This window comes from Schistocerca gregaria, chromosome X (assembly GCF_023897955.1).
Source record: "Schistocerca gregaria isolate iqSchGreg1 chromosome X, iqSchGreg1.2, whole genome shotgun sequence".
NCBI classification, from domain to species: Eukaryota; Metazoa; Arthropoda; class Insecta; order Orthoptera; family Acrididae; genus Schistocerca; species Schistocerca gregaria.
In genome coordinates, this window is record NC_064931.1 from 771,642,657 (window position 1) to 771,786,835 (window position 144,179).

The 144,179-nt window shown below is 40.6% G+C and overlaps 1 protein-coding gene across 1 annotated transcript; it reads left to right on the top strand.

The window, feature by feature from the left end:
- The first annotated feature begins 17,003 nt into the window (after positions 1–17,003).
- Positions 17,004–115,848, top strand: LOC126298823 (zinc finger protein 263-like). The gene is made up of 5 exons (XM_049990290.1): positions 17,004–17,420; positions 73,330–73,482; positions 75,299–75,353; positions 92,873–93,050; positions 113,778–115,848. Exons 1-5 carry the CDS (start codon positions 17,304–17,306, stop codon positions 114,730–114,732), a joined length of 1,458 nt encoding a protein of 485 aa, XP_049846247.1. The 5' UTR covers positions 17,004–17,303; the 3' UTR covers positions 114,733–115,848.
- The last annotated feature ends 28,331 nt before the right edge of the window (positions 115,849–144,179 follow it).

Sequence of the window (144,179 nt, forward strand, 5' to 3'; positions counted from 1 at the left end):
AGTCTTTTTACTACCACGTTTTCTGGAACGATTGGGGAGGGAGGGGGCAAGGTGTGGGGGAGGGGTGGGACACCCTCTGGTGGTTGCATTGTGTACTAGCTCACTCGAGGCCCATACCTCAAGGTGAACACCTCTGGTTCATTCTGCCTTGAGTGGTGGAATAGGACCAAGTTGTCTCCTGCACTGTGGGTCTCTGTGGCTGAGCGGGGTTTTGTCGTCGCCGTTGCTCGTATGTACAGTCTCTCATTATTAATTGCCCTCATACCTCAGTACGGCTTCCTTACGACTTCCCTTCACTCTGCAGTAGTAGATACTCACTAGGCCGTGTAAAGCAGATTTGATGAAACCACGATCTAATACCTATAACACAGAGGCCGTGTTACATAAGTTGCGAATCAGTTCCTGTAAGTTCATTTTAAGAAATTTCAGGTGGTGGGTAACTGCAGTTTACCTGCAGTAAGCTGGCTCAAATGGTTCAAATGGCTCTAAGCACTATGGGACTTAACATCTGAGGTCATCAGTCCCCCAGACTTAGAACTACTTAAACCTAACTAACCTAAGGACATCACACACATCCATGCCCAAGTCAGGATTCGAACCTGCGACTGTAGCAACTCTGTGGTTCAGGACTGAAGCGCCTAGAACCGCTCGGCCACAAAGACCTGCAGTAACCCTTCGGAGATGTTAGTAAACTGTTTTTTATTTTTAAGGAAACACATAAATTTGCTATCAAGTGCGCATTTACTACTTTTAACTGCTCTACTATTCCCATCTCATAGTCTGTAAAAAATGTTCTCACACGAAAATAGTAGCCAGAATGTCTACCAGTCCGACCCAATTAATGTTCGATCTGATAGGTACTGACTCACTCCTATAGCGAGTTGAAACTTTGATCGTATCAGTGGTCTTCAAAGTCAGAAATGCTTACCCAAGTATTCCATAATGTATACGGAATATGCCACGCGGAATTTCACTAAGACCGAAATATCACACGCTCATAACACTTTAATTAATTAATAAAATTGTCCTCAAAATGTTCGTAATTTAAACTGCATAAGTCACGACACTTCCTATCAGCGATGAACTCAACAGTTCTTCATTTTACAAGTTTTTTTTTTTTTTTTCTCGGCGACGTTTACGAAAGTTGGCTAGCAACTCTCTCAATGCCATCCCACTCTATGTCTATAACTTTCAGTGCGCGGGAACAGCTTAATTCTGATTGGCTAATGGTTTGAGTGCCCAATCAGAATGATCCTTCTAGATCATTCTCGTGGCAAACCTTGCCTGTGCCAATCACTAATCAGAAAATCATTTACGTCATTCCAATGCCAATTTCTAATATAATATTTAATAAAATAGACCGAAATGTAAAATAATCTTTAATTAATTTAAAAACTTATTCCACTTCCTAGTTCTATTCTAGCAGCTCGCTTACAAAAACAGGCAGACATCGACATACGTCATCAGCCTCGTGGTTGCACCACAATTTTCCCACGATTCATTTTCATAAGTTTTTACATAAATAGTATTAAGTTTTTACGTATGTCCCGCAGACACTCCCTCATTCATCCCATGTATACACGCAAAAAAATAATAAGCAGATAATAATTTCGACTGATTCTTTTACACTACGAAATGCAGAGTAATTAAAGTTTTGAAAAGACAATTCAAGTTAAGTGATTTTTATACACTGAGAACTCTGTTTATGACTTCAGATGATAACAAAAGACAAACTGCTATTGTTCCTAACTGAGTTTTGAAACATAACTGTCGGTTTTTGACATTTAAGTAGTTTTCTCAATCTCCGGAACTATAAGAGATAAAAGTCTGAAAATTTTACAGGTTTCTTTACTTAATAACAAATTATGATATACCAAGTTTGAACAAAATCGGATGATAATTACTATGGTTTATTTAGATTCGTAGGGGGTATTAATTTACGTTCCTACTAGATGTTACTTGAGACCTTTCTCACGGCTAGTAGCTTCAGCTGCGCCGTGAGTCGTAGCAAAGACACAATCCTGCAGCCACCGAGCTACACGGCTGCATGCTTTACTGCAATAAATGTTATCTCGTAATAACTTGCTACGTTACACACCCCCTAAGCAGCTAAAATTCCTCTTGACTGTATTTGAGGTTCTTACAACGGCAATGTTATTACTGAACTCTTTGACAATAGCGACACATTTAACTATAGGGCTTCTAATAAAAGTACTTCCTACATACAAACAAAAATTTTTTCAACTGAATAAATTATCAAAAATTACATTACAACTACTACAATGTTACATCAAATGGCAAAGGCTTGGACTTCATAGCGAGTAACAAAATTAATGTACAACAATTCCTCCTTTCCCCAGAAATCGTATCTTTTTTTCACAAAATTACGCATTTTAACATTTTTCCACAAAAATTGATCTAACAAACCATTTACAGCAGTACATGGTTCAAATGGCTCTGAGCACTATGGGACTCAACTGCTGAGGTCATAAGTCCCCTAGAACTTAGAACTACTTAAACCTAACTAACCTAAGGACATCACACACATCCATGCCCGAGGCAGGATTCGAACCTGCGATCGTAGCGATCGCGCGGTTCCAGACTGTAGCGCCTAGAACCGCTCGGCCACTCCGGCCGGCTACAGCAGTACATATTCAAGCTTTCCTTCAAATTACAATTTTTTGAAAACAAAATTACTTTCCAAAATTTTTTTATAGGTTGAACAGAATTGAACATTTTACAAGTCGCTTTGTCAGCGTTTAAGAAATCCACTAGACAATTTTTACCGCTGTAGTGAGTGTCCTTTTTATATCTAGCGACTTTGCAATTGCTATCGTAGTGCTCATGAAATCTATTAAACCATTTCAATCGTCGTCGGTAGCGTTCTTGTTATCTAATATTTTACCCAAAATGAAATATTTTACCCTCACTGTTGCAGCGTTCATGACATTCATTATTTTAATCGCTTTGGTGAGGGTCCTTTTTGGTAGACGAAAACATGGAGGTTTGTTCTTTTTACACAAAACGAATTAACTGACCTTCTGGTCGCTTTGGCGTGAGCTCCTTCCTCTCCAGCACACACCGAGTCTTTTTCCCGACTGGCGGGGAAGGGGGTGAGGAGGGGAGGGGGCAGGGGGATTTTCCAAAGAGCGGTTAATTAATTTATCGATTTCATTAATTATTCAATTAATTCGATACAAAAATGCGTTTTTATCGGTTAGGGAGACTTCATTGACTGTCACAAGTAATATCATTGAGTGTTCCCACAAGCAAACAGGCTGACACAGTAGGGAAAAACCAATTGATATGTGGGGAAATTTGAGAATGATGCTCAGACCGACTTAGTTTCATGAACTTATTTGAAGTACTGATGAGTCAAACGCAGAGGTACCTAGGCACTGTTGTTGTAAGGTGATTATTTTAGTTTACTAGTCTCATTGCCTACTTATGCTACACATGTTTTTAGTTTTTGGTCAAATATTTAAGAAGAAAGAAAACAAGACTTCATTCCGAATTTTGATAGCCAAACAAAGAGTGGCAAATAGACAAATGGGATATCAAAGTGACCAGCATGGTGTCTAGTTTCGCAGAAAATACTTTATTGCCTGAGTGCCTCAAAGCAATACAGACAGTTAAGAAAAATTTAATTAGTGATTTGAGAGAGATTGAAACAGCTGCTACTAGAAGTGTCAAAAAGTTCACCTCTACATGGTATAGCTATTTGGAGCATAAAAAGTTAAATTGGTGGATAAACTGCAGAATTCTTTGCTTCATGTTCAAAAAATAAAAAGTTGAAACACAGATTGAGACTTCTTTGGTTTCTCTTGATCTGTATTCTCTTAATAATAATACAATCCTGATTGACATTTAAATAATTATACTTCATGTCTTCTGTACAAAACTAAATTTAAAAAAGGTAAAATTTTTTCTGGAATGATTTCTCTTAAAATATGAAATAAATAGGTTAGAGAAACACTTAATGTATCTCATTTTCTGTATATGCTTTCGAGCATCAAATGTTTGATTTCTTAGTTCTAGAAAAATAACTTCACCAAACATTTGACTATTTTTTTAATTTTTTAAAACCCTGTAATGAAAACAAACATTGCAATACTGTCCACAATTTGCATCTTGTTGCCCATTTCCCACTTGTCTGGCAGATGTCTTAACACTATAGTGCTGATGCATGGTGCTGTGAACACCACAAACATTAAAAATAGCTCGTATTATCAGTTAAAATGTTCATACTACCCTAAAACTTCTGTAGTCTTCCTCTCTAACAGTTATGTAAATTATTAAATTGGAATACACTAAATTTCAGTTATCATTGTTATTCAGATCCCAAAACCAGGACACCCTGTACCAGTCCTGATATAACAAAAAGCAAAATATTAATAACTAGAATACAACTTATTAACGTTCCACAATAATATTTATTAGTTCGTTATTAACCAGTTTCGGCTTCTCGGGCCATTCTCAGATAACTTAATGCTGAACAGATAGTCACAAGCACGAATCCAATATCATCTAGGTTATATGGCTTGCCTAAGCTTCACAAAGGTATTCCAGTAAGACCTGTAATGTCTTCAGTTTCAGCATCTTGTCACAAATTAATGAAACAGCTAGATTCACTAATTGAAACAAGAACTGAATATCAACCAAAATTGGTAATACCCAATTCACTTGCGTTAGTGAAAAACTAAAAGATGTATGCATTCCACCCAGTGGAAGACCAGTCTCATTTGATGTTAGTAGCCTTTTTCTAATATTCTTGTTGCAGAGGCAATGGAAATTTTAATGGAATGGTATTATAAAACTAGAATAAATCCAGTGGAGATTAAAGATACCAGAACAGGAACTGAATCGTGCTTAAAGCAGAATTATTTCTAATTCCAACATTCTCTGTACAGTCAGTCAGCTGGGTTAGCAATGAGGTCCCTCTGAGACCCTCATTAGCTCAAATGTTTATGGATAATTTTGAACAAACATTTTTAGATAAAGAGCCGCCAAAGTTCTAAAATACAATATTGGACTAGGTATGTGGGTGATGTACTGTGGTTGTGGACACGTACCATCGGACAATTAAATTAAGTTTTTAAACATTTGAATTCACACCACAGTAAAATCAAGTTAACAATGGAGTTGTGAGGAGAATCTATCAATTTTTTAGACCACGCCATTGACATCAGTAATCAACAGCACTTTTTAAAGATATACTGGAAAGTAAGCTCAACAGACACAGTAATATCAGCCAGTTCCCAGCATCTCATAACACACAAACATAGAGCCTTCCGCTTTGCAGCATAAGATTCCACCTTTAGAACAGAGTGGAATTTATACAATTTACTGAAATATGTGGGGAAAACTATATGTAGGTCAATAAGGTAGGTCTGTAGCCATCACACTGACTGAGAATGAAGAGAGTTAGAGACTGAGAAAGAAAGTGCCACCTGTGCTGAACATGCTCTGAATGAATGTCATTTATGTGATGTTCTCCATAAACGCACTAAAGTGTGAAAAGTAACATTACTTGAAATTCTGGTCATTAAAAAACACCAATCCAAAAATCCTGACCTGGCCCTTATGACCAAACACAGTTTCATTACTCGCACTTATTAAAGTTAGCAGCCAGTTATTGTTTCTCTCAACATAAGCTAATAAGCTTTTTAGAACTGTTCCATACCCATATTCCGTAGACAATTTTCTTCCACTCCGTTTATTTGGTCTGCTCATCACATTCACCAGTTTGTCCATATGACATAGTAGCCTGTGCCATTACTCACTTGTAGAACATTTCTGTTTTGTACACTCACAGTTTTAACATTTGAATCTACTGTACTGTAAGATTTAGTTGTTCAATGTCTCTTTAGGTTTTACGTCTTGCTTGTGTTTTGTATCGATATAGTCATAAATTGTCACATATCTTCGTAAAGCATTCTTCGTCCAGCTATAAACTCTTGCTGATGTGTGGACTGTCTGTTCAACATTAAGTTATCTGACAATGACCTAAGAAGCCGAAAACCAGTTAATAATGAACTAATAAATACTATTGTGGAATGTTAATACATTATACTCAAATTATTAATATGTCTATGTCTCTCCAAGCACCAACTGAAAATTCCATAAATATTGTCAAAAAGCAAAATAATACCTAATATCAGCTTTTTAAAAATTTCATTGTTATTAAGTTTTACATTATATTAACTGGACCCATTGTTGTCTATTACCATTATTATAGCTACTTCTCAAGTAAAACAGAAGTCTTGGAGTCAGTTTGTTTTCTGTCACTGTATGACGACAACTCAACCTACACTATGTGTATGTTCGAAGAAAACGAAAACAAATTCAGAGTTTACTTGAAGAGTTTGAAGCATTATGATAAATCAGAGTCAGAATCATCTGATAAGCGTGAAGAACTGGAACACAAAACTGATAGAGCGATATATGGCGATGACAATGATATGAGCTTTGAAAATAATTATTTATACTTACGAAAAGACAAATCAACGAAATGGATGAAGAACGCTCGACCAAGAAAAGTAACGACACAATCTGAAAATATTATTATTCACCTACCAGGTGTGAGAAGTGAAGCCAGAATTGCGAAATCGATTTTACAGCTTTGCCTCTTATATTTTGATCAAGGTATATTCGAAAAATATGTCGGTATACTAGTGTACATAAGAACCATTTCGGGGAATCTTGCCTGGTGACGGAACGCCAGAGACAGATCTGACTGAAATTAAGGCTTTTAGTTATTTTGGCCTGGTTGTTACCGCTCTTGGCCTATGTACCTAAGGTACCGCTGGGATACAGATGGTTTTGGAACTGAGACATTCCACTCAACAACGAGTTTGTTGCGGTTTGTGCTCCTGTTCGCATACATACAATTTGAGGGCACTCAAAGTGTAAGGTGTCAGGCAAATCCAACACCTTCCATGAAAACCCTGACATGATAAGCAAATCCAGTAGTATGTCACATAGCTCCGAATAAATCGTGACATTAAATTAAGCAAAGTAATACGAGTAACGAGTGAGCAAATGGAATATCACAGACTAACACAAAAATGCCTAAATGCATGCCATACCTTCCCACCGTGAGACAGACGCAGTTCCGAGGGGAGAAACGAGAACAGAAGCCGAGAGCAGAACCGTGTTAAGCTAGAAGGCCCTACGATAAGGGACGGACTGGACACCCACGTCGCCAGCTAACCACTAGGGCCACACCACCCGCAAGTTTTAGCATGAGACTTTTTCGCGTCTCTGTTATGTCAAGGACCACCCCCCAGCCCATTTTAAAAGCTAGAGCCCTCCAGAAAAAACAGTATAGATCTTGAAACTTCCTGGCAGATTAAAACTGTGTGCCCGACCGAGACTCCAACTCGGGACCTTTGCCTTTTGCGGGCAAGTGCTCTACCATCTGAGCTACCGAAGCACGACTCACTCCCGGTGCTCACACCTTTACTTCTGCCAGTATCTCGTCTCCTACCTTCCAAACTTTACAGAAGCTCTTCTGCGAACCTTGCAGAGTGTGCGCTGATATGAAACTTCCTGGCAGATTAAAACTGTGTGCCCGATACTGGCAGAAGCCCAAGTATTAAAACGTCATGACTGTGTCAAGCAGGAAACTACTAATACTGTATCTGAACATTACATGTTTGTTCTTCCTACTCATCAGCCCATTTAGAGCTAGCTGCCATTCATCACCCAACTACAAATTTTGTCGAAGTCGTCTTGTGTCTTCCTACAGTCACTCAACTTCGACATCTTAACCTACACCACAGCATCATCAGCAAACAATCGAAGCTTGCTGCCCACCCTGTCTGCCAAATCATTTATGTATATAGAACATAACAGCGGTGTATCACACTTTCCTGGGCACTCCTGATGATACCCTTGTCTCTGATGGACACTCACCGTCGAGTACAACACACTGGGTTCTATTACTTAGGAAGCCTTCGAGCCACTCACATATCTGTGAACTTATTCCATATGTTCGTATTTTCGTTAACAGCCTACATTGGGGCATTGTGTCAAACGCTTTCCATAAATCTGGAAATTTGGAGTCTGCCTATTGCCCTTCGTCCATAGTTCGTAGTATATCGTGTGAGTGTTATAATTCAGTGTGCCAGTTTATGACAGTGATATGGAAAGCCTTGTGGTAGCTTTACATACTAATGTCACATGGCATTTACTGAGCTGGCAGGCGCTCTCACTGCAGCGATGACTCCCACAGTGTCGTGGTCATGTGGTGCGAAGCGTGTTCAGTCAACATTAGTGTCTTAGGAAAGCGTAACGTGTAGTTACTAAAACTCGTAGTAGCATTTTCTCACATTCCATGCTACTTGAACTGTGCTGTCAGACTGGTAAGGCGTGAAATGGAAGTATTTACGATCAATCGTCCCATGTTGTGCCGCACAGTACACAACAGCAATCAGCTGCAGCAAATACATGTCATGAAAAGGGCGCATTCTGAAATGCTGTCGGACAAACTGAAACGGGTCTTTCGCAATTCCGTAATTCAGAAGCTGCTAATAACTCTCAGATCTACTTAAAAAATAAGTTATAATGAACAGTCCTATTACCATAGCTTGCCTGTCCTACCCTCATAAAGCATGTAATGTATGCTGAGAGCTTCGTGTTTTGGCCTGTTGGTTTACACCGTATTACCTTCACAAATCCTATATCATTGTGAAACGATCCTTGAATGAATAAAGAAATCAATACACAATATAAAAAAGTATTTGTGAGGATGTATGTTCCACAACTCTTTCAAAACCACTAGATTGATTTCAGACAAACTTAGTAGACATACACCTTACTGTTGGGTGATAATCGCTGTGGAGATAAGAAACATCTACCTATCAATGAGGGTGCAAAAAGAGGCGTACTCCGTGACGCATGAATTCCCAAACTTTATTCATCTATTACTTGAGAATGAGAGCACTTAGCGACTTGCAACAAACTTTGCTTATAATTTCAAACCTTTACGAATTTTTTCCTCTCTGACAATCCCTACAAAATGATGAAAGGAAATATGTTTATCGCTTACTACATTTCCTATGTTCAGGCAGTAAAAGTACCACATGAAGTTTGACTTTATTGCTTGTTTACTAGCAATTGTATTCGCAACACATTTTACACAGTCTGCAGGTATACCACTGAATTTAAGTGCAAAATTTTATCGTCGTACGACGCATAGCTCAGGAGATATGCCGTGATAAACAATGAGATGGGTGAAAAACTGTGTCATCATGTAGTTATTTCTTTGCTACTAACACCACTCTCAATAAATTTCGCAATATGTATCTACGTAAGCTGCTGAATGTATCTACAAAATTATATGACTCCACAACACACAGTAGGAGATATTACTTCATAAACATTAAACACATAACAATAGGCTGCGTGACATGGACAAGGCCCCAGGGCTGTAAATAAATACCTGAGCAACGCTAAGTTTCTCCACAAGAAACTAAATAAATATAAAATTAGGACGACTTGGAGTTGGAAGATTTATCTTTATTTAGGAGGATGAATCTAACATTTTTTACCTGCTTGATCTAGATAACTTGAAGTATGCACAACAATTGTGCAAAATAATTGGTACACCAGCGACAAATAGAATGGATTCGTACTGCTATCTTTATTTGGGAAACAATATTTCTTTATAAAGCAGAAATTTGTGTACATCACAAGTGTCTCTTTGCACGAATTGGCCTCATTTCCTCATCTTTCTGTTTATCAAACACTTTTTTTTCATTCATAGTTTATTTATTTATTTATTCGTCCTCAGACAATTCGGTACAATAGTATTGGACATGTCAGAAACAAACATTAATAATATATCTGTATAAAACATTTATAAAACAGCAAAAGATGAGGATAGGGCAGGAAATTGGATATGGCTTAATGAAAGGAACCATCTCAGCATTCACCTGTGTCACAAGAGGAGACCATGGAAAACCCAAATCAGGATGGTGGGGTGGGGAACAAACCCCATTCCTCCAGAAAGCAAGTCAAGTACAGTAAGTGCGGAGTAGCCACCTGGCTCAGTACACGATTGGATGGAGAATAGTGAAATACATCAGCTACATTGTGAGTGCAAAATGCACTGTAAATAAATACCTGTAAATTAAGAAATTTTTTAGAATAAAAAAAGTGAAGACATGTGAAAGAACTACATGACACTGGATGCCGTAAAGTGCTCAGGCTTATGGCATATCAAATCAAATCAATTTTTATTGCGTTAAACAACTTAGTGTTGTCATAGACAGCGTCAAAAATACAAGGAAAGGTACCAAAACACAATACAATACATAAATACATGTTTTTTTAAAGGTACCAATTAGTTTTAAAAATATACAGAAAAGTAAAGTATTTACAGTTATACATCTCCTTGGATCAAATTTGTCACAGAATATGATACCATCAAATTTTCACTACATGCTAGAATCATCATTCATTCTGGAGGCGTCTCAAGTTTTCTTCTAAATCCAGAATGTTGTAAGTTGTATTCACAATCAGCCAGTTTTTTTAGTTTCTTCCCTAGTTGCTGTACTGGCATTTCCTTCAGTGTTATAGGCAGTTTGTTGAATAGCTTACCTGGGGCGTGTCAATGTAACGTTTATTTCTTGGGTTGTGTGAATGTACCTCCCCCCCTCCCCCTGCTGTCAAGTTACTCTGGTTTTCTTTGACGTCTATCAGACAGTGGTATATGAATATTATAGAAAGAGTCATTATTTTCAGCTCCCTGAATACTGGTCTCCATGATTCATTGTCGGGTAAGCCCTTTATACCTCTAACTGCCCTCTTCTGCCACTTAAAAACTTCCTGAGCCCCTGAAGAGTTCCCCCAAAGTATTATGCCATAGAGCAGGTGCGAGTGGAAAAAACATTGTATGCCTCTAACATTTGGCTCTTACTGACACAAGTCCTAAGTTTGCACAATAAAAAAAAGTATTCTGGACAGATTCTTGCATAGTTGTTGTGTATATTCGCCCCAGTTCAAATTTGGGTCTAAATAAATTTCTAGCAATTTGACAGATGTCTTTACCGTCCCTTCTGGTTTCAAGTTACTCAAATTAAAATGAATTGTGTCTGCTTTATTGCCATTTAAGACCAATTTATTGCTTTGCAACCATGTGATGGAGTTTTCTACCATGTCTGTATTTTTATCCTGTAAAGTTTCCAGATTTCCGTCTGGTTTTATTAAGGTGATGTCATCAGCATATAGAATTGATTTGTCTGGCAATTTATGTGGGAGGTCATTGATATACACTAGAAAGTGAAATGGACCAATTACTGATCCTTGAATAACTCAGATTTCAATTTTGAGTATTTCTGATAGTTGGTTCTCAATTATGACCATTTGTTGTCTGTTATCAAGGTACGATTCTATTAGCGGTAACTATGCGCCCTTTATTCCATATAGTTTTAACTTAGAAAATAAGATCTCATGGGAAATAGTGTCGAAAGCCTTACTAAGGTCTAAGAGTGTAATACAAGTAATTAAATGTAGCTCGAAATTGGTAACAATCTCGTTGATGATATTGTCTGCGGCTTTAATGGTTGATTTACCTGTCCTAAATCCAAACTGAGCGTTGTTAAATAAATTGTTCGTTTCAAAGTACTTCAGTAGTTGTGGTTTCATGCAATATTCAATGACTTTTGATAAAATAGGGACAATCGACACTGGTCTGTAGTTATTTGGACAGTCTCTGTCCCCTGGATTGGAACTGTGATAGTCATTTTTAAACAACCTGTAAAGATTCCCTCCTCAAGGATGCAATGTAGGAGATACGTTAACGTTAACAATATTGTGTCTGAGATTTGTTTAATATCGCATTAGAGAAACCGTAATAATCCTTGGTTTTGGAGTTACTCAATTTTGAAATTATTTTACACACTTCACTAGGGGTGACTTGTTCCAACTAAAATTTGATCCCCTAGTTCTATCTGTGGTGTAGTTGCTCATTATGTTTATATGCTAACTCGAGATTGTCAGTGGGAGTAATATTTTCAACATTATTTACAGAGAACTCATTAAGTATGTTGGGTGCAATAGGCACTTATTCCTTTCTTACTTATCTTCCTAATTCTTTATTTATAACTGCCCAGGCAGCTTTACACTTATTTTTAGAATTATTGATAAAATTGTCATTGTCTCTTATCTTAGCTGCTTTTATTTCCCTTCTACAGGCTTGTTTTGCCCTGGTATACCTATCTTTATCTGCCTGGTTTCTCTGTTTGGCTTTTTTTATGAAGGATGATTGTAACCTTCCCTAAGGGCTGCAAGTTCAGGAGTGAACCATTTGCAGCTCTGTTTCCTTTTCAAGTTATTTTGGTTATTTAGTGCCTTTGTTATCTTTGGACAGTATTTATTAATATTAAAGCTAAGTGTTGACAAAAAGTTTGTAAAGGCCTCATTTACATTCTTACAGTTTAAAACTTTATTCTCCCTTAAAATGAATCTCAGTTTTTCTGTATTCCTTTCCCCTAACATTCTGAACGTTTTCTGTTCCCTTTTATAATGCTCAGTTCTTGTCATTGGAAAATGAATCCAGATCCCACTGTGGTCAGAGATGAGTGGACCTTCAACTCTGTATGAAAATGAATTTCTGTCGATGTTGGTGAGAATATTAACTAGGCAAGACTTCTTTCTTGTTGGTTGGTCATTAATCAGATAGAAGTTGTATGATCTAAAAGTATTACATAATTCGGCCTTAGGATTTGACTGGGTTAAGACATCAATATTAATATCCCACAGATAAATTATATTGAAATTCTTGTATTTCTGTAGATGCTGTGTCAGTTGTTCCCGGTGGGTTATAAATATATTTATGTCTGCGTCTGGGGTTCGGTAGAGTGAGGTCAGAATCCGCTTAATTCCTGAGAAAAGGACACTTGCTACTTCATATGACTGTTCTAAGCAGAAAGTTCCTAGATTCAATAACTGATGGTCTAGATGATTATTACTTCTTAGAAAAATTGAGACACCTCCATGACCAACTCTCTGTCTGTAAAAACCCGTTTTAATTCAAACCCAGATGGAACATAGAGAGTTCCTTCAACCTGTGAGAGCCAGTGCTCATTATTACATAGAATATCACATCGAAAATATTCCAAAAAATTCTCTAGCTCATGTATATTGTTTGATATGAAAAACACTTAAAATATCCTTTTCAATAGAAAAGTTCCCTAATTTCTGCTTGTATTCCTGAGTATTATGTACTAGGGGTCTTGTTTTACAATTACTCTGTAAGGCATTCTCTGTGCAGCTGTTATGCATTCATATTTCTAATCTAAAAATTTTACTTTCCTGACTGACTGCGCTTGAATAATATTCTAATGGCAACATGTTATTAATATACTTATGCTTAGATAGTACAATTTTATAAATTTCATCACTCAATAATCTTTTTCCTGGCTGATTTAAATGAAGTCCACGTCTGGTGTGCATTTCCCTTTCACGATTAGAAATATCTACAACTTGAACATTTCTGAAGTGCTTACAGACCTTTAATATATTACAGTTTGTTGTTTTCACTGCTGAATTTACGCAAGAATTTTCCGTCAAGTCGTGACGGTGTGGTATATTTACGACAATTACATTAGTGTGAGTGAGTGATGACAATGAATCTTTCAATGATTTTTTCACGTTTCCCCCTTCGTTTCTATAAACGTCATTTGCACCACCGATAATAATAATCACAAAATCGTTTGATGATAGTCCTTCGTAACTTCAGCTATATGGGCGCCTGGCTTGACCATCGATGTAACTTCTATTTCCGGGTTACTCCTGTGAATCTCCGCCGCTACCCCTCGTCCTTGACTGTCTGCATAAATAAGCGCCTTCCCTAGTTTGATCTTCTTTCTCCTTCTTTTACGAACTGCCTTCTCTTGCATGGGTGTGTAGTCGTATGTAGTTTCTACGTTTTCCTCGAGAACTTTGAAGGAATTTGAGAGCGGAATTTCCGCTGTTACGTCCTCTTTTAGCAGTCTTATTTCGTCTTTAGAGACTATTTCCTTCTTGAAGTAATCGTAGTCGTTGCTTGTAGGCACATGTGACTCAGCACAACAGCAACACTTCAAAGTCTCTTCTGGAATATCATGTTCACTTACATTGGAGCATTTCAGGAAGTGATACCATTTGTCATAATAATCACACATTATTCCATTTTTCAATACGCTAGAACATTTTCCGCACTTTACATAGATCAGAACTCTTGAAAATCGGGAGTTCGACTCACGTACATGTAACTGCTCTGCCGCCATCTTGCACCTTGCAAGCCTTTTTTAATGCACTCTTGCATTATGGAATACTTGTTTTGGGAAACTCTGCTGGAGCAAAAGAGGTTTTCCGCTAGCAGAATAAAGCCATTACATGCTATTTTGCTTTGAGCAACTTAACGTCCTGCAGGTATACCTTATTAAGCACAAAATACTTTCAGTCCTCCGGCTATACAGACTCAGTGTACTCATGCACACCGAACAGAATGTTCACATGTATGAAAGTAGGCCAGATGTGCCTTCATATTAAACTTGAAATAGGAACTTACTGGACATTCCTTGAAGTCGTTTAAGTGAAGTCCAAAATAATTTTCCACATGCTGCCAAACATTTTTAACAATGTCGTTATACCACATGATGCAAGGGCATTACATGAAAATAAATTTAAAGTCGTGTTGAAGCCATTGTTGAATACAAAATTATTCTATAACAGAAACGAATTCATTTACAATGAAAAATGATAAGATTTTGTTTCTCACAATCACATTTATAATAAAAGATTAAGTTGAGGCATACAACCTAATTTATAGTCCGAATAATCCGTGTGATAAAACTAATTACATGAGTACAAGATAAGTAATATCTCTGTAATCATATTTTAATATGTGTGCATAAACTGACGATGCTGTAAAAAACAAGTTTTTTGACAGGAAAATAATTCCATTCAGTTGAATTCAGCTCATTATTCACATGCCTCACAGCACTGTTACCCAGGGTTCATGACGCTGTAGGACGTCCTGAAAATCTCACAATTGAGTGTTTAGTTGCTATTTTCATCCACGTCATCTTTAATGCTGTAATTTCTGTCCTTAGCCAGCCTACGGCCTATCAAAGTTTGTTGTCTTTTCTTAAAATAATTGGCGAATGTCGTTTGCCGTTTCAAACTATTTCTGTACGATATATAAACAGTTTTGATTTTAGGAGTAGAATTCTCTCAGTGATCTGTTTCGGTGGTTCAATACGGGTATGGCTGCTTTTGCTGCCGCTCAGGTTCTCACTTGGGAAAGCAAATCTTTCTCAGATCGAGTGAGGTGGTCGGTTGGGCTCGGCTGACCTTGGATCTGCCGCTCGTTGCGCTTCCTGGTGGCAGACCGTGAAAGCTTCAATTCGCCTTTTCAGGACCAGGAGCCCTTTTGATTCTTTTCGCGCGATATTCAAAATTGTATTTTAATTACTGAAGTTTTAATATCATGTACGTTGTCACAGACTTCACATCACTATGTGCCAAAGTGCCTAGGCCGCTTATGCATTTTTTAGGACCTACAATTTACGGTAATGAAGAACTTAACAAAAAAAATTCTTGAAAATAAACCCAACTGAAAACATAGGCGTTGTCTCCCCAGACAAAGAGTAGTTTTTTCCCTATAAAAGTATTCCAGCGGTTATTATAGTAACTGACTAATATTATACGTTTCTGGCTATAGAGGTCTAAGGAGATACATTGGCCCGAATCCCGTGTTTATCGCCGATGGCTGCACAAACATCATTGACACTAGTTTCCTTCATTAACCTGGAGATGAATTTTATCTTTAAGTAGCGGAACTTTATGTAGTTCTCTCGTGAAGTTCGTATACATCTCAGCAATTTACGAGTAGCGTTGAATTTTTATGTACAAAGACTTCTAACTATATTTTAGAATCCTGCAGGTGCAGAAGTATTTATCAAAGGATTGCACTGGAGTAGAGAATAACCTGACAGGCTTTGTGATATAAGCTAGTTAGCTTAACGAGTCTATTATACTGCGAGATCTATGTAATACCAATGTTTATGTAGTTTTTCAAGCATATGAAATATTTTTAAAAGTGGGCCAACTGTTTTATAGTGCTTAGCCCAAGTAGTAGTGACCTAAGAAATTTCATTGCTAAAGATGTTTCGGATGAAGAAATTGCTAGAAGGCTGCAAACTGTGCTGCAGGAATTCATGACTATTTATTATGAATGCTACTTTAGTACCATTCAATATTGTGAGGTTAGAATAAAATCTGCACTTGCTGTTTGCCATTGGTGTTTTTACTGCTAAATGAAAAGCAAAGTGATTTGTCACTGCCGATGAAAATGAGTTAAAGAAGTAAAACAGACAGTCAAAGCTCATTTCTTTATGATAATATGACAGAGTAGGTGACAATGTTTTTTTATACAATTTGTAAACTTCTAAATGTCGAAGAAACGAGATTTATAATTGTGCATACAACAAATGATAAATTTTATATCAAATTACTCATATAAGTGTTTTTTCTCATCAGTTTCAATTTTCATGAAATTTGGTATAAATTACAAATATAAGACACCCGATACTTGGTATGAGAGTATAAGAACGTTGTGGCGACATCATTCTTTCCATTATTTTCTGGGTTAGAAGGTGTAAGGCATTCAAGGTTACAAGTCAGGGAGAATGATCTTGAAATGTAATTTTTAGTAAGGATTTGTAAGTTAAATAAAAAATTTGTTTTTCTTAGCTGAACTAAAGAAAAACGGTATGGGCATTGTGTAGTATTGTTAATTTTAACGAATAATTTTGTTTTTATTATATTTGTATCTAGGACAGTTTGGCGATATAAGTTACTGCTATATTTTGCAGTGCACAAACTGCAACTATATTTTTCTGTTTTTCAAACAACAGCTTTCGTAATATAAACAAACTACAATAAACAAACTACAATAACCAAACTAAGGGGACAGTGCTAAAAATAGATTAGTATCGTAAGCTTTCGTTGTGTACCGCCAGATAGCACTACAAGCTGCACCCCCTAGGCGAGCCGGGAGCACCCGATAGGCAGTAGGCACTAAGATTTGCTGCGTCTAGACACAAGTCAAGTTCTGTTGTATGTAAAATCTTTGTACTGCCAGTAACAGAGTCCTGTTGTTTTGTTTGTGGTAAAACAAATAGAAAAGGTGAAAGTGTTCGGGACTGTTTAAATGAATCGTGGAAACATAGTCTGTGTTAACAATGCCTTTTACTACGGTTTAAAAAGCGTTTCAGCGCGAGCATAAATTTTATTACTAAAGCAAACAAATGGAACTTGTGAAGTGTAGATTGTGTACCTCTAATGAAAATTTAATTGAAATATTCAGTGAGGATGGACATGCTCGCCGTCTCGCCCTCAAAATCAACGAATGCCTACCAGTCGTGGTAAGTAACTATTGGCACCTTCTTTGACTAAATATTGTGGATCGCCCGCAGAGTGAGCAGTTAACGAAACCACAATAAAATATGATGATGTGTGAGACTTGTACAGTGTTAGATGCCTTGACAGTCTTGGGGAAAAGTAAATTACTTCACCCAAAACAAATAAGAGTAAATATAACGGCAAAATATGAAGTCTATGAAAGTGATCTAGTTTTAAACTGTTACCCTCACACATTTAAAGCTATAACAATTTTTTAGGTTAAGCATGTTTGCTGGAGTCTAAATGAAGACATTGAATGTGAGAAAATTACTGGCATTATGAATAAATTTGGTTATTTATTTATTTATTCCTTGTCAGACCATTTAGTACAAAAGTATGGCATGAGAGATACATGACAGAAATAAAATATACTTATATAAAACATTCACAAAGTAGGCTAAGATTAGGTGAGCCAAGAGCAGACTAGAGCCATGACCCTATCAAAGGAACCATCCCAGCATTCAACTTATCAATTTGGGAAACCATGGAAAACCTGACAGAATGGCCAAATGGGGAACAAACTCCTGAATTTGAGTCCAGTAAATTACGACTATAGTAGCCACCTTGACTCAGTACGTGATTGGCAAGGGGAATCACAAATACATATTGTACATTGTGAGTGTAACATGTGTAAGAAAACAATGAACAAGAAATTTTGAAAATAAACACAGCTGGAATACTGAAAACCATGAACACATTACATCATGTTGTTGTGATCTTCAGTCCTGAGACTGGTTTGATGCAGCTCTCCATGCTACTCTATCCTGTGCAAGCTTCTTCATCTCCCAGTACCTACTGCAACCTACATCCTTCTGAATCTGCTTAGTGTACTCATCTCTTGGTCTCCCTCTATGATTTTTACCCTCCACGCTGCTCTCCAGTACTAAATTGGTGATCCCTTGATGCCTCAGAACATGTCCTACCAACCGATCACTTCTGGTCAAGTTGTGCCACAAACTTCTCTTCTCCCCAATCCTATTCAATACCTCCTCATTAGTTACGTGATCTATCCACCTTATCTTCAGTATTCTTCTGTAGCACCACATTTCGAAAGCTTCTATCCTCTTCTTGTCCAAACTAGTTATCGTCCATGTTTCACTTCCATAGATGGCTACACTCCATACAAATACTTTCAGAAATGACTTCCTGACATTTAAATCTATACTCGCTGTTAACAAATTTCTCTTCTTCAGAAACGCTTTCCTTGCCATTGCCAGCCTACATTTTATATCCTCTCTGCTTCGACCATCCTCAGTTATTTTGCTCCCCAAATTGCAAAACTCCGTTACTACTTTAAGTGTCTCATTTCCTAATCTAATTCCCTCAGCATCACGCGACGTAATTCGACTACATTCCATTATCCTCATTTTGCTTTTGTTGATGTTCATCTTATATCCTCCTTTCAAGACACTATCCATTCCGTTCAACTGCTCTTCCAAGTCCTTTGCTGTCTCTAACAGAATTACAATGTCATCGGCGAACCTCAACATTTTTATTTCTTCTCCATGGATTTTAATACCTACTCCGAATTTTTCTTTGTTTCCTTCACTGCTTGCTCAATATACAGATTGAATAACATCGGGGAGAGACTGCAACCCTGTCTCACTCCCTTCCCAACCACTGCTTCCCTTTCATGTCCCTCGGTTCTTATAACTGCCATCTGGTTTCTGTACAAATTGTAAATAGCCTTTCGCACCCTGTATTTTACCCCTGCTACTTTCAGAATTTGAAAAAGCGTATTCCAATCAACATTGTCAAAAGCTTTGTCTAAGTCTACAAATGCTAGAAACGTAGGTTTGCCCTTCCTTAATCTAGCTTCTGAGATAAGTCGTAGGGACAGTATTGCCTCACGTGTTCCAACATTTCTACGGAATCCAAACTTCTACTTCCCCGAGGTCGGCTTCTACTAGTTTTTCCATCTGTTAGTTATTAAACTGATAGTTCGGTAATTTTCACATCTGTCAACGCCTGCTTTCTTTGGGATTGGAATTATTATATTCTTCTTGAAGTCTGAGGGTATTTCGCCTGTCTTCTACATCTTGCTCACCAGATGGTAGAGTTTTGTCAGGACTGGCTTTCCCAAGGCCGTCAGTAGTTCCAATGGAATGTTGTCTACTCCCAGGGCCTTGTTTCGACCCAAGTCTTTCAGTACTCTGTCAAACTCTTCACACAGTATCTTATCTCCCATTTCATCTTCATCTACATCCTCTTCCATTTCCATAATATTGTCCTCAAGTACATCGCCCTTGTATAGACCCTCTATATACTCCTTCCACCTTTCTGCTTTCCCTTCTTTGGTTATAACTGGGTTTCCATCTGAGCTCTTGATATTCATACAAGTGGCTCTCTTTCCTCCAAAGGTTTCTTTAATTTTCCTGTAGGCAGTATCTACCTTACCCCTAGTGAGCTAAGCCTCTACATCCTTACATTTGTCCTCTAGCCATCCCTGCTTAGCCATTTTGCACTTCCTGTCGATCTCATTTTTGAGACGTCTGTATTCCTTTTTGTCTGCTTCATTTACTGCATTTTTATATTTTCTCCTTTCATCAAGGATTTCTACTAGCCTTCATCTTTTTACCTACTTGATCCTCTGCTGCTTTCACTACTTCATCCCTCAAAGCTACCCATTCTTCTTCTACCGTATTTCTTTCCCCCATTCTTGTCAATTGCTGCCTTATGCTCTCCCTGAAACTCTGTACAACCTCTGGTTCTTTTAGTTTATCCAGGTCCCATCTCCTTAAATTCCCACCTTTTTGCAGTTTCTTTAGTTTTAATCTACAGGTCATAACCAATAGATTGTGGTCAGAGTCCACATCTGCCCCTGGAAATGTCTTACAATTTAAAACCTGGTTCCTAAATCTCTGTCTTACCATTATATAATCTATATGAAACCTGTCAGTATCTCCAGGCTTCTTCCATGTATACAGCCTTCTTTTATGAAACATGCTGAAAAGTATAGCGTACAATAAGTAAGTCAATGCTATAGGTAAAACATAAAACTTTGATGTAAAACGTATACTGAAAAAGTAAAGATACAAACATATTATATAGCACTGCAGGAAAGTGTAACAGAAGAAAACCTGCCAACACTATATCAAGCACAGTGAAGCTAGTACCAGATTCCTTCTCAGAGGAAAACAGAAAACAAACAGCAGAAACACTCTTTGTGAAGACAAACAAAGCAAAGATGGTACAGCATTTACATTGTAGAAAGACTTCTCGACAAGAAATCATTCTAACTCTGATCTAAAAGCCATTTCTCCCTCCAGCCCCTTTATGTATGTTGGCAGTGCATTATAAAGAATTACACCAAAGTGGCTCACATGTCTTCTGAGTATGGGTTGTTTTAACCTGGTCTATTTAGAGGGATCCACAGTTGCAAGTATTATAACTGTGGTAATGTGAGCTGATTTGCAGGTCAGTGTTTAGCTCATGTAATCAACACATTTGTAAATATACAAAGAGAGTGCAGTAAGCAATAAGCATTATAAACGGGGACTTGCAACGAGTCCTAGTGAAACTGTGTAGCAAGATAGCTATTATCGGTAATGTAAAAATTTCAATGGATCGACTATTAATTTTACATCAGAAAACTATTCCGTAAATTACAGGTGACTGGAAGTAACCAAAATAAGTCATTCTATCACCATCTGTGGAGCAAACTTTAGAAATAATTCTCAGAGCAAAACATGCGAAATTGAGTCTCTAGCACAGTTTAGCTGCATGATCTTTTCAGTTTTTGTCTTTATCAACATACATCCCTGAAAGTTTAGTGCAAAGTATCTTTTTCTAACTCACCAGTATGAGATTAAGGTACTGGTTTGATTTATCTTCCCAAAGTTTTATGTCATTTGTTTTCTTCACAGTAATGGTCAACCCGTTCGCATTGAACTATTGCTCCTTAGGGAATATCATAACTATATATATATATTCATGTTAAACAGAGGATAAAATAAACCCTGGATTTGCAGGTAGGTATTAAAAACCTCTCAGAAAGGTTTGACATACTTTGTATAACAGAGGGACAACATTCTCACTGAGAAAGGTATTGTATTTCTGTTGTGTCCATGTCACCAAGATACTGATACAAGATTTGTCAAGAAAATTTACAAAAATGTACAATATGTACATATGATCACTATTCTCACTGTCAGACATTATAAATAATGGAATTACTGGAGACTGGGATGCCACCCATCTGTTTTCATCGGGGAATGACCAGTGACAACAGTGACAGATTCGTTAAGGCTTCCACAAAAATGTGTGTAAAGTTGATGTGTCCAACTATATGAATTTCATCAGTGCAATAAAAGCTGTTTGCTGCCAGCACGTTTTTTAGTTCTTTTTCAAAATTGCATAGTTGTGAAATTTGATTGATTCTTTGTGGCAAAGCGATGAAGACTTTACAGTCCTCTCCTGTAGCTCAAAGGTTTGTTCTGTGATGCTTATGTCATCTAATGTCAATTACCCATAGCAGCTATGCTAATTTTTTAAATAAATCTTTCTTAACAACAAGTAATTTTTATTTGTAATATTTCCATTGCACTGAAATATTGCATTATTATAGAAAACGGGAAGCGCTGTCAGTGGTATTTTAATAATGATGTCAACAGAAATGAGCAAAACAATTGGCACAAGAATTGGTAAACAATTGCTGAAACAGTAGGTTACCATTTGTTGTGGTCTAGAAAATGTACATGTAGTGTGCAAAACTTTCCCCGTCTGTTCTAGATGGTAGTACCCCAGTGTGGTTGTCAGACAGCAATTTTATTACAGAATGGCACCATCCCTGTACTCTACGTATTTTATGAAGTGTGATATCAGTGAAGTACAATGCTCCATTTGCTTTAAAGATTAGAAATTGGATGAGCCACAGCGAACTTGCGACATCATAGAGCGAGAAAACTTTACTATTCATTCTCAGCGTAAAGTACAAATAAAAATTAGTGGAAAGTTTGCCTGTGTTGACATAATATGCCTTGATGTGCTTCTAGCCCTTTGAAAATGGACAGATTAACACAAAAAAATAGTTTTTGAACTTCAATTTTCACCCTTTATCACTGCGAAAATAGTGGCGTTATCCTCTATGACAACATGATTTGTGAGCACAGTTTCAAAAATTAGAATTAATTGGAGCTTATCCTCTTTCCAGAAAAGTAACAAATAGTATACAGACTAATTTTTTTTATTTAGCTATTTAACGTAATGTTTTTGATTCTGTGCATCTTGAAACAGAGAGAGTCAAAATTTTCCATTTTGTGTTCGATTTCTATGTTTATTACGGGAAGTAATAAGTATAAAAAACTGAGAACCAGTAATTTTAACAGAAACCACTTAGTTTGAGAGGTTTTATTAGTCAGGTTAAACTGGCGTAGGAGAGGGGGAAAAAAACATAAAACTGAAAACTGGTTGTTTAAGTGATAACCATCCCTAATCCAGAGTAACCTTAGTGGAATGACCACATAAAACAGATAGTAGGAAAAGCAGGTGCCAGAGAGAGATTCATAGGAGGAAGCTTAAGGAAATATAACTCATCCATGAAAGAAGTGTCTTACAACACACTTGTTCAGCCGATTCTGGAGTATTGATCATCATCTGAAACCCCTATCAGGTAGTACTGATAGGGGAGGTGGGGGGGGGGAAAGAGAGAGAGAGAGAGAGAGAGAGAGAGAGAGAGAGAGAGAGAGAGAGAGAGAGAGAGAGAGAGAGAGAGAGAGGGAGGGAGGGGGGGGGGGGATCCAATGAAGAGGAGCAAGTTTCATCATGGGATTGTATCGTCAGTGTGAGTGTTCTACACAAATGCTCAACAAACACCAGTGGCAGATACAAGAGAGACATTGGACATCATGAAAGGTTTACTATTGAACTTTTGAGAGAGTATTTTCAGGAAACATTCAGATAACATATTAAATCCTCCCACACACATCTCGCAAAATGACCATTTTGAATAGAACAGGGGAAAAAGGGGGAGGGGGAGGGAAGCAGTTAGCAGTGCCAGAAGTACCCTTCATCACACATCAGGTAGCTTTCGGAGTGTCAGTGTAGATGTAGATCATCAACATTTCATTTCAAAACTTAGAAGCTCATTAAACACAGTCTGTTCTAGATTCATATAAAGTTCTTAACTTACTTCCAGCCATTCAAAAAAACATTTAATGACAAAATAATATATAATGCAGAGAATAAAAGCAAAGCAGTCTGGGATGTTATAAAAAAGGAAACGGGGAGAGGCAAACAAACGCAGAATAACATACTGCTAAGGGAGGGGGATAAGGTAATAAATGATCCACAACACTTAGCAAACTATGTAAACGAGCATTTTTCAAGTATTGCAGAGAAGTTACAGCAAAAATTCTCCAAAACAAATATAACACCTGCAAAAATTGTTGCACTAGATACAATGATGTTACTTCCAACCACAGAGAATGAAGTCAATAAAACTGTTCAAAAGCTAAAAAATAAAAAGTCAGAAGGCTTAGATGATGTACCAATGTGTGTACTGAAACAATGCATAGGGATTATACAAGGCCCATTAACAAATATAATAAATGAATCCTTCACATCAGGGACATTTCCAGAGCAGCTAAAACAGGCAAGAGTTGTACCTTTGCTTAAGAAAGGTAATGCAGAAGACATAGAAAATTACCGGCCCATTTCCCTGCTGTCAGCATTCTCAAAAATAATAGAAGCAATTATGAAAGGCAGATTAATGAATTATCTGAATAAATACAATCTTTTAAGCAAATCACAGTTTGGTTTTCGAAGTGGCAAAAATACGGAGTCAGCCATAGTAGAATTCACAAAAGTTGTACTTAATGCTCTTGATAAAGATGAGTGTGTCACAGGCATATTTTTGGATCTTTCTAAGGCTTTTGATACAGTCGACCACAAGATTCTATTAAATAAATTAGAAGCATTAGGAATAAGAGGGGTAGCTAATGACTGGTTTCGATCATACCTAACAGATAGGGTACAAAGAGTAGAGATAACACATACTTCAAATAGATCTAAACATTTAGTAAAATACTTATCAGAACCAAAACATATTAATATAGGGGTTTCACAAGGTAGCATATTAGGACCAATACTATTCCTGATATACATCAATGACTTTCCCAGTAGTGTTACTCATGGTGAGAAAATTCTCTTCGCTGATGACAGCAATATTATAGTCACTGAGAGAACAAGAGAACTCCTTACCGAGAAAGCAAATGAAACTCTCAAGGAAGTTTATGATTGGTCAATAAGCAACAAATTGACATTAAACATAAAGAAAACTAATGCCATGAACTTCAGTTTGAAGAGGAAAAATGACAATGTTAAATTAAATGTAGATGGCACCTCTATAGACTGTGTAACAAATGCAAAATTTCTAGGAATGAATATTGACTCTCAGCTGAAGTGGTGCGAACACACAAAGGTACTTGCAAACAGAATGTCATCAGCATGTTATGCCCTTAGAATTCTATCATCTGTGTGTAACATGCAGTGTCTTTTAGTTACATATTATTCATATGTACACTCAATTCTTAGCTACGGCATTCTTTTTTGGGGAACAAATCCACAAAATATGAACACAATTTTCAAACTCCAGAAAAGAGCCATAAGAATAATAACCAGAAATAGTAGTCAAGCTCATTGTAAAGATCTGTTCAAAACACTGGGAATTTTAACTGCTCCATGTGAACAGATTTACCAGTCAGTTGTACACATCAAAAGTAACATTGGCAATTACTGCACAAACAGCTCTGTCCATGACCATGCAACAAGAGATAGACTCAACTTACATTTACCAAGAAAAAATAAACATAAAACTCAAAACAGCATTTTCTACCAAGGAATAAAACTGTACAATAAATTACCAAAAGAGATTAAAGAAATTTCAAAAATACACTTATTTAAGAAGGCAGCTAAAAAGTACCTGTTATGCAATACGTTTTATACATTGAAGGATTACTTAGATAAAGCAGAGTAGGGGTTTGATAAAAAAATGTTATACAAACAAATAATAATAATAATAATGATGATTATAAAACATCCAATATTCCACATAACACCTTCACTTTATTATTTTTCTTCTTTTTTACTTTCTAGAGACACTCTCCCCTCAAGCTATGCATAGCACAATACTAACACCTCTTCCTCTTTCTGAGCTCAACATCTCACTCATTATGAAGGGATGCTGACTCAGTTTTTCAGGATAGCAAATGGGAACTTGCAGTACAGAAAATGGCCCAAGGATCACCTATGTATGTGTGTGTGTGTGTGTGTGTGTGTGTGTGTGTGTGTGTGTGTGTGTGTGTGTGTGTGTGTGTGTGTGTGTGTGTAGTGAGTGAAGTGTTATGAAACAATGTGTGTATAGTGTGTGCAGTGACTGATAGTGAAATATGAGTGAATAGTGTGGCATTACATTATTTAATGAGTTATTTGTAAATAAATTATTGTATACCAGGAGTAAAATCTAATGATTGTCTCTAACTAGAAGTCTGTAAATATATGTGTATACGAATTAGCTTATTGTAAATTGATCTAAGCTTGTAAATACTTTGACATGTCCTATATCCTTGTAAAAAGAGATCTACGGATGAATAAAACTACTACTACTACTACTACTACTACTACCACCACCATTAGGGCTTGGTTGACAAGCTTGGAATAAAACAAGAAACATTTGTACAGTGGAGTGAGGTGTGGATTGATATCACTCTGAAGCAGACATTCACAGGCGAAACTATTCAAAAAGTTGATTAGTTTAATATACTAAATATGATATGGGATGGGGAAACATTTAAAGTAGTTCAGTTTAAAGCCATATTGACTGTTAAATGACCATGACTGTTTCAAAAATATGGAAACATTTTTCAGGGAATGCATCTAGTCAGAAAAGTTGTTGACTTACTTTATTTAATGAAGCAACATGTTTTGAGGTATAAACATCATCATTGGGCTACAATGGATCTTAACAAGAAGCCCTAGCAATGGAGGTAACTGAACACATCAAAAGAAAACAGCCATTTTATCTGAATAAAGTGAGTGAATATTTTTTTTTTTTTTAAAAGCTTTATATGAACAGCTGACCAACACATGAAGTGAATATTCCCTCATATTTGGCTATCCATCTGTCCTCTTTTAAAATATTTTATTTGTGCTACTGATTTTGGACTCTGTTTTTTGCCATCTGCATCTGTGGTGACAGATGTGCATACTTCTCCTCCTCCACAGAGTGGATACAAGACTGTAAAGACCGACTTAAATATCTACATCTGTGTCTTTGTATTACCATTGTAGCATCAAGGTGTTGTTTGTGTCTAGAAACATGTTGCCTCATTAAATTATTTAAGTAAATCTGCAAATTTTGTGACTGGTAGAGTCTGAAAAACCTTTCCAGACACTTATAATTCTTATTACAAGCTGAGTCATTATGTGGGACATTCCTTTCCAAGGCATGACATGCAAGAAAATATTGACACTCTTTCTAGTATAAAAATCTGTCTCATAAGTTCAGTTTATAATGACTTCTAATACTTCATCGACTAATGCTTACTTGCAAATAGTGAGCCACTCCACTGGAATTTGATGCACTTGCATGAGGGTGGACTGGGTTTTGCCTAAGGTAGAAATAAGTTACACAAAATGCTATCAGAGCCAGTACAGCACTAGAAACCGTTACACTTAAGTCATGACATTGTAACTTTACCACAGAAGATGCCAGTACTCTGATAGGCAATCAGTACCTTTTGTGAAGTTATTGGCTTACCTAATGAGTGAAGGAAGTCTACTTTCAGGGAAGCATTTAAAAAGGCGTGGTTTTGTGGTGACAACACGTTTGGAGGGCTCTTGTGATTTTGTCAGATTTATTATAGCTGTTCCAGTGATGGTAGCTGAAAGATGAAATGTTGTACTCGTTATGTCACAGCTCATCCAATTGCCTAGTATTCCTCTGTCATGTAATTTCAACTTTGTCCTTCAATTAGATGTTCTTTGTTTGTAACAGTTTACTATTACCATCTCGAGGGGGGGGGGGGGGGGGTTGCAGTAAACCCAATGAGTGCCCACCTTCTGAAAATATGGTAGTAGCATCAGCACTTCCTTCTGATATTCTGTTGCTTCTGACTTACCCAAAAGTAACTGAAATTCCAGTGCCCGTGCTCCCATCTGGAATATCCTAGTCAGTCATATTTTAATACTCTCACTATGACACAAGCATAGTTTCTCTGCTGACATTGATATGTAGGTTTCTTTCCTCTTCTAAGCTAACAGTACTTCACATTTTTACTTGCACAAATTTATGTAATCTTCTAATTTCACTGGGTCGGGATAATCATGAAGTGCTGGTAATGTGCATCCAGCCCCCTACTGGCAATCACATCAGTGTCTGTATTACCTAGTTACAACTGTTGATGTGTGATGGAACATTAACAAGCTCTGTGCCATTGCTTCCATTACGTCTGCCCTGAAGAGGTGCAGTATTGTCACTATTTCACACCTATTCTGTACATTCTCAGTGGCAGTGCCACCTTGGAAAAAGGTGTTTGCATAATTCTTACTCCCTCTTTTGTAACTGTGGCCGTACAACAGTTGTTAGTACATTCACACAGCATCACAATAATCCCTTCCCATTTACTTAAACTAAATGTTTGCTTTAGGAAACGAGAAAGATATAATGAAACTTAACAATAATCATAAAAACAATCCCACAACATACAGTAAATCAGTGACCGAATTACCGTACACATTACTCATAAACTACTTCATAAAACCCTATGACATTGCTGTCTGTTACGATGTGGTCTAAATACATAGGGCATTCCAGTTTTACCCTGCTTGTCAATCTCCATTTCCTTCCTATCTTTCTTAAAGTTCTTTGTCAGTAAGCACACTAGTACTTGTAGCAAAGTGTTCACAGATCTTTTAAATGGCTTAATGTGCCCCATATGCACAATGGAAGTCCTTGTTGAGAGTTGTAACTTTACATTTACAAGTGATGTCATTTCTTATGACTGGGTATGGTCCCTGGTATTGAGTTAGGAACTTCTTCATTCTACCCTTTGGTCTTTAGGTACTCACCAGCAAGACCCATTGACTGATATAGTATTCAGGTAGCTTACTAATGTGTCTAACTATTTGCTCTCTTTACCTACTTCTAAACATCTCATGACATCTTTGCAGACTTATTCACAGACTGCCCATTCTTCCCAAACTTAGGCTTAATTACTTCAAAAGGTGAAGGTGTCTTTTTCCCTGTGTACTACCTCATTTGGTGATAGCCTAGCGGTGCTATGTACTTTAGAAAAATATGCTGCTATGAAGTAAAAAGGTAAATGTCCCAGTTGATGTGATGGCTGTTCACATAACAACTTAACATTTTGCCAACATTACATTGAATGCATTCTGATCTTCAATTTGATTGAGGGTGGAGTAGGCTAGTTCTGAGCTTCGGAATGTATTCTAGATGGTATAGTTGCTTAAACAGGTCAGACACAAACTTAGTACCTTGAGCGGTAATGAATTCTAATGGGAACGTAAAATTTCAGTAACCAACTCTACATATACATATACCTAGATGCTCTGCAAGCCACCATATGGTGCGTGGCAAAGGGTTCCATGTGCCACTACTAGTCATTTCCTTTCCTGTACCACTTGCAAATAGAGTGAGGGGAAAAAATGACTGACAGTATGCCTCTGTATGAGCCCTAATTTCTTGTACCTTACCTTTGTGGTCCTTCCATGCAGCGTATGATGGCGGCAGTAGAATTGTTTGGCAGTCAGCTTCAAATGCTGGTGCTCTAAATTTTCTCAATAGCATTTATGTATTTTTTTAAAGTCTTCCCTACAGGGATTCCCATTTGAGTTCCTGAAGCATCTCCGTAACATTTACATTTTCGAATACACTGGTAACAAATCTAGCAGCCCTTTTCTGAATTGCTTCAATCTGACCTGGTATGGATCCCAAACACTCAAGAATATGTCCACCAGTATCCTACAAAATTCAGTCTCCTTTACAGGTAACCCACTCATTCCTAAAATTCTCCCAATAAACCAAAGTCAACCATTTGCCTTCCCTACCACAGTTCTCACCTGCTCGTTCCATTTTTACCATGGCCTTTGCCATCATATTTTCCTGTTGATAAGAGATTGCAATCATCACAAAAAAACATAACATGAAAAATGGTCTGTGATTGTCGACATACAGTGGTTATCTGCTTGTATTAGGCTGAATTGACCCAGAATGTCCATCCCCACCCTTTCAAGCTGCTTGGATGCCTCTAGTTATATTTACATGATACACATTGATGACTGTGATGGTGATGTTATGCACATGGTATACAATTTCTTACATACTATCTGATGTCCTGCCCATGTGTCCTTCACCAGTATTTCTCGACTGCCCTCTGTGACCTGCGAATACATTGCTGTGTGCTTTTATGTGACACTCTCTCTCAAAGCTGGAGGTATCACAACAGTGGTCCATACATTGTCATTGTACATAATAGCCCCTTGTATGTTGTGAACTGTTACTGTGTCCTAAATACTTGACAGTCCGCATCAGCAATCTGCATTTCTTGTCATTCAGCAAGCTGTCTGCCCACCACATACATGACCCCAATCTTCCTGCGTAAACCATCAGCAGTGCTGTGTTTCTTACTGGGAAATTCACTTGGTTTTAGTACCCAACATGTTAATATGATTGAAGTGACAACAGTTATATTTAATACCATAAGTAACACTTAGTATTTCCATCTTTGTGGTTGAGTAATTCTATTGTGCTTTATTCAACTGTCAATGTGTGTGCTACCAAGTGTTTTAATCTATATCCTGGCTGAGAATACATCCAATTACCTGATTGCTCATGTCACAAGATAAGATAAATTCCTGAATGAATTTTCACTCTGCAGCATCATGTGCACTCATATGGAACTTCCTGTGTGCCGGACCAAGTCTCAAACTCAGAATCTTAGCCTTTCACAGGCAAGTGCTCTACCAGCTGAGCTACCCAGCCACAACTCTCAACCCATCCTCACAGTTCAGTTCCAACAGTTTCCCATCTCCAGCCTTCCAAACTTCAGAGATGTTCTCCTGCAAAACTTGTAGGACTAGCACCTCTGGAAGAAAGGATGTTGCTGAGGCATGGCTTAGCCATGGCTTGGGGGGTTTCCAGAATGAATTTTCACTCCGCAATGGATTGTGCACTGATATGAAACTTCCTGGCAGATTAAAATTGTGGTAGAGCACTTGCCTGAAGAAGGCAAAGCTCCCGAGTTGTTAGAGGTTTTGTTCGGCACACTGTTTTAATCTGCCAGGAAGTTTTAAGATTAATTACTTTTCATAATTCGGAAATATTAACACTGGACTTGTTAATGCCTCTTTCACTGTATCAAATGTGGTTTGACAGTCAGTTGACCAGTGAAATTGCACACCATTCTCCAAGAACTTGGTTAAGGTTTTAGCAATTTCAGCAGAGCCCCTAATGAATTTTGTATAATAATTTCAGAATCTTAAAAATGATTTTGTCGTTTGCAGTGGCAAGAAATTTCATACAGCCCCGATCAACCTGGATCAATATTGGTGCCGCCTTGGCTGGTCAGATGACCTAGTCTGGTATAATTAACTCTTGCTGATGTGAAATGATACGCTCAGTACTTAGCATTAAATGTTCTGCACACAACCTCTTGAAAACTTACTCCAGTTGTTGCATATGCTCCTGTAGGTTTCTAAAAAATACAATAATGTCATCCAGATGAAACCTGCTTTGTTTCGTCAGTTTCGGTCCCTTCAACAGTCCATCCAATAGCCTATGGAAGTAGCTGGAACATTCTTAAAACCAAAAGGCGTCTTTTGATACTGATAGCGGCCCATGGGACAGTAAATGCAGGCTTTAGTTGGTGATAACCACTCTTTAAATCCACTGCAGAGAAGTTTTTGCATAGAACTAGTTGTCTGTGTTATGTTCAGTATGGGTTATGCTAGGACATGCGTCCATGATTGTTCTGGGGTTTAGATATCACTAATTGCAACAAAGCTGTACCACATCATATCATTTGATAACTTCTTGGGAACAGTTAAAACTGCTGCTCCTCAGGTCTATAAATCTATTCAGTGATGCCATCAGCCAACTGCTGACTTATGAATTCTTCCAGTGGAGTGTTGTAGGACTGTTGCTATTCACAATATATATATAAATGACCTTTTGGATAAAATCGGAAGTTCACTGAGGCGTTTTGCGGATGATGCTGTAGTATATCGAGAGGTTGTAACAATGGAAAATTGTACTGAACTGCAGGAGGATGTACAATGTATTGACGCATGGTGCAGGGAATGACAATTGAATCTCAATGTAGACAAGTGTAATGTGCTGCGAATACATAGAAAGAAAGATACTTTATCATTTAACTACAATATAGCAGGTCAGCAACTGGAAGCAGTTAATTCCATAAGCTATCTGGGAGTAGGCATGAGGAGTGATAAAAAATGGAAAGACCATATAAAATTAATCGCTGGTAAAGCAGGTGCCAGGCTGAGATTCATTCGAAGAATCCTAAGGCAATGCAGTCCGAAAACAAAGGAAGTAGGTTACACTACACTTGTTCGCCCACTGCTTTAATATTGCTCACCAGTGTGGGATCCGTACCAGATAGGGTTGATACAAGAGATAGAGAAGATCCAACGGAGAGCAGCACATTTCATTACAGGATCATTTAGTAATCACAAAAGTGTTACGGAGATGATAGATAAACTCCAGTGGAAGACTCTGCAGGAGAGACTCTCAGTACGGGCTTTTGTTGAAGTTTTGAGAACATATCTTCACCGATTAGTCAAGCAGTATATTGCTCCCTCCTACATATATCTCGCGAAGAGACCATGAGGATAAAATCAGAGAGATTAGACCCCACACAGAGGCATACTGACAATCTTTCTTTCCACATACAATACAAGACTGGAATAGAAGGGAGAATCGATAGAGGTACTCGAAGTACCCTCCACCACACACTGTCAGGTGGCTTGCGGATATGGATGTAGATGTAGGTAGGTTGTAGGTGCTCAGGTTTTCTTTATGGTTTCATATAGAACAGAGGGTTATTACCTGTCAGTATTCTATGTTGCATCACAGGTGCTCGTGGTAATGGTCCACCAAGATTGAACAGATCTGTGAATCGTACTAACCAAGCTTCCATAGATGGCCTATCCTTCCCTTCCAAATGCTTCACATTCTCGCATAATGCATATGGGTTGAGGGTTTGCTTGTAGTAGCTTGTGGCAGCTTCACTGATGGGGATTCCCCATAGTTCTAGAAGGGACAGACTGGCGTGTCGAGATTGTTTGGAGTGAAGGAGTGAGCCAATTGTGCCAGAGCCATCACGTGAGTAGGACATGTATGTGTGTGTGTGTGAGAGAGAGAGAAGCATCATAGTGTGAACAATAATTATGAAGCTCAGGATTAATTTTGTGTCAAGGGAATTATTATATAATTAAAAAATGATTGTACGGTAAGAAATCAGCAATGTTAAACTTGTATAAGCTTGTGATAAATGAGTGAGTAATTGTAATGCGAGTGCGACCAGAACAAGTGGGAATGTAACACTGGGTTTTAAAGTGAAATAAATTGACTATGTCATACAAAAGTGTTCACATATTGCAACCTCTTCATTACTATTAGAATTTTTGGAAGGCAATGAGCTGTAGAACAGTGTAGGAGAAAAGATAGGGCATGTATCATAGGCTCATGATCGGATGTTTAGTTCTGCGTGCATGTATCAAGAGAGCAAGTTCGCTCTCCAAACCTGGCTGCTTATGAATGTCCGATGCCTAATTTTCCAACCAGCCAGACTATGCCAAGTAATAATCAATTGTAAATCAATAAATACTACAGAGTGGCTGCTTACATTTGCGACATGTGACAACTCTTAACTGCTTAAATCATCAGAGCTGATCGTAGGAAGTACGGAATGCGTGCAAGAATAGTTTTCAAACGTTTGGATAGGACGAAACAACCGCTACAAGAAAGAAGAAGGAGCCTCATCACAGAACGAGACAAAGAATACATCAAGCAGATGCTACATCACAGTGAACAGCAGCCAGCAGCAATGGAAAATATAGAATGTAAGTGTTGCAAGTTGCTGTAGGCCATTAACAAAAAATATTTCTATAGAAATAGTCTTAACAGTGCAGCATAGGCAATGAAGTGAAATGATTAAAACTGCATGCGACAAAAAATGATATTTCGGAAATTTAAATACTGATAGAAGTTGTGTAATATTTAGGAAACGTAATAGTAAACTTAGAATTGCAAAAAATGGAGCCAAAATTGCTGAGCACAGAAAGTACAGCAAACTATAAAACAGTAGGTTGAAGAGGCAGTCAATAGCAAACTACACAGTGAAGCAAAATCAGCGACTGGCAAAACTGCAATAGTGGCCAAGACAAACTCCTCAAGTGGAATTTATACATAGTTGTAAATGTACATCCCAAAGTTGTGTCCTTTTGCAACTATAACAAATTTCCACGGTTTATTGCCAGAAGTATGGGATGACAAAACAAAAATTGCTGATTTCATACATCAAATGGACAACGAAGCATATAACTGGGATACACGGTTAGAAAAGGAACACTTAAAAGTATGAAGAATTTGAAAGAAAAAAAAGTTTCTAAACAAACATTGGTCCAAGAGAAAACAGGATAATATTGTTGCTTCTATATGTAATAATCCATATATAGGCGAATGGCTGGAACTTAGTGAGTTCTCGTTAAAGGAATTGGAGAGAAACCAATGTCTTGACACACCCTACAACAATAGAAATGCCGTGAGATAGATGGTAAAAAGATTACTGTGTGAAGTATGTAGCCATTCAATAGGAGCAATTATTGACTCAGTGGAGCAGTCCAGGATCATATTTGTGCAATTAGAATGTGAAGATAGGCAACCAGAAATGCAAAGAGATAACTACAGTAATGCAGCACTGCAGCGCGCGGGATACACTGAACAACAGCCGAGAAGTGAACATAGAAACAGAAGACCAAGGATGCAACAATTATGCTTTCAGATACCATGAAGAAAGAGGGCAGGCGGATGAGAGGAAGATTCAAATAATGGAGGTCAAGTAGTGTGGAGATGGCTGAGAATGAGAGTGTGACAAAAGTATAGTGGTTTCGGGATTGGGCCGACCGGAAATGTACTTTAAGGGACCTCGAACAACTAGGGAATATGTGAGAAACTTTTGTTATCAAATCAGAAAAGATGAACGAGAAGACCTTTTAGAAGATGATGTTAGACTGAAAGATAGGCAGTACTCACTCCTACAATCAAGGTCAAAGTATGTGGTCATGTGACGAAGTCGTTAGTCCACTTGGGCAGTCAGCTGTGTGCAGTGGTAAACAGTGTGTATAAAGAATTACTGAAATCGGGAGATTACAATAATAATTTCCTGGTCAGTGGATTCAAACTAAAAGGGGCTGTATGTGGATATCAGAAAACAATTAACTGTCAGAGAATGTTGCAGAATGATATAAAAGAAGAATCTTATTGTAAGGACTCTGTAGAAAAAGAATTGCAAAAAATGCTGAACACAAGAGTAACACAGAGGGGTCGAAGCCTTATAGTCATTGTGGCAAAGAAAAATGGAAATGTGAAGCATGGGTTGGACACACAGCAAGCAAAGTATTTGAACCAGAGAGGCATTGAGCACAAAGCTTGATTTAACATCTGGATATTGTAAAGTTCTGACGGACCTGAAATTGAGGCCATATACAGTGTTTTTATATGAAGGGAAATGTTATCAATACAGAGAACTACCTTCTGGATTGAATATAATGGTATCGGCTTTTATCATGACTCTAGACCAAGTGCTAGGGGAAGAAGTGATGAAAAAAAAATTACCATTTATGTGGATTATATATTAACAGCCAAATTAAGTTGGGAGGAACACACAGAAGAAGAGATACTATAAACGTGTTCACTTGAAAGTGGAAGACTTAATTTTCAAAAATCGGAGTTTTGAAGACTGGAAATACCTTTCCTAGCACACATTTTAGGGCTAGAAGGGACAAAACCTAACTCAGAAAAGTTTTCTTACCCAAGAAATAAGAAGCAATTAAAAAGTTTTTTCTGTCTCTGCGGATTGTATTGTCAGTCCCTGAACTTTAAATGGCAAAGCACTGCATAGACTATTGAAGAAAAATACCACATGGTCATGGACGGTAGAATGTATGACAGATTTTGAGGAAATAAAACAAAGGCTCTGTAACGCTGCAATACTGCCTCATCCAGATCGTAAAATATTCTGCCTAGTTTGTGATGCATTGGGTTATGGTATCAGGGTCCATTTATACCAAAAAGAAAAATAAGATGGGAAGGAAGTAACAAAAACAATTGCCTTTAGTAGTCTGGTGTCCAAAGTACTTCATAATTGAAGTGGGGGGGGGGGGGGGGGGGGAGATTAGTGGTATTGTTTGGATTCACAAAGTTATGTGACAAGGTGAAACTCAGTTGTAACAGAACATAAGGCTCTGTCTTGTATGTTAACATGTACTGTAGACTTTGGCACAGCAGATTGATGGGATATATGCTCGCTGCACAAGAATGTGATTTTGATATTCATTGCATGCCAGGCTCACGACAAATAGTGCTGGATGAACTATCACATTTGCCTAGAGGACAAATTGACACCACCTCAGCCAAGGGAAAATTGTATTTGTCTTATAAAAGGGGTTACGCATGAAGGAGTGGTAGAAAGGATGATGATAAGGAACATCAGGAGAGAACAAAATTAAGACAGAAAGCTAGTGCTAATCAGGAGAAAATATAACAGTGCCAGGAAAGATAGATTCAAAACATGTATTTTTGTGTACGAGGATGTACTGTACTACAGAAACAATGCAAACGAAGATGAATGGAAAATGTGTAAATCTAATATGATTTATCCACCTTAGCTGCAGGCATTTTGGTCCAAAGAAATGTATGGAAAAGCTGCAATGGGAGTATTGGTTTTTAAATATGGCTGGGTAAATAAGGAAATTATTGAATAATTTTGAAATATGTCAAAGAACAAAAACTATTACAGTACAACATAAAGTAACTATGCATATTGTACTACCAAAAGAAACCATCACAGTAGTTATACCTACTAAGGAAAGCCACTGGCAGCAAGATGGCAGAGACGATGGCCAAAGACTACGGTAATACGGTATGCCTGCCTAAGTGAATTATCAGTCTCAGTGGAACTCAGTACTTAGTAAGGCATGCAACGATACATCAAGACAATACAAGGTGGAACCAAAATATATATTTGAAGATGTCACAACAATGTGTCTCATGACTAGATGACTATGATCTAATGAAAATACTATGTAACGCAATTCTGAGCAGCCCAATTAGAGATAAAAAAACACCAGATAAAGCCAATACATTGAGGAAGAGATTGAGAGGGCTGAACAGATGCTTTACTAAAAGAGTTGAAACAATGAGAATGTAAAGAAATATTTTACCAGAGATCCGTCAACCCCAAAAGAGGAGGAAGAGAAAAATACAAAAAGAAGTTATCAGTGTTGAGAAAGTAAGACCTAGTTGTATTCGATGTAACTGTAAGGAGTGAACAGTGTCAGTAATGTGTGTCAGATACACTTCTCTTAAGGACAATGCTATGTGTGTGTTTGCCTTGACATTGTTAATGAACAGTGATGAAGAGGTGTTACGTGTACACCTCCATTTTGTGCTAATTAAGGTTGCTTTGAATGTATTCAGTTATGCAGCCACTTATTTAGACTGTTGTGTGAAAGTGTAGTGATTCAAAAGATAGAAAGAGTGGGCGCAGCACTTGCAACACTCGTTAGGTTGTGTGGCAGGTGCGAGCGGCCATAAAGAATTCACGAGAAGCAGCTGTGGCTCACACAGCATAATTTATTGTTACATGTCGTGAGCCGGCGGGGTGAGGAGGTGCACATAACTGCAGAATGGCGCCGGGGAGAGCAGCTTGGTCATAGGTGAGTCTTCAGGCAGCATATAAAGCAGCCGATGGGACGAGGAGAACTCAGCAGCCAGCTGGAAGTCTTCAACAAAAAGAGATATCAACCCCATCAGCATACAACAGCAGGTGCGGGCCAGCTATCTGCAGCTCACCTAGTTGCGTATGTAACGCAGGATTATAACAGGGTGGTACGCAAGGAGAGTGAGTTTGCAGTGCATTACAGTGATTAAGCGGTGTGTGCGCAGATCCCGTTTGATATTCCAGTAGTGTCTCCTAGTGTGTTTATCTGTGCAATGTAAGGACGTGCTCATGAATGCTCAAAATCTTTTTTTCATATTTGTGTTATATATTGAAAATTTCACTTTGCTGCAAAGGAAGAAAATGTCTTGTTAGTTGTATCATTCATGTTTATTAGATTTCAAAAGCATTAGAACAATCAATGGTAATCTTAGGACAATGGAAGAGGGACATTGAAGGGGGGAAAACATTTCTATGGCACCATAATAATTTGATAAAGTGTATTGATTTCTAGATTTGTTGTCGTTGTCATACAGAATACCTTTTTTTTTTTTTTTTAAGTACTTGACAGATGTGGATTATTTGGTTAAAGAAAATAACAAAATATGGTGTGAAGAACTTTGAAAAATGTGTTTCTATATATTTGTCTTTCAGCATGAACTTTTACACATCATATACACTGTGAAATTGGATATACTTTTGTGAATGTCAAAAATAATAGGTATGGATGGATTTTGTGTGTGTGTGAAATATAAATTTTGTGATAAACAATACATCCTCAAGCTATGAGGGTGCCATTGCCTTTGATTATTTTATGTTATTGGGGGATTTCTTTTTCAGTAATTGACAGGCAATTTTAATTCTTTTTCAAATATCCTTATTTCATGTGGATCTTGAAAACAGTTGGTCAGGGGGGTTAGAAGTGCAGATATCAATCCTGTACTTTGACAGATCAAATGTACCCTTATGCCTCTTACCTACAGCATAGCGGTGTTACTGGCGGGGGATGCCCCATAGTTCTAGAAGGGACAGATTGGTGCCTGGAGATTGTTTGGCATGAAGGAGTTAGTCAGTCACGCCAGAACCATCACATAAGTAGGGTGCATACATATGCAAGAGAGGTGTCATGGTCAAAATAATAATTTTAGCTCAGAATTAATGTTGTATTGGGGAGTCGTGGTATAATTAACCCATTCAGACCCTGTGGCTCCAATTGTGTACAATCACTTTTACTGTGTCTTAGCTGCAACAGAAGTATTTCTCCCAATGAAAACCTGAGATACACATTTGTGAATGTACAACCTTTTCATCATGCAAGTACTACGTACTGTTAGCCACCACTATGAAAATATCAAAGTGGACGTAGTGGTGCGCAGCAGCTTGTGACCACCAGAATGCATGGGTTTGATTGGTTGGCTATATTCTACTGTGTAATTGAATATTGTTATTGTTATTTTCCATTGTAATTATTGAATGACCATTACAGTATTTATTACAGTATGGAATATTTCATAAAGTTAGTCCATAAAATGAAACCAAGTGTACAAAGTATGTTTTGAAAATGAGCACATATTTTTGTATAAAACTTACACCTAAAATGATTAAAAAATCACCTAAGAGCATTAACACACAGAGAAATTTTCCTTCCTCCAGAAAAAAATTCTCGTCTGAAAGGGTTAAAAGGCAGTCATACGGTAAGAAATTGGCAGTGGCAAACTCATAAGCTCATGATAAATGAGTGACTGTAATTGTAGTGTGAGTGTGATCAGAACAAATAGAAATGTAATGCTTGATTTGAAAGTGAAATAAATTAACTGTGTCATACAAAAGTGTTCACACATTGCAACCTCTTCATCATTACAATTAGAGCCATTGGTAGGGAACAAGTTATAGAACAATGTGGGATAATAGATGAGGATTGCATCATAGACTCACAGTCAGAACTTGTTATCAGCACGTGCACCTTTGAACGACATTGCTCGCAGGGTCTTTCTCCTACTCCTAACATCACGTATTGCTTTCAGTACAAACAATTATTATGCACGAGCAATTTCCACCAGAGTCCATTCAATGTATGGCCATTAACTTTGAGCATGGCACACTATCTTCAATAGGGGGGGGGGGGGGGGGGGTGGCTATACACTATCATTCTATAGCCCAACAACTCAGGATAATAATGTTTGCACGAAAACCTTATACTAGCAGGGAGTGAATAATTTAATAAAAGATGAACTGAGGTTGGATCTGTCAGTTGAAATCTCAAAATATAATAGTATTGCAGGAAACAGATTGATTTTAACTTTGGTACAAATTCCTTTCATTTTTCAGAAATGCTCAATGTACGCAAATTGTGGCCACATAGAAATAACTAGGTGAATAAGTGGTGGGTATCTATCAGCACTGTAAAGTTTTGTGCAGACACAGCATTTACACCCAGCCACGTCTCCTAAGTAATAAAGTACAACAATGCAATAAACTCTCAAAAACCTGAAATATCTCTCAATGTTCACTAGCATGAGCTGTACCATTCCCAGAGAATCTACATTTTATAGACATTCATGCTATTCCAACTAAATCAATTCAAGTCCATCTTAACATAAATTCGTATAACCACAAGTTCACAACTGCAGTGACATACAACAAAAACTAAAGTCGCTCACGCAAGATCTCATCACTAACTAAACTGTGTCTGAAGATTGAAAACAGAGTCTCGAGATTTACAAATTATTGCGTGCACCCAAGATTATTCGAAGTCCTGCTACACGAAAACAACATTTGTGGTATACACACAACCCATAACATGACTTGCCCCAGATGAAACCGAGATGAAAATACCTCACCGAAAACTGCAGTTGCAGGACCACGGATGAAAGACCATGAGCTCTGCCATGAACATTTATTTAGTGATTTGATCACATGACCACATGTCAATTCAATGCAGATACTTTCAGCCTGACCACCATTCATAATTTTTATAGTAATTTTATTTAAGTACTTGTGATAAAGCATATAGAAAATTTCTGTAGTCAATTTGTGACCTCTTAATAAAATAACTTATGCATTGTTTCAGCAATTTTAAACAAATCTCAAACATCTAAATATTCGCAACTGGCACTTGAGTCAAAATACTAACTTTGACCTATTTTATAAATCACAACTATAATGAAATCTACATTGAAAATTATCAGAATATTAAAGGAGGAAACTCGTCCTGATAAGATGATTTGTATACCTGTGAAGGATTCTGTAGTTATGGCACTATTTAAGTAAATAAAGGAAATTGTTTTTAACTTTTTGTATATTTGTGTAATCACGAAAGTAATCTGTTCATTATATTGCTAATATTATCCTCTTTCATCTGGTGTATAAGTGCGACTTCCGTGATTGGTTCAGTTGTTACATTTTATTATTAACAATAATGGCAGTAATGTTATCATTTTTTAACTATTAAAGCTTGAAACATGGATTTATGTTCAATGAGCTCATCCCACTACTGTAGTTCCAAAGTTGTCATTCTAGCATATTTGTAAGGCATTTTACGTATTCCCATTAAAATTGTATAGTGATGATATTTTAAGTCACAAGCCCCTCCATCTCAGCTCATCCCACAACTGTGCCACTGGAACACAACCTTCTTAACACCTTTGAAAACCCTGATGACAACTGGGCCTTGCGGGTTGCTAGCCACCTTTACCTTTGCTCAGCTCGTGTGTTACAGGCTGTCTGACTGCTGGCTGCCCCAATAAACATTCACATTGGCCCACACCTGTCAGATTCAGTCCACCCTGTAGCAGTCAAACCACTTGCTTGTAATGTTACGTTGGGAGCAACTTCACACTCCAAAACTAGCTACCTATGAATGTATGATGGCTAATTTTAATGTTACGTTGGGAGCAACTTCACACTCCAAAACTAGCTACCTATGAATGTATGATGGCTAATTTTCCAACCAGCCAGACTATAGCACATAATAATCGTGTGTAAATCAGTAAAGAATATGGAGTAGTGGCTTACAAGGTCTCTACTCAACCTATTCAGATCATCCTCATCTAGAACATGCAAGTTGATTATCAATAAACCCTTTGGCAGACTTTTATCGTAGTCAAAGTATCCACACTCACCAGAACCATATAATCCCTCTCTCTTTCTTGTACATGTGCCATGCTTCTACGAACAAAACACTGCCATGTATCTGATTCGTCATTCCATTCCAATGGCTCTGTAACACAGAAAACATAATGCTCAGTAGGTCAGTACCCACACTTACCCAGAGTAACTTTGCTGTGCCTCTTTGTACTTTATCATGTGAACTGAGCTTTAATGCCCACCTGCAGTTAGTTTGGTACCATCTTCATTATTGGTGAACCTTGCAACAAGGTAACATTTTCAGTTGTCATTTCCAGCTGGAATAATGTTCCATTGATTTGGATAGTATACAGCAAAAAATCAATTTTGCTTGTTGTTTAGCTAGAAAATCCAGCACTTGGATCATGTAGTCCCCTTCACCAACATGTGGCAATTCTTTCATATGTTCTCAAAAATCCATTACACCAACATTAAAACTGATCAGTGCCGACTCCAATGATGCCACATCATTGTCCCCCTACTCCACATAACCCATATTGTGGAGACTTAAGTCTATTCCCACCTAGGAGCTCGCGACTAGCTACAAACACATGACCCCCTGGTCTACTACAAATTTATGTTCCTTTCCATTCCTCATGTCCACCAGGTTGCATTTTCCCCCTGCATAAGTTTTTGCAACATTCTATTTCATCTGGAACACCATCCAGTGGTTGAGGAAATCCTGTTGATGTTTAACGAACACTTATCATGACACTGTCAGTTTTGCTTCTTGTTCTGACTGTCTTGTGCCCAATGCCTCACTTCTCTGCACTCACAGCACTTCAGTTAGTGACAGTTTCCGAATGTGACCTGCACATTGACACCCATAGCACTTTACCTCTGAGGAAAAGACACTCCGTTTATCCTGCCCATATTTTGCAATGTCAATCTCCTCAAGTTGTGTGGCAACCATAATGGCGGTGACCAAATAATTCAAATTTCTCATTCTCACACCACTCGACACTTTGACTGGTAGCCACTTCAGAAACACATCTGACACCATGTATTCCACCCTTTACAGAATGTTTTTTCTTCCTCCTCGTTCTGTGTCAGTTTATATGTCTGTGGATTTATTTTTCTAATCCTGTCCAAGAATGCATCCACTGACTCATCCTGTTTATGAGATAATCCTTTAATCTGTTCCCGAAAAAAATGTAGCACTAATTAGTTTTTGGTAACACTCTCAGAGTCATCTCGAACCGTTCAGATGTGTGCGCCATATTTAATCGTTCATGGTACATGACGTACATATTTCCATTACCAACCAATCACAGCTGGGCTATGTCCAAACTTGCCTCATCCAACCAATTACCCATCTCAGCTTCTGCTAAGTGGACAAAAGCCACAGGCAAGACTAGGAGCAGGAAATATGCAGCACACTTCAGCAGATCTCGGGAAGTCTAGAAATGTGCGGCGGAGTGTTAGGAAAAATAAAGTGCTGCTGCTAGATAGTAGCCATGAGTGAGATGTAAATCTGCAGTTAGAGGAAAGCTTAGGGGCAGCATACCAAGCCATCAGCATTTGAAAACCAAATGCAGAGCTAAGTCAAGTGAAAGAGGACCATGTGGTAGTGGGTGGGGTGTATGGCATAGGTGGTGACTTGGACAAGATGTGAGGTGCAATCAAAAAATAAGATAAATAATTTTATTAGAAACAAAAAATAAGCTAACATGGAATTTGATTTAATCTTCCTCAAAGTAATATTATTGGCAATAGCAGTGCTCTTATCTCAATGCTGAATCCATGATGAAGCATTTCTGTAAAACTTCTGTCGGAAGAACATTCAGCTTCTCTGTCATGGCTTTTTCAGTGTCAGCAATGGTGTCAAACCTTTTTCCTTTAAACACGGTTTTAATTTTTGGGAAGAGCCAGAAGTCGCATGGTGCTAAATCTGGTGTGTAGGGCAGATGTGGACAGACAGGAACTCGTGAATCAAAAGTGAGATGTGGCACAGCATGTTGTCATGATAAAGGAGGAAGCTATTGGCTCATTTTTCTGTTCTCTTTCTTCGTACATTGTTTCACAAATTTTGTAGTAAGCCCTTGTAAAATTCGGCATTTACAGTTATTCCCCTTGGAACGAACTGATTCACTATGTCCTCAGTATTGAAAAAAACAATGAACATGACTTTGATATTAGGGTCTGACTGATGTGCCTTCTTAAGGCGAGGAGATTCACTCGTTTGCCATAGGGAACACTGAATTCTTGTCTCAGGATCGTACCCATAGACCCAGATTTCATCTCCATGTACAATTTTGGACATTAAGCCCAGATCTGAATGAAGATGATCCTTCAACTGTATGCAGACTGACATGTAAATTTCCTTCTGTTCACACCTCAAAAGTCTTGGGAACAAAGTCTGCACAGTCACACCTTGTTTACAAATTATCAGTAAAAAGGCTTTGCACAGACGTGAAGGAGATGCTAAGTTCTTCAGTAAGCTCTCAAACAGGGGGTTATTCACCTGTCTGAAAAAACAATTTTTGCACATTTTCTTCTGTTTTTGAAGTTAGTGTGCGTCCCAAACATTGATCTACCGACTTATTTCTGCTTTGAAATAGCTTGTACAGCTTGCAAACAGTCTTCAGAGTTCCAGCATTATCACCATACACAGATATCAACATTTCACGAGTTTTTTGGCATGTTTTTGGAACTTGAAACAGAATTTCATGTTCATGCCTTGTTTGATATCCATGATGCATAACAAACATTGTAAACACAACCTCACTCTAGCATTTCTGGACCCTGGCTGACTTTTCAGAATGTGTGCGGACTTTATACTGTCTATCCCAACAGATCCACCTGTCAGAGAAATTACTTCAAATGGTTGTATTGACAACAATTGCTGCTCCAAATGCATTCACTTTATTTTTTGATCACACCTTGTAGTTTCCCTGACTTGGGGTCTAATGTACACTTCATTGAGCTGTTTCAGGGTCATGATTGGCCACACCTTAATGGAGCTGTGAGGCCAATAAATATGCTCTTAGAGATGGCACTTATGGCTGTCGACATTGCGCATGTTGCTCTGGTGCCTGTTGGGACTATCAATAGATGGGGATTCACTAGGTATGGTCTACACTTGAAGAGGGCTGTGTAGGGAAAATTGGTACAGTTGATCCACGAAAGTGTAGGGGATAGATCTTGGTCATGTCTGGTCAAATACCTGTCATCACAGAAAGGAAAAGTAGGTCTCTTTTAGGATAAATCCAGATGACAGGTTCCCCTGCCTAAAGAGTATTTCTAGCAGTTTAAAAAATTCTGAAAAAATCACTCACAAGGTAGATTCTGAATCACCAAATTAAACACATACTACATGCCACTAAGAAAATGTGGAAAAAGCAACACGGGACAATTCACAGACATAACAATCCTTCATCAAAACATGCAACCAATTGAAAGTAAACCACGACAATTTGAAGTAGAGCTCCAATCTTTGAACTGTACAATAGTTTGTGTCATTGAGCACGGGTTTAGAGACTCAGAAATACAACATGTACTGTTGTCATTGTATGAAAGGACAAACTCTTAATTTAGGACTACTTCAAAGCATGGAAGGTCATACATTTAGATCAGATAAGGAACACAATTCAAATAAAGGCATTATCTTAGTACAGTAAGTGAAGACAAACACTTTGAAATATCAGCTGTTGAACTAATGAGGCTTGATACCACCAGGGAATTAATTATTTTGTGTATGTATTGATATCCCAGTGGTAATGTGGTCACTTTTTTCAACAAATTAACTGAAGTTCTAAACGTATCAAATTCAAAAGTCAACATAATTTTTTGTGGTGACATAAGCACAAACACAAATATTGTAAATGAAATATATTGGTGCCCTCATAAATATCCTTCAGAGTTTTGGCACGTCCCTGTTGGTCAATGGTGAAACTAGGATTAGTACAGTGACTGCATCAGTAATTGACCATGTGGTCACAAATATGAGCAGGGAGAAGTGTGATGCAACTATGAAAGATCTTGCACTGTCATACCATTACTGCCAAATAATAACAGTAAAATCGGGTATGGAAAAATTCCCTAAACTATAAGCTTACAAAAGGCATTTATCATAAACCAAAATACAAGATTTTTGAAAAGAACTTGCAAACCAAAGCTCACGGGTGAAGTGTACAAAGAAACCAATGTATTTGTGAAATTTGCTAAATTCTCAACATTATTTAACCCTTTCAGACCCTCTAGTTACAGTTGTGTACATTAACTTTTACTGTGTCTTAGCTGCAACAGAAGTATTTTTTTCCCAATGGAAACCTGAGGACACTTTTTCATCATGTGCAAGTGCTTCCAACTGTTGGTTATCACTATCAAAATATAAACAAGTGAATGTAGCAATGCGTAGCAGCTCTTTAGCAAACAAACCAAATCCACGCATTCCGGTGGTATATTCTACTGTGTAATTGAATATTGTTGTTGTTGTTTTGCGTGGTAATTGTTGAATGGTCCATTTATGATTTATTACATCACAGTTTATTTAGTAATTAGTTATTTTAGTCCATAAAATTAAGCCAAGTGTACAAAGTATGTTTTGAAAATGGGTACGGGACTTAAGTCACCTAAGAGCAATACCACATAAGGAAACATTTTCCTTTCTCCAGAAAAAAAAAATCAGGTCAGAAAGTGTCAAACTGAACTTCAAAAAGACATTTCCAAAAGTATCAATATCAATGGCTCATAAAATCAAATAGAAAACCACAGGTATTAGAAGTTCTCCCACACCCATAAGTACCTCAGTTTCACGAAAAAGGGTAATAATAAGACAGAGATCTTAAATTTCTATCAAAGGTACAAAAACATGTATAGTATAGTGCCAATTGCTGCAAAAAGTCATTTAATGACAAAATAATATGCAATTTAGAGAATAAAAGCAAAGCAGTTGGGCTATAATAAAAAAAGGAGACAGGGAGAGACAAACAAAGGCATAAAGGTAGACTGATATGGGAGGGGTATAAAGTAATAAATGATCCACACCACTCACCAAACAATGTGACTATATGCTTTTAAAGTATTACAGTGAAGTTACAGCAAAAATTCCCAAAACCTATAAAGTCGTGTAAATAATTATGTACACAGTCCGTGGGTCCGAGTCACATCAATTGGTGCGGTAAAAAACTACAAAAACTAAAAGATAAAAAGTCCATAGGCTTAGATAAAGTCCCAGTTTGTGTCCTGAAACAATGCACAGAGAATATACTAGCTCCCTTAACAAGCATAATAAATAAATCTCACATCAGGGAGATTTCCGGAGTATATCAAACAGGCAAGAGTTATACCTCTGCTAAAGAAAGGTAATGCAATTCCCTGCTGACACCATTCTCAAAAATAATAGAATCATTTATTAATGACAGATTAATGATTTAATTGAACAAATACTACCTTTTAAGTGAATCGCAGTTTGGTTTCTAAAGTGGTAGAAGCACAGAACCAGCCATAGTAGAATTCACAAAAGTGGTACTTTATTCACTTGACAAAGATGAGTATGTCACAGGCATATTTTTGGATCCTTTTAAGGCTTTTGATAATGTTGACCATAAGACTCTTACTAAATAAGCTAGAAGCACTAGGAATAATGGTGGTAGCTAATGACTGGTTCCGATCAAATGTAGTAGGTAGGCTACAGGGGGTGGAGATAACACACATCTCAAATAAGTCTAAAGTTATAATAAAACATTTACCAGAGCCAAAATACATTAGTAGCATTTTAGAACCAATACTGTTGCTGATATGCATCAATGACTTATTCACTAGTGTTAGTTATGGGAAAAAAATTATCTTTGCTGAAGACTGCAGTAGTTTAGTCACTTAGAAAACAAGAGAACTTCTTGCAGAGAAAGCAAAATGAAATCACCTAGGAAGTTAACAATTGTCGAAAAAGTAGTAAGTAACATTGAACGTAAAGAAAATGAATGCCACGAATGTCAGTTTGAAGAGAAAAAAATGACCATATTAAATTAAATGTAGATGGCACTTCTATAGACAGCGTAAAAAATTCAAAATTTATAGAAATAAATATTGATTCTCAGTTGAAGTGGAGGGACCACACAAAGATACTTGCAGACAGAATGTCATCAGTATGTCCTTAGAGTCATATGATCAGTGTGTAAAAGCCAGTGTCTTTTAGTTGCATACTGTTCATATGTACACTCAATTCTCTGCTATGGCATTCTTTATTGGGAATCATCTACAATTTCCATACTGCAGAAGAGGAAAAACAAGATTATTTAAAATGACAGTTAAAAAGTACATGTGTATGCAGATATTCTATACATTAAAGGATTGCGTAGATAACCTGGAGTAGGGATTTGGTTAAAAAATGTAACAAAAATAATAATAATAATAATAATAATAATAATAATAATGATGATGATAATGATGATAAAATATTAAACATTCCACACTTTCCCACTGCATTTTTCTCCTTTTTTCTTTGCTGGAAAAAGCTTACTTCCAGAGCTATGCAATGTATAATGCTAACAATTTATCCTATTCCTGAGCACAACATCTCATCCATTACAATGGGATGCTGACTCAGGTTTTTGGCTAGCAAGTGGGAAGTTTCAGTGCGCACAATAGTCCTGACATCAGCTTATAATGTGTGTAGTGTAGTGAACAAATATGTGAATAATGTATGTAGTGTGTGCAGCAGATGGGCATGAAAATGAATGATCAGTGTAGCATTGGCCTTTTTAATTATTAAATTATTGATTTGTAAAAATAAGGGTAAACTGAATGAGGTAACACTGTTTTAAAAGGAGTGACCTTCTATTCAGGAGGTTAAAGACTACAATCTTCATCCAGCAGTCCTGATTTAGGTTTTCTGTGGTTCCCCTAAATTATTTGAGGCAAATAGTGGGATGATTCCTATTATAAGGCCACGGCCAACTACCTGTCCCATCCTTGTCGTACGAGACCTGCAGTCTGTAAATATTTGTATATGTGAATTACTTTATTTTTGTTCTTAAAATGTAATGCCAAAACATGTACAATAATCATTGTAGAAGAGATATGCAGATAAATAAAATAACAACAACAACAACTACTACTACTACTACTACTACTACTACTACTACTACTACTACTAGACACATTCTTTGTTGGCTTACCTGAAAAAGGAGTTACTAGATTAGCTGCCATAGGATCCACAGAAACAATAGATACACTGACTAAAGCTGTTTGTTTGCAATCATTATCTGCCTTTAGAGAGTGTGCCTGCCTTTTCAACATTCATATATAAAGGGAAAAAAAAGAGTACATACGCTGTATGTATATGCTCCTTGGTTTATTAGTGCACAGGTATCTTAATACAGGGTGTATATGACACGGGAGATCCGGGAAAAACCCGGGAATTTTTTAGAATTCCAAGAATTTTTCATTGTTTTAATTTTTTGATAAATTTTTGTAATTTTGACTGGTAAGAACGATACTCTAACAAAGAATATTATTGTACCCCGCTGCTGTAGAACAATACTTAAACAATAAAACATAAACGAGAGAGAAAACGAAAATAACTTAAATTGCAAAGGAAATGTGCCTTGTCTGCCAACAGCAAAATGTGTCAAAGGGTTTTAGGAAGACTATGCAATGCTCCATAACAACAAATTGCCTGTGATGAGCGTGAAGTCACAACTGTTTACATTAGATTCGTTTTAGCAGGAACGGGCTCATGTGCATGCGCAGTTGAGTCGCGTTTGAGTAATAAATTTCCCACTTCTGGCTATAAGAATGTGGCTGTTGGCTGTGCAAGCAGTCACAGCAAGCAGCTAGATGCTACCTGGAACGGGGGAGGGGGGGGGGGGGGGCGCCAAATTCATATTCTTGAGGGGGGGAAAAAAAACTTGTTTCACAAAGCGCCTCGCACGTTGGTCTATCGATTATTCATGTGATTTTGAAATGCATCCTTGTTGGTTTTTGAACACATTTTAAGTAGATTTCTGAATGAATTGTAAGTTGATTTATGAATGCGTGCATAGTGTATGTGCTGTCTCTGTGAGGAGAATACTCGTCGCATCTCGAAATAAACTTTCCGCAGACAGAAGGGGACGGGGCTATACGAGCTGAGAGGAGTAAAGCCGAACGGATGAATGTCAATCGCTGTCTGATTATGTGGTTGATTGGGTTTGCGAATGACCAGCGTTATTCTAAATACTAGCGAAATCCATAGATTCAGACTACCAGAATGGAAATAAACGAGTAACAGGAATAACAGGTGAGAAAGATTACGTATTATCTTCTCGGTGTAGCCTACCTAAGAAAATGACATTTTGACAGAACATTTTTGGCCAGATTGCTACACTAGTAAGGACCAGTTGTACAGTCCCCAGCTAGGAACCGCTTAAGTTCTGTTCTGGAAGTAACGCGGAAAACGTGTTGTACGAACACGTAATAACGCCTAACAGGGAATAATCGTGGAATAACTAAACCTGTGATTCCGGCAGGGGGTAGTGAAGTTAATCGGCGAACAAATTTTGACAATGGCAGGAATAGCTACAGAATTGGTGATGATTGATTGTTAGAACGTGGAAGGAGAAGAAAAGGTGACATCACACAAATTATGGAAGAATAAGGCGATTCCAAATTTATATAAATATTTTGTAATACTACTTTTCTATCTCATGCTTTAGAAACTGGTGCATATGAATGAAATGTGAAACTATTTCCTTACATAAAGCTTTTTGGTTGTAGTAGGTGTAATAGGCATTTCATATTGATACTTCGTGAATTATATTCTGTCGTGTTATAAAAATGACCATTTGTGCCAAAACAGTCTCGTTTATTTGGTGTGTATTACAAAATTACAGCAATATTAGAAAGGCCTATTTTGTTTTATCTTGCAGACAGCGACAAAAGAGGCGCAATCAGATCAAGAAACCACACCAGTCTTGGGTATTATTTGTATTAACAGCTTTTCAGTATTAGATAACGACATTTCGATTTTTCATATAGCAAAAATTTTGACGAACTTTGATGAGGTAATAGATTCTTTCGCAGAAAGGAGAGAACACCATGTAAAGCTGTAGCAAGATATGAGAGAAAAAAATGCTAGGATCTAAGGATTGAAGAAATGTGTACTTTATTGCTTGTCTCTTGCCTTTGTTGGTTTTATGAACCATATATTTAATATTGTCATACAAAACACCAAGTTATTAGGTAACAGGAAATAAAGAGCTCAAATTTTCTGACAAGTTCTTGTTCTCCCGATTAGAAATAATTCCATCCGCTATTAATTGTGAGATTTTTTTTAATTTTAAGAGAGGCAAGCTATCAAACCAACCGACTGGGAGCAGGAGAGGCACCACAGGACATTGTTCTGAATATAGTTTGATGGCATCCATTATAAAATATACACGTTTCAATTCCACAGAGCGAAATACAGTGACGTGCAATAGAGGAATGCTGTATAAAGAGGCGTGGCACTGCACTTTGGCACACTTAAGACCAAATAACCTCTCTTACATTTAGTGATTTTGCTGTTCCCCTTCGTTTACTCACACGTCGAATGAAAACAAAACGGATATCTGTGGCCAGGAGCTGTCAAGTGAATTAAAATACATTCACATAAGGAAGGCTAAAATAGGTTATTAGTTTCAGATTTTAATTTATTTCCACCTTTCTGACAGTCAAGCATTAATCGCCTTGCAGAACATCGAAGTTATTTTTGTCTGTTTGCTAAAGAAATTTGACTTTTATTAACCTTTTCCGCAGTGGCAGTCAATGTATTTGAAACGAAATGTTTAAGTCCACAGTACTGGCTAGTTGTTGGTTCGCTGCATTTCAAGTTCACGTTTTGATCTTCTAGCACGTATGGCATTATGCCATAATAAAGAACTAAACACGATATAATGTTGTACTGGTGCTCCAAGAAAATTCACATCCCGGAAACCACACTGAAAAGTTTAATATCTGGTTGAGGCCTACTTCATTGGGAATCTGGACATACGAATGTGCACTTTAACTATGCACTTTAAATGTGCACATTTTAGTATGGTTCACGAAATTCCGATGGGCTTTGAGTATCCTTTGATGTCTTGTTTCTTCTATGACGTAACATGACATTTCTATGCTTTACATGTACATATGGGGTTCCTATGTCATGGTAGCTGCGCAAGCACTGTGTCACCTGTTATCTGCGCTCTCTGGCAACTGTTGAAACGAACCATTTCTAACAGGTCGGGAAAATATTGCGAATGGTGGTTTTTATTTCAGAGTAAATATCCTTTAACGTAAGTTTAACTATGCGCGAGAATGTACCATGAATTTCTTAAATCACAGAGCTTTTGACCCTCATTTAAAAATAAACTCTTTGATGACGAGCCATTTAGAAGAACTTTGAACCATGAAGATCAGACATTTATGTCGTTATTAAATATTTTACTGGCACATTTGTGTGATATATCTTAAAGTGTAACACGCGCAAAAAAGGTAAACATTATGTGTGAAAGCTTTTCTTTTCTTGTAGCAACACTATGTATATTAATTTAAGCTATTAACTTCCCCCGTTTATGTGTTCATGCTACGTAACAGTGATATTGCTGTTGGCTGACTAATCATGTGTCCTATGCTCTGACTCCTCCCCCCATGAACCATGGACCATTGGTGGGGAGGCTTGCTTGCCTCAGTGATACAGATAGCCGTACCGTAGGTGCAACCACAACGGAGTGGTATCTGTTGAGAGGCCAAACAAACGTGTGGTTCCTGAAGAGGGGCACCAGCCTTTTCAGTAGTTGCAGGGTCAACAGTCTGGATGATTGACTGATCTGGCCTTGTAACACTAACGAAAACAGCCTTGCTGTGCTGGTACTGCGAACGGCTGAAAGCAAGGGGAAACTACGGCCGTAATTTTTCCCGAGGGCATGCAGCTGAACTGTATGATTAAATGATGATGGCGTCCTCTTGGGTAAAATATACCGGAGGTAAAATAGTCCCCCATTCGGATCTCCGAGCGGGGACTGCTCAAGAGGATGTCGTTATCAGAAGAAAGAAAACTGTCGTTCTACAAATCTGAGTGTGGAATGTCAGATCCCTTAATCGGGCAGGTAGGTTAGAAAATTTAAAAAGGAAAATGGATATGTTAAAGTTAGATATAGTGGGAATTAGTGAAGTTCGGTGGCAGCAGAAACAAGACTTATGGTCAGGTGAATACAGGGCTATAAATACAAAATCAAATAGGGGTAATGCAGGAGTCGGTTTAATAATGAATAAAAAATAGGAGTGCGCGTAAGCTACTACAAACAGCAGAGTGAACGCATTATTGTGGCCAAGATAGACACGAAGCCCACGCCTACTACAGTAGTACAAGTTTATATGCCAACTAGCTCTGCAAATGACGAAGAAATTGAAGAAATGTATGATCAAATAAAAGAAATTATTCAGATAGTGAAGGGTGACGAAAATTTAATAGTCATGGGTGCCTGGAATTTGGTAGTAGGAAAAGGGAGAGAAGGAAACGTAGTAGGTGAATATGGACTGGGGCAAAGGAATGGAAGCCGCCTGATAGAATTTTGCACAGAGCACAACTTAATCGTAGCTAACACTTGGTTCAAGAATCATAAAAGAAGGCTGTATACATGGAAGAAGCCTGCATATACAGACAGGTTTCAGATAGATTATATAATGGTAAGACAGAGATTTAGGAACCAGGTTTTAAATTTTAAGACATTTACAGGGGCAGATGTGGACTCTGACCACAATCTGTTGGTTATGACCTGTAGATTAAAACTAAAGAAACTGCACAAAGGTGGGAATTTAAGGAGATGGGACCTGGATAAACTAAAAGAACCAGAGGTTGTACGGAGTTTCAAGGAGAGCATAAGGGAGCAATTGACAGGAATGGGGGAAAGAAATACAATAGAAGAAGAATGGGTAGCATTGAGGGATGAAGTAGTGAAGGCAGCAGAGGATCAAGTAGGTAAAAAGACGAGGGCTAGTAGAAATCCTTGGGTGACAGAAGAAATATTGAATTTAATTGATGAAAGGAGAAAATATATAAATGCAGTAAATGAAGCAGGCAAAAAGGAATACAGACGTCTCAAAAATGAGATCGACAGGAAGTGCAAAATGGCTAAGCAGGGATGGCTAGAGGACAAATGTAAGGATGTAGAGGCTTAGCTCACTAGGGGTAAGGTAGATACTGCCTACAGGAAAATTAAAGAGACCTTTGGAGGAAAGAGAGCCACTTGTATGAATATCAAGAGCTCAGATGGAAACCCAGTTATAACCAAAGAAGGGAAAGCAGAAAGGTGGAAGGAGTATATAGAGGGTGATGTACTTGAGGACAATATTATGGAAATGGAAGAGGAGGTAGATGAAGATTAAATGGGAGATACGATACTGCGTGAAGAGTTTGACAGAGCACTGAAAGACCTGAGTCGAAACAAGGCCCCGGGAGTAGACAACATTCCATTGGAACTACTGACGGCCTTGGGAAAGCCAGTCCTGACAAAACTCTACTATCTTGTGAGCAAGATCTATGAGACAGGCGAAATACCCCCAGACTTCAAGAAGAATATAATAATTCCAATCCCAAAGAAAGCAGGTGTTGACAGATATGAAAATTACCGAACCATCAGTTTAATAAGCCACAGCTGCAAAATACTAACGCGAATTCTTTACAGACGAATGGAAAAACTAGTAGAAGCTGACCTCGGGGGAAGATCAGTTTGGATTCTGTAGAAATGTTGGAACACGTGAGGCAATACTGTCCCTATGACTTACCTTAGAAGCTGGATTAAGGAAGGGCAAACCTACGTTTCTAGCATTTGTAGACTTAGACAAAGCTTTTGACAATGTTGATTGGAATACTCTCTTTCAAATTCTGAAGGTAGCAGGGGTAAAATACAGGGAGCGAAAGGCTATTTACAATTTGTACAGAAACCAGATGGCAGTTATAAGAACCAAGGGACATGAAAGGGAAGCAGTGGTTGGGAAGGGAGTGAGACAGGGTTGTAGTCTCTCCCCGATGTTATTCAATCTGTATATTGAGCAAGCAGTGAAGGAAACAAAAGAAAAATTCGAAGTAGGTATTAAAATCCATGGAGAAGAAATAAAAATGTTGAGGTTCGCCGATGACATCGTAATTCTGTCAGAGACAGCAAAGGACTTGGAAGAGCAGTTGAACGGAATGGATAGTGTCTTGAAAGGAGGATATAAGATGAACATCAACAAAAGCAAAACGAGGACAATGGAATGTAGTCGAATTAAGTCGGGTGATGCTGAGGGAATTAGATTAGGAAATGAGACACTTAAAGTAGTAAAGGAGTTTTGCAATTTGGGGAGCAAAATAACTGAGGATGGTCGAAGCAGAGACGATATAAAATGTAGACTGGCAATGGCAAGGAAAGCGTTTCTGAAGATGAGGAATTTGTTAACAGCGAGTATAGATTTAAATGTCAGGAAGTCATTTCTGAAAGTATTTGTATGGAGTGTAGCCATGTATGGAAGTGAAACATGGACGATAAATAGTTTGGACAAGAAGAGAATGGAAGCTTTCGAAATGTGGTGCTACAGAAGAATGCTGAAGATTAGATGGGTAGATCACATAACTAATGAGGAGATATTGAATAGGATTGGGGAGAAGAGAAGTTTGTGGCACAACTTGACCAGAAGAAGGGATCGGTTGGTAGGACATGTTCTGAGGCATCAAGGGATCACCAATTTAGTATTAGAGGGCAGCGTGGAGGGTAAAAATCGTAGAGGGAGACCAAGAGAAGACTACACTAGGCAGATTTAGAAGGATGTAGGTTGCAGTAGGTACTGGGAGATGAAGAAGCTTGCACAGGATAGACTAGCATGGAGAGCTGCATCAAACCAGTCTCAGGACTGAAGACCACAACAACAACGATCCAGAAGGTAACATGCGGTGTTTGGTGCAATTCCAATGTATACTTTCGTAATACGAAAACCAACGTACATGTTGCTGCACATCAAAGATATTTCAATAACATGTCTTTTTCCATGAATTTCGTTTTCCTAAGTGCCGGGAAATTTATGCCCGTGTATAAAACCATAACCATTCAGATCGTAACTGCCCTCCCCACCACCTAATAGTATCCTCACCTGTCCTATGTACCTTTACCAGTAATTACCATGTCACCCTATTTCATATTTGTACCAATTCAATAATAACTAAAACTTGCACTACAACAATATTACAGCCAACACTGCGGCTGTTACAATAAAAGGGAAGAAAAAACAACTATGACATGCCTCTACATTTGAAAATGCTAGCCATAAACTGCTCTCCAGTTACCTATGCCTCTTGAATAGATCAGTTAAATTTCTTGTTATTTATGGATGTCTGTGTGCCTCCTTGTGAAGCCCGCGTATGCAATGTAGGGCACAGATATCTGCAAAGGAATAGTGTAATGGTCTGGGAGTTATCACATTTATTATTTTAATGTTTATTTATTATGTTGTGTTGAATCTAAGGGATAAGCTTAACTCAGAATTTTCAACCTAACACAATGAATTCACAATATTCATGAAGGGTTTTACTGCCAGAAAATCATTTAATACAAAAAAAGTGTGCTTCAGTAGAACAAACAATTATATTGTGTAGTTAAATTATCAGTGGATAGCAACAATATAAAGGAGCACAGCCATCCAACACAACACAATTAAAGGCCAAAGTATTTTATTTACTTGTAAAACACAATTTCGAAATAATGTTTTCTTGAAAAACAAACCAACCAACCAACCAACCACGGCATGAAAAACCATATTTGTCCATTCCAAGGCAGTCTTAATCTTCAGCTACCTGAAACACACTTACATGACTATATTCTTGACGCACATAAAGACTGATGCTTGAACTGAGTACTTTTCTTGTCAGAACTGCAATGCTAATACTTACAACTGAGGTAAGGGTTAGTACACACTACCTTGACCAGTTCCACATGTGAATCTGTTCGTTAAAATTAGTCACCATTCTAAATAGGAAAATTATTTTATGTAGGCTTTAATCAGTTGGTTATCAGTTTGTTCATTCATGACAGTTTTCTACTTTAGTGAAGACCGCAATGGTGAAACAAGCAGCAGCTTCAATTTTTATATCAGTATCAGCATTTTTTCCTCATTTCAAAGCTTGTATTTATAGTAATACTGTAGTATAGTATTTTGATATAGTAATTTTATTGCTACAATTACTATATCAGCTCACGGTAACTACACAAATTCATGTAATAGTAACAGAAAGTACCATTTTTTCCAAGAAAATAGAACAGCTGTCTTAGCTTTCATGGTTCAAACTTAACTGCTTGTGAACTAGCAAAGACAAACTTTAGTTAAGATGCGACATAAAAATGCCACAAGTCAAAACATTACAGAGACAGTAACAAATTTGTCAATATATTATATTTATAACACAAAAATCCACCCATGAACCTTGGCGATGTGGGGTTGCTTGCATGCTTCTACAATACAGAGAGCCGTACCATAGATGCAATCACGATGGAGAGGTATTAACATCTTCAACTTTTGTAGTCGTGCCTTCCTCAGTTGTGCGTAATACTATATGTTGATAATTTTTACTTGTTGACCAAAACATACCATCAAAACAAGTGTTCAGTTCCTAGTGCTGAGAAGTGTGGAAAACAAAAACCCAAATGGCAATTATTAGAAGAAGAACATTGTCAAAAATTGAACAAAAACACATGTAGAAAATCATCCCTGGAATCTGTAAGTAGAATTTAAAATATTACTATGCCATAGAAAAGCCAACCACCAGAACTGTTTATAACTTATACAGGGTGGAGAAAAATTGTGTCACAATTTTTAAACTACAGAAACTTGGCGCCACATGCTCTGATTGGCCACAGGATTGCCCTGTTGCCGGATTCTCTGGACAACGCGTGACCGTAAATGCTTTGCCTGCCGGAGATCACAATGTCTCCAAGGAGGCCTGCAAACTCGGTGGTAGCGTGCCAGCCTTCCACTCTGGGGACCTGGGGGCAAATCCACCAGGGTCTCAACACATCCATTGTAGTTTCATGGTAAGATATACCAGGAACAAATCCATCAACAGCTTTTAGTTTGCATACAGAAAGTCTTTTACAAATTGTGTCAGCCACAAAAAGGGCCTTTTTTGTAGCTAGGACATTGTTTACGTAAAACAGGTGCTCGAACTGTTGACCCTCTGACGCGGCACAAGCTTGGTAACTTCAAATGGTGTTTTGCCAAACTCTTTAGAAGATTCTTTGCATTGCCCTGATGTGATTGGCAGCATGTTGAATGCGATCCATCAATTCCTCTTCATTTCTAGGTTGTTCATGTTCAGGTGGGTGAACTAGAACATTGAAGAATCCTCACTGGAAAAAGACCGGTGGCGTGAGGTCTGGTGATTGCGGAAGCCACGTCATAGGGGGGCATGAGCACCTCTGCCTATTACCTGGCCATCAAAGAGTTCATTTAAATATCTGCGCACAGCCCAAGTATGTGCAGGTGCTCAATCATGCTGCAACTACATGTATAGCCATATTTATAGGGGAACATCTTCCAGCAGGCTGGGTAGAGTTTCTTGCAAACAGTGAAGGTAATTTGCCCTGGTAAGTCAAGGAGGTAGGTGGACCGGCCCAATCAGATGGTCACCCACAATGCCTGCCCAAATGTTGAGCGAAAATTGTTGCTGGTGTACTTGGACGTACATGACATGAGGATTTTTCCTTGCCCAGTAATGAATGTTTGAAGTGTTGTAAAGGCCATCCCGATGGAAGGTGCACTCATCGGTAAACAACACAATAGTGATGAAGTCAGGATCTCCTGCAACACATCACAGACACGGCAAAACCCTTGCCTGTGTTCATAGTACGCTACAGGATTTAGGTCTTTGACAGCATGGAAACTAAATGAATGCTGGCCATCATCCCTCAAAACCTACCAGACTAACCAATAAGTGACCCCCATGTCATATCCAACCACTTGAGTACTTGTCATAGGTGCTTCCTCAAAGCACTCTAGAATAGTCTCTCCAAATGCAGCATCCTGTCATGTTCGAGGTCTTCCAGTATCACCATGATATCCCACTAATGAACCTGTTTCACCAAGTTGCCGGTGAACTCCTGTAAACGTTTGCGGGTGTGGGTATTGTCGTGCTGGGTACTGTTCCTCTTACAACCGTCAAGCTTCATGCACATAACAGTTGGCTAGTCCATAAACATAGTCATTGTTCTTCAAACAAATACTCTGTCACCATGCTTACTATATGACTAAATCACAGGTGACGAGTGTGGCTCTGAAGCGAAGCTTACGTGTGAATGCCTCTAACGTGAAGTAGAGACAAACAGCAAGACCTCGTCGACATGTGTGCATATCACGTTGGGGCAGAGATGGGGTGAGGGACATTTGCATGTGTGAACTGAAAACCATAGCTCTGCCTGTCAACCGATAAACGGCAACGCCACAGCCCATAGGAGCACGTGGTGCCAAGTTTCCGTAGTTCAAAAGTGGTGCATTGTTGACCTACACAACATAAGTAATTTTGGTTCTCTCTGGCATCAGCTACACATTCCAGGCAACTGAAGGTGCCTTGTAGAGAATAAAGGCGAAACACGTATGGCACCAAAATTTTGTTTCATTGATTTGTAATTCGACAGTCAACTAGTAAAAATTGTCAATATACTTTAACAATGGAGAGGTACCTGTGGAGAGACCAGATAAACTTATGGTCTCCAAAGACGGGCAACAGCTTTTTCAGTAGTTGCAGGGCCAATAGCATGGATTCTCCCCCCAGGGGGCTCGTCACTCTCTGACCAGTTCGTGCTTGGCTACCATGGGGCCCCAGCCTTTTCAACATCTTTTCCCCTCTGTTCTGCATGTCCATCCCTTTGCTGTTCTTTTTCCCCTCCCTTGGAGAATATGTCTGGGGTGTTATTGGGAATGTTCTGTATTGTCCGTCACTGGCATAAAAACAGTCTCACAACTGTTTTTCGCTTGCTTTTCCTTGCTTTGCTTTCCTTCTTCTCTTGTCCCTCCACTTCGACGTTTGAGGTTCCTCTTTTTCTTCTTTCTCCCTCTGCGCTCTTGAAGGCTGGCCCATGCGTCTGACATGTAACAGGTGACTTGGTAACTTTTAATTCCCAGCCCGTGGTCGACAGGTACGATTCACACGTACCCCCTGGTACAGGTCAGGCCCAGGGAGGGGTGATTGCGTGAGCTGCAACCTTCCCAAATTGCCAATTGGTCCCTCTGTCAGGTGTTCGGGAATTGTGACCTGAGGTGTGAATAACCACCTAAGGCAGGTGTGCCCCCTTCTGAAGGGGGCCCCAAATGAAATGAGTGCACCATCGGAGACGCTGGCAGTCATGGGGTATTATCTCTCAATGAGCCAATCATCATCACAATCAACATTTACAAAATGTAGACATAATGAGGCTAACGATTCGAAGACCCTTCCTGCTGCACAACAGTTCCTCATGGTCTCACGTACTGAAAACAGTCTGTTCTTCACCACAGTAAATCCATTTATTATTCAGAAAGGTGTTGATGCAATTGCCAGCCTTGTGAAATCCTGCTCTCCTGTACGGAATGGCACTTTTCTTTTAGAGACTACTTCTAATTCTCAAGCACAACAACTGCTTGCCGTCTCGCTTCTCCATGGTTACCCTGTTCGTGTCGAGGCCCGTAGAACTTTGAATTATTCCTGTGGTGTTATTTACACTAGGCTGCTCGGCAATCTCACTGAGGCCAAAATCCAATCTCACCTCTCTGATCAGAGTGTCACTGCCATCCATCAGGTGATGTAAAAGGTAGATTCCTCCTTAGTGTTCACCTGCACTCTTTTTCTCACCTTTGATAGAATGGTGCTGGTGTCCAAGATCAAAACAGGTTATGAAATTATGACAGTCCAGCCGTACCATTCCGAACCCAATGTGCTGTTACCAGTGTCATCACTTCAGCCACACTAAAACGTCTTGTCGACACCCATTCAAATGTGTAACCTGTGGTAGGGATGCGCATAAGAGCTATTGTTCGCCTTCTCCTCCCCACTATCAACTGCAGTGGCGGCCTTGTCTCAGGATTTTCCCATCTATCTTGATGAGCAGGCTGTCCAAGAGATACGGGTAATATAAAAAGTGCCTTACCCAGTTGCTCACAAGTTATTGGTTAGTCACAAACCCTGGATTCTCTCATCTGGCACCTATAGTTTCTGTTCTTGTTACCCCTCGGTCCATGAAGGACATGACTACACAGACATGCAACCTCAAATTCAGCTCTGAGGTTGTGAAATTGCCCATTGTCAAGGTAGCAGTATGCCAGAAGGGACAGAAGTAGTACTCTTGTGAACACTTCCTACGTCCCTCCAGCCAAACGCCCAAGTCTTCCTCAACCGTAAAAGCTCAAAGAAGTCCACTAAAGGCAAACACTCTTCTCCTTCGCTGACTCGAAGATCTTCTTCGACGGTGTTGCCACGTGGTATCTTAGCCCGGCAGGCCTCCATGTCACCGGTGCACACCACCAACCATTTTTCAGCGTTGGACTTCACAGACTTGACAGCTCAAGCAAGCTGAAGCTTCTGTGGACCCCATGGAGCAGGATCCTCCTACTTCTGTGTCCTGTAGCGATTCTTCACAGGCTGTCACTCGGCAGCCACTGAGGTGCCACCCCTACATCTCTTCCTCATCATGACTCTCCTCCAGCTGAACATTTATGGCTGCTTTTAGCATCGAAGTGTCCCCTTGTACTCTGCCTTCAGGAAACAAAATTGCACCCTTGTGACCGTTTTGATCTTTCACATTTTTCCCGGTTCATCTTGACCTCCCTTTGAAGTCTGTATTCCATGTCATGGGAGCATCATGCTGCTCGTAGAGGATGACATTTATAGTCAGCCCATCTACCTTCAAGCTGTTTCAGTTCACCTTCTTCCCCACCTGACTTTTTCCCTCTGTACCATTTATTTCTCTCTGCCATTCAATATCACCATGGCAGACTTCCTTCGGCTTATTGGGCAGCTGCCTCCCCTTTTCTGCTACTCAGTGACTTTAATATGCATCATCCCCTTTGGGGTTCTGTCAGAGAGGCGCCCTCTTGGCTGATCTTCTTAATGAACTCAGTCTCCTCTGCCTTAACTCTGGAGCACCCACTTACTTTTCTGACTCCTTGCACACCTATTCCCATTTGGACCTATCCTGCACTGCCCAGCTTGCTCATTGTCTTGAGTTGTCCTACTCAAGTGACCATTTCCCTTGTGCTATCCATTTGCCAACGCCTATCCCACCTGCGTGCACACTCAAATGGCAACTTATTAAGGCTGACTGGTGGCTTTACTCCTCCCTGGCGGTCTTCGAAGAACAAGATTTCCCTAGTTGTGTTGACCAGGTGGAATATCTCACAAACATTATCTTTACTGCTGCAGAATGTTCCATACTTCGCACTTCCTCTTTACCTCACTGCGTTCCAGTCCCTTGGTGGAATTTGCACACAGAGACATGCTCTCCGTGTTTTTAACCATCATCGTACAATGGCGAACTGCATTCATTATAAACAGATGCGTGCAAAGTGTCATCGCGTTCTTTGGGATAGCAAAAAACCTACCTGGATTTCATTCACTAGTTCTTTTAACAGTTCCACCCCTTTTTCTTTCATGTGAGTCGAATTCTTATGGCTCTCTGGGACCAAGATCCACTTCCCAATTTCTGGCCTGGCGGTAGCAGACGATGTCATTGTGGACGCTATTGCTATCTCCAACACCTTGGGCCGCCATATCGCAAAAGTTTCGAGCTCTTCCCACTACCACCTTTTGCAAGGTGATGGAACATGTACACTCCTGGAAATGGAAAAAAGAACACATTGACACCGGTGTGTCAGACCCACCATAGCTGCTCCGGACGCTGCGAGAGGGCTGTACAAGCAATGATCACATGCACGGCACAGCGGACACACCAGGAACCGCGGTGTTGTCCGTCGAATGGCGCTAGCTGCGCAGCATTTGCGCACCACCGCCGTCAGTGTCAGCCAGTTTGCCGTGGCATACGGAGCTCCATCGCAGTCTTTAACACTGGTAGCATGCCGCGACAGCGTGGACGTGAACCGTATGTGCAGTTGACGGACTTTGAGCGAGAGCGTATAGTGGGCATGCGGGAGGCCGGGTGGACGTACCGCAGAATTGCTCAACACGTGGGGCGTGTGGTCTCCACAGCACATCGATGTTGTCGCCAGTGGTCAGCGGAAGGTGCACGTGCCCGTCGACCTGGAACCGGACCGCAGCGACGCACGAATGCACGCCAAGGCCGTAGGATCCTACGCAGTGCCGTAGGGGACCGCACCGCCACTTCCCAGCAAATTAGGGACACTGTTGCTCCTGGAGTATCGGCGAGGACCATTCGCAACCGTCTCCATGAAGCTGGGCTACGGTCCTGCACACCGTTAGGCCGTCTTCCACTCACGCCCCAACATCGTGCAGCCAGCCTCCAGTGGTGTCGCGACAGGCGTGAATGGAGGGACAAATGGAGACGTGTCGTCTTCAGCGATGAGAGTCGCTTCTGCCTTGGTGCCAATGATGGTCGTATGCGTGTTTGGCGCTGTGCAGCTGAGCGCCACAATCAGGACTGCATACGACCGAGGCACACAGGGCCAACACCCGGCATCATGGTGTGGGGAGCGATCTCCTACACTGGCCGTACACCTCTGGTGATCGTCGAGGGGACACTGAATAGTGCACGGTACATCCAAACCGTCATCGAACCCATCGTTCTACCATTCCTAGACCGGCAAGGGAACTTGCTGTTCCAACAGGACAATGCACGTCCGCATGTACCCCGTGCCACCCAACGTGTTCTAGAAGGTGTAAGTCAACTACCCTGGCCAGCAAGATCTCCGGATCTATCCCCCATTGAGCATGTTTGGGACTGGATGAAGCGTCGTCTCACGCGGTCTGCACGTCCAGCACGAACGCTGGTCCAACTGAGGCACCAGGTGGAAATGGCATGGCAAGCCGTTCCACAGGACTACATCCAGCATCTCTACGATCGTCTCCATGGGAGAATAGCAGCCTGCATTGCTGCAAAAGGTGGACATACACTGTACTAGTGCAGACATTGTGCATGCTCTGTTGCCTGTGTCTGTGCGCCTGTGGCTCTGTCAGTGTGATCATGTGATGTATCTGACCCCAGGAATGTGTCAATAAAGTTTCCCCTTCCTGGGACAATGAATTCATGGTGTTCTTATTTCAATTTCCAAGAGTGTAATTCATTCCTAGCTGGTGTGGTGGCTCGAGTCTCACAATTTACTAATGAATGCACAGTGTGGATTTCAAGTGCAGCTTTCTGCAGTTGACCGTCCTGTTACTTTGTCTACCTATGCCATGAATGGTTTTCTGGCGGAAATCCCAGACTGTGGTCGCGTTTTTCGATTTGGAGTAGGGACAACACCTACTGGAGTACTGGTAGCCATCTGACCTTTTTCCTTCAGGAACTTTTAAAATACCGAGTTTTCAAGGTGTGTGTGGGTTCTGCTTTGTCAGACACCTTTATCCAGGAAAACTGTGTGCCTCAGGGTTCCATCCTGAGCATCATCTTCTTTACTATCACCATTAACACTATTAATGGCCTATCTCCCGCCGGGCATCTCTGGCTCCCTTTTTGTTGAAAATTTTGTCATCTATTGCAGTTCTCCATGGACCTGTCTCACTGAGCAGCGTGTTCAGTGATGTTCTGATCGTCTTTACTCCTGGAACACTGACAGTGGCTTCCATTTTCCCACGGACAAAAGTATCTATTTTCTGGTGGCGCAAATGGTTTCTCCCACCATTTTCACATCTTGGGCCTGTTGCCCTTACATTCATTGAAACTACAAAATTCCTGGTGCCCATGCTTGATAGGAAACTCTCTTGGTCCTCCCATGTGTCTTACCTGACAGTCAGCTGTACACGATCCTCAGTGTTGTATGTGTCCTCAGTGATACTTCCTGGGATGCCGATAAAACCACCCTCCTCCATTTGTACTGGTCCCTCGTCCATTCAAAACTCGACTATGGGTGCTTTGTCTATGTGTCTGCATGTCCACCCCTCTTACGCCCTTTCAACACTATCCACCACCGTGGCATCCATTTGGCCACTGGTGCTTTTACACTAGCCCAGTTGAGAGCCTGTTTGTTGAGGCTGCTGAACTACCACTGTCATACCGTTGTGACTTTCTTCTCAGCAGGTATGCATGCCATTTGTCTGCCATGCATGGCCACCCATCCTATGCCGCCTTCTTCGATGATTCCTTTTATCGCCAGTACAGGGTGCGTCCCTCTTCTGTGTGCTTTTGGCACTTGATATGGTGCCTTAACTTCACCCTACCTGCAACTTTCCTGGTGGGTGTGAACCCTTCACCACCTTGGCTTCATGAAGCGGCCCACGTTAACCTTGGCCTTCATTCACTTCCTGAGGACACTACTTCAGCCTCACTCTGTCGCCTTCTGTTTCATGACCTTCATGATAGTACCTTTGAATACACTGATGGCTCGGACTGACAGTGAGATCGGTTGTACCCTCGCCATTGGCACCAGTGTCTTTCAATATCGACTTTCGGCACACTGCTCAGTATTTACAGCTGAGGTCTTGCCCCGGTATCAGTCCACGGACTACATCCAGCGACACAGACTTTTCAATTGTTTCTTCTGCTCAGACTTTCTCAGCACCCTTCAAAACCTCTGTACGCTGTACACTGCCCATGTCTTAGTAAACTGGATCCAGGAAAACTGTCACTTGCTCACTCTTGGTGGAGCCAGTGTGATGTTTGTGGGTTACTGGTCATGTCGGTCTGCCAGGAAATGAGGCTGCTGATGCTGCTGCCAAGGCTGTAGTTCTCGTACCTCAGCCTGCTAGTTCCTATATTCCCCTCTGATGATCTCTGTGTTGCCATCTGTCAGGAGGTGGTGTCCCTTTGGCATTGCCAATGGGCCTCCCTTCACAGGAATAAGCTCTGGCTCTCCCAGCGGCTTGGACAACCTCCTCTTGGCCCTCCCGCTGGGAGGACGTCATTTAAACTAGGCTGCGTATTGGGCACTGCCATTTTAGCCATTGTCATTTGATAAGTAGTGCTACCACACCACTTTATTCACATTGTGCCCAAGTTTTAACTGTCTGTCTCTTTCTGACGGAATGCTCGTTTGTTAACCATTTACGTTCCCACTTGTGTTTGCCATCTGAGCTTTATTAAATGACATGGGGGTTGTTGACCACGCTTTACTTTCTATCCGCCAAAGCAGTATGGCGGCCATTTAATTTTTAGTTTTGGATCTCCGTTTAATCAACATGACCTTCCTATGTTGGTTCTGCGGACAGCTGAATCCAAGGAGAAACTACAGCCAGTATTTTTCACGAGGCCATGCAGCTCTACTGTATGATGTAATGATAATGGCATCCTGTAGGGCAAAATACTGCAGACATAGAATAGCCCAACTCTGATCTCCAGGAGGTACTATGCAGTAAGTAGGATGTCTAATCGGTAGGGATGGGGGCATTGCATGGAAAGTTAGATACCTTATTTCGGTACATGGATTAGAGAATTTAAAAGTGAACTGGATAGGTTGAAGTCAAATATAATGGGAATTACAGAAGCATGGTGGCAGGCATTTCAGAACTTCTGATCAGGTGAGTACAGGGTTATAAATATAAAATCAAATATGGAAAAGCAAGAGTAATTATAATCATGAATAAGAAAATGTGAATGTAGGTAAGCTTCTATGAACAGCACAGTAAACACATTATCGTAGCCAAGGCAGACACGAAGTTGACATTCGGCACAAGATTACAAGTTTATGTGCCAACTAGCTCCGTAGATAAAGAGATTGAAACAATGTATGATGAGATGAAAGAAATTATGCAGATTGATAAGCAGAGGGGAAAAAAATGTGATGGGAGACTGCAATTCAATAGTAGGAGAAGGTAGGGGGGGGGGGGGTAGGGGAGGCGCTAGTAGAATTTTACAAATTTAATCATTGGTTTAAAGGTCATGAGGAAGGTTTAATATGTGGAAGACACTGGAATGTTTCAGATAGAGATTTTTTTTTTTTAAAAAAAGATTATAAACTGCAGAACATTTCCAGAGGTAGACGCAGACTTTAACTGTGATTTAATGGATGGTTGGTTGATTTGGGGGAGGGGACTATACAGTGAGGTCATTGGTCCCATTCTATTAGGGAAGGATGTCAGCTGTGTCCTTTCAAAGGAACTATCCCAGCATTTGCCTGAAGCAAGTAAGGGAAATCACAGGGAACCTCTATCAGAATGGCTGAATGCAGGTTTGAACTGTTGCCCTCCCAAATGAGAGTCCAGTGTGCTAACCATTGCACCACATCATTCAGTGATATACTCATTATTAGCTCTGAATTAAAACTGAAGAAATTGGAAAAGGTTGGAGATTAAGGTGACAAGACCTGGATACATTGAACAAACTGGAAGTCAAAACGGAGCATTAGGCAACGATTGATGGAAAATGGAATGTGAAGACAGGGCACCTTTGATAAATGAAATAGTAAAGGCTGCAGATTATCAAATACGCAATAAGACAGGACCCAGTAGAAATTCTTCAATAAAATCATAGATATAAAATTGAATTGACAGAAGGAGAAAATGTAAGCAAGTCTTCTGGTACATACTGTACACCAGTTAGATGCCTTTGAGTATGCTGATGCAGTAGCTCCACACTTAACAATCATACACATAGCTCCACATTTAACAATCATACACAACCGCTCGCTTGACGGAAGATCAGTACCCAAGGATTGGAAGTTTTAGAGGTCACACCAATATTCAAGAAAGACAATAGTAGTAATTCACTAACTTAAAGGCCTGTGTCATTAACATCGATATGCTGCAGGATTTTGAAACATATATTGTGTTCGTACATTGTAAATTACCTTGAAGAGAACAGTTTATTGACACACAGTCAACACAGATTTAGAAAACATCGTTCTTATGAAACACAACTAGCTCCTTACAGACACAAGGTGTTGGGTGCTATTGACAAGAGATTTCAAATTGATTCCATATTTTTAGATTTCTAAAAGGCTTTTGACACTGTTCACCATAAGCAGATTGAAATAAAATTGTGTACTTATGGAATATTGTCTCAGTTACACGATTGGATTTGTGATTTCCTGTCAGAGAGGTCACAGTTTGTACTAATTGACAGAAAGTCATTGAATAAAACAGAAGTGATTTCTGGCATTCCCCAAAGTAGTGTTAAAGGCTCTCAGGTCTTCCTTATGTATATAAACAATTTAGGAGACAATCTGAGCAGCCATCTTGTGTTGTTTGCAGATGATAGTACTGTCATTTATTGTTTAGTAAAGTCAGTAGAACATAAAAACAAATCGCAAAACGATTTAAAAAAAAAAATCTGTGTGGTGCGAAAATTGACCCTAAACAATGAAAAGTGTGAGGTTATTCACATGAGTGCTAAAGGGACACTGTTAAACTTAAGATATGCAATAAATCAATCGAATCTGAAGGCCATACATTAAACCATATACCTAGGAATTACAATAATGAACAACTTAACTTGAAAAAAAAAACAGTTTTTATGTTGTGGGGAAGGTGAAACAAAGACTGATTTATTGGCAGAACACTTGAAAGATGCAAGAGATATTCTAAGAAGACTTGCCTACACTATGCTTGTCTGTCCTCTTTTTAAGTACTGCTGTAGAGTGTGGGATCCTTTCCAGACAGTATTAACAGAGTACATCAAGAAAGTTCAAAGGAGAGCAGCATGTTTTGTTATTGAGAAACAGGGCAGAGAGTGTCATGGACATGATAGAGGATTTTGGGTGGACATAATTAAAACAGACATTTTTCGTTGCTGTGGGATCTTCTCACTAATTTCAATCACCAATTTTCTCTTTAGCATGTGAAAATGCCAGCCTACATAGAGAGAAATGATCATCATAATAAAATGAGGGGAATCAGAGCCTGCACGGAAAGATATAAGTGTTTGTTTCTTCTGCACACTGTTTGAGAGTGGAATAATAGAGAATTATTGTGAAGATGGTTTGATGAACCCACAGTCAGGCACTTAAGTGTGATTTGCAGAGTATACATATAGATGTAGATGTGAATGAAAGGACTATACAAGGGAAATGAACATTATAGAAATAGAAGAGAAAGTAAATGAAGATGAGATGGCAAAAATATTGTGAGAAGAATTTGGCAGGGATTAAAAGACCTAAGTTCAAACAAAGATCACAGAGTTAATGAAATTCCCTTGGATTTATTGAGATCCTTGGGAGAGCCTGCCATGACAATAATATTCCACCTGGTATGTAAGATGTACACCATCTGATCAAAAATATCCAGACACCCCTGTGTAATGTTGAATTGATCTGCCAGAATAAAATGAGGCAGGCAGTATTGTTGTCACAAGAGAATTGTAACAACAGAATGGGTTGGTCAGGAAAGCTCAGTGACTTTGAACATGGACTGATTATTGGATATCACCTGAGTAATAAATCCATTAGGAACATTTCAACCCTTGTGCCCAAGTAGACTGTGGGTGGTGTGATTGTGAAGTTGAAACGTAAAGGAATTACCACAGCTAAACCAAGACCAGTCAGACTTCATGTACTGATGCACAGTGGTGTCAAGCATCACATGACATTAGTGTAAGGACTCGCTCATTAATTCCAAAGTCCTACCAGCAATCAATCTAGCACAATTACTGTGCTTAGGGAGTTAAAAAGGGGGGGGGGGGGGGGGGGCATTGGTTGAGCAGGTTCTCGGAAACACACTTTTCTGTAGTCGGTAATAAGCAATGAGTGAGGTGATGTAAAGAGTGATGCCACTGGACAGTGGATCGCTGGAAGCAAGTGGGTTGGAAAGCTGAATCACCGTACACCCTATGGCAATCTGGTGGAAGGTTTGGGTTTGACAAATACCTGAAGAACATTACCTGCTGTCACATGTAGTGCCAACAGTGAAGTCATAAAGCAGCATCTGTGAGGCAATGGTTTGTGGACAGTAACATTTCTCAAGTAGACTGGCCTGTCCAGTATCCCAACCTGAACCCGATGGAACACTTTTGGGAAAAGTCAGAACCTTGGATCTGCTCCAGTCCTCAGTGCCCAACATCACAACCTTCTCCGATTTCAGCTCCAGAGGAAGAATGGTCTGCCAGTCCTCCACAGACATTCAGATAACTCGTTGAAAGGTTTCCAGCTGCTTTAAAGAGGTTCTCAATGTCATAAAGGCAGAGGGTGCACAAATCTCATATCAATGTCCACCAATAGGTATCAGCGTACTTTTAATCGTGTGATATATGAGACAGGCAAAATGCTCTCATGTTTCAAGAAGACTGTAATAATTCCAATTCTAAAGAAGGCAAGTGCTGATAGGCACAAATATTAAAGAAACATTAGCCATCGTTACCACAATTCTGCCATAAATTATTTACAGAAGAATAGAAAGACTGGTAGTCTTAACTTCATGGAAGATAGGTTTGGGTTCTGGAGAAATGTAGGAACATATGATACTGAGCCTACAACATATCTTGCTGAAGAAAAACATATATACATATGTAGCATTTTTAGATTTAGAGAATGCTTTTGACAGTGTTGAATAGCCTACACTCTGAAATTATGGAGTTGGAGAGGATAAAATACAGGGAGTGTAAAGTTATCTACAACTTGCATGTAAGTCAGACTGCAATTTATAAGAGTCAAGGGATATGAAAGGGAAGCAACAGCTGAGAAGAGACTGAGATAGGATTGTACTCTATCCTTGACATTATTCGATCTACACATTAGCTAAGCTGTGAAGGAAACCAAGGACGAATTAGGAAAGGGATTAAATTATTATTCAGGGAGGAGAGATAAAAACTTTCAAAATTGCTGACGACAGTGTAGTTCCGTAGGAGATGACAAAGGACTTGGGAGAGCAGTAGAACATATTGGACAGAATCTTGAAAAAGTGTATAAGATAAATATCAACAAAGTTAAAACAAAGGTAATGGAATGTATTCGAATTAAACGAGGTGATACTGATGAGATTAGATTAGTAAACGGGACACTAAAAGTGGGTGATGACTTTTGATATTTGGCCAGGAAAATAACTGATGATGTCCTCAAACACAATTTTTTGTTAAAGAGAATAGTCCTGTATTCTTCAGAAGTGAGGATAAAAAAGAAAGGAAGCTTATTTTCCTCTTCAAAAGTAAAGTGAAAAGTGAATGGCTATACCATATTACAGGAATTATTTTAAATATCAAAATTTTTTCAGACTAGCTGTCACGATAAGTGGTATAAGTGGCCAGACACTCATATTTGCGTTTAATCCATGTTGACTACACATGCTGTAAATTTGTTTAACTTTATTTTCATTAAACAGATCATGGTGATTCATTAAATTTGGAAATGGATTGAAAAGATAACAGATTTTCACCCACATAAGTCACACTCCAAATAAAGAATGGCACAAAATAACCAAAAAATATGTCAACATCAAGGATGAAGATTAATTATCCTGTAATCATGTTATAAATGACACAAGCATGCACTTCTCAGCTTAATTTTGAACTTAATGAGGTGATGCAGTGTCTGAAATATTGAACTTGCCTTTGACATGAGTTAGATTGAAATATCCACCCCAGTATTCAGATTTAGGTTGGTTTCTTTCCTCATAATTTCTTGAGGTGGTTTCTGGGATGATTCCTTTGAAAGGGATATTTTGTTAATTTCCCCCATTTCTATTATATACAGTCTTTGATGACCTCATTGCGTACATAATGTTAAACCCTGATCTTCCTTCCTTTGTGTCCATGTGCCACATCTCACATATCTGTATTAGGAGCTTTATGTTGTGTGTTCTGTTCTCATATTTGAAATTATCCTACTTCTACTACTACTACCCCCTACTACTACTACTACTACTACTACTACTCTTTCAAATTTCTAGATGTCCTCTCCATTTTATCCAAAAGTAGACAATCACTCTTACCTTTCTTTTTATTTATTTTTTTCCTCTGTCACTGTATAACTGTTTGGTAGTACTCATTGTTGGCATGCACCATACTGGTTGAGATGGAAAGCTGGAATAGCAGAGTAGGACACTACTAGCCATGAGGCTGTGATATTGCTGTAGACCCAAACTGCTGATTGTACAAATCTGCCCAGCTTGTTCTGTGATAAGATGTTAGGCACTGTCCATCATGAGGACATTCGGATATCAACTGGAGCCTTTCGGACCAGCTCAGTTAGAGATTGGTGAACCACCACTCTGCATTTGGTGACGTATCTTGTTGGCTCAACAGGCACTGAAAGTCTCAGCATCGCCTCAGTTATTGGTATTTAGTGTAGTCGCCCAGCCCAACTTTGAATGGCTGTTCAGGAATTGGCCCCATGTGACCAAGCCATTCAGAATATGTGCCATTGACTATCTCAATGACCTGGATCTATTGCACCTCCGAATACACAGCTGGGGATGGAACATGTTGCCCCTTGCTGTCTTCAGAGGCCCAAAGTGATTTTAAGCATGACGTGGTACATGAAAACTGGTACTCAGGATTACGTTTTTATACAACTTTATTTTCTTCCATTTTAAGAATGTACCATAGTTTTATCATTGTATATGCAGGTGGACCCCAGCAAGAGGATGTCCTCAGTTGTTCCACTGTTTCCCTAATATGGTTTTCAAAGTGCATCTTCTGGGACAATTTACAAATTCCAGTGCAGAACAGTTGATTCAGCTCATCCATGACTCCTTACAGCAACTCTTGTGCTGTGGCAAGGAGGTTATCTTTTGCTGGGTACCTGGCCACATCAGGATACAGGGAAACAACACGGCTGTCAAAGCGGCCATAGAAGCATTTGGGATGGTGGTGTCTGTCAGTGTTCCATCCCGTTGCTTGCTGTCATCTCATTTTGTGACAGACACATCATGCATCAGTGGGGTACTGAATAGGTGAAGGTGACCAAAAAAAAAAAAAAAAAAAAAAAAAAAAAAAAAAAAAAAAAAAAAAAACTGTGGTCTCTCAAATCGACCACACAGGCATGACGGACTTACTGACATCTGCACTGCTGGAAGGAGTTCTGCCTACCAGACTGCATCGCACATACCCCTTTAACACACGGCTTCCTCAAACGGCGAGAGGATCCACCACTCTGAGGTTTGTGGTGTGCCACTTTCAGCTGAGCATATTTTGGCAATGTGTGTCTTATATACTGATATCAGGTAGCCCTCAGTCTCGATAGAGATCTGCCCATCATACTTGCCAGTACTGATTTCAGTGTTACCAGAGTGGTGAAGTTTTGTGAACTGTCAGGCCTCAACCCTGAATTGGTAGGGGAGGGAGGCAGACTTTATTGCTGCTCTGCATAAATTGCGCAGCCTTCATCACCACCCATGAGGTTGGAATGCTGACTTTTTGTCAGGACACTGATGATCATGATGTTGATCACCTCTGACCTATAATAATAATAATAATAATAATCAGTTCCTATCCAACCATGGAGTAGAAAGTGTGGTTCACAGTTGTCACATGTTGGTGATCCAGATGATTTTACTAACAAAGGTGCAGATTCACACTATTATTGTGTGGAGACACTTGTTGCACTGGGGGGGGGGGGGGGGGGGGGGGTAAAGTTCCTGGCATTTGTTGCCAGTTTCATTTGGTGTTGCTGCAGAGTTGACTTTCTGCTTCAGCAATTGCATCATGTATGTTGTAAAATGGAGGGAGGACCTGGAGCATTAACTGTGCTCTCATTTTTTTAGCTATATATTGTACAGTAGTGGGCTGCAGAATTCTAACATCTGAAGGTTAATTGTATAAATGTTTCTTTTGTGTAGGTGCATCCAGGAGATCGTCTTCCTAAGCTTATATGTGTGTCTTGCAGTAATAAAGTGGAAGAATTTTATAACTTTTGGAGAGCATGTGAAGAAGCCAATTTGACCTTAGATTCTGTATGTAACTTGCAGGAAGATCCAAATCTTCAATCTGAGGTAATCAAATCCATCAGTCTACTCTTATATACTCTTTCAAGTCCTGGTGTTTCCTATTGAAAATATAAAGTCTTACAGGAGCCTGAAAAACTTATTCTGGTCCAGTTCTAATTTCAAAATGTGGAAAATAGAGAGAGAGAGAGAGAGAGAGAGAGAGAGAGAGAGAGAGAGAGAGAGAGAGAGAGAGAGAGAGCGCTTCTGTACCACATTGTGTGGGAAAAATAGGTATTTGACTATCATAAGGCCAAGAACCACATAAAAAGCAGTGATGAGATCAGTTTTTAATTGTTATGAGACTGGTGCAATATATGTTCAATATGCTGCATACCTTCAATTCAACTATAATTGTAACCAGAGCACTCAATACATCATCTTCCAGATTACACGACAGCCGGAGGTCACACAGATAAAGATTAAGTGATCCGGATGCCCTGCAGCAGCTGCTTCACTGGCTGTGCAATGTATTAGGAAGCACCATCTTGATTAAATATTTTCCTACCGCACATCCACACTGTTGAAGAGTTGTAATGATGGTAAAGACTCTCATAGCATGTACCAGTGCTGGTACAGGGCACAGGCTCCACAGGACTCATGTCTCCAAAAAAATGTGTCCCTATGATAAACAGTGTCATCAACCCACAGTACACAGTTACCTTTACAGATTAAACTGGTGCTGGTTGATGTGCGAGCAGATTTTCTGTAGCTCATATTCTGCAGTTCTGTGTAATGATCTGTCCTTGGAGATGGAAATGGGTTCATCTGTCACTCGAAGATAACTCTAGACAAGATGAGATACTGTGGACAGGAAGATGCACATCCGAGTGTGTGGAGACTGTGTGCTGGATGAAGTGATCATTCCTACAGTCAGCACTAGAAAGGTAAATGTTGTGTGTCATGTCATGCATCAACCCATGTTGTCTACTTCTATGTGAGGAAGAAATTCAAGAGCAACTGTTTCTTATACGGGCAATTCACAATGAAGCAGCTCCTGAATATGGTTAATTTCGTATGGATAGCAGTGCAGGGTGTTAAGTAGAATTTTATGCTTTGGTATGTCCAAAGTTTGGGCAATTCCTCATGCACTGCATATTTTCAGACCACTACTTGACCTCCCCTGCAAATCTGTGGCCACATCTTCTGTTGTTGTTTGATCAGTTGTTTTCCTCCCTGTGCCACATTGCACTTCAAAAGAACCCGTGTTTTCGGATTTTGTAATCATTTTTTCCAGACCCTTGACAAATGTTGGACCAATGCCATTTTTCATATGCTTGAGTACCCAGAACTTCTGCAGAGCTACTGGCGCACAGTCACCATTCTTGAAAAAGAGCTTTACCAGTAGTGCACAATCCTGTATTGAGACGGTCATGCTGAGTGTCTCAGATGCTAACTGAGAACAGCCATGTACTCTTGTCTTATTTTTGCATGTTCTGCTGCTTACAGTGCCATCTAGTAGTAATATTTTCATTAAATTTAACATCATTATCAGCATTGGTTCTGTTTTTACAGCATTTGAACTGTAATTATAATCACCCTGTATAAATATCTCTCTCTCTCTCTCTCTCTCTCTCTCTCTCTCTCTCTCTCTCTCTCTCTCTCTCTCTGTGTGTGTGTGTGTGTGTGTGTGTGTGTGTGTGTGTGTGTGTGTGTGTGTGTGTGTGTGTGTAACCTAGTCCAGAGAGTTAGTTGATTCAGAAACAAAATAATTTTATTATTTTGGTGCTTAGTGCTGGTAGTGTTTTGTTACTTCTTTTTCCTTATACATGTGGTACAGAGTAATGATTTATTTTTTTAAAAAAATATTTTTTATGTCCTGTAGCAGTCACCGAGAGTGAGTCATCCTGCAGTTATCGAAGGATCTGATGCTAAGACAGGTATAGTTCTAAATTTATTGCTATTTTTCCTTACTATGGTTTCTAAATACAAAAGTGCACAATCACACTGTTACAATGTCACCAGTCAGAAGTAATTTCCCAGTTTTTTTCTGTTTGTTAACAAAATTTAAGTGATGGAATAAATTGCAAGGAAATGGTATTAAAGTTCTAACCCACAATAAAAATGTAAAACAAGAAAGAGTACACGTCAGTACTAAATTTATTCATATTTGACTTCAGTAATTTAACATTAAAGGAATAATAATAATATTAATAATAATAATTTTATGCATTATTTTGTTGTAGCTCAAGAAACGTTTACTTGATAACTGTTCAAAATATTTACATTGAACAACAGTTGTATTTTAGTTTATGGCAGATATGTTCAGTCATCCTGTTACTAGAGTTCTGTGGATAATAACATGGATTGATTGTAATCTGCCTTTCTCGGCCACTTAGTGCTCCGTTAATTTGACTGTGAAGTTGGTATTTCTGTGAGCAATTAGTTTGTTGTGTCATACATCTGCACTGACAGTTTGCTGTAGGGTGTTGGCATTTGTTGTTCTGTTTAGATATTAGTTTATTCCGACAGTTTCGATTGTAATTTAGATCACCAGAAATGGGGAACAGGAAAAACTTTACTGTAAAGAAAAATTTTTCCAGGCTTGCGACTACCAGTTCTTTTTCTAGCTAAGAGAAATGTATCAATCATGATGAGACACCTCCAGATCCCTGTTTTGTTTTATTTTATTTATTTACTATCTGTCTTTATTTTTAGTGAAATAGAGATACAGATAGGTGGTTTCTGTTAGAGAACTAATAAAAGTTAAGGAACTGAAAATTGTAGATAGTAATCACATTGTTTCAGTGTAGGTTTCTTGCTCACAAGTGTGACCATGTGTTTTTGACATCCACATCTAAAGAGACAAAGTTGCCAGGTGTTGATATAGTAGGTTTCCAGGCTGAAAACTAAGTTCTGTTAGAATCTCTGAAATGTAACGCAGTTACTGGTTATGACACACATTGCAGACACTCTGGGTAATAAACCAAAATGTCATGCTATGGTATTTATTTGGAGCAATTGTAAATTTTGAAATGTAAATATTGTCATGTTCAATGAAATGCAAATTTTATTTGACACATGATGAAAAATTTTGCAAATTATTTAGCCTGTGTGCATTTACATCTTCCTAATGAGGACATTATGCATGAAAAGTGTAGCAAATTGCTGAAATTTCTGTGGGTTCTAATTCGATTGCACAGGAAACTACAGTGGCAAATTTAGCCTTGCACTGAAGATTTAGGTACTGTTGTTGTTATCATTTATATGAATTTTATTTTACTTTATCATTCAGATTTAACTGTAGGACAGCAATTCAATGAATTTCATATAATTAAAGTTGGCTTCATGTACCTGATTTTTTTTTTTTTTTTTTATATTTACTAGCATGACAGATGCAATCAAATGAATGGCAAATGCTGCAGAATTTTTACAGAGATTACAGATGTGAACTGACAAGTTTAGGTTGTTATATGTAATAACAGAAATTTGATAGACACAAGTGCTCAAGTAAAAAGGGTAACAGATGTACGAGAATGGTTCCAAAATCTTTATCCCAAAAAATACTAGTCTAATCTGATGAAGAATGTTCTCAGCAGCCGGCTGGAGTGGTCGAGCGGCTCTAGGTGCTACAGTCTGGAACCGCGAGACTGCTACGGTCGCAGGTTCAAATCCTGCCTCTGGCATGGATGTGTGTGATGTCCTTAGGTTAGTTAGGTTTAAGTAGTTCTAAGTTCTAGGGGACTGATGACCTCAGCAGTTAAGTCCCATAGTGCTCAGAGCCATTTGTTCTCAGCAGCTATAGTGAAGTCTTTCAGACAGAACCATCCAATGTTTCAACCAGTTGCCAAATTCTCATAGTTACTATGTCTTTATGAAAAGAAATGTGGAATGGAGATGGAAACCTTATCTGTAAAAAAGTCAGATCAATATGATTCATCATAAATGTTGGATTATAATTTTCAAATGTGCACCTACTTGTATTTAATTAAAATGTGTATGGTGTTTAGCATTAGCTTTAATTTCATTTAAACATTTTAAAATATTTGATCAGGCAAACATCTGAAATTGAGGAACATAATAATAGAATCAAAAATCCACTTCAGCTGCCAGTAATATCTTTTTATTGTATGACCTGTTTTGAAGCATAAAGCTTCATTTTCAGGTGCCACCAACTGTGAATAAGAGGAGCTACTTGCATACAACCATGTGGCTGAGATACCAAAATGAAAGGTAAAGCTGTGAAAAGTAGTATACACACAATTATGGAGAGAGAAACGTGTGGCAGTCAGGCCAGTCAGTCATCAGTTGGGGTGGGGGGGTGTCACACTCACATAAAACACACACATGGGACTGGAACAAAGGCGCTAACATAGAGGGAGGGATCTGGACAAAAATGTACTAATAAATAAATAAATAAATAAATAAATAATTGCACTCACTGTAGGACCAGCAACTCGATGGTTCAAGCCCGCATCCAACCATCCAGGTTTAGTTTTTCCATGATTTCCCTAAATCTCATGAAGCAAATGCCAGGATGGTTCCTTTGAAGGGGCACAGCCAGTTTCCTTCTCTGTCATTCCCTAATGCGGACTTGTGCTCTTCCTCTAGTGACCCTCTTGATAAGATGTTAAACAAGAATCTCCTCCTCCAGCTGTTTCGCCTGCCTTGACTCAATGACACAGAAGTTATTAGTGCAGTCAGCAAGGGAGCTAGCTGACAGTGTCAGGGGAAGTGACTGATGTAGGTGCTAATTAGGTGGGGAACCGAAATAGATAGCTGAAAAAGTGCAGGAAATGGGCTGACTGGTCCATCTTCCCAGGTAAGTGTGGTTCACAAGATTGATACAAAGTAGAACTGCAAATCTAAGAACCTCCCCCCCCCCCCCCCAAGGTAAGTCTTTCCTTTCCCAGGATTGGAATGACCCCCCACCCTCTCCCTTAAAACCCACATCCTTTCGTCTTTCCCTCTCCTTCCCTCTTTCCGTGGGTTGCGAAAGCTTGAAATGTGTGTGTGTGTGTGTGTGTGTGTGTGTGTGTTTGTTATTGTCTCTATCAATGTACCAACGCTTTCGTTTGGTAAGTTACAGAGTCTTTGTTTTTAGATATAATAAGTATATTTAAACGTATTAACATGAGTGTTTGGCATACAATGCGTAAAAAAAAATCAATGTAGCAGTGTGTTTCAGAATAAAAAGATAGAAAACAAAAATACAACTAAAATGGGGTACGCGAAGTATACAAAAAATATCTAAAAGGTGAGCAATAAAATGACAGGTGAAGTGTGGTAGGAGAATGATGCCAGCCACGAAAAGATTAGCGATAATGTATAGACATGTCTTAAAGAGCCAACTCAGTCATAGTATAAAAAGCTTAGTCAGGATTAGAATGACATACACAGTGATGGGAAAAAAAAAAATGTTTTGCGACAAAAACAAAAGTTGGTAGGTGCATTACTACATCTGGAAGATGATGGTTAATCAAATTTCGCACCAGTCGCAAAAGACTGGCACTAGCAGCACCACTATCAGGATAGTGAAGAATACCTTTAAGGTGAGAAAGACACCTCACTGAATTCCTTCTGTGATATTGCAGAAAGTCGTGGCGGGAATGTAGCCACTGTACACGATTGCTGATAGTGATGGTCACGAGGATGTACAGCCCCAAAAGACCAGGCTATGGATGGCAATGTGGCACTACCGAGAGGGAAGGCTATTTGTTCGGCATATGGTTCTGGTGCATCATACTGCATCTTCAGCAGCAATTGGAGCAGCAGTGGGCACCACAGTCCCTCAACAAACTGTTACTAATCAGTTACTTCAGGGACAGCTCTGTGCCACACACCATGTAGCATGCATTCCGTTGACCCCAAACTGCCACCATTTGTGACTTCAGTGGTGTCAAGCGAGAGCTCATTGGATGTCAACGTGGAGGTCTGATGAATTCTGGTTCTGCCTCAGTGCCAGTAAGGGCCATGTGTTGGTTAGGAGGAAGCCAGTTGATGGCCTGTAGCCAGCCAGCCTACGTACGTACGTACTTACCTACCTACCAGCACCAGATGTAATAAAAATAAGTGAGAAGTAAAAGTGGGCTGTATACTAGGACCAAAGAAAGTGAATAAAGAAATAGCCTATGTGTAGTGGATGAAACACTATCATTAGGAAAAAATAAAAATGCTAAAACAGGGGGTACTGATAGTATACAAATTAAACATTAAGATGACAGCAGATGAAGGGTGGCGAGAGAGATGGCAACCATTGAGATCGGTAATCGTATACTCATCTTTAATGTTCCGTGTTTTGTTTTTAAGGTAGTCTTGGTTGCAAACTGGTTTTTGTTTTTATCAGTTACACATTTTGTCTTTGTGAGGCATCATCAGATTATATGAAAAGCATAGAACAGAAAATTTTTAAAGTAACCGATGGTAACATAATTAAGCACGATTATAAACTGTGCATCCATGCACATAAGGATAATATATGTCAAAACTAACGTACAAAAATAGCAGAAGCAGCTTCATTTATCAGTTGCCACAATAGGGCACAAAATAAGAATAAAAATCATTTGGATAAGGCATCTGCTTGTAAGATGCCTTACCAGACAAAACAATCTAAATGAGAACGAAAATAAAATAATTTAACTACTGGGAGGCAATAAGAATGTAAAATAAAATATGTGAACCGTTAGATACCTTACATGTGCCAAGACCAGATCAGCACAGTGTACAACAGATTCTAAACACATGCAAAATGTCTGCTAAGTACTACAGCAAAAGCTACTATGAGGTAAATGATAACAGGTACAGAACTATAATAATTATAAGAATAAACCTGATGTAAACATTTCAATATGTATTCTTCCGCGTTTGCTGGAACCTCATTGGATTTCCGCTTCACACGGAACTGCAGCGAAGCTGTCTCGAGTAAAGTCAAGTACGATCATAAGGGTACGTTTTACGCTGTGTTATTGGCACATAGACTGCGCAATCATGCAGGACAATAGCTTTACCGCCGCATTTAACTTTGACAGTACTGGCCGGTCAGCTGGTACAGCTAGCCTGCGGTGACGTGGCCGGCTGCAGGTCACACGTTAAAAGACATAAGCAGAGGAACAATACAGCTTCAAATGTGATTTAATTTTTAAGCAGAATGAAATAATACACTGCAAATCTTCCACAATAAGCTCCTTAGACGACTAGACGAAAACCGCAACACTTTATCGTTTTTAGCTAACGTACTACTGTAATTAAAAACAAGAATGAGGAAAATTCCTGACTTAACCACAGGGTAATTTTTCTGCATAAGCTGTGTTTATCGTAAGAGTATGAAGGATTTCACCGTATAATTAAATATTGAAGCCACTGAAGGTATTACTTACAGTTAGTCGTCTGGTAATCTCTTAGCTTCTTCCTTATCCGAATCCGAAAAATACATTTCAGTTCTGGAAGTGTCACCTGCTACGTTGATAACGAGCATAACGACAACAGAATCCACTAAGTCAACCAAGCCCAGCATGCTCTCTTGTTTTATGACGAGCCCTTTTATATGCCTCCAGCGCTCGGCAGTGACGTGTGAAAAAGCTGCGTGCGTTTAGTTCCAGCACGTCTGGCAGCTAAATAGTCTTGCTACTTCTGGGGCCAAATCCCGCAGCTTGGCTCCATATCAGTTCTGTTGGGTTCATACTGTAATGGTACAGTAGCAAGTGTAAAAATCCAGCATTTATATGATGTGCTCGATGCGGTGAAAATGATTGTTTTTCATGTTTCTACGACACTTAGCTACCTCTGCGGTATAAAACGATGGACATGTCCAAATAAAGATGATTTGGTTTTTCATTTCTGTCTTAAAAAATTAAATTATGTTTTCTTAATTTAAGCCACTTTTATGAACAGTCTTTCATAAAACATCGATAATTAAGAATTTGTATTCGAAATGGAAACAGGAATTTCGCGTCCAATATGTAATTAGAAACAAGAAGACGTGCATTATTCATAAAAAATGATTATTAGTTTTATAATTACGAGATGTGCGTATTTCATATTGAACGAGGAAAAAATTGATATTAAGGAGATTTGAACCAACGTAAGAAGAACCGCAATTCGCATTACGCTACCGAATGCGCTTACGCTACCGAATGCGTTACGCGCTTTTTTTTTTTCATTCTTTTTCCTCTTTTTTTCCACCTGGGGCGGGCTGGCAGCAGCAGCAATATGCGAAAGACAGTAATTGTACAAAGAAGACATTTGAAATAACAGAATGGAGGAAAAATTGGGTACATAGATATTAAAAATGGGGAACAGTGTGGAAGAAAACAGACAAAAATGGGGGGACTGTAAAATGGAGATAAAAACCGTAAAAAATTAGCGCACACAAAACAAAACCACACACAGGATCATAAAAGTATCGACGGACGGCGTAGCATATAACAATCACGGAAGGTGGGGAGGGGAGGAGAGGGGGGGAGGAGACGGGCGAGAGGTACGCTGAGGGGGGCTGGGGAGGGAAGGACGTGGGAGGGAAGCGAGGAGGGGGTGCAGGGACTCAGGGAGGCCCTGGGGAAGGGGGGGGGGGGTACAAAGACAGGTTATAGTTGGAAGAAAGGGTAGATGTCAGGGTGAAGTTTAACATCCGGGAGGGGAGGTGCTGGAAATTGCCCTGGTGAAGGAGATAGAGGGTGTAGAGGTGGAGAGGGCGGGATGCAGCGATAGAGGCACGGCAATGACTGGGGGGGGGGGGGGGTGAGAGGAAGGAGGATACCAGAAGGGGGGGGGGGAATCAAGCCTGCGGACAGTGAAAAGGGTGCGGAGATGTTGGAGGAAAAGGAGGAGGTGAGGGAAAGGGATGAGGTCATACAGGAGCTGTGTGGGGGAAGGAAGGCAGATACAAAAGGCAAGGCGGAGCACATGTCGTTCGAGGATTTGGAGGGCCTGGTAAAAGTGGGTGGGTGTGGAGATCCAGGCAATGCTGGCATAACAGAGGATAGAAGGGATGAGGGATTTGTAGGTGTTAAGGATGGTGGAAGGATGCAATACCCATGTCTGTCCAGGCAGGAGTTTCAGGAGGCGGGAATGGGCTTTCTGCTGGGTGGTTAGTAGGTGAGAGGTCAAGGTTAGGCGACAGTTGAGGGTGAGGCCAAGGTATCTTAGGGTGGGGGTGAGATGGATGGGATGACCATAAATGGTGAGGTGGAAATCATGGGAACGGAAGGAGTGGGTGGTGCGGCCTATGATGGTTGCCTGGGTTTTGGGAGGGGTTGAGATGAAGGAACCACTGGTTACACCAAGTGGTGAACTGGTTAAGGTGGGTTTGGAGGGTGCGATGGTGCCATTGGAAGGGTAGGATAGAGAGCCAGGAAGGCAGTGTCATCAGCATATTGGAGAAGTTGGACAGGTGGGGGTGGCTTGGGCATATCAGTGGTGTACAGGAGATAGAGGGGAGGGGAGAGGACGGAGCCCTGGGGCATGCCAGCAGTGGGATGAAAGATACGGGAGTTGGTGTTGTGGATGACGACATAGGAAGGATGGTGTCAGAGGAAGGAAGTGACCAGATGGACAAAATTGACAGGCAGGCATAGGTTTCGAATTTAAAGAGAAGACTGGGACGCTATATGTGGTAATAGGCATTTTGGAGGTCGAGGGAAACAAAAATGGCGGAGTGATGGAAGTTAAGCTGGAGGGAAAGAAAGTGGACAAGGTTAAGGAGTTGGTGTTCAGCGGAGGAGGGGGTCGGAAGCCACACAGGGTAAGTGGGAGTAGGTGGTTTTGATGAAGGTGCTGATGGATACGACAGGAGAGGATGGATTCAAAGACCTTACTGAAGACGGAGATGAGGCACATGGGATGATAGGAAGAGGTTTGTTGGGTTTGAGGAATAAGAGGACGTGGGAAGTGTTCTACAGGTCAGGGTAGAAGCCAGTAGAGATGATGACGTGATAGAGATTGGCAAGGACAGTCACGAAGGAGAAGGGACTTTCTCTAAGGTGGTGGTAGGTGCCACAGTCGTGACCAGGGGCCGTGTTGCGTTTAGACTGGAGGATAAGTTTAATGTCTTGTGCTGTGATTGGAGTGTTCAAGACAGAGAGGGGGCCAATTGCCCCAAGTATTGGAGACCAGGAGCAAGTGGAGTGACTGAGGTATTGGCGCATTCCATAACGGTGGGGAAAAGAGAATAATCAAAGTGGGGATCGTCAGGGACGGATAAGACCTCAGAAAAGTGGGAAGCGAAGTGGTTAGCCTTACTGAGGTTGTCACGAAGGGGGCAGTCATTATGGAGAACAGGGTAATGGGGTGTGGAATGGGAACCAGTAAGGTGATGGAAGATGGACCAGTACTTGGAGGAGTTGATAGGAAGGGTGGCGTTGAGTTGTGTACAGGTCTGGCACCAGTCCAGGTATTTCTTTGCTGTAATAAGGTTCTGTGCATGTCCTGCATTTGCCAATGATGGAGTGTATCCCTGTCACAAGTGTGCAGGAAGGAGCGATAGAGGCGGCAGGATTCGCGGAGGAGGAGGAGGACAGTTCACGGAGGGAGAGTGGGACGGTGGGGTTGGATTGTTTTAGAAGGAACATGGGCCTCCACGGCACATCAGTAATTACAGTCTGAAGGAAGGACGGGGGATGAAATCGTCAGGATGGTGATAAGTAAGAGGGTGGCTTTTGACCTGGGTGGCGATGGATTCCCAGTTGGCATGACGGTAGTCATGGACGACCTTGGGAGGGGGTGCAGGGTGGGGAGCCGGAGGGGTATGGTGAGCAGACGCTATGGTGAGAAGGATGGGGAGGTGGTTGCTGCCTGTGGGTTCAAGGATGTCGACGGCGATACGCCCAAGGAGGTTGGTGGAGGCAATGACAACATCAGGGATGATGTCACTTTCGGGACAGGTGTGCTGGCGAAGGGGAATAAGGTCACCTTAGATCATGGAGAGGAACTGATACCACCACTGAAGGGCGGCAGGGGAGCGGCTATGGATGTTAATGTCCAGCAATCACATAGGTGGAGAAGGTGTGGTCAATGTGGGAGATGAAGTCATAGGGAAGAGAAGCAATGGAGCGGACATAGATGGTCGCGCAGATCATTGTGAGGGAGGGGAAGATGATGTTGAGGATAAGGTGTTTAGTGGGGTCATTTAGGAGGGGTTGTGGCCGGATGGGGATATGCTTAAGGTGGCCAATGGCGACACCACCCTGTGCTCTAGGACCAGGAGCATCAGTGCGGTTTAGGATATAGGGAGATGTGTGGATAGTATGGTGGGGCTGGAGAAAGGTTTCGTTCAGGAGGCAGGTGTTGACCCGATGGTGGGAGAGGGTATTCATGAGTAGGTATTTGTTGGTGCGGACATACTGGAATAGGATGCGACACTCATACCGCACCATGACGGGAGCAGAGGGGGGTTGAAGAGAGGGGAGGGAAGAGAATTAGACTAGGGAGTCGAGGCAGGTGAAGGTGAAGTGGGCTTGGTTGTGGGAGTAAGTGGAGAAGGTGTAAGACAGAGTGGGCAGCGAGGAATATTTGTTGGAGGGTGTGGCGATGCTGGAAAGGGTGAATGTTTTGGAGGTCTATGGTGAGGAACCAGATGATGTCTTCAGCTGTGGATGGTAGGACGGAGGGAATTGTTGGTGTGGACGGGGGAGGGGGGGGGGGATCAGTGGGATGGACAGGGACAGTAAGCTCAGGGGTGGCAGGAGGGGGTTTAGCTTTACACTTGTGGGAGCAGGTGGGATAGGGGCCGTTGTAGGTGTTACAGGAGGGGTGGTGAGGTTGGGGCAGTGTTTAAGAAAGTGGGAGGCCTTGCAATGACAGGTGAGGGAATATTTGCAGTTGGGGGTTAGGTGATCGTTGTACATGTGCCAATGCTGGCAGAGGTTGGATTGAGGAGGGGATTTGGAGGATTCAACATGGTGGCCAAGGTGAAAAATCAGGGCACCCTGGGTGAGGAGGTGGTAAATGAAGGGAGCGGACTCCAAAAAGACCCACACGAGATAGATGGGACCAGAGGCACTGTGGATACGTCAGTCAGAGCGAATTTCCAGGTCCGGGTGTGAGTTCAGTTCCGCCAACACCTCAGCCTCCATGATCACCGGACTGAGCTTGGTGATCACGGCAGTGTAGGTGGGGGGATGACGGGGAGGCTGGGGCTGAAGGGGCAGAGGAAGAGGAAAGGAAGGGTGTCAGAGAAGCATGGGGACCAAACAAAATGCGCAGGAGTTTACAGAGGAAATCCATGTGAAAGGAGGGGGAATTGATGAGGACTGAGTCCCTGCGAGGAATCAGCTGGGAGATGGGACCACCAGGTAGACACCTTCATATCTCCATGGTGAGGGTACGGGCATCAAGGAACTTAGGGTCTGGGGTTGACAGGACATAGGTGTGGAGGGCAGGGACTGGGGTATGGGTGGCAGGAGGAGTGGGGGAGGTGGTGACTTTTTGTTGGAAATGGTGTGAGTAGGCAATAACGTGCTTCTGGGGTTTTGATAGATCAAAAATCGTCATGACTATCATCTAGGTGTTTTATAATCCCCATCTCTTGGAGCCAATTCATCTTCTTCCCTTTGTGAGCTGTGTGCAGCACACTTATGTTATTAAAGTTGGAGGCTGATGACCATTTGATTTCAGGTGCTCAGCAAAGGCAGAATGATGCTTTAGTTGTCCTCTCTTAATAAGTAAATGCTCATTAAATCTGATTATAAGCTTTCTATCAGTCAGTCTCCATGTGATGCATCACAGTCTTTGCAGTCGATCCTGTAAGCACCAGAACCTGCATATTTGTCTTTGTGCCGTGTTCATTGTGGGTGTAATAATTTTGCACTTTATTAGTTGATGAGGAAACAACTTCCATATCTTGCTTCTTAAACAGCTTAGCAAAGCCACATGAGAGATTCGCTACAAATGGGGTCTTCACAATTTTTTGTCAAGATTAGTGGGATTCTGGACTCATTTGGTAGGGTCTTTTGTTTATATAAATCATCAACTATCATTGAGCTATACCCATTGCTGATCGGAATATGTTTTAGATTAGCCTTCTCTTTGTCTTTGGATAAATGGCTTGACAGAAGGTCACTGATGCAGTGTAGCATGGATTTCAAGAAGCTAATCTTACTGCAGTAAAGGTGACGTGAGAAAGCATGTATGACTGCATCACTAGTGGTGGGTTTGTGGAAAATGTAAAACTGAATGATGCCCACAATAATGTCTCTCCCATAATATTTTTTGCTTTTAGGTAAGACTACCATACTTTATTATTCTTGCTTCTGCTACTTGCATGTTTTGGTTATAGTATTTTTTAATAAATGTACATCCACAGAGGATATTTATTAGTAAGCTGTGTTTTTTTCTTTTTTTCCCCCTCTCATGTACTCCTGGTTGCTTAAAGATTCTTTTATGTATTTAATTATGTTGCCTTCGTAAATCCTCCAACACTTAGATCATTCACTCTATGGGTTAAATTATGTTTTAAGATCCTGTTATGCAATTTTAAACACTTCATCTTAAGCATTTTTGTGAGTGGCAGTGTTTTTCCCGTATATTATTTTTCTGTGATCTTTAATTGTCACCAATTAATTGGTTATTTATTAGATGCTTTTATATATTTTATTGTGGTAACATCGTAGCCCTCTGATAGCAGTATTACTTACTCCACTTGGTTTGTGATGGCCTAAGCTACAATTTAAGACCTTTTTACGCACAAGTTTTCCTTCTCAGCAATTTTGTAAACAGCAATGTTTTATCCCGCACTTAGTGTTTTGTTAGCCCCAGATGTTATCAGTTAAATTTCATAGCTTTCCATAATGTAAGTTGTGTCTGCCCCTTGCGAACATAGTCACATACACTTTAAATAATTTAAATTTTGATTCCTATTGAGTAATGCATATGGCTTATTCAGCTGTGGTCGATGCTTGTGTCATCTAGACCACACAAGTGGTACAGGTACTGTGCCTCTTATTGTATACCTCACCTCATAGTAGCTTTTCCTGTAGTCCTTAGCAGACGTGTTTCACAGGAACACTTTCTAGCTTGTGGCGTGCATGTTGTATGTGTGTTTACTCTCTGGACAATGTTATGATCTTATCTTAGCACAAGTAAGGTATCTAACTGTTCACATATTTCATTTGTTTTACATCCTTTATTGCCTCCCAGTAATTTAATTAATTTAGTTTGATTTCCATTTAGACTCTCTTCAGTCTGATAAGACTTTTGACCAGCTGATGCCTTATCTAGATGATTTCTATTCTTATTTTATGCCCTGTTGTTGCAACTCATGTATGAGACTACTTCTTCTACATTTTTATGTGAGTTTAGAGGTATGCTATTATCACTCTTTGTGTGGTTGCACAGTTAAGAATCATGCTGCATTATGTTACTGTTTGTTACATTTAAAAAAAAAAATGTTTTATGTTCTTCAGATGATCTGATGATATTTTACAAGGCCACAATGCATAATTGGTATGAATAAAAACAATTCTGCAACTGAGACTGCTTTTATTCAAGGAAATATCATAACCAGTTGCTGTACCGAACTGCCAGTGATGAACTGGAACCAGTAATGGCTTCAAGAGCCAAAACAAAGTCTTACTATAATAAGCTTAGTCAGAATTAAACTGATATACATAACAGGAATAGCAATGTAAATATATGAAAGAGAACGGTGCATCTACACAGCACTAGATGTAATAAAAATAAGTGATAAGTAAAATGGCCTATAAACTAGAACAAGTGAAGCTGAGTGAAGAAACTAAACCTAAGTGTAGTTGATAAGAATCCTAAAATTCAGTTACAGGATGTTCACTGTAATGACGAAGTATTAAAATGAAATAATGTAAGGTATATTAAATACATGAGAGTATCAATGTTAAAATAATTTTTCAGGTACTAACGAATAGAAGCTTGGCAGACTTAGTGCTTAAGAAATTCATAGTTATTGGGAATAAACTTGGGTTTAAGCATAGTTTGTCCATTTACCTTAAACACAGGGTTCTGGTTCAGATAGTGCAAAATTTTGTATTTTGTGAAGGATGTCAAGGATATGTCTTTTAGGATAGTGGTGGAGATTGCTGTCATTCTTGTGCCATTCTTCACCTGTTGTCATTTCATTGCTTAATTTTTAGATATATTTTTATTTACTATCAGTACCTCTTGTGTTAGTATCATTTTCATCTTTCCCTAATTATAGTGTTCTTATCCACTATACGTAGGCTCAGTTTCTTTACTCACTTTCTTTAGTCATAGTTTAAATCCCTTTTTGCTTCTTGCTAATTTTTATTATGTCTGGTGCTGTGTGGATGCATCATGCTGTCTTATACATGTACATTGCCATTCCTGTTGCATATATTACTGTAAATGTGACAAAGCTTTTTATATTGACACTTTTCTTTTTTTTTAAGATGAGTGTATGCGCAGTTACTGATCTTAATGGTTGGCATCATTCTCCTACCACACATCACCTGTCATTGTCTTACTGCTCAATTTTTAGATATATAATTTTATACTGTTCATACACCCTGTTTTAGTTGTATTTTTATCTTTTTATTCTGATGCCCACTGATAGACCCACTTTTAGACATTTTGTGCCGAACACTCCTGTTTATAAGTTTTTGAAACATGGTTTTAGGAAATGTTTGCAGTCATAAAATACTACAAAAAATATAATATAAACAGTCTAGACCATGTAAAATATTTTATTTTGAAAATGGTGACCAGTTTCGAGCAATACCTGATCATCTTCAGACCAGTACATACTCCTTGCTGACTCCTGGAGCTGGTGGCATGAAGCACTGACTGCTCGTGGCTGGTGTGAAAAGCAACTTCAGGTGGCAGTTGTTCTTAACACCAGCCAGGAGCCGTTAGTGCTCCATGCCACGAGCTTCAGCAGTCAGCAAGAAATATGTAATGGTCTGAAGATGATCAGGTATTGGTCAAAACCGGTCATCATTTTCTAAAATAAAATATTGTATGTGGTCTAGACTGTTTTTATTATATTTTTAAACTCATAGCTCCTCCTCTTGTTCGCAGTTGGTGGTACCTCAGGATGAAGCTTTGGGCTTCAAAACAAGTTGTGCAGTAAATGGAAATTACCAGAAACTGAAGTGGATTTTTTGTTGTATCAGTCTTGAAATATTGATAAATACTCACATTTCTTCAGATTCTTTTTAACTAAACAACAACAACAACAACAGTTTAGGGGATGAATGTTAACAAACAGTATCTATAAAGGACATTGTTTCAGATTACTCTTATCATGTAGCGTTCACTCATTCATATGATATTTGCCAATTTAAAGAGCTGACCAGTCTGACAACAATTTCACAGTACATGTATACTCTTATGAAGTTTGTTCTTCATCATCTGTTATATTCTGAAACAAGTGATAATATCCACAGTTACTCAACTAGAAAAAAAATTATTTGTGTGTGTCAAATCTAACCCTGGTTTCCTAAAGAAGTGAATTATCCTGTAGGAAAAAGTTTGTTGATCACTCACCCAGTTATGTAAATTGCTCGATAGATAGAATAGTTGGTGATAAGTTTCTGCCTACTCGTTATATCCTTCTGAAATAATTTTTATTTAGAAACTTGGAGAATGTATTGCATAAGAGAAATAATTTTTGTTATCACTAAATTATTTTAGTTACTATTGGCAGCATGTGCCCCTATAAGTATTGCATTTAAGTTTTTTAAATAATCTGCAAAACTACCTGGTTTCAGATTGTTAAAAAATGTCACACAAATCTTCTATTGAGCATGCAGTTAACACTGATCTGAGTACAAGACAGCCATTTGACATAGAGAAATAAACTTTAAGCAATAGTTAGGCACAGAAACAAGAATCTAATACCATACTGACTGTTAATCAAATGTGACTGTTTCAAAAATATGAATAGGTTTTTCAGAGAGTGAAAAAGCCTAACATTACAGCTCAGATTTTTAACTTGTGCAGTTTTTTGGTGAATACATGTCTTTTCATATTTTAGTCAACAGCTTGTAGTAAATGTTAGCTTTTGGTAGAATTGTTACAAAAGGTACATATATAGTATATTTATGTTTTCTGTAAGCTAAATGCAAAATGGACATTTGTATGCTCATGACATGTTTTCCCCCCTCCAACACAGAGTACTGATGAGGACCTAACATCCTCAGAATGCCTTAAAAAATGGGCCTTCTGGGGTGCTCGCACATCTGATGCTGACCTTTCTAAACATAAAAAGAATAGCCACAAATGGTCCCTTTAAAGTTGATTGTCATTTGCCATACCTCTTAAGGTTGTCATCAATAGTGTTGACTACCATTTCTGATCCTAATTTGTGGATGCCAGCCTTTGTTTCTTGTGTAGGTAAAATGGGGTGCCTATCTGTCCAAATCAAACTTATTTGCGCCTTGTGGATGCAGCTTTCATGGAAATAGTGATAGCATATTAAATGAACTGTAAATACCATATTTTTCTTTCTTTACTTGAGTGGTGTACAATTTTACACCCCTCAATTTAGGATGGTTGGCACACTATGTCTCACATGGGTGATTCAGCAAGGTCATCTCACATTTAAATTATCTAGCTTTCTTGGTTACTCTGTAAATAACTTTACTGAATGGATAATATTTTCATGGTTTTGTTCTGCCTGAAGCATGAATGAGCACTCAAGCCGTCAGTGACTTTCATCCATGATTGTTGTCGGTAACTGTCTGGCTAATAGATGCTATGTTGGTCTTTTATACCTAATAGTTGGCCAGATGCATTATGCTGATGCTGTGCAATAATCAAGGAATTTGCACATGCTGCTGCAGATTATGTTCACCTCCGTAGATAGTGGTTAGCGCAGCTGACTGCCATGCAGAGGACCTGAGTTCGACTCCCAGTACTGTCAGGAATTTTTCCTTGCTGGGGGGAGTAGTACAGGGTGCATTCAACCTCTTGAGGCCAGGAGCTATTTGACTAATAAGTAGCGGTTCCAAGGTCAAAAAACTTGACAATGACTGGGAGTGTGATGTGCTGACCGCATGGCCCTCAGCACTGCATTCGTTGACACCATTGACAGAGGATGACCTGGCTATCGGTCAGCTCTGATTGGCCTGTTGGGGCCCAGAATGTGAAACTTCACCTGCCTTTATATATCACAGATTGTGTTGATGTTTGCAATGGAGGGATGCTAAGAACACCGTGAATCATGAATCTCTTTGGAAATTAGGTAACTTGAGGTACATAGTTGTAGCAGTGAATGTCTGCTGCTATGCACTGCTAAGAATATGGAAACTACCATGGTTTTATTTGATATTGTATATTCCTATTTTAGTAACTTCCTCTATGAAGGAATCTCAGTAGGTTGAGCCATGGAACAAGAGACAGTTCTATGCTTGTCTGTGAGACTACTCTCCAACCACCAATTTACATTAATTCAGTTAGGCAACAGTGCTCTTTTTGGGCAATACAATTTCTGTCACGATCACAAGAAATGTTACAAATTCAAGGAATCCATTAACCATGACTGCCTTATTGAACTTAGTGTCTCTGTTGTCTTCTTTACTTGTCAAAAAAAAGGTTGAGTGGCTTATCTGCCCAGGACCGTTCGTATTTTTCCCCACAGAGAAGAGGAACACAATATACAGGCCAACCTATAATGCATAGTGGCTGGGATGGCAAGCCTCTCTGGTGGGTGGTTGACCTGGGTAGGCAGAAATCAGGAAGCCAGTAGTTCACCACTCTGGGCAGGGTGCCATTGGAGTGGTGACTGAATGCCTAGTATTTTTCCAACGTATCATCATGGACCATTATTGTTAAAACATTCATTTATTGCTTAGCAAACTATAACAGTTGTGACAGTGCTCGGAGAAGCCAACAATCCATGGATATGTAAGGTGTAGAGGGCCTGTGAACAGAAGTGGCCATCAGCAGTGGCACCCAATTGGTGGAATGATGATGGCAGTGACTTGGCAAGGATGCTGACTACAACAGTGGGTGGTGGCCCAAAATGCAAACTACAGCCACGTGTAAGCCATGCACCTGCAGGAAGATGAGTTGTCTGTCAGTCTCAGAATCGACTGCCTAGCTGCACAGGACGGGGTGTGCTGAGGTGCGCAGAATCACACTGTGGATTCAGCATGGATAAGATGGCTCACAACAGCAGCATCTGCCCACACAAGCAGAGGCAGGCAGGGTGGAGTGTTCCCACATGATTGATGACAGCTGAACAGCTGCATGACTCTGAGCTTGATCCGTAGTCCACCATGGCAGGAGGCCAGCAGTGCCTGATCAATGTTTGCCATTGCCATTCTAATTGAATTTTTCAGTAGACCCAGGGCATGTGGTTGGTGGAAACAGTAGGATTATTTGCAGTGATTGCTTTGACTCCATGTGGCAATAGTAATGGCTGTGTAGCCTGATAAATAGTTATGTCAGCAATTTTTTTTGCTTTGAAATCTGTTTACTTCTCAATAGTTTCCCACATATCACATTTATGCAGTCACTTTTCTCATTACAGATAAGGAAAATGAAGATCAACTGTGTGTGCCAGTTGAGCCAAATGATGTAATGCAAGAACTGTGTGCACGAGCTGAATCACCAGTTGAGCCTACGTTCAACATTAAAGAGCCTCGCATTGGAGATTATGTGTTAGTAAAGGAGGAAACATTTGAACTAGCGAAGGACAAACATTGCAAGTAAGCAAGCACGTGCCCCTTTATTTAGATAGCACCGTAACTACATTTTAATGTTTACAGTGTTGTTGTTGTTGTTGTTGTTGTTGTTGTTGTATTTCATGTGACAGTAGCTGAATACTGTACATTTGAGGCGCCGAGTGCCAGAGAGAGTTATCACACAGTTATAGAAAAAAATGGTTTTTTGAAGCATTCAGGCACCTTTTATTGTCAGTTAGTGAATGTTAGAATCCCTGGTAGGTGAGAAGAGAGGATCTTAAGGAGCAGCCAGTGGGAAGCAGTACATGCTGAAGGCTATGTTGGGACGTGAATTGAGAGGGGGTAAGAGGACGGAGGAAGGGGAAACTGTTCGGTCAAGGGTGTGGGGACAGTGGGTGCCCGAGATCGAGGCCAGGACAATTTGGGAGTGAAGGATGTGTTTTAAGGGTAACTCCCACCTGCATGGCTCAGAGAAGCTGGTCGGGGAGGGAAGGATCCAGATGCTGTGAAGCAGCTGTTCAAATTGAGCATGTTGCTTCAGCTGCATGTTGTGACACCGGGTGGTCAGCTTTGTTTATGACAACAGTTTGGCGGTAGCCATTCATCGTGGTGGACAGCTGGTTGGTTGTCATACTAACATAGAAGGCTGTGCAGTATTTATAGCAGAGTTGGTATATGACATGGCCCCTTGTGAAAGCATGTGGTCTGGCCTCTGATGAGGTAGGATAAGCCTGTGGCAGGACTGGAGTTTGGAGGTACTGGGTAGGTGGAATGGGCAGATCTTTCACCTTGGTCAGCCACAAGGATATGATCTCTGTGCAAGGGGTTGGGGTTTGGAGTGGCTTAGGGATAGACTAGGATGTTGTGTAGGTTGGGTGGGCAGCGGAACACCACTTTAGAAAGAGTGGGGAGGATCTTGGGTATGATGTCCCTCATTTCAGAGCAGGACGTGAGATGATACAAGTTTTGGTGAAGCATAGGGTTCATCTGTTACAGTCCAGGGTGATTGTGCACTAGGTTTTGCAATGTATTACCAGCTTGTAAATATCTTTGAGAGGCCTTCAGCATACTGTGCGAGAGAGTTCTACTCAGTGGTGGTGGTGGTGGTTAGTGTTTAACGTCCCGTCGACAACGAGGTCATTAGAGATGGAGCGCAAGCTCGGGTTAGGGAGGGATTGGGAAGGAAATCAGCCGTGCCCTTTCAAAGGAACCATCCCGGCATGTGCCTGAAACGATTTAGGGAAATCACGAAAAACCTAAATCAGGATGGCTGGAAACGGGATTGAACCGTCGTCCTCCCAAATGCAAGTCCAGTGTGCTAACCACTGTGCCACCTCACTCGGTCTCTACTCAGTGCAGATATATCGTCCATGGGTGGCTAGGCCTTGTGGGAAGGATTTTTTCATGGGGAAGGGGTGGCAGCAGTCGAAATGCAGGTGCTGTTGTCGGTTAGTGGGTTTAATGTGCACAGAGGTCTGAATGGAGCCATCAGCGAGGAGTGGAGGTCAATGCCCAAGAAGGTGGCACGATGGGTAGAGGAGGGCCAGGTGAAGTGGATGGAAGAATGAAGCAGATTGAAGGAAAAGTGTTGGGGATGTGAAGAACTGGATATTGTGTGCTTGCCCCGAATCTGGCTCATGAACCAGTCTAGGGTTTAGGAATTTTTGCAGGCTAGGAAGGTTTCCTCTAGATGGCCCACAAACAGCTTGACATAGGAGGATGGCATACGGTTGCCCATGGCTGTGTCATGGATTTGTTTGCATACCTTCCCTTCAAAGAAAATGTAGTTGTGGTTGAGGATATAGTTTGTAAGGTTATGAGGAACAGGGTGATGGGTTTGGTGTCTGATGGAAATTGGGAGAGGTAGTGTTCAATATTGGCAAAGCTATGGGCATGAAGGATGTTGGTGTATGAAGAAGTGACATCAGCAGCGATGAGTAGGAGTCGGAGGATGAGTAGGTCTGGATCTGTTTTCAGGCTGTGTATGCTGTCGCTTTCTTCTGCTGAAAGGATAGTGTTCCTAGGAAGGGACCTGGGCAATGATGGTGAGACCAAGTTTGAGGTAATGAATTCCTGGAAACTGACTAGTTGGTTGGAGGGGGGAGGGTCACAGTTGGATGGTGGTATGAACTGGACAAGGTTCAATGATGGGATTAGGTTGGCTGTGGTTGGAGGGATTGGTGGCAAAGAAATGTTTCCACTGTAAGGATCAGGGGAAGGAGAGTAGGTCCTTGCAATTCCAACATGGCTGGGCAGAAAGTTAGGCCTTTTGATAGGACTGAAAAATTTCTGTGTGCCACGAGGAGTTTGCGTGGGTGTTCATTGTGAGCAGAATAGATGTTGACGGGTAATGGTACCCAAAGGTGGAAGTAGGATGTCAACATGTTGGACAGTTAGTGGCGTCTGGAGTGCACATGCAGGTTTAGGAGTGCAAAGGTTTCTATTTCAGAATGTTGTGTATGTAATGAAGATTGCACTGTAACAGTATCTTATGTAGAGAGTAGAGGTGGGTCAGCGATGTCTGTGCCATGGGAAAGTGTTTTTGCAGTACTAGGTTCATGAGGGATAAGGACTGCTGGAATCTAGAAAGGTGTAGCCTGTTGTGAAAGGAGTCAGGGTCAGGTCGATCAGGGTGGGCGGGGGGGGGGGGGGGGGGATTACATGGTTCAGACAGCATTTAAAGAACACCACATGGGTTTGGTTTTTTGCCAGGGAAAGGGATAATTTTCTGTTCTGGTGCAGAAAGGTGGAGCCAGGGCCCCTTAGGGTAGGGATGATGATAAGAAACAGGGAATGGGCGAGTGAAAATGTTAGGTGGTTATAAGGAGAACATGAAATTAAGCCTCATTCAGTTCGTTTAGTGGAAAGTGTGGAAGAAATTATGCTGGGAACAATAGGATGGTTTTGTGGCATGATGATATTTAGATCGCACATAACTTATCGTTACATGTTGGGGGAAAAAAAGAAGGAAAGATGAAAGTAATGACTAGAACCATGTGTGAGGAGGGATGGGTGGATTCGGATGTTAAATGTTGTGGTTGATAGCTGGGAGGTGTTATAACTGAGATCCAGTGGATGAGTGTTACATAGAAGTCTGCAGTGCAGTTGTAATGGCTGCGTCCGGTACTGCCGGACGCCACGAAAGTTTTGCGCGACCATGTGATGTTATCCGGCACAGGCGAAATGTGTGCATTACAGAAGCAGGCAGGAAAATTCTGGAAAGATGCAGATGGACAATACAGGAAGACAAGGGATGGAGATCACATATTGTAACAGGGTGTATATGCACCGGGACAAACGTGAAATCTGGGAAAAACACGGGGAATTTTTTCATCCAGGAGAAAACAGGGAAAAACTTTGGAATTTTTGATTGTGTTAGTTTTCAGTTAAATTTTTGTAATTTTAACTGGTAAGAACTGATACTCTAACGAAGAATTTTGCTTTAGCTAGCTACTGCAAAATAATACTACAACAATAAAACATAAACGAGGGAAAGAAAACCAAAGCACACACAAGCGTCTGCCAACACCAAAATGTGTGAAAGCACTGAGGACGAAGACTATTCAATACTTTATAACAACAAAGTGATTCCATTGGCTGTTACATCAGAACGGCTTACATTAGGTTCGTTTGAGCAGTTGAGTCGCGTATGTACCTGCTTCCGCTTACTGCTACGTGGGCGTACGGCTGTTACTGTAGCTGTATCAGCAGTAGCAACAAGCAGCTAAGCTTGGTAGCGCATGCGCAGAGCAGTCGAAGTTGCAGTGGAGAGGGCGGTAGTCTCTACGTGACCCGTGTTTAGGTTTAGTGATTTTGCTGTTTCTTCTTCGTTTACAACTCTCACGCCAAATGAAAAGAGATTTCTGTGGCAGTGAGATAGCAAGTGAATCAAAATACATTTACATACTTATGGAAGGCTAAATTATGTTATTAGTTTTAGTTTCCTGATTTGATTTTATTTCCAGGTTTTTGGAAGTCAAGCATTAATTGCCTTGCAGAACACTGAAGTTGTTTTTATCGATTTGCTAAAGAAACTTGGCTTTTATTAATCGTTTCCGCAGAGGCAGTCAGTTTATTTGTAACGAAGTGTTTCATTCCACAGTATTGGCTAGTGCCTGCTGTTTTCTGAATTACAAATACCCGTTTTTATCTCATGGCACGTATGGCGTTATGCCATAAAGAACCAAACATACTCCAGTACTGTTACTCGAAGAAAATTTGCAGCCCGAAAACCACAGTGAAAAGTTAAATGTCCGGTTGGGGCTCACTTCTTCGTGAATCTGGACATACGAAAGTGCACTTTCAGCCGAATTATGTATTTTAGTCTGGTTTACGAAATTCCGATGCTGTTTGAGTACCCTCTGATGTTATGTGTCGTTTACGACGTACGTAAGATATCTTAATGCTATGTAGATACCACAGTCTAACATAGCAGTCGTGACACTTCGCCTCGATTTTGTTGCCTACTGCGCGAGCTGCGCCCCAAGCGGCCAGTTCTCTGTTAAAGTTCAAAGTGATCGTGAAATCGAAAGTGAATAGTAGTTGTTTATTTTGGTTTGTACAATGGCTTTTACAAATGGGAGCACAGCAAAATAAATTGCAGCAAAAACAAGAAAAAGACATCACATATTTTTTTTGTTTCCTAAGGACCCTGAGTGGTATATACCATCATGTTACTAAACTGTATCGTCAGGATTCACTTGCAAACTACATCTATATTGATGATTAATGTTTCGTTTTAGGGGCATAAAATGGCTAATGAATAGCAGACAAGAAGATCTTATGAAAAAATACCCTGTTTATCTTTATTATAAAATTAAGTTTTGTCCGCTACACGTCGAACGAAACCAGTTCACGAATGCAGACAATAATAAACTCGTGTGGAATGCGGATAACCACATTGTTTGACATTTCAAATGAGCCACCGCAACTGACGGTGTAGAGGAAATTGCCACAAAGGTTCGACAATCCGTCTAAAGCTGTAAAACACTCATATGGCTCAGAAGCAGCCAGTTCAACTCTCCATATATCAGTGCCAGATTCGTCTGAATCTTCAACACAGACCTCCTTTGACGATGAAGTGGTAAAATCAAGTACAGTTACTCGTATCTAGAAAAAGCGTGTGGAGTATCAGAATATGCAGGTCGCTAGACTTCGTGCAAAATTGTTATGGGACAAGGTCAAGTACAGACAGCAACAGAAACTGCATCAGAAGGATTAAAGTGAAGGAGGACAAACAAATTTTGAAGACTATAGGATCCCGCTATTTTTTAAAAAAAAGATGCCAGATTAGCATGCCGTCTGCAAGATGGAAAGACAAAAATAACCTATTTGCTCTACATTTATTATATTATAGCAGAAAGGCAAACAAGTTTTGCCAGAATGTTTTATGTTTCCATCAGTGTGTATTGAACTCCCTGTTATCTGAAGATAGGTGGGAAGAATTTTTGGAAATAGATGACATCAACAAAAAGGTTGAGAAATTCTCTAGCATCTTCATTGATTACTTTGAAATTGCATTCCCTCTCAAAACACAAGACATAAGAGACACAGCTAAAAACAGCAAAGCTATGGCTAACAACACAGATCAAAATATCAAGTGCGAGGGGAAGAGAATTACTCATGTACAGGAAAAACAATAACATATCCCCTCTTCTAAACAGTTACATACAGGAATACATTCTAATCTACAGAAGAGTGATACGACAGGCAAAAAAATGGCCAATGATAAGTTTAACAGAACCGGCAAATAAAAGCCAAGCAGTATGGAAAGTCATAAAGAAGGAAGAAAATGAAGTGTCCCATAAAATTGAAAAATATCACTCGTAACCATGAGAACAAGTGTATAACTGACTCCCAACACATCACAGATCTTTTTAAATGTGACTTTGCAGAGATCACAAATAATTTAATAGTCAGTGACAAAACAGATACTAGAAAGAAACAGAAAAACAAAGTGCACCCTTGTTCCTCTTCAATCTACATTGATGGAACAACCCCAGATGAAATCATCAGTGCTGCATCAGCTCATAGGAAAATGTCATCAGGGATTGGTGATATTCCTGACTACATCATAAAGCAATGTACTAAAAACATTTCACTTCCTCTTGCAGATATAGTAAATTCATCTTTTCTGACAGGCACATTTCCAGACAGTTTAAAAATTGCTTAAGTAGTCCCTATCCATAAGAAAGGAGACCAAACAAATATGAAAACTGTAGACCAGTTTCATATATAATACAAAATTCTCACTGATTCTCATCATGGATTCAGGAAAAATAAATCAACAACCCGTGCAATCTATGATTTTATAGAAAATGCTCTGTAAGCAATAGACAAAAAAACAAAGAGCCACTGGCATATTTTTAGACTTAAGTAAAGCCTTTGACATACTGGACCACGACAAACTATTGGGAAAGCTCCAAGTATATGACATTAGAGGCACTGCAATAAAATGATTCACTTCGTACTTGACGAACTGGATACAAAAACTACAAATAAAACATGAACTCAAGGAAACCACCAGGACATGCTTCTCAGATGCAGAAGTTCTAAATAAAGGAGTCCCTCAGGGATCCATTTTTGGACCAATCCTCTTTCTCGTATATATATTAATGATCTAGACCGAACATTGAGTCACAAACATACACTTTTTTTTAGCAGATGACACAATCATCCTAATTACAGGAAATGCCCCAAATCAGCTTCAAACAGCTGTTAATAATACTACAGAACAGCTAAATAGATGGTTTGAGCTGAATAAATGTATGGTAAATACCAAGAGGCAACATTCCTAAATTTCTGTTTAAAAGGTGATTCATGCTGCACCAGTGTGACAATAAATCTCAACAAAGTTTCATCTTCTCCGGAAACAAAGTTTTTAGGCTTATGGCTTCAAAATAACTTCAAATGGCACACACATATAAACAAAATTAATGTAACACTAAATAAAATATGTTAAAGACTGTGTTTGCTCTCTGTCAAAGCAAGTTATAGCACTGTCCAAACTGCCTACTTTGCACAATTCCATAGCATCCTCCAGTATGGAATTATATTCTGGGGAAATACGCCATCTAGTTCAGTCATCCTCTTAACTCAAAAAAGAACTGTAAGAGGAATCCAACCTGCTCAACAAACAAATTCTTGCTAACCCCTCTTCCAAAAGTCATCATTTCTCCCTCTTCCCTGTATGTGTATACTATAAATCTGCAAATATATGAGAAACCATTTAAAAGATGTAAATGAAAATTTTAATATCCATGAACATGATACAAGACAAATGGTAAAGTTTCATGTCAAGTCAATTAGGACATCAGCCTATAAAACCTCCACAGTAAACAGCACTACACAAATTTACAATAGTCTTCCAAATAAAGTAAAAGACATATCATCTTTTTTACTCTTTTGTAAAACCCTAAGGGCATTCTTATTGGATCATTGCCTCTATTCAGTAGCAGAATTTCTAGATCATTTAAGATGCAAAAGACTTGAAACAAGACAGTGCAGCTACTGCAAGAACCTTTGTGGATAAAGCTAAAATTAATGTATCTGCTGAAATAATTACTGTATTATATATAATCTCCCACAATCTGGAAAGATTTATAGGATTAATCAATAAATCATTACCTAGGTATGTGGAAGGCATAAAAATAAAATGTGGGTTAAGTGACAATATGTTCCACCTTTTAATGCGGAAGGTACAGCAGTTCTCCAATAATGATAAACTAGTGCATATCTCATTGGATGAAACGTCTCTAATGGCAAATTTAACATATGACAGAACTTTTAACAGTTTTATTGACTTTGAGGACTTAGTTGCTTGTCCCACTTCGAATAATATAACGGATGGAGGTCGTGCTTGTGGCAACAGGTGACAATGACTAAAACACAGTAGGCCTACAGAAAGACAAGTGGGGTGTCAATCCCTTTTGCATGTAGAGATGTCTGTGCTTCTTATGTGTGAATCTATGTGTTTATATTCCGTTGATATCAACACGGTAAGCTACAGTTCTATCCAACATAACAAGTGTTTCTTCATGAATGTGCTGTAACTTGCCACTGGATTCATGATTTTTATCCCTACTTCCGCTTACTTTAGAATCATTTTCAGAAACATCTCTGTCTTCTGATATTACACAAACTCGTGGGTAGCAAAAAATAATTCAAATATTTTGTAAATCACATAGGAAAGGGATGCAAAACAAATATTATGTTTATGATGCATCTGAAGTTCTCCTTTCTCACCCCTTGGAGTGATAGTGTCACTCTAGCTGTCAAACAGTAACAACTTTTTCAGTAGTGAGCGCCGCATCTGTTATGTTAGATGGCGGCAGATGCGAATATGTGGGCTTCCTATGTCATCGTAGCTGCGCGTGAATAGTAACACAGTTTTCTGTCACTCTGACAACTGCTGCAATTAATTCTAACAGGTCGCAGGAAAATATTGTGAATGGTGGTTGAAAAGCGTTATTTTCAAAGTAAATTTCATTTTACACAGGATGAATTACATTATGTGTGCGAAATCGCAGAGCGTTTGATTCTCATTTATAGCCTAACAATCTGAAAGGGCAACAATTTCGAGCCCAGAAGTTTATGTATTATTTAAAATTTTACTGGCACATTTGTGTGATGTATATTAAAGTCTAACACTTGCAAAAAAGACCAATATTACATGTGAAAGCGTAGCTTATCGTGTAGCTACACCATGTGTATTAATTTAAACCATTAACTTTTTCTATTTATGTGTTCGCGCTACTGAGCAGTGATGTTGGTTGCTATTGGCTGACTATGTCACGTGTCCTATGCCTTGAATATCTGTTATCATCAGTTGGCGAGCTCACACGACATCAACTATGATTGGCTTACTAAAGCACATCACAAACTCGATTTCAATGCTTCGGAAACCAACGTGCTATGTTTGGTGGAATTCAAATATATACTTTCATAATACAAAAATATGCAGCGTACGTGATGCTGCACGTCAAAGATCTTTCTAAAATGCGCTTCTTTCTTTTTGTGTGTGTGTGTGTGGGGGGGGGGGGGGGGGGGATGGTTTGTTTTCTAAAGGGCCTGGAAGTTCCACACCACTGTATAAAACCTTAACCATTCAAAAGGTTGATAAGTTTTATGGTTCCGAGTGAAAGTATTCTGTCACTTAACAACGAAAAAGTGTAATTATAACCGGGAAAAATCCGGGAATTTTTTTTCCTTGTCCACATATACACCCTGTGTAACAAAGGAGGGACAGCACGAGATGTGGATTGTAAATACTTCAGAATTAAAGGAGACCACTCACCAAAAACAGAAGCATTGAGTCATCAATAGGCACACATAAGAGAAGAAACACCTGCTTGCACACACACGCTGACACACATTCATACTCCTACATGGTGTTGGCTAGATTGACAGTGCCAATGCTATTTGTGGCAGTGGGCTGGTTGTGGTGGTGGCAGTTAGGTCCTTTGGAAGTGGCACACACTCAAGACTATGTAGGGACATGAATTGGGGGGGGGGGGGGGGGGTGACCAGATGAAGGAAGGAGCAGCTGTGGGGGGGAAGTGTGTGGGGACAGTGCACTGAATTACCTGAGATTGAGGCCAGGATGATCACTACACCTTTATCTCCCAGAGCCCTACTCATAACTGTTGATGCCACCTCCCCATACACCAACATCCCTCATTAACATGACCTTTCTGCTATCAAATATTACCTGCCCAAACATCCATCAGACTTCAATCGCACCACATCAATTCTTAAACATCTTTCCTACTATATCCTGACCCAGTACTACTTTTTCTGTGAAGGGAATGTTTACAAACTAGTCCTCGACACAGCCATGGGGACCCGCATATCACCCTCCTATGCCAGCTGGTTTGTGGGCCATCTAGAGGAAACCTTCCTAGCCTCCCAAAGCTCCCAATCCATAGGCCAGCTCAGTATCATTGATAATATCTTCATGATCTGGACTTGGTGCGAAGACACCCTATCCACATTCCTTCACATCCACTTCACCTGGTCCTCCTCTACCCATCATGCCACCTTCTTGGACGTTGACCTCCATCTCACCGATGTCCACACTTTTGTCCACATTAAACCCACTAACCACTAACAGTACCTGCATTTCAACAGCTGCCATCCCTTCCACATGAAAAAAATAAAATAAAATAAATAAATAAATAATGCTCCTATTCAGCCTAACCACCTGCACTGACCAGAACTCTCTTGTCTAGATGCTCAAAGCCTCACAAAAGCTTTCACAGGCAGGCAATTACCCCCCTCCTCCTGCTTCCCCCCCCTCCCCCAAACCTAGTCCACAAATAGCTTTCCTATGCCATATCCCCTCACACACACCCAATTCTCCCACCGCTCCTGAGAATCGGATATAAAGTATAGCCCCCTCGTCACCCAACATCACCCTGGACTGGAACAAGTGAACCATATCCTTCGCCAGGACTTTGATTAGCTCTCATCCTGCCCTGAAATGAGGGACATTGTACCCAGATTCCTTCCCACCCCTCCTAAAACACTGTTCCGTCTCCCACCCAATCTACACAACATCCCAGTCCATCCCTATGCCACTCCCCCTCCCAACCCCTAGCCACAGGAATCATATCCTTGTGGCTGACCATGGTGCAAGACCTGTCCAATCCATCAACTCAGCACCTCCTACTCCAGTCCCGTCACAGGCTTATGCTACCCCATCAGAGGCTGGACTACGTGCTTTCACAAACAGCCATGCCATATACCAGCTCTGCTGGAAACACTGCACAGCCTTTTATGTAGGTGTGACTACCAACTAGCTGTCCACCAGGATGAATGGACACTGCCAAACTATTGTCATGAACAAAGTTGACTACCTGGTGGCACAATATGCAGCTGAAAATAACATGCTCAAATTCAATGGCAGCTTCACAACCCAAGCCATCTGGGTCCATCCTTGCACCACCAGCTTCTCTGAACTACACAGATGGGAGTTATCCATACAATACGTCCCCCACTTTTGTAATAACCCTGGCCTCAATCTCAGGTAACACACTGTTTTTGCATCCTCCACCCAACGATTTCCTCATCCTCCATGCTGTCAACCCCTCCCAATTCATGTCCCCACATAGCCTTCAGTGTGTGCTGCTTCCCACTGGCTGCTACAACTGTGCCTGCTAACCCCACCCTCAGTCCCTCCCGTTACCACTCACGCCCATTTCCCTGTACCCACCCCACCCGACATTACCCCCACAACAACCAGCCCCCATGCTGCAAGTATCATTGGCACTGTCAGTCTAGATGGCACCGTGTGTGTGTGTGTGTGTGTGTGTGTGTGTGTGTGTGTGTGTGTGTGCGTGTGTTTGAAGTATAACTATAATAGCTAGCAAGTTTTTGTACTTTTGTGTGTACCTATTGATGGCTCATTGCTTCTACTTTTCAGTGAGTGGTCTGTCTTAATACTAAAGTATTTACATTCTACAAGAACTTCCCCTAAACAAGTAAAATAAATAAATAAATATCCCATCTGCCATCTACACCCATGTCGACAGGCACATCATTTTGAGTTGGTTAGACTCCCAGTGCTAGATGGAGTTATTCCATATCTAATAAGGCTGGATTGTAAATTTAATTGTTGCCACTGGAATGACCTTTTAAACTATCTATTCTCAATTCTGTGATACCAAAATGTACACATAATATTAATATTCTTGAGTACAACATGATTTTACAGACTTATAGTACTTGGTCCAGTCACATTCACACGATCACTGCCTATGTTCACATCAATGTTCAGTAACTACTCACAGGTGGCAGCACTAGCAGTGGAAGGTATTTGAAGTATGTCAGGGGAACATGAAAACAGTGCAGTTGTTGTTGTAATGTGAAAATGGAGTGATTTATCTGACATCCAAAAGGACATGATCATTGGCTTTTGGGCCAAGGGGGGCAAACATTTCTGAAATGACTAAGTTTCTAAACTGTTTGTGTGCCACCATGGTGAAAATATACCATGCATGACAAAATTGTACTATACAAAACTGGCCTTGAGGCAACTGTGGTGCACCACAGGATATGGGTGAGCGACAGCTGCGGAGATATCTATGTGTTAATGGACGTGTGACCGTTAAGCAACTGACCACCCAGATTAACCAAGGGGCTACCAACACTGTCTCCGCAACAACTGTTCAGTGAATGTTGCTGTGTCTGGGTCTCCACAGCAGGCATGTGTTTCATGCACCCATGCTGACTGCCGTTCATCGGTGATGAAGATTGGAATTTGCACACCAGTACAACAACTGTACATCCACTGAGTGGCGACCGGTAGCCTTTACAGATGAATCACATTTTATTCTCCATTACACAGTTGGCCTTTGGTGTGAGCAGCATGAAAGGTCTGAAAGCAAACATCCTGGAACAATGTTCGGAAGGGTCCATGCCTGAGGAGGGAGTGTTATGGTCTGGGGAATATTTTTGTGGCATTCTCTTGGTGACCTCATCATTATGAAAGATACAGTGAACCTACACAACTATGCATCTATCCATAGGGACCATATTCAGGCTGTTGACAGGTGGTCACATTAAAGTGATAGGATGGTGTATAAAACTAATGTAATCCTGTTGTTAATAGTATTAATGAAATTTTGATTGTTTAAACATTGGAAGGTGTGAGAATGTGCTGAAAAGTAATGGCTCCAAATTTTTAAAGTGAGAACTCTTAAATAATACAAACAGTATTAACATTGTATAATGGGTGTTCCACAATTAATGCAACACATTTTTCTCTGTCAGTTTCATTTGAAAAAAAATGTGGAATTTGTTGTAGGACATTGTGGAATATTCCCAGTTCAGCCCCTATAGTTTCATGAAGTTCAGATAGGTGGAAGTGCTATAAATAGTTTCAAAATGGTGTCTTTAATGAAGGTGTGTTCCAAGCAGAGAGCTGTCATTGAGTTTCTTTTGGCAGGAAACCAGAGCATCACATATATTCATAGGCACTTCCAGAATGTCTGCAGAGACCTGGCAGTGGTGGCATGGTGAATTGTTGAGTGAGGCATCTGTCGTCATCACAACAAGGCCATACAAACCTGTCCAATCTCCTGTCTGCCTGCCTGCCGCACACAACTGCGAGTACCGCATTGTTGGGACATGTGGACACACTCATTCGAAGTGATTGATTGTGGATCACAAACAAACACCTTGCTGCTCAACTGGATGTTTCTGTAGGTAGTGCTGACACACTCATCCACCAGTTGGGGTACTCAAAGGTGTGTGCCTACAGCCCAGATCTCACACCCTCTGACTTTCTTCTGTTTGGCCCAATGAAGGGTACACTCTGTGGGAAGCAGCACATAGATGATGGGGAGGTTGTGGATGCAGCAAGATGTTTGCTCCGACATCAACCATTAGAGTGTTATCATGCAGGCATACAGGCCCTTCCAGTAAGTTGGCATAAGGCCCTCGCATTAAACAGAGGTTATATCGAAAAATAGGGTTTTGTAGTGAAAAGAGTGGGAAATAATATAGGTATAAGAATCCTGGGTGAAAACAACCTACTTTCAGAAAAAATATGTTGCATTACTTATTGAACACCCCTCATACACCTTTATTCTTCATGTCTACATCTTTGCAGCACTCTGCCGCTAGAGGGCTCTGAACAGTAGTGTGTAACATGACGGTGTGCAGTGTAACTATGTCAGAATATGAGGAACAGTGTGCTGTAATGAAGTTTCAAATTTGAAGAGTTTGTATGTGCATGGAGCATCTTCTCCTCTATCATGACTATGCCAGACCACACATGAGTACTGCAACATGTACAACATTGTCATTGATCATCCTCCACACAGTCCTGACTTGGCCAGACCCGATTTTCATCTGTTTCCAGAACTTATAGAACGTCTTTGAGAATTTCACTTTGATAGTGATGAAGCAGTGCAAGAACAGGTAAAGGTATGGCCCATCAACAAAGTCAAACTTGTCTCTTGTGGGGAGAAATATGTTCATCACCAGGGTAACTATGTTGAGAAATAATATGTAGACATGAAGAATGAAAATGTAGAATGTTAATAACATTTGTTTTATTTAAAAAGCTATTAAGAGTTTTCTATAAAAAATTCAGAGGCATTACTTTCTAACATGCCTTTGTATGTGAATAGAAACTGGAGGCTGAATGAAATAACTAGTGTTGAGAATAAATGAAAATGCAACAAAAATCTCAAAAAAAACACATGACCACAGGAAACTGAAATACTGATAAAGACTGTAAGATTTTAAATGTAACAGCATAATATTTGGTCATTTCTATACAGCATTCAGAAGTCATTTTTATTTTGATTACTTTGATAGAAAGAATGCACTCATTACTATAATTACGACAAAAGTTGTTCTTCAGCAAACAGACAGGTGTACTGTTTTGAGCATGAAATGAAATTACAAGATAGTAAATGCAAGAGAGGGTACACTGTTCTGTGAAAATGAGAAAGACAATGATGATTGTGACAGCGAAGAACGGAGAAGCTTCTTATCGTCACACTTTTATTGGAAACATAAGCATGCAAACACTCATAACAGAATTGTTGTTAGTGTGTTACTCATTTTGCAAGAGGTATGTGCTAGAAAGTAAACTGTAGCTCAGCTGTTCTTGGAATGTGCAGGGGCTGGACAAAAATTGAAAACACCATGAGAAATGCATTTTTTAACATAAATACAGATGCTAGCGAAGCCTCCAGATTGTACTGTTGTATTTGGCCACTAAAGGCACCTATGCAATTTCCTCAATACATTTCAAGTGTCATGGAGTATCGGAACTGTGTTTTCTCTGTGGTTGTAAGTGAGTGCATTATATTTGAGCTGAGGGAAATCTTATGTGGATAAATTTTTGGTGTTGGTATGGTGGGGTTTTTGTAACCAAGGTAGCCAAAGTGTTTGGTGTTTCTTGAGGCATCATATAGAAGATTTGTATTGCGCTCAAGGAAAGAAGAAAAATGTCGTGCACTAATTCACAGTGCGGATAAAAGTGTGTCGAGTAATCATGACAGGTAGTAATTGAAGAGGATTGTGACAAAAAGCTGTAAAAGTCACTGCATAACTAATATCACACTTGTGAACCCTATCACTACCAAAACAACACAAAGGAAACTCCGTAAATAGGGAAATGCAGGATGAGCTGTAATTCCAAAACCGCTCATCAGTGATGCAAATGCCCGTAAGAGGAAAACGTGGTGCCGAAGCCATAAAATCCGAACAGTGGAGCAATGGATGGATGTCATTTGGTCGGATGAGTCTTGTTTCACGCTATTTCCAACTTCTGGCCAAGTTTATGTCTGAAGAGTGAAACGTGACAGGGGTTCAGTGATGATTTGGTCAGCCATGTCATGGCACCCATGGTTACTCTCGAAGTTTGCATCAATGCCAAGGATTTTATGCCCATTTTATCTGCTGAGGATGATCCCATGGTACAGTGTGTGTTCCCATTGGTGATGCTGTGTTCCAAGATGACAGGGTCCTGCTTACACAGCCTGCATCGTCCAGGACTGGCCTTGTGAGCATGAGAATGAGTTGTATCTCTCCTGGCCACCACAGCCACTAGATCTTGATAATTTTGAGTCTTTGTGGTCTGCTTTGGAGAGAAGGGTGTGGAATTTATATCTACCTCCATCATCATTGCCTGAACTTGGCAATATTTTGCAGGAAATGTGATATAAGATTCCATTGAAAACTATAGAGAACCTTTGTTTACCCATCCGAGGTGACTGGAATGCCAACAGGTTTCCTACTCCATATTGGGCATGGTGATGTGTTTTTGGTTTTTCCATATTTGTCTGCCTCCTATGAATCACAACAATAAACCTCTTCAGAATATGCTATTCCTCTTCTGTAGTGTCTTCTGCTGTAGTTTTTTTGACCATCTCCGTAACATTCTTGCACTTATCAAATGATCCTGTGATGTAACGTGTTGCTCTTTGTTGAATTTTTTCTCTCTCTCTTCTATTAATCCACCTGGCGGGGTTCCCAGACTGATGAACAGTACTCAAAACCTATGTTTTATGGCTGGTACCATTTCCAGTGGTGTGTCACCAATAGTGTAATTAAGAAGTATTGTATTTCTTCACCTACTACTATCTATGCATGATACGTCGCATTTATCTACCTTAAGGGTCAACTGCCAGTACTTGGAGCGACAGTCTTCAGGTCTTCCTGTGTTTTGCTACAGGCTTTTGGCATAGCAGTCTGACTGTAGACAACAGCATAATTTGTAAACATCCTCACTGAACTTCTGACATTATCCACTTGATTGTTCACATATACACTACTGGAAATGGAAAAAAGAACACATTGACACCGGTGTGTCAGACCCACCATACTTGCTCCGGACACTGCGAGAGAGCTGTACAAGCAATGATCACACGCATGGCACAGCGGACACACCAGGAACCGCGGTGTTGGCCGTCGAATGGCGCTAGCTGCGCAGCATTTGTGCACCGCCGCCGTCAGTGTCAGCCAGTTTGCCTTGGCATACGGAGCTCCATCGCAGTCTTTAACACTGGTAGCATGCCGCGACAGCGTGGACGTGAACCGTATGTGCAGTTGACGGACTTTGAGCGAGGGCGTATAGTCAGCATGCGGGAGGCCGAGTGGACGTACCGCCGAATTGCTCAACACGTGGGGCGTGAGGTCTCCACAGTACATCGATGTTGTCGCCAATGGTCGGCAGAAGGTGCACGTGCCCGTTGACCTGGGACCGGACCGCAGCGACGCACGGATGCACGCCAAGACCGTAGGATCCTACGCAGTGCCGTAGGGGACCGCACCGCCACTTCCCAGCAAATTAGGGACACTTGCTCCTGGGGTATCGGCGAGGACCATTCGCAACCATCTCCATGAAGCTGGGCTACAGTCCCGCACACCGTTAGGCCATATTCCGCTCACGCCCCAACATCGTGCAGCCCGCCTCCAGTGGTGTCGCGACAGGCGTGAATGGAGGGACGAATGGAGACGTGTCGTCTTCAGCGATGAGAGTCGCTTCTGCCTTGGTGCCAATGATGGTCGTATGCGTGTTTGGCGCCGTGCAGGTGAGCGCCACAATCAGGACTGCATACGACCAAGGCACACAGGGCCAACACCCGGCATCATGGTGTGGGGAGCGATCTCCTACACTGGCCGTACACCTCTGGTGATCGTCGAGGGGACACTGAATAGTGCACGGTACATCCAAACCGTCATCGGACCCATCGTTCTACCATTCCTAGACTGGCAAGGGAACTTGCTGTTCCAACAGGACAATGCATGTCCGCATGTATCCCATGCCACCCAACGTGCTCTTGAAGGTGTAAGTCAACTACCCTGGCCAGCAAGATCTCCGGATCTGTCCCCCATTGAGCATGTTTGGGACTGGATGAAGCGTCGTCTCACGCGGTCTGCACGTCCAGCACGATCGCTGGTCCAACTGAGGCGCCAGGTGGAAATGGCATGGCAAGCCGTTCCACAGGACTACATCCAGCATCTCTACGATCGTCTCCATGGGAGAATAGCAGCCTGCATTGCTGCAAAAGGTGGATATACACTGTACTAGTGCCGACATTGTGCATGCTCTGTTGCCTGTGTCTATGTGCCTGTGGGTCTGTCAGTGTGATCATGTGATGTATCTGACCCCAGGAATGTGTCAATAAAGTTTCCCCTTCCTGGGACAATGAATTCACGGTGTTCTTATTTCAATTTCCAGGAGAGTATTATAAATGTTACTGACCTTGTAACACTTGCTTAGGGTACTCGCAAAATTAACTGTTCATCATTTAATCCCATTGAGAACACTATGTTGCTTTGTCTTTTCTAAGTCTTCTGATCCAGTTACAAATCTGATCTGTTACTTAGTAAGCTCATAATTCATTCACTAAGTGGCAGTATGGTGTTGTACTGAATACTGTCTGGGATTTGAGGGCCATCTCCAGACGTGTCTTCACTGGTCATCCGGACTCAGTTTGAAGAGGGGCTCACAACTGAAGACAGTTCTACTCCAGTCAATGATATTCCAAGTCGAAAACATCCCTGAACAGCGGTGGAATGCCAACCTGACTGGCGCCCATCATGCTGCCTGACATCCATGGGTGATGATCTGGGGTGCCATTTCTTTTCATAGCAGGACCTCTTTGGTTGTCATCTGCGACATCCTTACAACACAGTTGTACATCGACAAAATTCTACATCCCGTTTTGTTGCATATCATGGCAAGCCATACTTGGCTTGCAATGCAGCAAGATAATTCCTGGCTGCACACAGTGAGAGTTTCTACTGCTTGTCTCCATTCTTGGCCAGAAAAGTCACCAGATTTCTCCCCATTTGAGAACATTTGGAGCATTATGGACAGGGCCCTCTAATCATCTCAGGATTTTGAAGATCTGATGTGCCAATTCGATAGAATTTGGCATGATATCCCTCAGGAGGACATCCAACAACTCTGCCAATGATTACCAAGATAAATAACTGCTTGCATAAGGGTTAGAGGTGAACCAACATGTTAGTGAATTGGTCAGTTTGCAAAGCTCTTTCTCTTAAATAAATTGTCCAATTTTTCTGAAATTTTGAACTTTTTTTTTTCTGTGCATGTACATCGCATGTACTGATTTCCATCCCACTGGGATTATACCTTTGTATATTTGGGGGTGTAAGACATTATCCACACGAATTGGTTCTGTTACTAACTTCTCAAAGCATTTTTTACAAAGGAGTTGTAATTAAATCCCTCTCAAATTCCTGTACCTGGCACTAGATTTAATCACATGACTCTCCTATTCTGTAGCTGGTAAGTTGAAATCTCCCCTCTAATGCTATAATCTGATGAGTGAAATTACAATATTTATTAATTTTTTTTTCTTAAATGCTCTCCGCCACAGTGCCTTGTATGCTTAACTCCTCTCAGATTATTTTACAACCAAAATTTGTAATATCCTCAGTAGGTATTATTGAACTACTTGTGTCAATAAATATGCCACCACCGTAGTTATCTAGCCTTCCCCTGTGATACATATGCAGTCTGAATTTAATATTTCACTGCTGTGCGATTCTGGTTTCAGTCCACTTTCTGTTTGTAATACTGTGTGGGCATTATTAACTCATAAGCAAGACAAATTCTGGGACCTTTCTATGGATGATCTTGCAGGTTACTAATACCATTATATCATATTCTCTTTCTGATGAGCAAGGACAAAAGTATTCATCCAAGTGTAATGTGAGTGATTGTTTTCTCTGATTATGGCAGGTAATTCATCATTGACCCTATGGAGCAATCAGCCTAAAAATACCCAGTTGGCAAGTCAGATTTGAGTAGCTGCTTCCTTTGTGTAAAGCACACCTAACCTATTTGAGGGGTACAGTTCTCCGCCTGATAGTGAAAAATGAGAAACTTGCATCCAAGATAGTCATACAGTTGCTTAAACCTCTAGTTTAGGCCATTCTCTCAGCTCGAAATCAGAGGATTGCAATCAGTACTGGATGTGATGCTGCAAACAGTATTTCCATGTGTGTGGCTAAATTGTGTTTACCAATTCAACCAGCCATACAAAAGAAAGGACAGGCAGACTCAGAACCCAGGTTGCAAGTGTCATTCATGCTGACAGGAGGTACAGTTTGCAGCTGGTTGCACCCAGTAGGTTCAGGCGACCAGAGCCACCTCCACATATTGGACAAGACATCCAGGCAGACTGAGTGCACCCTGTTCTTCTTTGCCAATGTAGCTGCTGTTCCCCGGAGGCACTCTATTACCCACCTAATATTGGGATACCCAACGACCAATGTACGTATGCTCTGTGCTTGTGTAAACTTGGCTGGAAAATTGGCTACTGGCCCAACAAACGAGGTGTCCTGTACTGGCTCAGATGTGTTGTCATCACTGGGCAGCACCTCATAACTGTTGCTATGGCACAAGGTCATAGCTTGTGCACCCAGTTCCCACATTCACTTTCTGCCCAAAGATACACAATCCCACCTGTCCATGACTCACTCTCAAGTGAGGACAAACTGGTCAGATATTACACACTGGAAAGTGGTGACATGGGGATTACAGAGGCACCAGAGTCATCACAGCATTCTCTACAGGTGCTCCAGCATCGCTGCACCTTAGGGTAGTAGCCTGAAGCCTATCAGCCAGTGCAAATGCAGCTTCTCAATGTTTCTAGGCAGTGGTCAATTCAGCCTGTGCCTGTACAAGACAAGCATAGTCTCGAAAGCCACATAAAAGTGTGGAAAGGAGAATATAATAACCAAGGCAGTCAGAAGTTGAGAAACTATAAGCAGATTGCAACAAGAGGTCAAGCTACCCTACTTTGGTGCTAATGAAGATGGCTGTAGAACTTCATAGCTGTAGCTGATGCAGCTCATGCTTTACTGAAAAGATTCTGCTTTGACAATATCCATCTACCGGGGCAAACTTGGAGATGCTGTTAGTCAAGCACATAATTTAAGCATTATCCACTTTGTTATTGGTTTGGATCTCGACATTGTGGCTGTTTTGGTGCCATAACAACACATTACACATTTGGGAGTAGTTAATTTACTTTGGTTTGGTCAGTCTGATTGGAATTCTCAAATGCTTCATAATGCATGTTTGTTACATATTACATAAGTGTGTAATTTAAAGATTAATGTCTGTTATTAGTTGCTAATGCTTTAGTCAATTGAGTGAGAGATATCAACCATATTTTTAGATTTATGAATCTTATCAGAAGTTCTTTCTTTCTTTGTTTATTGTTGTCAATATGTGTATTATTGTTGTTTCAGGGGTTCAAACAGTAATGAGGAAAAGATAAACCTCGAATTCTCAGAACATGAGGCTGAAACTGATAAGGATATTTTTGAAGTTCAGCAGAAAAGGAAAGAGAAACTGCCACAGATGTGGGATGTTTTTGAAAAGCATGGTTCAAATTCTACGGTAACACATCGGCGATACATAATCAGCAAGGCAGCATTTTCTTGTTCATTGTGTGGCCAGTGTTACAAACTCGCAGAAGCATTATCTGGAGACACTACTGACAATAATGGAGCTGGTGTTGAGTTCCGAACATTTGCTTGTAGTATATGTGGCAAAGTTTTTCCTCGCCGAGGTTCTCTAAAACGACATCTGTCATTGCATGGAGATGTAAAACCATTTCCTTGCCATTTATGTGGCCGAGCCTTTAACAGAAAGGAACATTTGTCGAGACACACTCTTTCTCACACAGGTGGGAGGCCTTATAATTGTGACATCTGTTCGAAACCATTTACAAGAAAAGAACATTTGGCAAGGCATCGAAACATTACTCATTTTTCAGAACTGCATCCTAATAAAATTTTTGTGACTGCAGGGCCTTCAACTGAAAATATTAAGAAGGAATCAGAAGACAGTAGGACAGACCAGCCTTACAAGTGCAATTTCTGTGGACAGTGTTTTTCTGAAGATGAGCACCTTATCAAACATCAGGAAAACGAACACTGGCAAGTGACAGCTAGTAGTATGGAGACCATCTTGCGACCTTACATTTGTACTGTGTGTCATAAGAGATTTACTCGCAAAGAACATTTAGTCAGACATCATAAGATCCATGAGAAGCATTATACTAGTGTTCAAAGAACAGATTTGTCTGTATCCTTAATGAAAAACCGTACATTTTGCATCGACATGCAGGGAATGGAAGTCAGAGGCTCAAGCAGCTGTCCTCTGCCGAAAGTTGCAAGTATTGACATGGAAGACATTTAGGCTAGTTTTCCCTATTCTTCTCAACTATCATGAATTATGGACTGTTGCATGGAGAGCACATTCACTGATTTTCTTTTAGAATGAGTTAAAAATTGCTGTTCATTACAAATTTCATCTTTTTAATAGCATTTAAATTAGAGCAAAGGTTCTGATTGATTGGAGGTTTTAGGTAGACAGATTGATTTGTGTGTTTGGATAATTGTCACAATGCCTGTAGCCTAGCTTCAAGTACTGGTCTGGCATACAGTTTTAATTTGTCATAAAATTTTGTTATTTTAAAACAGTTACCAGGTTAGATAATCATACATCAGTTTAAGATTATTATAACATTTTCCCACTGTCCTCTATCATGTCATAAGCACTTGACCTTGTATCCTGGACACTTTCCTTTCTCACATATACCTTATACTTCTCACCTTAATTACACTTTTCTCCCCCTCACCATCACACATTGCTTACTCAATCCCTACCTCCCCCTCCTCCCTTGTTCCCTCCCCTTCCCCCCTCCTTCTTTCCTCTTCCCCCCTCCTCCTCTTCCCTCTCCCATCTCGTTACATTTCCTTCCCGCCTCCCTCTCTCCCCATAAAAGAAGAGGAGGATATTAGTGTTTAACGTCCTGTCGACAACGAGGTCATTAGAGACTGAGCGCAAGCTCGGGTGAGGGAAGGATGGGGAAGGGAATCGGCCGTGCCCTTTCAAAGGAACCATCCCGGCATTTGCCTGAAGCGATTTAGGGAAATCACAGAAAACCTAAATCAGGATGGCCGGAGACGGGATTGAACCGTCGTCCTCCCGAATGCGAGGCCAGTGTGCTAACCACTGCGCCACCTCGCTCGGTCTCTCTCCCCATAGACCATCTCTCATTGGGAAGGACAATGGGTCAATATGCCTCCGGCCATCCAAATTTAGGTTTTCTGTGTTCCCTAAATCGCTCCAGGCAAATGCTAAGATGGTTCCTTTGAAAGGATGCAGCCAATTTCCTTCCCCATCTTTGAAACATTCAGGGTTTGTGCTCCATCTTCAATGACCTCTATGTTGACTGCACAATAAACACTAATCTTCCTTCCTATGACCCGTACTGACTCCCCCACTCCACTCTCTCTCTCCCTCTCCCTCTCCCCCCTCTCCCTCCCCCCCCTCCCTCTCTCTCTCTCTCTCTCTCTCTCTCTCTCTCTCTCTCTCTCTCTCTCCCCCCCCCCTCTCCCTCTCCCTCCCCCCTCCCTCCCTCCCTCTCTCTCTCTCTCTCTCTCTCTCTCTCTCTCTCTGACATACTCAACTCCCACTATCCTACACATACCCTCTCTCTTCGAAACACCTCTCTCCCCTCCCTGTAATCATACCTTCCTCGTTCCAGCTTTCTTCCCCATTTTCCTTCCTTCCATTTTCCCTCTCTCCATTACAGCCCCCTCTTTCTCTCAGTCAAATTTCCCATCATCCTTTACACTTTTTTCCTTCAGTTACACATCTCAGATTACGATTTCATTAAAGCACATTCTGTGAACGATTGATTTATTTTGCTCATGTGGCTCAGGCCCTTATAGTGGACACCACTGAGTGTGAGGTGTCATCGTGTAACTGTCTTGTATCGGCAACTGTAATGATAAGTGTGTAGTGTAGTGTAGTGTTCACCTCTTATACCCTCCTATTTCCACCACAGGGCCTAGCCCCATCCCAAGTACTCCAACCATCTCCACTCTTCCCTCCTCGTATTCTCCCACCTTGCTGTTGTTTCTTTCCCCTCCACACTCCATCTCTCAACTCCCTCCCTCCCTTTCCCTCCCTCCCTCCCCCCCCCCCCCCCGCCCTCCCTCCCTCTCTCTCTCTCTCTCTCTCTCTCTCTCTCTCTCTCTCTCTCTCTCTCTCTCTCTCTGTGTGTGTGTGTGTGTGTGTGTGTGTGTGTGTGTGTGTGTGTGTGTGTGTGTGTTTTACTCCCTATACCCCAATTTGTATTTGCAATGATATGGCATGCACAATGTTATTATACATTTGTTATACTTCTCATTCTTTAAACTGACAAAATGTAGCATATGTAAAACTTAATTTTCTTTTACCTGGAAGGTTTGTTCTCTTAGTTCTTTGTACTTGTCTGTAGATATACTTTTCATTTCCTTTTGTAATGAACATTAATTGTTTGTAGCTTCTATTCAAATTTTGAATGCTTAATGTATTTAGTGAAGTAAATGTACTTGACTATATGCTTTCCATATTAATTTGGCAAGGACTTGTATTAAACAAAATGTCTTCTGCAAAGTGTGTTTACCTTCTCATTCTCCACATGTAATGGCAGAAAAGACACACTGTGACATATCAGGGTGAAGTAAATGTTCAATTGGGACCAAATTCAGTGTTGCAGCATTGTGAACAATTATGTATCTCATTTATGCATGGGTGACCTCTAGCCCATTGTAATGTTGTAGTCTGATTGGTTATCTCTACAGAAAATACATGCCTACCTCATTAAGGAGTGGTAAATTTGCATATGTATGTTTAACGTAGAAAGGACTATGTGGTTAAGAACAGAAGAATATATTCAGTGTTAGGGATATTTCACTGCTTCAATATAGGGACTGAAGATGCAGAAATTGTATTATGCATTTAATTATTATTTAAATGTTATTTTTATTGTTTGATAGTTTAAAAATGTTATTGACTAGTTTTTGTAATAGAAACTGTTGTGCAATATTGTCTGTATGTATGAATTTTATTGTTTGTTAGCAGAGATGTAGTACTTTTGGTGTCTTGTGCATTGTTATTAGACCTGTGTCTTTCCAGTTCACTTCAAAGTTTCCTTCACCAAAAGCTCCAAATTGATCCTGCCACCATCTTACTTTTGCTGTTCTCCAACAGACAGCTTCCCGTTTAATGGTATTAAAATGTTTGTTGCCAGCAGCTCAAATATCCATTAGTGTAGTGGAGTTTCATGCCATCTGTTTCCTATGGACTTGTCATACTTTTTTGTTTAATGTTGCTTTTCTTTTTAGCTTGGAATCTCACCTAGCTCACTGTGTAGAGAATGTGACTTTATTTTTAGAAAACAGAATCATGATTGCTGAAATTCAGCATATGTCAATGTTTCATTCCTAAAACACTTTTATTGTATCATTTTCCACATTCGATTAAAAGAAATAGTAATCCCACATTTGTGATGACCTAGGCTACAGAATGTAGGTGTAAGGATAACACATACAATAGGTGTTAATGTGATCATGACAACAATTACTATATCTATTGTGGCAAGTTCAATGTATTTAGTATATCATGAATACTGTTAAAATGAGCTGCCAGCATTCATTTTTGAAAACGTTTTGTTGAAGGTGTGATTGATATTCAGTAACTTTGCCCACTTTCAAGTGGCTGCACTTCATTTTACTAGATTGTCAGTATTAACAACATGTTGTATGCTGTTGTGTTGCAGTGCGAGTTTGGTAACCTCTCAGTTTGGACACACACACACACACACACACACACACACACACACACACACACACACACTCATTCACTCACTCACTTCCTGTTTGTGACAGAGAACATCAGAATGCTACTAGTCACTTCACGGAGCAGTTAACATGTGCTTTACAAACAATATTTTATAAACTTTTATAATTTGAGGAATTATGTCACTGTAGAGTTTCATGAATTGGTGATGGTACTTTCTGTATTTGACTTTGACTTTGTTTCATAGTGTTACTATTTATTAAAATATATATTTTGTATTTCAGGAAGTTTATTGTATACATTATGTGGCAGAAATATATATATATAAATATATGTATATATTGTGCTTTTTAAGTACTATTGTGTCAATGTATCTGGTGACCTCCTATTTGTGTACAATGTGATAAGACTGATTTTTTGGGATTTTTTTATCATTTCTTTAACTATTAATGAACTTCCTACCTTTAGCATTCTCCAAACACACACACACACACACACACACACACACACACACACACACACACACTGACTAGTTACGGAAATCTGGAGATTCTGTTGGACATTCTCCGTAGTTCTCAGTGACCAGCCAACAAAATATGTTCAGTTATTCAAAAGTTAACATGCACAATTTGCCCCAGGGAAGGAAAGTATTGTGGTAAATGCTGGGAAACCACCATTAAGTAAATCTAACTCATGGACAGTTCATAATGACAAGAACATTTTTGTAATCTGCACCATATATCAGCTGCTCTGAAACTTTACATTAGTATTCAGATTACATGTGTAGTGACCTGTCCACATGAAAATTGATACAAACATTCGGGGCAAATTTTGCCAACTGTCTCCTGCAAGAACTTTCCAGATGACTGACTTTCATTGTTTGCTAGAAAATCTGAAAAACAACTGTTTTAGCATTTGAGTGAACACATTAAATATTCTCAAAATATATTATAAAAGAAATGAAGATACATGGAAGTGTATCAAGATTCATTCACTTACTTGCTGCTAGCTCCCTCTATGTAACAGGAATTTTTTTTATTATTTTTAAATAGTTTTTCATTTTTGTAGATAATAGGAAATGTTGAAGCCTTTCAGAGCCAGAATTTGCCAAATTGAGCATGACAGTTTTATTGCTTTAAGTTAAATATGGACTGAAATTATAAGTGACATTATAGGCTTTGAGGGCAAGATTTTACTTTTCACCTGCAGATACGTTATGCAATTGCTTACTGATATTAATCTTGAGGTAAATGCTCAGTTTTTGTACCTCTGTTTTCTTTCAAGTAATTAAACACAGTTTTCTTTATCTTTCACTAATACATCTTTCAATGAAGTTTCACCAACATCAGTGAGGTGTGGTTTTTTTTTTTTTTTTTTTTTTTTTTTTTTTTTTTTTTTTTTGTTTGTAATAGCACACACTGTCTTTTATGTAGCTATCTGGTATCTGCAGTGTAATTGATAAGTTGGTACAGTTTGTCATCTGCATTTTTCTGGTTTTCCTCATTTTTGTGCCTCTGTGAAACTGTACTTGTTTTGTTAGCACTCACTGTATCACTGTTTACACAACACTCAACTGTATGAACAATATAATTAACAAATTACTCTCATTATACTCAGTAAAAGGAATGCAGAAATCTGTGCATTCAACGGCTGTAGACGTAATTTTTCTGAGTTGTGGAAATTCATTGAGTTCTACAATATTCAATATGAAGTCCACTGTTTCTTTTCATGTATTTAGTACATGTTGAGCAGAATTTATTCTTTTTACTAGTTCCACAAGTATTATTATTGATCCCCAATAGACATAACAGTAGAAGATACTGTTAATTAAATGCTTAAAAGAATTATTGACTGGATTCCTTCAAATGGTGACCCAGATTAAAAAAAAAAAAAAAAAGCGATGTATTTAATTTTTTCAGTTTCCCACAATGAAGCATTTGACACCAACAATAAATTTAAAGAATAAACAAGCTTTATTGAGTTTAGCAGGACCTTTGAACTTTTTGGGGTGCACATGGTTACAAGAATTTAAACTGTAAAAATAAATTTAGTTTTGCAACCACCTCAGTTCAGCTGCCACTGTCATTGAGTCATGAAGAGAAGCATATTATTAAGTGAACTTGTTTTGAGTGCTCTCATCCAGAACTATATTTTGGGGTAAGTCGTCTTGAAGGAAAACTCTACATGTTTCTAAATTAAGCCACAAATGTGTGTGTTGCTCACCCATAATCATCTTTATAGAGAATTGTTTAAGGAATTTTATATTTATATATAAAATAGAAAGAAACTTCCACATGGGAAAAATATATTAAAAAACAAAGATTCCAAGACTTACCAAGCGGGAAAGCGCCGGTAGACAGGCACTATAAAATAACACACAAACACACACACAAAATTTCGAGGTTTCGCAACCGGCAGTTGCTTCGTCAGGAAAGAGGGAAGGAAAAGGAAAGATGAAAGGATGTGGGTTTTAAGGGAGAGGGTAAGGAGTCATTCCAATCCCGGGAGCGGAAAGACTTCCCTTAGGGGGAAAAAAAGGACAGGTGCACACTGTGTGTGTGTGTGTGTGTGTGTGTGTGTGTGTGTGTGTGTGTGTGTGTGTGTGTGTGTGTGTGCGTGTGTGTGTGTGTGCGAGCGCGCGCGCGAGTGTACACCTGTCCTTTTTTTCCCCCTAAGGGAAGTCTTTCCGCTCCCGGGATTGGAATGACTCCTTACCCTCTCCCTTAAAACCCACATCCTTTCGTCTTTCCCTCTCCTTCCTGAAGAAGCAACCATCGGTTGCGAAAGCTAGTAATTCTGTGTGTGTGTTTGTGTGTTTTGTTCATTGTGCCTGTCTGCCGGCGCTTTCCTGCTTGGTCAGTCTTGGAATCTTTGTTTTTAATATATTTTTCCCATGTGGAAGTTTCCTTCTATTTTATTTACATCATCATATATATATAAAATAGAAAGAAACTTCCACATGGGAAAAATATATTAAAAACAAAGATTCCAAGACTGACCAAGCAGGAAAGCGCCGGTAGATAGGCACAATGAATAAAACACACAAACACACACACAGAATTTCGAGCTTTAGCAACTGGCGGCTGCTTCATCAGGAAGGAGGGAAGGAAAAGGATATATTATATATACACTCCTGGAAATTGAAATAAGAACACCGTGAATTCATTGTCCCAGGAAGGGGAAACTTTATTGACACATTCCTGGGGTCAGATACATCACATGATCACACTGACAGAACCACAAGCACATAGACACAGGCAACAGAGCACGCACAATGTCGGCACTAGTACAGTGTATATCCACCTTTCGCAGCAATGCAGGCTGCTATTCGCCCATGGAGACGATCGTAGAGATGCTGGATGTAGTCCTGTGGAACGGCTTGCCATGCCATTTCCACCTGGCGCCTCAGATGGACCAGCGTTCGTGCTGGACGTGCAGACCGCGTGAGACGACGCTTCATCCAGTCCCAAAAATGCTCAATGGGGGACAGATCCGGAGATCTTGCTGGCCAGGGTAGTTGACTTACACCTTCTAGAGCACGTTGGATGGCACGGGATACATGCGGACGTGCATTGTCCTGTTAGAACAGCAAGTTCCCTTGCCGGTCTAGGAATGGTAGAACGATGGGTTTGATGACAGTTTGGATGTACCGTGCACTATTCAGTGTCCCCTCGACGATCACCAGAGGTGTACGGCCAGTGTAGGAGATCGCTCCCCACACCATGGTGCCGGGTGTTGGCCCTGTGTGCCTCAGTCGTATGCAGTCCTGATTGTGGCGCTCACCTGCATGGCGACAAACACGCATACGACCATCATTGGCACCAAGGCAGAAGCGACTCTCATCGCTGAAGATGACATGTCTCCATTCGTCCCTCCATTCACGCCTGTCGCGACACCACTGGAGGCGGGCTGCATGATGTTGGGGCGTGAGCGGAAGACGGCCTGTCGGTGTGCGGGACCGTAGCCCAGCTTCATGGAGACGGTTGCAAATGGTCCTCACCGATACCCCAGGAGCAACAGTGTCCCTAATTTGCTGGGAAGTGGCGGTGCGGTCCCCTACGGCACTGCGTAGGATCCTACGGTCTTGGCGTGCATCCGTGCGTCGCTGCAGTCCGGTCCCAGGTCGACGGGCACGTGCACCTTCCGCCGACCACTGGCGACAACATCGATGTACTGTGAAGACCTGACGCCCCACGTGTTGAGCAATTCGGCGGTACGTCCACCCGGCCTCCTGCATCCCCACTATACGCCCTCGCTCAAAGTCCGTCAACTGCACATACGGTTCACGTCCACGCTGTCGCGGCATGCTACCAGTGTTAAAGACTCCGATGGATCTCCGTATGCCACGGCAAACTGGCTGACACTGACGGCAGCGGTGCACAAATGCTGCGCAGCTAGCGCCATTCGACGGCCAACACCGCGGTTCCTGGTGTGTCCGCTGTGCCGTGCGTGTGATCATTGCTTGTACAGCCCTCTTGCAGTGTCCGGAGCAAGTATGGTGGGTCTGACACACCGGTGTCAATGTATTCTTTTTTCCATTTCCAGGAGTGTGTATATATATATATATATATATATACCACTCAAAATTTGTTATAAATAATTCAGTACAGTTCAGAAGAAATAGTGACATCTATAATTATAACACTAGATACATGACATTGATGTCTCGTAATTAAAACTGACTTTACCTGAGAAATGTGTGAATAATGCTGATATCAAAAGCTGGAAGCATGTAGTATGGAGGGACTGATGACCTTGTAGTCTGGTCCCTTTAACCCCATGAATCCAATCCAGTCACAATCTGAAATCACTTACATAGTGATATTAAATGCTTCCAAGATAAAAAAAAAAAAGCTAAATTTGAAAGGAAGCCAAAAGTTGCTTCAGGGCAAGTCCTATTTCATAGAAGTATTTTTGTTTCGAAAGATGAACCATGGACCTAGTAATTGGTGGGGAGGCTTGCGTACCTCAGCAGTACGGATCACCGTACCACAGGTGCAACCATAGCAGAGGGGTATCTGTTGAGAGACCAGACAATTGTATGGATCCTGAAGAGGGGCAGCAGCCTTTTCAGTAGTTGCAGGGGCAACCATCTGAATGATTGACTGATCTGACCTCGTAACATAACCAAAATGGTCTTGCTGTGCTAGTGTTGCTAACAGCTGAAAGCAAGGGGAACTAAAGCCATAATTTTCCCAAGGGCATACAGCTCTACTGTTTGGGCAAACGATGAAGGTATCCTCTTGGTTAAAATATTCCAGAGGTAAAACAGTCCCCTCATTCGTATTTCCAGGCAGAAACTACGCAGGATGATGTCTCATCAGGAGAAATGAAACTGGTATTCTGCAGATCAGTGTGTGGAATGTTAGATGCCTTAATTGGACAGATACAATGGAAAATTTAAAAACGGAAATGAATAGGTTACAGTTAGATATTGTGGGAATTAATGAAATTTGGTGGGAGGTGAAACAGGACACCTGGTCAAGTGAATATTAGACTCTAAATAAAAATCAAATAAGCATAATGCAGGAGTAGGTTTAATAATGAATAAGAATGCAGGTAAGTTGCCATGAACAGCATAGTGAAGGCATTATTGTAGCCAAGATGGACATGAAGCCCACACCAACCACAGTAGTACAAGTTTATATGAAAACTAGCTTTGCATATAATGAAGAGACAAAAGAAATTGTTCAGATAGGTGAGGGAGATGAATACTTAATAGTGATTGGTGACTGGAATTTGGTAGTAAGAAGAGAAGGAAAAATTTTAGGTGGATGTAGACTGGGGGAAAGGAATGAAAGAGGAAACCACCTGATAACATTCTGCACACACCACAATTTAATTATCACTAACACCTGGTTTAAGAATCATGAAGGAAGGTTGTTCACATGGAAGAGACCTGGAGACACTGGAAGGTTTGAAATTGATTGTATAATTGTAAGACAGAGATTTAGAAAACAGATTTTGAATTGTAAGACATTTCGAGGGGCATATGTGGACTCTGACCATAATTTATTGGGTATGAACTGTAGATTAAAGCTGAAGAAATTTTAAAAAGGTAGGAAATTGAGGTGGAATGTGGATAAGTTTGAAAGAACCAGAGGGGTTGGGATTAGGGAAGGAAGTTGGCTATGCCCTTTCAAACAACAAACCCCGCATTTGCCTGGAGCGATTTAGCAAAAATCATGGAAAACCTAAATCAGGATGGTCGGACGCGGAATTGAACCGTCGTCCTCCTAAATGCGAGTCCAGTGTGCTAGTCAATGTGCCATCTCGCTTGGTAGAACTAGAGGTAGTTGAGAATTTCAGAGTGAGCATTAGACAATGACTGACAAGAACAGGGGAAAGGAACACAGTAGAAGAGGAATGGATAGCTTTGAGAGATGAAATATTGAAGACAGCAGAGGATCAGATAGGTAAAGAGACAAGGCCAAGTAGAAATCCTTGCATAACATGCATAATGAGTTCAAATGGAAGATCAGCTGTAAGCAAAGAAGGAAAAGCTGAAAGGTGGAAGGAGTACGTAGAGGTCTAAACAAGGGAGATGAACTTGCAGGCATTGTTATAGAAACAGAAGGGGATGTAGATGAGATGGGAGACATGATACTGCAAAAATAATTTGAAAGAGCGAAGTCAAAACAACGCCCAGGAGTAGCCGAGATTCTGTCAGAACTACTGATAGCCGTGACAAAACTCTTCCATTTGGTGTGCAAGATGTATGAGACTGGCACAATACCCTCAGATGTCAAGAAGAATATAATAATCACAATTCTAAAGGAAGCAGATGCTGACAGGTATGAATATTACTGAACGATCAGTTTAATAAGCTGTGGTTACAAAATTTTCGCGAATTCTTTACAGAAGAATGGAAAAACTGGTAAACGACGACTTCCGGTAAGATCAGTTTGGATTTCGGAGATATGTAGGAATGCAAGGCAATGCTGGTCCTATGACTTCTCCAAGAAGATAGGTTAAGCATTATAGCATTTGTAGATGTAGAGAAAGCTTTTGGCAGTGCTGCCTGGAATACAATCTTTGAAATTCTGAAGGTAGCAGGGGTAAAATATTGGCAACCAAAGACTTCTTACAACCTGTACAGAACTCGGACGACAGTTATAAAGAGTGGACGGGCATGAAAGGGAAGCAGTGTTGATGATGTTTGGTATGTGGGGTGCTCAACTGCTCGGTCATCAGTGCCCGTACAATGTCAAAATCTTTACACAGTCCAATTTTAGCCACATTCATGAATGATGATGATGAAATGATGGGAACAACACAAACACCCAGTCGTCAGGCAGAGAAAATCCCCAACCCAGCCAGAAATCGGAACTCAGGACCCCGTGATCCAGAGGCAGCAACGCTAGCCACTAGACCACGAGCTGCGGACAGGGAAGCAGTGGCTGAGAAGGAAGTGAGACTGATTTATGACCTGTCCAGAATGTTATTCAGTCTGTAAATTGAGCAAGTAGTAAAGGAAACCAAAGAAACACTTGGAGTAGGAGTTAGTCCAGGGAGAAGAAATAAAACGTTGAGGTATTGTAATTCTGTCAAAGACAGCAAAGAACTTGGAAGAGCAGTTGAACAGAATGGAAAGGGTCTTGAAAAAAGGATATAAGATTAACATCAACAAAAGCAAAAGAAGGATAATGGAATGTAACTGAATTAAATCAGGTGATGCTGAGGGAATTTATTAGAAAACAAGAGTAGTAGATGAATTTTGATATTTGGGCAGTAATGTAACTGATGATGGCCGAAGTAGAGACAATATAAAATGCAGACTGGCAATGGCAAGGAAAATGTTTCTGGAGAAGAGAAATTTGTTGGCATCTAATATAGATTTAGGTGTGGGGGAGTCTTTTCTGGTGTTTAGCCATGTATTGAAGTGAAACATGGACGGTAAACAGTTTAAACAAGAAGAGAATAGAACCTTTCGAAATGTGCTGCTGCAGAAGAATTCTGAAGATTAGATGGATAGATTTAATGAGGAGAAAATAAATTTATGTCACAACCTGACTAGAAGACACATTCTGTGACAACAGATTGTCAATTTAGTACTGGAGCAAAGTATGGGGGATAAAAATCAGAGAGGGGGACCAAGAGATACACACAGTAAGAAAATTAAGGAGGATGTGGGTTCCTGTGGTTATTTGTATGGAAGACGCTTTCACAAGATAGAGGAGGATGGAGAGAGGCATGAAACCAGTCTTTGGACTGAAGACAACAACAACTACTACTACCACTACTACTACCACTACTACTTTATGGGTAACTCCATTGGAATTTTGTCATTTATGGGCACTTGGGCTTGACCAGTCCTGTTATTTCATGTTATTCTCATTTTATTAGGACACAGTTTCTAACTGTAATACATCTTCAGTAATAGTGGGTATATGTTCCCCACTACTGTGTTTTTCACCAAGAGGTAAATCACTGTAAATATCAATCCCTCTACATGGTGTACTGCTAGTGTTAGGAGAACGTACATGATTTTATTAATATGTTTTCTACATAAATGTTTTATTCTGCAGATGTCCCCCATACCTTGTGGTTGTTGTGGTCTTCAGTTAGTTTCGTGCCGCTCCCCATGCTACTCTGTTCTTTTCCAAATAACTACAACTCACACCCGTCTGAATCCATTTACTGCATTTACCTATCAGTATCCTTGTAGGGTTTTTACCTCCCACACTTCCCTCCAGTACTGAACTGGTGAGCCCTTGATGTCTTGGAATGTGTCCTATCAATTGATCTCTTCTTCTAGTCAGGTTGTGCCAGAAATTTCTTCTCTCCCCAGTTCTATTCACTGCCTCCTCGTTAGTTACATGCTCTACCTATCAAATCTTCAGCATTCTTTTCTAGCAACATATTTCAAGAGCTTTCGCACCCTTCTTGTGCAAACTGTTTATTGTCTATGCTTCACTCCCATACATGGCTACACTCCAGAAAAATACCTTCAGAAAAGACTTCGCAACAAGCAAAACCTTTCTTCTTCTTTAAATGTCTTGTTTCCTAAACTGATTGCCTCAGCATCACATGATTTTCTTATGTACTCCTTTGAGGACACTGTCCATTCCGCTCAACGGCTCTTCCAAGTCCTTCACTGTCTCTGACAGAATTTCAATGTCATCAGCAAAGTTTTTATTTCTTCTCCCTGTTCTTTAATTCATACTCCAAATGTTTCTTTGGTTTCCTTTGCTGCTTGTTCAGTGTACAGATTGAATAAGATCTGGGATAGGCTACAACCCTGTCTCACTCCCTTCTCAACCACTGCTTCACTTTCATGCCCCTTGACTCGTGTAACTGTCACCTGGTTTCTGTACAAGCTATAAGTAGCCTTTCACACTCTTATATTTTACCCCTGCTACCTTCAGAATTTCAAGGAGAATATTCCAGTCAACATTATCAAAAGCTTCCTTTAAGTCTACAAATGCTATAAATGTAGGTTTGCCTTTACTTAACCTATCTTGTAGGATAAGTCGTAGGGTCAGTGTTGCTTCAAGTGTTCCTATATTTCTCTGGCATCCAAACTAATCTTCCCTGAGTACTATAATGTAATATGGAAACAAACTGTATACATGAAACCTCCTGGCAGATTAAAACTGTGTGCCAGACCGAGACTCCGCTGCAGAGTGAAAATCTCATTCTGCAAACTGTACACAGTTTTGAATGGGTCTGTCAAATACAAGATGTCAGTAGAAATAAAAAGAATAAAAGTTACAAAATCACTAATTAATAATTGATATACAAATAAAAAAGCAGTAAAGATTATAAACTACAAAAATCATTTTAATGTAACCTGAGAGTTACCAACAACACTGGGGAAGTCATAGCCAAGATGAGTAACTGCCCACTAATACCAATTGTATTAGAGCAACAAAGAACCAGGTGAAATAAAAATATTGAGTGTTTAACTTAAAAATCATGAACCAGTATCTAAATGATAGAGCAGTGTACAAGAAAGAACAGTTCACCTCCATGTAATGGTCAAATATAACTTCCATATCTCCCTTATAAAGAATCAGAATTAACTAAGAGTTAAAACACTGTAAATATCAGTCTGTCTAAACAGTCTACTGCTAGTGTTATGGGAACATAATGTGCAGTCCTAAAGCATTGACTGCACACCAGCCTCCGCAGTGTCTCGAAACGGCATCAAGAAGGCACTGATCTATGTGTCAGTGGAAGGAGCGTGCAGTGCCATACCTCCAGGAAGACTAGAGTTCAGCAATCCCTGTCAACACAGATTTAACCAGATATTCGTCGCTGATCAGCCCAGTTCAGTCACAGACTTTGAGAGCATCGGTACTGATTAATACGAAGGTGATACTTAGCATGTACTCTGCGATTAGTAGTAGTAGTGAAAAGTGCTTGCATGTAGGAGCCACAGGAAGAAATTCAGTTTCTTTTCTGTTTAAAAATAAAGTGATCAATTAATTTTGAAGTATTATGTACAGATCATTTTGGATTCCTGCCACCAGGCATCGCAACTTCTCACCTTCCTTGTTTGCGTACAGTAGCCGACACAACACCCAACACTATTTTTATTTGTATTGGAGATTTAAATACCGCTTCAATTGTAAGATTCCTTAAATTTTTCAGAAGTTAAAACATGACCAGTTTTGGGCTCTTACATGCCCATCATCAGATGTTATACTGAAAACAAACAACAGACCAGAGCTAATAATAGTTTTTGCATGTGCAGAAACTATTATTAACTCTGGTCTCTTGTTTATTTTTGGTATAACATCTGATGATGGAGATGTAAGAGCCAAAACAGGTTATGTTTTAACTACTGAAAAATAAAAAGAACCTGATAACTGAAGCGGTATTTTCAACCTCTGCTATAATGCTGAGTTGTGGATTTCTTCCAGTGAGAGTGTTTGTTTTATTAGTATGTTTTTTTGTATAAATGTTTTATTGTACAGATATCCCCCCCCACACACCTTTGTTGCTGGCAGGTATTTTTAATTTTAATTTTGAACTGCGCCGTGTCTTATCACTATTGTGGCTATGACTTGGCATACTGGGCACATCTTTCTGTGCATGTGTAACAGAGTGGTTTTCCGTGTATTACTCCCAAACTGTCAGTACATCATATACTGTTGGCTGGACCGCTCTGCGTGCATCCTCTCAGACAACCTGTGTAAGATCTTTTTATTACTATAGGTTCTTAGAATGGTTTCTGAATTTCCCTTGAGTAATCATTACACTGGTCCACAAATTTCCATTTTTTATTTTTTGCAGAATCAAAAGTATCCATACTTTATATATTTAGATGTGCTGAACATGAATACCAAGATTAAAATTGTCTCCTAGGTGAGGGTTACAAGTAAATGTGTTAATGTTTCAGTCATACGTACGGGACATAATAAGAGTTACATACAAAGGTATTGTGAAATGGTTCCTCTGCCATGAGTGAGTGCCATATAATTTGGCAACACTGCTTTAAACCATGACATCTGTGTGCACCTCCAGTCATGTGAGCATTGTCAAATGTAGAAACCAGATGTGATTTTAATTGTTGTTTGTAACGGCTGCATGCTCTTGTGCTGCATTAGTTCACAGGAACAAGAGTAGTGCCAGTTGGCAGTGAACCTATGTGAAGTGTTGAAATTGAAGAATTATGTTAATGTGCATGTTATGCTTTCACAAAAATTTCCCACAATTGCAGTAACAAACCTGATAACTTTCATTACATTTGTGCAGATCTTATTTATGGTTCAAGAAGGTGACCATTGACTAAAGCACTGAAACAAGACACACATCTTGTTTTTCAGGTGTCGAGTTAGAGACCAAGATAAATCGTGGGTTTCAAATATGTGTTGCCCCTCATGTCCATGTACACGGAGTGCTTGGATGTATGATAAAAAAGACTCCAAGTCCCATGTGCCTGCTGTTTGTGGTGAACCTACATGTCATGCATCTGATTGCTATTTATGTATGGTACCTCCCATGAGGACAGGTGTCAATACCACGAGGAAGCTGAGTAACCAGTACCCTGGCATCCCATCTGTCATTTGCCCTGTGGCTCATAGTGAAGGAGTGCCAGATCCTGTTTCCCCATATGTACTCCCATCAGGTAGTGGAAGCGATCATGTTGAACAGACACATACAGCTAAGGAAGTGCAATCAGCCACTCGTGACACTGAGCATACATTTACATCGACATTGTCATCTGCAGAATCACACAGTGTGAACTCAGTGATCTGATTAGGGGTTTAGATCTTCCAAAGCATAAAGGAACTCTTGGCCTTATGGTTGTAGTGGTGGAATGTTGTTACTGAAACAGTATGTGTGTCTGTATTTCAGGACCATTAGAAAAAGCTTTAGTGTTATTTTAATACTGAAGATGACATTACATTCAGCACTCAGATTGACAGTTTGTTGGAAGATCTAAACAATACCTATGAACTAACTTGGTGGAGACCCTAGGGATGGCTCATAAACAAACCTGAAGACAGTACTGTTACACGATGTAACGGAAGGCCGTTCATCTCTGTCACACAAGCTGCCTTAGCTAAAGAAAGTTATACCATGTTGAAGTCTGTTGTAAACTGTGTTAATTACAATAAGCATGAGTGGGTGGCATATGGAGACTTCAGAGTCATTACAATGTTGTTGGGCTTGCAAAGGGGTTACACTAAGTGTTGCTATTACCTGTGTGAGTGGCACAGTTGCCCAAAAGGAAAATGCTGCACACACACAGGGAATAGCTTGCACAAACATCTCTTGGTGCCTGGGTGAAAATATATCGCCAAAGAACCTCTAGCAAATCCAAACAAAGTTGTTCTCCCACCATTGCACATTAATTTGGATCTCATGTCAGTATTTGTTAAGACTGTGAACAGGAATGCAGCAGCATTTCAGTATTTGTGTAAGAAGTTTCCACAGCTCAGCACAAAGAAGATCACAAAGGGGATATTCATTGGTCTACAGGCATACTAGCTGTTGGGGGACACACACTTTGAGTCCATCCCGTCCCCTGATCAGCTATATGCATGACATTGTTTTTGTAACACAGTGTGAACTCAGTTCTTGGGAAACAGGAGAACGGCAAATTGTCAATGAATTCATTCTAGCTTATGTAAGGTCATTGGCTGCAACCTGACCTTGAATGTGCACTTTCTTTACTCCTAACTTGAGAACTGTGATGCATTCAGTGATGAGCATGGCGAGTGGTTTCACCAGGATATCTCTCTCACAGAACACTGGTACCCAGGATGGTTGGCTACTGCTATGTTGGCTAATTTCTGCTGGATGCTACATATAGGTATTCCAGACACCATCCACAAGAGGAAGGCAAAGGAATTGTCCTGGTGAACTAGAGAAGTTCAATTAATGTATCTATCCTACTAATTACAGTAGCAATATGTGTGAAACATTAAGTCCAAACTTACTTTCAACTCTGAGCATGCAGATGTTCTGAATCATGATATTTGTGTTCAGTGCATCAAAATCTATAAAGACGGTCTATTTTGGTTTCTGCAAAAAATCCACTTTGGACCAGTCAGTTGTTTATCGCCAGGATTCCTTTACAAATTGGTCATGTTCTTAGTATTCCTGTTTATTTTACCGAGCGAGGTGCCGCAGTGGTTAGCACACTGGACTCGCATTCGGGAGGACGACAGTTCAATCCTGTCTCCAGCCATCCTGATTTAGGTTTTCTGTGATTTCTCTAAATCATTTCAGGCAAATGCCGGGATGGTTCCTTTGAAAGGGCACGGCCGATTCCCTTCCCAATCCTTCCCTAACCCGAGCTTGCGCTCCGTCTCTAATGACCTCATTGTCGACGGGATGTTGAACACTAACCACCACCACCACCTGTTTATTTTAGGTTACGCCTCCCATGTAGTCCACTGTCAAGTTGTTGATGGCTGCATTTTTTACTCTATGATCAGCATAAGGATAGGGGACATCTACATCTTATTGTGGGATGGCTTCTCTGCTTAAAAAAAATAAATGAAGGAAGTTTGTGGTCTTTCTTTGTTACTTCCTGGTAAATTAAAACTGTGTGCTGGACCGAGACTCAAACTATCTTTCTTTTGTTATTTGCTGTGTAATTAAAAAATTTGTCATTAGTTTAGCCTATGTAGGTTAACAAACAGTATTTTATGTGTCTTTTTTTTTTTTAGGCCAACTGTTTGGTGCCTGAGGAAGTGACTTCACTGGTTCCGAACCAATAACTGATCAATAACTCTGTCAGCAGCTTTTGCGGTTATTTATTTATTCAGATAAATAATAATTGCTGTTAACTCCTCTGAAATAGTAAGCATGCAGCCATAATTAATACTGATTAAGTTAATGACCTTTAAATTGACTTGTTTTGTGCCGTTTTATGTGTCATGTGACACATAGAAAATGTAACTGACTAACTACGGAACTCCTAATTGCTATTGACTGTTACCCAAGGCCTTATCATGTTGAGAGCCTGACAGAACTGAACCTCAAATAATGTATGCATTGCAGGCATATTGGTGCAGAAAAACTATGCTCACCTAGCAAAACAGGTGTGTAAATTTCACGTCATTTTATGTTGTTGTTGTTGTTGTTGTGGTCATCCCAGTCTGAAGACTGGTTTAATATACCTCACTATGCTAGCCTAAACAGTGCAAACTTCTTCATCTATGTATAAGTACAGCAACATTCATTTGAATCTAATGACTGTGTTCAAGCCTGCCCACCCTTCCCTCTAATATCAAATTGATGATTCCTGGATGCTCACAAGATGTGTCCTATCAACCAGTCCCTTCTTTTAGATACCATACATTTATTTTTCCATAATTTGTTTCAGTACCACTTCATTAGTTATTATTTATCCAATCTTCAGCATTTGTCTGAAGCACCACATTTCAAAAGCTTCTATTCTCTTTTTATCTGATCTGTTTATTTTCCATGTTTCATTTATGTCCAAGGGTACACTCCTGACAAATACCCTTAGAAAAGACTTTCTAACAAATTTCTCTCTTCAGAAATATTCTTGATGTTGCTAGTCTGCGTTTTAGGTTCTCTCTGTTTACACCATCGACAGTTATTTTTCTGCAAACATAGCAAAACCCATCTACTTCTAGCATCTCGCTTCCTAATCTAATTCCTTTAGCATCACCTGATTTAATTCTGATTCGTTACTTTAATCTTGGTTCAATTTTGTGAGTATTAATCTTATAACCTCTTTTCCAAACACTATTGATTCCGTTCAACTGTCCTTCAAAGTCCTTTGCAGTTTCTGATAGGATTACAATTTTATCAGCCAATGTAGGAGTTTTTATTTCCTCTCTTTGAGCTTTAATTTACTTTCCAAATTTGTCATTGGTTCCCTTACCTGTGTGCCCAGCATACATATTAAGTAACTTTGAGGGACTGATGACCATCGCAGTGTGGTCCCTTCAATCTCACAAACCAACCAACCAATTAACTTTGAGGGTAGGGTACAACCCTGTTTCACTTTCTTTTCAATTATGTCCTCCTTTTTGTGTCCTTTAACTCATCTAACTGCCATCTTCTTTCTGTACAAGTTGTAGATAACTCTCAGCTCTCTGTATTTTATCCTTGCTACCTTCAGAATTCTGTGGACTGTATTCCAGTGAACATTGTCTAACAGATTTCTCTAAATTCACAAATGCTATAAATATAGGTTTACATTGCTTTATTCTGTTTTCTGAGAGATGTTGTACAGTCATTAAATGGACTGTATTGCCTTGCGTGTTCCTACATTATTCCAGAACCCAGTGTGATCTCTGAGGTTGGTTTCTAGAAGTTTTTCCATCCTTTTGTAGGTAGTTAATGACAATATTTTGCTATAAGGATTTATTAAATTGTATCTATTACCAGAATTTGTCTTATTGCTTATTTGATCCTCCGCTGCCTTCACTATTTTAACTGTTCTTTGTAGATTGTATTTTATTGGTCCTATTGTCTACATAGCAGCTTATGCGTAAGACATTGGACAAGTCAAGTTATAAATATACAGGCTGAAAGTCATTTCAAGGTATACATATTTAAGCTTACAATAATACACTTTACACGTAAGTATTTATATAACACATTTCATAAATTTAAATATTCTTCAATGGAGTAAAAGCAGTGATGCTGTAAATTTGACTTTAGAGATTTTCCAAATGTATTGACCTCAGTGATAGCTTTTATGTTTTCAGGAAGTTTGTTATAAAGTTTAACTCCCATGTGAAAAGTACCTTTTTGGCACAGTGCTGTGCTGGTTTGAGTCATGTGTAGGTTTCTGTTTTGTCTGGTAAAGTGCTCATGTATATCACAGTTTTTTTTTTTTTTTTTTTTTTTTTGCAGTCTCCAGTCCTTGCCTGTTACATTTAATTTAAAGAACAAACGGGTTTCCATAATGTATACACACGGTAATGGAGGAATACCAGATTTCTTAAACAGGGGTTTACAAGAGTCTCTAGGCTTGCACCCAAACAAGATTCTGATGGCTCTTTTTTGTAGTTTAAAAGTGCTATTAGATGTTTTAGAGTTTCCCCAGAAGGTGATCTCATATCTAAGACGAGAATGAAAGTACGCATGATTTGCATTCAATACTGTTTTCTCACTACAGTATGATTTTAATGAACAAAGAAGGTAACATGTTTTGTGCAGTTCTGCATTGAGATATGCAATATGCTTATTCCATCTGATGTTACTCTGCAGCCATAGTCCTAAGAATTTGGTTTCAGTACTGTTACCAACTGGTTCGTCATTGATAGACTGATGGGATAAACATGTCGTTGTTAGGAACATTGTGGAAATTTAGAGCAACGGTTTTCTTACTGTTTATTACAAGCGGATTACTCTGTGCCCAGCTGCTAAGTTGTTTCGTGACCGTGTTTACTGTCCGCTGTAACTGTTCATTGTCATCTCCTTTTAGTAGAACCGTCGTGTCATCTGCAAATATGATTGTTTTGTGTGCATCAATATTTAAGCTTAGATCATTTATGTACAGAAGAAACAGAAGGGGTCCCAATATGAATCCTTGGGGTACACCACATTTTATTTGTTTATAGTCGGATAAGTGATAAGATACAGATTTTAGTTCAATATTTGTGTGCTTGATGCACACTGGCTGCATACGATTTGCCAGGAAGGAACTGATCCACTTGTTGAACAGACCTCGAATACCATATCTTTCTAGCTTTGATAGCAGAATTTTATGGTCACCCTATCAAAAGCATTTGACAAATCAATAAAGACTCCTATTGTTTCCTGTTAAAGCTATGTTTTTATTTTAATAGTAGTAGGTCAGGTGGATTGCGGAGTATGGATGTAGATGTAGATGTAGATGTAGATGTAGAAATCCTTATTACCACTTTTGGGCTGCTTGTATAAGTTTTAACTTTCCCTTCTCTGGACAGGCAGTTTTTTTTCCTTGGTTTCTCAATATGCATCAGATATTGAGGACAGACAGCCAACCATACACAACAAGAAGCAGTTGAGTGATGTAAACAAAAGCTGGTAGGCATGTTTGATTTCGCACCAGGAGGATGCAAATTAGGTTTGCTTTAAATACATGCTGTAATGGTCATGGATGTTAGCTTTTAGATTAGACGTGATGAGTTGATGTTAGTCAAGAATTCCTTTAAGATGACAAAGACAAAGCTCACCGAGTTTGAATTGGGTTTTGTAATAGGGCTTCGAGAAGATGGATGTTCCTTCTGTGATATTGCAGAAAGAGTTGGCAGGAATATAGCCACTGAACATGATTGCTAGAAGTGGTGGTCACAAAAATGTACAGTCGCAAGATGACTGGACTCCAGGCAGTCGCATGGTACTACTGAGAGGGAAAACTGTCATACCTGGTGTATGTCTGTGGTGCATCGTACTGCATCTGCAGCAGCAATTTGAGCAGCAGTTGGCCCCACAGTGGCACAACAAACTATTGCAAATCGGTTACTTCAATGACAGCTCCGAGTCAGACACCCTGTGGTGTGCTTTCCACAGACCTCAAACCACCGCCATTTGTGACTTCAGTTGTGTCAAGCAAGATCTCATTGGAGGGCAGGATGGAGGTCTGTTGCATTTTGTGATGAAAGCTGGTTCTGCCTCAGTGCCAGTGATGGCCGTGTGTTGGTTAGGAGAAGGCCAGTGGATGGCATGTAGCCAACTTGTCTGTGGCCTAGACCCACTGGACCTAAACCCAAAGTTATTGTCTTTGTTGTAATATTCATATGACAGTAAGAGCCGTCTCATGGTTGTCCCATGCACCCTGACTGCAAATTTCTATGTCATTCTGGTGATTCAGCCTGTTGTGCTGCCATTCAATAACAGCATTCCAGGGGCTGTTTTCCAACAGGATAATGCTCGCCCACACACCACTGTTGTAACTCAACATGCTCTACAGAGTGTCGACATGTTGCCTTGCCCTGCTTGATCGAAAGATCTGTCTCCAATTGCACACATGTGGGACATCATTGGACGACAATTCCAGTGTCATCCACAAACAGCATTAATTGCCCCTGTTTTGACCAACCGAATGCTAAAGGCAGCATGGAATTCCATCCCACAGACTGACATCTGGCACCTGCACAACATAGTGCATGTATGTTTGTGTTCAACATTTTGACAGTCACACTGGCTATTAATATGCCAGTATTTCACATTTTCAATGGTTTATCTCATGTTTACATTAACCTGTGATCTTGCACTGTTAATCACTTAAGTATGTTACCTAGGCAAATGTATTTCCGAAATTTCATTACTCTACATTAATTATTTTTTGGTGTTGCAATTTTTTTTCTGTTGTGTATATCACACTGTTGCACATTGTGGCATTTACCATAAGCTGACTAATTACATTCACAGCCCAATTTCAAACATAGCACAACATGATACTGCATCATTTTATTTGCCACACAATCTCTGAAAAGTATTTACCTACTGTAGCAGCAATGTGCAAAACTATAACCAATGATTTTTTTTCATAAACCTTTACTTTTTTCTTTTAACACTGAGCACTTTTGATTCAGCGTGATCTGACTTTGCTTGTTTGTAGCTGGAGTCTCACATAACACTAATGGCACCTCATATGATCAAGCTGTACAATTGTATTTTTTACTAATTTGTCACTGTTACATCTAATATTCCCAAATTCATCAATGTTATGAATAGGGTAGTGGCTACTCAGCATATTGCAGAGATGCCGAGTCACAGATAGGAACAACAAAAAGACTGTCAGAAAGTGAGCATTTGGCCAACAAGACCTTTGTTAAAATTGGACAAAACACACACACACACACACGTGACTGCAACTCACACCCATATGACCACTGTTTCTGACAGCTGAACCAGACTTAGTCTGGCTTCAGCTGCCAGGAACTGTGGTCGTGTGTGTGTGTGTGTGTGTGTGTGTGTGTGTGTGTGAGAGAGAGAGAGAGAGAGAGAGAGAGAGAGAGAGAGAGAGAGAGAGAGAGAGAGAGATCGTCGGGGATGGAAAATACATCGGAGAGGTAGGAGGCAAATTGATTGGCCTCACTAAGGGTGTCAGGGAACGGGTGATCATCATGGAGAAGAGGATAGTAGGAGGAGGGTTTAGTTCCGGTAAGGCGACGGAAGGCTGACCAGAACTTGGACGAGTTGATAGGTAGGGTAGCATTTAAACGGGTGCATGTCTGCTGCCAGTCGCGGCGTTTCTTGGCCGCGAGCAAATTACGAATGTGTCGCTGGAGTTACTGGTGGCGTCGTAGTGTGTCCAGGTCACGCGTGTGGAGGAAGGCACGGTAGAGACAACGGGATTCACGAAGGAGGAGGACGGCCTGTGGGGGTAAGGTAGGACGGTGGGGGTGGATGGCGACAGTAGGGATGTGGGCCTCCACGGCCTCAGACAAGGTCTGCTGGAGAAAGGAGGTGGCATGGGTTACATCATCAGGGTGGTGGTAGGTGAAGGGGTGGCTATCGACCTGGGAGGAGAGGGTATCCCGGTAGGCATTCCAGTTGGCACGGGAATAGTCATGGATGTAATTTGGGGGAGGGTCATTACGAGGGTCGGGGCGGGGGCGACAGGACAGGGAGATGGTCGCTATCAATAGGCTCCAGGACATCCACCGTTATGCGGCCAAGGAGTTTAGGGCAGGAAAGGATAACATCGGGAGTGGAGTTGGATTTGGGACGGGTGTGCTGGGGGATAGGGATGAGGTCCCCTTGAAGGGAGGAGAGGAACCGATGCCACCGCCGTAGCTGGGCGGCGGAACGACTATGGATGTTGAGGTCGGCGGCGATCACGTAGGAGGAGAAGGTACGGTCAGTGTGGGAGAGGAAGTCGAAGGGAATAGAGACGTTAGGGCGGACATAGATGGTGGCGCAGGTGACAGTAAGGCCAGGGAAGAAGAGACTAAGGATCAGGTGTTCGGTGGGGTCGGGAAGGAGAGGTTGGAGCCGAACTGGGATCTGGCATTGGTGACCAATGGAAACTCCGCCACGCGCAATCGGGAGGGGATTATCGGAGCAGTGAAGGAGGTAGGGCGACGTGTGGACGGTTTGGTGGGGTTGGAGGAAAGTTTCATTGAGGAGGAAGGCATCCACGTGGTGGGTGGCAACGGTGTGCAGGAAGAGGTTCTTGTTGGCGAGAAGGGAGCGGATGTTGTTGGAAAGGATACGGTGCTGTCGCGCCATGACAGGGATTTAGACAAGGGTGTCAAGACGGGAGAAGGTGAAATGGGCTTGGTTGTTGGAGTAGGTGGCATACATTTTCAAGTGGAAAATGGAACGGGCAGCGAGGGAGACCTGTTGGAGGGTGTGAGGGCGCTGGAAAGTGTGGCCGTTTTGTAAGACAGTGCTGAGGAACCTGATGATGTCCTCAGCGGTGGGGGGGGGGGGGGGGGGGGAAGGGAATTGCCAGGAGGGGTGGGAGCGTCAAGAGGACAGACAGGTACAGTGAGCTCAGGAGTGGTCGGAGGGGGTCGGGCTATACACTTTTGGGAGTAGGTGGGATGGGGGAGATTGCAGGTATTGCAAGAGGGAGGGGATTGTAGGTTAGGGCACTTCTGGAGGAAGTGCGCTTGTCTACAATGCGGGCAGGTGTGGTCCTCGCGGCACTCAGCTGTTGGGTGTGCATTATAGTGCAGACACCTCTGGCAGCGCAGGGATTGAGGAAGGGAACAGGAGGGGTCGACCTTATAGCGCTGGTTGAAGAGGAGGGCACCATCCTTCAAGATACGGTCAATGGAGGGGGCGTCCTCGGAGAAAACCCGCATAAGGCAGGTGAGGCCGGCCGAGTTGAAAATGCGGCGGACCGCCCTCACCTCCAGTGTGGGATGCGCCTTGAGCTTCGCCAACACCTCCTCCTCTGTGATCAATGGACTGAGCTGAGTGATCACATCGGTGAGGGTCGGCGGGCGACGCGGGGATTGGGGTTGGTGGGTTGGAGATGGAGAAGGAGCAGGGGTGAGGGAAGCGTTGGGGCCAAAACGGGTGATGGGGAGGCGGGAGAGGATGTCAGTATGGAGGGTAGGGCTGGGGGAGGAGATGAGAACAGAATCCCGTCTGGGAGTGAGGAGAGAGATGGGGGCACCAGGGACGTGTTGACGGAGGAGGAGGGAGAGATTCGGGGCCTCGAGAAGGGAAGGATCCGGACGGGAGAGGAGGTATTTGTATAAAGAGGGGGGAAGAGGAGGAGGAAGCGGAGGGAGCAGGGGCAGGTGGGGAGACATCCATGGCATCCTGGGAGGGGGAAGGAGGACGGGGCGGAGCTTTTTTGGAAGCAGAGGAGGTGGCAGGGCCACTAGGGCGTTTAACGGCGGCAGAGGGGTGGGTGGTGATATGAGGGATGGGAGCTATACGGAGGTGGCAGGAACGGACAGGTCCCGGCGTGGACGCAGCAGACGGCGCCAGAGATGGTGATGGTGAAGGCGACGGTGACGGCGGTGGCGGTGATGGTGAAGGTGATGGGGAGAGTTGGGTGTGGGCAGTGGCCCGACGGGCCACCACCTTGCTGGAGCTGCAGTGACAGTCTGGGGGAGTGGGGGGAAAGGATCAGAGGAAGAGGAGCGGGAGGAAGAAGCTGGAGAGGGGGCGACAAAGAGCGAAGGCGAAGGGAGAGTGAGAAGAGGAGGGATGGAAAGAGGGGGGTGTGACTGGGCACACCATGTAATGGTGGTGGTGGCGGCAGAGGGGAACGTGTAAACTATGGCTCTGGTGGTAGTGGTCGTAGTGGTCGTAGTGGTGGTGGGGGCTGACATGACGACAAGGATAAACAAAGACACAGGACAAAAAGGAAGGGGGAAGAAGAAGAAGAAAAAAACTGGGGACAGTCAAAGACGTAGATGGACGAAGACGAAGACGGACGACAACCAGAGTCCCACTCTGCTGGCGCGGAAGCTGAAGCTGACGCCGACGACGACTGGCAGGAATGCTGCAGCTGCTGCCGCGGATGGGGCCGGGGCCGCTGCTGCTGCTGCTGCTGCTGCTGCTGCTCGAGGGCGGGCTGGCTGGCTGGCTGGCTGGCTGGCTGGCTGGCTGGCTGGACCGCTGCTGCTGGAGGGGCGGCTGGCTGCTACAGGCTGGACCGCTGATGCTGGCCAGTACCGCTGCTGCTGCTGCTCGGCTGTACCGCTGGCTGGCTGGCTGACTCCTGAAAACTAGCGCTTCGATTATTGCTGGAATGGCACAACCGAAGGATGGTAACCTTGCGGAGTGCCGCCGGAGAGTGTGGCTGGCTGAGCGAGAGGCAGGTGCTTAAATATTCTATCGGGGGCGCCGCTATTGGCCGCTGGAACCACATGTTCCACTGTGGCACCCTCACACTAAATGCAGGTCAGGAGGCGCGCGCCACCACAGCTTATGGTACGATGGTGCAGTGACCTCTAGGGGCCTTCGACGTCTGGCGGGGCTTCAAATTCCGTGGCGCGCGGTACCAGAAGGGCATATGGTGACCAGTCCAGTTTGGCATTGCTGTGACTCACCTTTGGTCATTGCCACATTCCGATCCCTGTCTTTCACCACCAGTAATAAACCATCATCCTTTAGTCATTGTGATTTGTGTGGTACTACTACTGCTACTACTACTATTACTACTACTACTACTACTACTACTACTTCCTGCACCTGTCCCCTTAACCACGAGCAGTTTCTTCTGTTCTTCCGACACATCGCTGAGTACATTACTATTTACTAATTGCTGCAAACCCAAAACAGCCCATCCAAATTCCTTATCTTGTTCTGCAGTTCTCAAACATTGAATACCAAACTCAACGACCATTTGTGACTAGAATATAGGACATCTAGCTGTCTTGAAAACAACACTCCTCCTTCCAGTTGATGTTCTTGCAGTGCCTCCACTTTGCCCCCGGCAAAGAGCTGCGTTGTCACCAAAACTAGCATTCTTCTTCCCTTGCCTTCTCCAGGCAGCAACCTGAGGGCAAGAACCATTGTCTACCCCTTCCCCCCCCCCCCCCCCCCCCCAAGCCTGATGTCTCTGAACAGCACCTCTCTCAACTACTAAAGATAATCATTATCCTACCATATGCATACAGTCATACCTAAAATTACTTCAGTGACGTTTGCAACACACACAAAAGAAAATAATGAAAATCACGAGAATAATAAAAACATGAAACATGAATATCTCCCTGGCCTTAATGCATGTACGAGGTACACAGACCTCATCCTCCTTTTGCTCATTCTTTCATTTCTTACTTTTCCCTTTCTTCCTTGGTTCCCCTAATATTCTCTTTGGGATTGCTTCTAGCGCACACATGAACAGCTGTAAATGTCTGACGTGTGCAGTTGTTTACCACATTGGCAACTGTAGCTTCACATTCATAGATGACATGGTTTCAGTTACTTGATATGGGCCCTTGTACCACGTCACAAACTCCTTCGTCTCTGCTTTTTGGAGTATTTGGGCTCAGCAACAGCTCCAACTGGCCCAGTTTGTACTGAGGTAAAATTCACATACACTTTACTCCCTCCTCTTGTCTTTTGAGTGCCCTGCTGTTCACTTGTTGGGCCTTCTTTCACATTTATTTCACCATTCTCGCAAATTCTGAGACTGACTCCTTGTTCCTGCTTCCTTTCTGCTTAATCATATCGAATGGTGAAAGAATGTTCTTACCATGTATGTTCGAATTATACACATTCACCAAAAAAGATAAATACATGTCCCAATCCCTATATTGCGAGTTCACATAATAACTAAGCATCCTCCCAATTGAACCCATTCTGTCCTTCCATTTAATTGAGGATGAAGTGGACTAGTTCTTAATTTCTTCACTTCCAATTACCAACACAATTCCTTCATCAGGTCTGACTTGAAGTTCATCTCTTTATCCAAAATTATTGTCTCTGGCTCTGCAAACTTCAACAGACATCTATCACCAACAATTGCATGATGTACCGCCTGCTGGTTCAGCGTTAGCACCATATCAATGAAATGAGACAAATGATCTATTATAATCAAGACAGAATGTCCGCCCCTGGTAGCTGAGTGGTCAGCACAACAGAATGTCATACCTACCGGCTCGGGTTCAATTCCCAGCTGGATTGGAGATTTTCTCCGCTCAGAGACTGGGTGTTGTGTTGTCCTTATCGTCATCATTTCATCTCCATCAACACGCAAGTCGCTGCAGTGGTGTCAACTCGAAAGACTTGCACCATGCAAACCCTAGCCACATGACATCAACACAGAATGATTCCCTGTTGGTGTTCATTGAATGGTCCAAACACATCCACCACAATAAAACTAAACAATTCCATCACTTATGGCAATATGTTTCTGACTTCAATCCGTATGGTGTGCACACTGTACAATTTCTGACATAATGATCCACATCACATTTCCTTCCTTTCCATCAGTATTTCTCTCCCAGCCTTCAATTTGTTGCCCTGCAACCCACATGGCCAGACAAAATGTAATCATTCATTCCCTCAGATGTTCTTCCCTTAAATTCGCTGATACACTCACTCAGTACCCTAATCTCATCTCCCTACACAACGACCCATCACACGTACTGAACTGTTGCCAATCAGCAAGGCTCTGACGTAGTGCTTGTATCACCACTACCTTTCTGCTTAATACATCCACATTTCTCTGTTTCCTCCCTGGTTTGTCGATTACATCATCCTCAAATGCCCTGAGTTTTACTGTCCATCTTATTAGTCTACTGGATGGATCCTTCAGACCCAGTAACAACTTCAAATCAGCATGGTTAGTTACTGTTCTAAACTTTTTCCTTTACAGGTAACACAGAAGTATTTTATTCCATACACCATGCTAAGCATGTCTTTTCCTCCATGGTAGAATAATTCCTTTCAGCTCTTTGAACTGTCTCAATGCAAAAGCAATTCAATATTACTCTCTATTGACCTCCTGACTTGAAGCATACCCAAGAGCATGGTTCAATGCATCACATGATAATATCAATTCCTTCCAAAAATTTGGAAACACCAGCACCAGATTCGAAACTGGAACTTCCTTTAACTCAGCAAATGGTTTCTAACACCCCTGAGACCACAGAAATTTAATATCTTTCCTTTGTAATTACATAAGTGATTGTGCTCTGTCCACAAACCCCCTCACAAATGTTGTATAATAATTTGCAAGGCCTAGGAAGGACTGTAGCTTTTTGCTCATTGCTGGTACAGGAAAATCTTGCACTGCCTGCATCAGTCTCGGATCAGTTCTTACACCATCCTTACTAATTAAATGCTCTAAGTAATTTACTTCTTTCAATGCTTCAGTACTAAGTGTTAAATACTTCCCTCAGTTATTGCCTATGTTCGTGCAGGTCTTTTGAAAAAACAATTATGTCATCCAGGTACACTAAACATTGACAAGGCTTTAATCTTCAACAGTCCAATAAATACTGGCATGTAGCTGGAGCATGCTTTAAACCAAATGACATCCTTGTATACTGACAATGTCCCCAGTGTACTGAAAATGCCGTTCTCCCTCTGTACTCTGGAGCCACCTCTAATTGATAGTGCCCACTTTTTAAGTCCATTGTTGAGAAATATCGGCACTGCTCCAGATTATCAATGGTTTCCATGAAGTTTGGAGTGGGGTAAGCATCTGTCAGAAT

Excerpts from the sequence above, each read along its gene's own strand:
- LOC126298823 (XM_049990290.1), top strand. The coding sequence starts at position 17,304 with ATGGAACTTGTGAAGTGTAGATTGTGTACCTCTAATGAAAATTTAATT. Across the intron at positions 17,421-73,329 it reads ACGAATGCCTACCAGTCGTG|GTGCATCCAGGAGATCGTCT; the intron begins GTAAGTAACTAT and ends TCTTTTGTGTAG. Across the intron at positions 93,051-113,777 it reads GCGAAGGACAAACATTGCAA|GGGTTCAAACAGTAATGAGG; the intron begins GTAAGCAAGCAC and ends TTGTTGTTTCAG.